The sequence below is a fragment of the Sturnus vulgaris genome, chromosome 12 (assembly GCF_052056855.1).
Source record: "Sturnus vulgaris isolate bStuVul1 chromosome 12, bStuVul1.hap1, whole genome shotgun sequence".
In the NCBI taxonomy this organism is placed as follows: Eukaryota; Metazoa; Chordata; class Aves; order Passeriformes; family Sturnidae; genus Sturnus; species Sturnus vulgaris.
Window position 1 is genome coordinate 5505914 of NC_142254.1, and position 121896 is coordinate 5627809.

General features: G+C 45.2%; 2 protein-coding genes across 3 annotated transcripts; both read left to right on the plus strand.

The window, feature by feature from the left end:
* The first annotated feature begins 44964 nt into the window (after positions 1–44964).
* On the plus strand, positions 44965–50014 carry LOC106856422 (hypoxanthine-guanine phosphoribosyltransferase-like). 2 transcript variants are annotated; one of them, XM_014881742.2, is made up of 9 exons: positions 44965–44991; positions 45358–45464; positions 45898–46081; positions 46410–46472; positions 47015–47032; positions 47227–47309; positions 48307–48353; positions 49021–49097; positions 49967–50014. In XM_014881742.2, exons 1-9 carry the CDS (start codon positions 44965–44967, stop codon positions 50012–50014), a joined length of 654 nt encoding a protein of 217 aa, XP_014737228.2. The 2 variants fall into 2 exon arrangements, with proteins under 2 accessions (XP_014737228.2, XP_014737218.2); XM_014881732.2 differs by lacking the exon at positions 44965–44991 and having other exon boundaries at positions 45313–45464.
* Positions 50015–50579: 565 nt separating this feature from the next.
* Positions 50580–121540, plus strand: LOC106856320 (HYDIN axonemal central pair apparatus protein). The gene is made up of 67 exons (XM_088172251.1): positions 50580–50734; positions 52391–52507; positions 53604–53696; positions 55735–55854; positions 57834–57968; positions 59350–59549; positions 62589–62713; positions 64017–64221; positions 67056–67236; positions 67723–67822; positions 69050–69168; positions 70193–70416; positions 72328–72395; positions 75123–75358; positions 76124–76224; positions 77461–77596; positions 78087–78251; positions 79161–79313; positions 81110–81348; positions 82509–82767; positions 83034–83177; positions 84510–84650; positions 85133–85449; positions 87017–87179; positions 87674–87769; positions 88266–88475; positions 89333–89461; positions 91741–91918; positions 92445–92629; positions 93362–93495; positions 94443–94579; positions 95207–95328; positions 95416–95607; positions 96000–96146; positions 97221–97460; positions 97713–97878; positions 98369–98536; positions 98834–98998; positions 100077–100189; positions 100643–100771; positions 101075–101279; positions 101732–101873; positions 103042–104410; positions 104889–105047; positions 105456–105643; positions 105798–105980; positions 106219–106338; positions 107687–107846; positions 107952–108124; positions 108280–108478; positions 109155–109254; positions 109852–109951; positions 110443–110611; positions 110892–111118; positions 111428–111485; positions 112099–112303; positions 112674–112906; positions 113499–113650; positions 114605–114797; positions 115350–115461; positions 116045–116299; positions 116645–116787; positions 117048–117269; positions 118437–118597; positions 119089–119189; positions 119773–120385; positions 121180–121540. Exons 2-67 carry the CDS (start codon positions 52436–52438, stop codon positions 121340–121342), a joined length of 12312 nt encoding a protein of 4103 aa, XP_088028377.1. The 5' UTR covers positions 50580–50734; positions 52391–52435; the 3' UTR covers positions 121343–121540.
* The last annotated feature ends 356 nt before the right edge of the window (positions 121541–121896 follow it).

The window sequence follows — 121896 nt, forward strand, 5'->3', positions numbered from 1 at the left end:
CCTAAGGGCATAAAGAACTCTTTGAGGGCCTGAGACCTGAAAGATGAAAACTGCCTTAATGCAGACTTATGACAACTACGAATAAAAGTATCAGATGTCTCCTTTCCAAAGGGAAAAAAGCTAGGAGTGATGATTTCAGAGCCTGGGCATCAGCTGGAAGCACTGGCTGGATAGGCTCTAAGGAAGGGGGAGTTGATGTACACTGGAGAAGCTTTCTCCAGGCTGACTTTTTGGGAGTGACCACGGAGGGGAGATTTCAATGATGGTTTAAAAGCACTGAAACATTTCACCAAGGACTGTGCAGTCTCTGCTTCACCTCTCAGACCAGTGGCCAGTTAGAATCATTTTCTTCACTTTTTGAGTACAAAAGAAAAACAGTTTGCACATTAATTTCCCCAAGGAGTTATTTTTATTTCTGTGTAGTGTTATAAACCAACCATTAACTTCCTCAATAACTTTGAAAAAAGGAACCATTTTATTCATTATAATAATTTCTATGGTAGTCTCATGACTTGGGACAGAGTATCCCAATGGTTCCTTGGCACCCAAGGCACAGATGGATTTGTGTCATTCTGCAATCTCTAATCACTGCTCCCATCTGATAGCTCTGACATTTTACAGATGAGGTGGCAGCTTGACTGAAATAATTCAGTTTTATTCAACAAGGACCAAAGACTTACAAATGTTCTCTTGCTTCTCAGTACCATAAATGAGCTAACTGTAATGACCAGCCTTAGTGTTTCCCACTGACAAGCCTAATCCTTACACATGCACTTTAGCTTGCCCATCAAGTCAATCCCCATGAAAACCCAAGTTATATTTTCCCATCAATATCAGTGACATGATCAAATCTTTTCTGGTACTTATCTTTGCAATCAGGTTGTCATTCCTGAAATATCTCTCATACTTTCCCACAACAAAGACAATCAACAAAGAAGCTGGAAAAAAAGCCACTATTTGATGAGTACAGATTTGCCTGTATCTTTTAAAGTTAGCTTATCCACTAAAGCTGTAATTAATTCTTATACATGATTATGTTTTTTCTTCTGATCCCAGCTTAAAGCCAAATCTGTGCAATAGGACCAGCCACATGAAAAATCCCTCAGCTATTCAACTAAAAACATACTAAATCCACATTTTAAAAGATGAAATTCAGAAATATGTAATGACTACTGCATGAACAACAGTCTAAGTACAGAAGTTCATTTCAACTCAAGCAGCTATAATTTACATGGCAAGTAACCTAATTACACTGTGCTTTTTAGTAATGTATTGTTCTGTGACCTTTTTGATTGGACTAGGAAACATTAGCAGTCAGAATGTTAAATGCTTAATCACACTGGTGAGTGATAAGTGAGTCATTCTGAAAGATCATTAGAAATATCAGTGGAAAAACAGTAAAAGAACTTGAACTCTGAAAACTTTCTGATTCACACAAAAACCTGCAAAATAGATCAGCTGTAAATACCATAGTTTGCTGCAAAGATCTTTTGTAAAATTTCAATTAAGTAAACATCTTAGGATTTGGTGACTGAACTCTGATGTCTTTTAATTAATTTCATGAGTGGCAAGAAAATTAAAATATAGCTTTTGTTTCATACTTTGTACTAGAAGAAATATAACATATTTAAACCGAAATACAATCATACCAGCACTTCAAAGTGTTTCTTAAAGAGAATGTGTTTTCAGCAGGCACAATGAAGAGCTAAAATCACATAAATACAGAAACAGGCTGCAGTGATATGGCTGGGCTGAGGATCTTATTGGAGTACCTTTACCACAGTTTTAGGACTGTTTAGGGATAACATCTCTCAGCTACTGTTTCCTCATGTTTTACATCTAAGTTTGTATTTCACAAAATAAGCACAAAATGTGAGTTTATCTTGTGAAGGGAATTATATGCAAGGAGCCTCACGGAGACTGGTGAAATCAAAGCTCATTAGTATTTCCTGCCTTTGAACATAACTAATGACAGGGTTTCAAAGCCTGGCAGATCTCTGAATGAATGGCAACAATGGTCATTGTCATCTGGGGATTGTGCAGGAGCCATTTTGAACATTGTCCAAAGAGCAGGGAAAAAGTTTATACTTTTGCAGAGTGGACATGAAGACTGAGAGAAGCCTGTGTTGGGCCCTTGTCTCCAATTTTCTGCCCTGATTAATTACAAAGACTGCTAATTGTGTATTGATGTTAGTTAAAACCATTTGGCATTTGGTATCTGTCTAGTCATGTCAAAATAAAAAAACTTTCTGTGTAAATGTTGGGTCAAGGAAAGTACCATAGTGCTTTTCCCTCATTCATTTTTGTTTATAAATACAAGTATTTGTATTTGTATCATATTGAATTGACTGTAATGGGTTAAGAAAACACAAATTAGAAAAAAAAAAGGCAATTATAAAAATACAGAGTGGAAGTGGTGATTTCTAAATGTCATTAATCTATGGTGATTCTGCCACAGTTTGTAAACAATGAAAGGATCTGATTTTCAGCAAGTTGGCTATTCATGTGGTGCACATCTCATTTCTGTTTACTGTTGTTACACATCAGCACACAAGTGAGCAGCTGAATTTTGCCTTCCCTTCCCTGCCTGGCAGTACTGCCTTCCTTACCCACATCTTCCCAGCCATGGCACAGCCAGTGTCCCCTGCACTGACAGGACCCTCTCTGCCTTACAGAACCCTGAATTTCAATTTCCAATTCACATTTATTTATGCTTTGCCTTTTCATTCCTCCTGTTACACAAACTGATTGATTGGATGATTACTCCACAATGACTCACACATCTGGGAGCCCAACATCTGGATATGTTCCCCTTTAGTGCATGTTCCCAAGAGACATCTTACACTGTCAGTGGTGAACTGCATTTTCCTCTTTCTACCCTAGGTCTTGAAATAATCCAGGAGCTCCTGAGTCTTGGGGGTGGTACCTCAATAATGGCTTTACCTCCAAACTTAGGGTTTAATTTAGTGTTAGTTCCATGAGCCTGAGTCAGCTAAATGAGCTCTGAACTACTTTTACTGAAGACACAAGTTTCTTAACGAGATTTGAGGATCCATCACAGACACTTGTGGTGGCAGAGCAACACACGGATTGGGCCACCCATCTTCAGAGCTGCTGCAAGATAAATGGGAACAGCATGTGTTAGAACTGATTTCTTTGCAGCTTAAAGGTCTTACAGCCAATGTTTAATAGCTATTTTCCAATGGGATAGCAAAGCACAGCCTAGAAATAAGTGCCTTGCAAAATTAGTGCACCTAATGCTGTAAGGGTGTTTGGTTTGTACAATGCAGTCCAGCCTCTCTCACTCCTGGGGGAACATGTTCAGCTGCTGAGGGCTACAGGAAAAATTTGAAACAAAAGACTACAGATAAATAAAGGCTTGCTCTCAAATCAAAACTACCTTCTGTAGTTCTCAGCATCCCTCAGACCATCATCCTACAATTTTCCTGCTTCCATAAAATACCTGAATTCTGATAATGTCTTATTCTTTTTAATAAAAGTGTTCATTTGGAGGGAAAGACTTCTGTACTCCCTGTGCCATATATATTTAACTTTTCTGGAATGAGCTTGTTTTCTGACACTGCCCCAGGGCACTTGCACACATCCCTTCTGCTCCCCACGCTCTGCCAGGCAGAATTGTCCCTGTCACCCTCCTGACACTGCTAAAGCCATTTCTGCCACAAGCAGCCAGGATGATTCCCTTTGGTGCCCTTGCCACTCCCCACACCAACAATGGAATGACAGCATCTGGAAACTGAGATGCAGGGCAGTGTTGGCATTTACCAGCTGCAGTAACTGCCTCCTGTGTTAGAAGCTTTTGGATGGAATCTGAAAAAGATGAAAAAGACTCCAATCCAAAGAGAGATATGAGAAGACACAGAGGCAACACAATGTGCACACAATGCCTCACCCTTTACAGCAAGGAGAGAGATTTCAATACAGCTGCAGAAAGGTACAAGCAGCTCGTGTTGACATCACAATACTCATTACCTGAGAGCAGATCAAGAAAAGTGAGGCCCAAAATACTTGAATTTAGACAGCTGAGAGGACTCAGAAAAGGTGTTTAGCTATGTGTTAGATAAAATTTAAGAACAAAATTCTAATAGAGCAAAGTATAAAACAAATTCTGCTTAGATAATTATTTATTGATAATAATTGGCAAGGAGCCTGGGAGGGTTCAATTGTGTTGTCTTCTTAATGCATTGCAAGTCATCACAAGCAATCTGGGGGAGCTACATTTCTTAGTCTTTCAGGAGCATTGTGAAAGCATTATCTATGAGATATAAACTGCAGTGGACTGCTCAGCTGAAGCTTTTCATATACAGTTTGTTGCCCTGAATGCAAGGATAATCACTTCAGCTTTCTGATAAATACCAACCTTATGTCAAGTAAATATTTTTTCCACAGAAAAACTGACTGAAGGCAATAAAATATATCATTGTTTTAAAGTAAGACAGGTAAATTGAGTAAGAGGATTTGGATTATAGTTCATGTCTCACCAAGCCATAGATATTGAAATTCTGTTCCTTCAATACCAAATATGTCTCTCTAGATTAAGAGCAAGGATTTCCATTAACTACAGCTGACTGGATCAAGCTAATAAGGGCTACAAAAAATTTGGAGTTCATCAACATCCAAAGTAAACTGAATAGAATATGTACACAGTGACAAAAATTTTGAAAAATTATAACTTCTTGTGATGCCTTCTGCTGGCCATTTTCTCTGTGTGTGATTGTATAAACATGACAGCTCTGAAGAATTATTGAATCATAAAGGGATCTGATCTTCAAATTATCCCTATTCATCAATTTTTTATCCTAGATTCATCAAGGAACAAATTAGATCAGCAAATCCTCTACCTGCCTTCCTGCTTTTTTTTAAAAATTCCTCATGGAGATAAACAGCTTAGTTTGGACGTGTCCAAAATATGCCATGCCTCATAGGCACCTACAGACAGAACCACTCAGATACCCACGTTCACTTTGGCACACTCCAGCAGAAAGGAAAGACCAGAAGTCCTGTAAGCCACCACTGTTCCCCTTTGGAGCAGGTGGGACCCCCAGGGGGCTCCCAGAATTATCATGGACTGTGAGAGGCTCTGTTAGAGCCCAGGGCCACACCTGCCTTGGCAGCACAGCCCTTCCTTCCCCATGGGATGGCAGGAGCAATGTGCTGGCAGTGGCTCCAGAGCTGCTGGAGACTGCGAGGACTGCAGCCAGCCCTTGGCCACCAGCCCTTGGCCACCAGCCCCCTCCAGCACACCTGACAAGAGCAGGCTGGAGGGAGCTGCTGCTCTTGGGGAGCGTTGCTGGTGACACAGAGGGAAGTCTTTCTCTTTAACAAACACTGTGCAGTGTTTTCCCACACAGCTTTTCTCATCTGATTCTCCAGGATATTTGAAAACACTCCCAGTTAACTACAGCTTACAAGTTTTGCATGTGTGTTCCTCTTAATGGAAAGTCAAAGAAAATTGGTTAAAACCAGACTCCTGCAAAACTTTAAAACTACTTGAAATACAGATTTTTACCTTCTCCAATTGCACAAACTGGCAATAATTAACATGTATGTTGTCACAAATACTCAAAATCTACAGAAGCATGTTTTCTCCTTTCTTCTAATAAATACCACATTCATGATTAAATCAGTATGCTTTGAATTCTGCATAATCTTAGATTTTCTGTCATTTCCAATGCCATTTTCTGCAACTGTCTTAAGAGAGGTGCAGATGTGAAACATATTAGTGCAGTATATAACTCTTTTTCCTGGGACCAGCCTGAATTTTTTTTGCTCATGTGCAGAAGGCAATTCCACTTTTTAATATTTTTCAGACCAAAAGTGGTGAAGCTTCTTCCTAAATAACACGACCTCCAGCATCTAAACACAGCATCTAAACCACAAACAAGAGCTGCAATAGTTGTATTTTACAGATAATTGCTAAGTGGTTGTTTCCAACAGATTTTTTTTTTCCTCTCTGTTACTTTTACAGATATCAGTGTAAGCCCTTCCCAGGACATTCTCAAACTTAATCAGAGATGACTTCTCAATGCCTTGTGGGGGGCACTACCATCTACATATGTCACCAACCCTCCCCAGGGGTACTGCAGCTTCACAAGGGCCTTCAGCATTCCTTTAACAGAAACTGAGCCAATTCCTGAACTCAGCATTTGGAGTTTTGGTAGAAATAAAGAACTGGAGCAGACCTCCTACATCTTTGAGTCAACTCCTCTGCTATTGTAAGCTGCACATCCTCCAACTTTGGTCAGAGGCTCATCAGCTCACAGTAAGAACAATGGGGCAGATCTCAACTGGCCCTGGTTCTGGCTCAAAGCAAACTCCAGTCGTGGAGTCACTGCAATGGATTGCTGTAAGGCCATTAACGTGCTCAAGGAACAGCTGGAAGTGGCACTCATTGCTCAGTGCTGGGTGACAAGGGGGGGTCGGGCACAGGTTAGACTCAATGACCTTGGAGGTCTTTTGCAACCCAAAATGATTCTGTGATTCTGTGCTCTGCATGAAAACCCTTCTCCCCACACAGCTGCAGCTGCCTTTAGGATTCCAGCATTGGGGGGGAATCTGCAGCTTGTTCTTTATAAAAACTCTCTAAACAATCCTCCCTTCTGGTTTTGTCTGCAAAGAACTGAACTGGGGCAGCACAGAGATGTGGGATTCAGAAGCACAAAACACAGTAAAGCAGGAATATCCTGCAGCAGCTTTACTGACAGCCCAGGGAATGAGAAGCAATCAGGAGCCTGGCTGTGCATATGGAGTTGTTATGGCAGCAATCTACCTTAGGATAACAGCCTTCTGAACAGCTTGAATTTGAAAACCTTTGGGAAAAGCTGAAAGTGAGCACTGCTGCCCATCTCAATGGAGTCCATGTCCAGCCTGAGCTGTCACTGTACCTGCTCACTTACCTTGCAGGGAGCCAAGGAATTGACCCTGCACTTTACAGCTTCTCCAGATGCCAGGGAAGGTTGTGTGCACAAAGCTGTTCCCTCTTTCCTTAACACACAAAGGGTGTCTGCAATGGAGACCAACACATGGCTTTTAACCTGGAGAGAGCAGAGAGGGAATCAAGAAGTGGGAGTCAGCATTATTCACTGCTCCAGCCAAGGGTGTTATAATCTTGCAAACAGCTATTTCAGGATGATTGACAAAACACAATTGATCCAACTGTGTAGGATGGGAAAAATGAACTAACATCAAACACATCAAAGACAGTGCATCAGCTCTCCTCCCTGTGGCCACAGACCATGAGATGTCCATGAAACCTTCTCTCTTTGCATCCTACACATGTGGAAACTCAGCCCAATAAAGAGAGGTCACATAGCCCTCTCCCACCTCCCACTTCCAGAAAAGGACAAGACACACTTGGTCTACATTTGTGGAATTAAATTAAAATAGTGTGATAGTAAGAGTTTGTGAACATGTTGGTGAACAGGCACCATTTAAGTTAAGAACACCATCTCATTTTTTCCTTATCTTCTCAAAAGGTTTAGAGTCTTTTCCACTTAAATATCTGAGGAGGCACTTTTCCCCCTGAATTCTACATAAATCTCATTACACATAAAGTGATATTAAAAAGACACACCAAAAAAAACCAATTTCACATCAAAATATGGACATGGAAGTATTTCTAGTTGAAGAAGCAGAAGTCAATCCAAATAATTATTGAAGTAAAACTGAGTGCTGTTTAGTTACTTTTGAGACAAATAGAAACAGAAAAGTATTTAGTAGTGCCAATAGAGTTTGTGCTTATTTTGGCATATTTTACCTTCTCAGACATCCAAACAGAACCAAAGCATTTTCAACAGCCATTGGCTTTTTATAATCTGTGCTGAGTCAGAGCTATTCAGAAGCTAAAACCAGCTTGTATAATACATGATATTTATTGATTTCTTCTGTCTGACAAGATCTATTAGAAATACCAAATAAATGCACAAAAAATCTGTCTACATTAAAGGATTTTTTAAAAAATGCTTAGTGCAAATATTTTAATGAAACAAAGCACTTTTCTATTCCCATGGGAATTTATGGTAGGAAATCACATTTGATAGGATCTGATTCTTAAAAAGAAGATCAAGAATGTGGCTTTCTACACTTTTTAGATTTGCAAAATAAACCATGCTTCAGGAAACCTCAATTAAAAAAAAAATTAAAAAGATACAGCATTCCAGTAAATGCCAAGATAAAATTGGCTTATGATAAAATATATTTTAAACCATATAATCCAAATTTGAAACATCATCATTTTAAATAAAAGCTAACCTACACTCTAGGTGAAAAAGTACCTACTCGCATTTGGTGATGTCTGTGAATAATTTGTGACTCATGAGAGCACACAGGATCTTGTGGAACTGTTTAGTGGACAGTCTGTTGGGTGGGTTCCACCCTTGCTGAACTCCCACACTCCCTATTCCCTATTCTCTTGCCTGCTGTGTAAAATAGTGGAAGGACTGTGCCTTCTCTGTGTTTGGAACTTGCCACACTTTGCTGAGTACAGGAGGAGGGAAGGGACACTGAGTGGTGACACTGAGTTTGTAACTCACACCTCCCTTCCCTGCAGCAAGAAAAGGTTTTTTCCCATTCCCAGCTGACTCTTCACACAAAGCCTGCACAACAAGGTGGTCCTGCTTTGCTTCCTGCATTTACCTGGAACTGCACAAAGCTCATGGGTGTGATCCTGAGTGGGAACTGATACACAGCCAATCTGTTTGCAAATCTGGATGAAACCATCTGCAAGGTCATTAAACATGGGATGAAGTTATTCTTATTCAGCAACAAGACTGATGTTCTTACCATTAGTTTCATTTAACCCATCACTCCTTGGCTCTTTTTATTGTGATAGAAATGTTTGATCACTTAAAAATTGCAGTGGATAATGTAAGATACAAGTAGAAGTTCACCAAGGAGAACCTTTTAAGGTTCATTCAATACTATTTCTTTCCCAAATCTACCTTCTCTGTCTTGTCTTCATTCTGTGCAATTTCTCAACATTTTCCTTCTAATTAAACACTATTTAGGGACTTCACAAGTACTTTGGCCTCAGCAATCCAGAATATCTGGAATTTATTAGATTAGGGAATTCCACTGGCTTTATTTGAGTTTTAATTTAAGGCAGTAATCTAGTATTGCATTATTCTTCCATACAGTATGAGTTTGTGCCATGCAAAATACATGTTCATTTTGGGGAAACAGACTTTTTTAAAAAACTAATTCAGCCTTTTAAAATAACACTTTTCAAAAGAATGTCTGCTTATGAAACACATTTGAAAGCAATCATAGGCTAGACCACAACCAAACCAGCAGAAACATATTTGAAGTGCTCCATGGCAATCAATGACTTAATAGGCTTTCACAATTGCAAGCCAAAATAAATGCTTTGTGTTAATTCAGATAAAGGATAATCCACAGGAAAAGAACAAGGATTATTGGTTGCATTTTGGCTTTAAGATATCCACATCATGAGGAAGAAAAGTCTCTGTTGACTACATTTCAGCACATTTCCTACCATCAAAAAGCAGCCTTATCTTCCTGATATGCACTTCCTAGAGACACTCATCTTTCTTATTTTCCCCTAAGTAAGTTTAGCACAGTCTGGCTTTCCTGTATTCAGATAAGTTAGCATGTCAAAAATATTATTTGTTTAATTAGTTGGTAATGTTACATGTGCTCTTTATTGCTATACCACAGAGCTGGACTTGAAAACTTGATCTTTGATGCAGCCAGTTGCTGACAGCATGTTTCTGCATCTCCATGATGTTACTGACATCAGTGTAGGAGAAGCTTAGACAAAACAAGAGTCTGAGTGCTCAGTAATTCAAAATGAAAGGAAAGCTTTTATTGGATGTTTTTATTTTTGCTTTGCTTCTGGAAAATTAGTAAAAGTGACTCCATTAGTAAATATTTTTAGAGGTAGTAAGTTCTGTAACTTTGAACCCTTATGTGTAGAACATGCCAGTATTCAGGAAAATTAACCTGAAAATCCATTTAACCAAGAGTGGAGGAAAGAATTTACTGAGCTTGAATAATAAATACCAACCAGCATCTAAAACATTCTAAAATGTGCTGTAAGCAATGCTTCCTTTACCTTCTGTGATTAGTGATAACACTATCTTTCTACATAGACCCACTCCATGACTGAGAAGCCTGACAATCAGATATTTCCAGCAGAGTCGTGGCTTTAGGGGGGTTTCTCCTGAATGCAGGTGTTTCCTGAGGGTCTAAAAGTGAGCAAAGAACCCCCAGGCTCTGCTTGCAGGATGTCCAACAAGACAAGCCATTTAAAGTAAAAGCTGTTTCTTTCCTCCTTGCCTTCTTTTTCCTGATTTACATCAGCCAGGACAACAGAACGTGTCAGAACAAAACCTGTTGCCAGATTATGTCAGTTCATCAGATCCCTCATCTGCCATATATGTTTTAGTGTGAACTCCAGCTAATCAGCTCCTTGTGCTTTAGTTGCCTATAGGAATAACAGCATTACCCTGTCTCACAGGCCCATTTTTAAGAAAACAAACACCAAGAATATAAAACTGACAGCTATTTGAGGTAATGGAAGCTAAATATACTTTAAAATAGATAACTTTGCTATGCCACATTTGGTTTATTCAGCCTGCATATTAATCAGGGCAAAGAGAAGGTCTCATTCCTTTTGGTAAAGTGCAATGCAAACACAGTTGCTACATACGTGTTAGCTATTAATAAGAGATACTCTTAGATTCAGGACTGAAATCTGATTTTCCTGGCAGAGAAGTGCAATTTCAAGGATATTGCATTCTTCTACTGCAGTTCCAGAGTTAGCACACTAGGAAAGGAGATATGCCATTGGGGAGGGGCAAGTCACAACGGGTTTGCTTCTTAGGCAGTTGAAACAGCAATGTTAGCAAAACACTGCAGATAAATGAGCTTGCTAAAAGCAGGAGATGGCCTGGGCAGGCAGCCTTCTGCAAGGCCTGCTGGTCCCCAGGCCAGGAAGGCAATTACACAGCCAGTCCCTTCTGCAGTGGGGAATGGGTAATGATATGCCCCAGTGGCCCCAACTCCTGCATTCAGCACTTTGGGGCATTCCTCATCCCCAAAATAGATCCTGCTGACCAGTCCTTGGCTGGAATAAAGACCAAATCACCCCATGGATTCCAAAAGATTTAGTTTAGCTTTGGTAAAATGAATTTGGGACTTATGATGTCTCAGGAACTTCACTGCACGTTCAGTAGTCCCACTTTTTAGACAGCCAATACTGCTTATGCTTGCAGTTTTATTCAGTATATTCTGGGATCTAGGGTTTTTTTATATTGATTATGTTACTTGTTTTAAATTAATACATTATTTTGTTTAAGGTCAATATAAGCTATTTAAGACTGTCTGACTCCAATAAACATCCCTTTTTTTTGTATTAAGGGCTCACACTTTTCCTCAAAGGAAAGACTGAAAAAAAAAGTTATATTTTAAATTGAGATTGAATTGAATGAGATCTAACATTCCCCACAATACATAATCGTGGTATTTGGAGATATATAAAGACATCCTGGAAAATGCTGAATTTGTAATTTTTTGTAAGATAAAATTTGATGGTATAAATAAAAAAATACTCTGTATCACTTTCCCATCTGGTCCTACATTCCTACTGAGGGGTATCTCAAGGAATAAGGTATCTAGAAATTTGCTTCCAAAGCCTGCTGACTGCATCAGAAGTTAGGCACTTTCTGAGCTTTCTATTTGAACATGCCTTGTACACGTGTGAAGAACAACAGACTGAAACAAAATTAGAAACATAACCAAAGAAGCATCGAGTCATCTTTTGCTGCCACTATGTAACTGCTGATAACTTATGAGAAAGTGGAGAAGGGGAGCCTGGATGTGAGCACCAAAGAGGAGCCTGAAGAGGGTCTGCAATGGGCACAGCATCCTGGAATTGCACCTCCCAGCCCTGGCTTAAAAAGCATGGAGCATGCACTGCTCTGGATTTTACCTGCAGCCTGGTAACTTGGTGCACCAACACCCTTCAAAACTACCTTTCTTTACACATTCTTATCTGAAAAGAAAAAAAAAAAAAAAAAGAAAAATAACACTGCAATTAGTAAGTGATTAAAAAAAATAAAAATCAACTCCTTTTCTTTCCCCTGGAATCTTGAACATTGCTAAAACAGGAATGAGAGGTTTTGGCACAGACTCCCCAGCTCCCAGCCATGTAAGTCCACCAAGATAAGAGATATTAGTTTCCAAGAGATATTCATTTCTAAGGTGTACTGTGGGAATAGGGCCTTTCACATTTCTTATTATTAGTGCGATTGTTCTTAATGACAATATTAAAACTGGCAGTGATTCTAAGATTAGTAGAAATGACCAAAACCTGTATTTGACACCTTCATTCAAAATGTAAAAGTGCATAGGGTACAAAATAACAGCATGGGATCCATCACTCAATTACAGGGCTCCCATTAATTCAGGCAGATAATCTGAGATTTTCAGTTACTGTGGGAATTTTCAAAGTAATTAATGGGTTTTGGACAACATGACATCATTGCAATGACTGACATTTGGTTGAACTTAGCCTGTCACTTAGCATTCAGTGCTAAGCAACCAGGCTCTCAGCACGGTGAATGTCTGAGACATGAGGTCAATGTCTGAAGTGTACATACAACACAATTACTCGGAACCACCAGACTCTGCTGAAAGTCCACTCACTTTAGTTATTATTTCAGTAATTCTCTTTCACAAAACTTCAGCCTTTTCAATGTGGCAAGTGTGTCCTCCATAATTTATAGTTCTGCACTTGTTCTAAATGTAAGCATCTCCCATTTGTTATCCACAGTGGTGTTTGCTGCTTAAGTACAGCAGTTTGGCCTGCAAATAATAAAGACAAAACAAGATAAATTGTTTTAACTTGGCTTCCAGTTATTTCACGTTTACTCTAACTAACTTTTGAGCTACTGATCAAGATGGATTTTCAGGAGCAAAAGGCAGATCCAGAGCTGAGCTGATGTCACAGTTCCACAATGAGGGACTGGGGACAGTGATTTACTCTCATTTGGTGAAGAGTAATTTAAAAGTCTCCATAGTGCATTCATAATTCTGATTACAACACCAGAAAATCACAGCATTGAGAAGCAAGTCAGATGTACTTCAACTTAATATTCCAGATGAAGAGTTGACTTTGATGAATTCTCATTAAGACATTTGTTCACTTTCAGTCAGTCTGTTCTCAGGCTTTCCCATATAATGCTGCCTTGTAAAAGATCCGTGAAATGTTACAGCTTTTCACCAAATAATTTTTTCCACTCACAGAATGTTGCTTCAGGAACTGGTCCCACCTTTTCCAGGAGTAATTTGGAAAGGGTCCCATCCTGACCAAATCTGACCTCTGACTGATTGCTTCAAAACCTACACACCCTGAATGGGAATTACTGTCCAGGACATGTAATAATGATCTCACCTGACAGAAGGGGAATGATACAACTGAAGTAGCAGCCAGAGCAGTGGAAACCCAAAATGGATCACTTTCCTCCTTGCAGTGCTCCTTTTCTTTGCCAAATACACTCACACAGGAAGGATAATGTAACAGATGATGGCCTCAACTGCAGAAGTTACAGACCAAAGTATGTGATTCATATACACTGCAACTAGTTAAGGAGAGACATATTAAGTAATTCTGGAAGGAAAGCAGCACTTGTCAGTATCATTTTAGTGTTGATACAAGAAACCCATAGCCCTGCTTAAAACAACTGGGCCATAATTTTTGTGATATACCTTTCAGGCAGTTAGATGCACTTTTTCAGCAACACGACCAGAAAGTGGTAGATATTTTTAGCATTTGGTTATGATTAAATTATGCTCCAACTATCCCAACATATCAGTAAATGTCAAGTCAAATCATATTTAACCAGCTGGCTTAGCTGTAGCTAATATAAATACATTTATATTTTAATCTTGTCAACGAATATTGAAGATCAAATATTATTGACCACTATTGGATCCCATTAAGTCATTTGATCACAGTGTTTTTACCTAAAATTGGGGTAAATGCTAATACTCTTACCCAGTTGCAACTATATGAACTTTGCACATAAAATGTAAATATTAGTATCTGTGCATTCCTATGTTTTTTATCTTTACATATGATCAAATCTGAGCTACAGCTGAACCACTTCAAGACATTAAGGAAACTTAAAATCCTGTAAAGTAGTGTCATTTTAGAAGACAAATTTATGCTCCAGTGAGCCTCAAGAACTTCATTGAACCTTCAGGTTTTTAGGGATCTTTCATCATAACAAATGTTTATGTTACCTACTCAGAGTATAATTTTTCATTTTGTCAAAAATTCTGCCCTTGACCTCTGAATTGCAGACAAAATTCTTAAGCTTAACATGGATCTTTAAACCAATTCTACTGAAATTTATTTCCTTGACATCAGTTCAGCAAAAACCATGAATCTGCAAATCCACAGAAGAAATGCATGACAAAGGGAAGAAACTCTCTTCAGAAACTGAAGTCAGCATATCTAGATTCAATTTTAAAATGTATTTGAAGGAAATGTTAAAAAAACCCTCAAGATTGTATTTTCCATATTGCCAGTATATGAGAACTCAACATTGCACACACTCTACAGCTCTCATTTAGTGGAAGACTGATACTAATTAAGGTAAGAGTTGGATGTGTCCAAAGGATCAACTTTAATCATATGATTGTACCTATTTCTCACTTATTTTACACAGAATAGATGTTTTTCACAGTTAAATGCTTGTTTCGAAATTATTTTAGGTAGTGTTATAGCACAGCTAAAATTTGGAATAGTTAAAAGACTTAGACAAAGCTAAAAACAACACTACAGAACAGAATTTGGCTCTTTGCATCTTATTTACACACTTCTAACTTCAGGCCTTGTCATTGTAAAGCTCTCCTGAAGCATCTTGTTAAACAGCTGGGATCTGAACAAAATTCTTGCACTAATATAAAACACTATATTAGCCACCCGGGACTTTTTCAAAAGAATTTTGTATCCTAAAGCAACAAAGATTCAGATAAAGCAACTCTTTTCCTCTTACTGCTTGTTGCACTTAGAATGCAGATACTGGGATGATACATGGTGAGTAACTATGGATACACAAACAGAACCCACCAACATTTTGTGGATATTAAGTTTTCAATTTATCAACTTCACTTCAATCCAAATTTCAGGCTCATCTCCTCCAGCCCCTCCTTGGGAGCTATTTTCACTGAGCTCAGTGGAATTCCACAGATAGGATATGACCCAACTGAGCATTCAGTTGTGCTCCAAAAAACGGGTGAAAAGAAGCCAAAAGTTGTCATCCTCTTGCTGAGAACAGCTCAGCTCTTAGCTGAAAGAAAAGGAGTTGCATGGCTCCCAAAGCCATGGAGCGAGGAGGTATTTGAGTCAAGAATGACTGATTAATCTTTGTGTGGGGGGTTTTTTTGTTGGTTTTGTAACACTTCCACTTCTCAGCTTAAAACGGCTCTTTTCATGGATTAAGAACTGCATTTAATCAGCCAGCCTTCACGGGATGGGCTGCAGGTACTGTTCACCTTGCTTTTAAACGTGCCAGCCTTAAGCTGCTCCCAAAACACAAAAATTTGATGTGGCTGGACTCCATAGAACAAACTGCACGTGCCCTTGGGCATCCTGAGCAGAATCCAGCACCATTCCCAGAATGGAAAAGGGACTGGTGGCTCCCTCAGAACCAGGTTTGGGGTTGGGACTTTTAGGGAGTCTTTTGGGCGTGCTCAATAAAAGCCATGACTTGTCCCACACAGCTCTGTCAACAATTTTGCTTCAATTACTGCAAATGCTGTCTGGTACACTTGGAGCTTATACAAACTGCCACACATCTGGCAAGTCTTCACATAGCTAGCAGGGACATTTCTGCTACTCCTTCAAACAGTATCGTGTTCAGTTTGCTCTCTCTGTCTTCCACACACTGCAAAATTCTGATTGTTTGGTTGGGTTTTTGTCTGTTTTGCAGTCCAGTATTCTATGATTCATTCACATTTACCTGACACAGGTAATACGAGAAAATATGAGAATATCACATTTTTCAAGAATCCCAAAACCACAAAATCACAGAATATTCCAAGTTGGAAGTGCCTCACAAGGATCATCAAGTCCAGCTCTTGAGTGAATGGCCCATGCAAGGACTGAATCCACAACCTTGGCATTTTTAGCATGAAATGTTGAAACTCACAAAAGTTCTGTAGTTTTAGGACTCATTTTAGCAAACTCAAAATTGCTAATATTATCTGCTCCATTTCTGGGGACATTTCTCTCAAAAACACTGAGGAAAACAGGGTTTCACTTTTGTAGCTCCTAAAACTTTTGTTAATTTTGTTGGTAAACATTTAACACCTCATTTGAAAGCATGCTCAGCACACACACTGAAAAGGGAGGTCATCAACCATTTTTAATCAGCATGATATGAGCTACGTCCATCACTGCACACTGTGATTAGGGGAGGAAATCAGTCTCTACACTGAGAGGTCAGTGTGAGCTGAGCCTGTAGGGTAGCACAGCCTTGGCTGTCCCTTTCTTCCTGATGATTGCAGGCTTATAATCTTGGGCTACACGGTTTGCTTCTCAAAAACACTCAAATCAGAAAACTGTTGTTAAATTTTACTTCTAAACAAGATACCTATCATCCCTTCAACAGTTCTGGGAATGTAATTTTTTTTTCCATTTCCACCCAGAAAATACAAATGTCTGATTTCAAAGTCCTGATAAACCATGGACTCTTTTCAGCTGAGAAATGAAAACTGAAAAGCTCGTCTTGTTTTTGCTTGATTTTGTTATTTTTCCCTGCAGTATACACCTGGACACACACACCCAAGGCTGTTTGAGCCTCCCAGTTCAGCTGGGCGTGAGCCTGGCAGGTTCAGCCTCACCCTGCATTGCTCCATGTCCCGCTGGCAGCATTGCTGAGCGGGACAGCAAGGCCCATGCCGGAGCTAGGCCGGGTTTAACTGCCCGGACCCGCGCCCATGCCGCTCCTAGGCCGGGTTTAACTGCCCGGACCCGCGCCCATCCCGCTCCTAGGCCGGGTTTAACTGCCCGGACCCGCGCCCATGCCGCTCCTAGGCCGGGTTTAACTGCCCGGACCCGCGCCCATGCCGCTCCTAGGCCGGGTTTAACTGCCCGGACCCGCGCCCATGCCGCTCCTAGGCCGGGTTTAACTGCCCGGACCCGCGCGCTTTGGCTGGGCCAAGGGGGCCCCCTGGTGGCCAGCGGGAGAACGGCCCCGCGGCTGCGGACACGGACACGGACGGGAAAGGGAGAAGGAAAGGGAGAAGAAAGGGAAAAGGAAAGGGAAAAGGAAAATTAGAATGAAAGGGAGAGGGAAGGGAGAATGGAAGGGAAAAGGAAAGGGAAAAGGAAAGGGAAAAGGAAGGTGAAAAGGAAAATTAGAATGAAAGGGAGAAGGGAAGGGAGAAGGGAAGGGAGAAGGGAAGGGAGAATTAAAGGGAGGAGGCAAGTTGCATGCATTCCCAGCAGGAAGGACACGGTGTCCCCTCCAAGGGCAGTGTGGTCGCACGTCCATGACCCCCCGGCCCCTCACCCGTGTGTCCAGCTCTGAGCACCCAGAGCAGCCATGGACTGCACAGTCTCCCTGCTGGGATAATGATACAGTACAGGCTCTATTCTCACATCTTCTAATAGGTAATTCTCTAACAGAATTGCAAGCAAAATAAACTCTCGTTGGCTCATTGTCATATAATTTGGGAACTCAAAGCATTGCCTCTCTGTCTGTCCTGACTGGAGCTCGGGAGACTCCTAAAATTATGCTAACCAGAAAGTGAGCCACAGATTTAAAATACCACTTGTGAAAATATGTCTGGGTTTGGGATTACCATCCAGTAGCTATTGAGCATAGCTGTGGCTGTGGCTGTCTATGACAAGCAGAGTGAAAAGGAATAAGCACAGGAAGACCGAAAATGTGTTAGTTTTGCTGCAATGTATCCATACCTTCCTCTTTGATGTAATGGCCATTTCAAGAGCTTAGAATGAAGACAACAGGAAAATTTAAAACTATCAAGGCCAAGCCTCAGAAAGCCCAGATAAATTAAACTAGTTAGAAAACAAAGCTTGAACAAAATTGTCCAGAACAGTAACAGGAACCAGAGATCCATCATAGACTTGTAAAAGGTATAAAACACAAGGGTCAGAAGAAGCTCATTTACACGTTACACCCATTTTTGAGAAGCTCAACAGCTTTATTCTCAAAGAGCAGCCATGAACACCCTTTGTCTTTTCAAGGGGCTCCACTATAGATTTTAGTGTTGCCAGTAGCAGGGGCAGCCAAAAAGAACCAGGGCAATATGTATACTTTGTTTGCCTTTTGGATTCGATGGCATGTAACATTTTTGACTTGCTGTATTATATCATAATTTTCCTCTTGACTTCAGCTGTCAGCATGTCATGTTCTGATCTCCTTTCAAGCTTTCATGACAAAAGCCCCCCAGAGATTAATTCTTTTCATTCATCGGGTTCTACTTTAAAGTCTTCCGTGCCTTGAGGGAAGGAGAGCAAACACTCGAGGGTCAGTAGGGGGTTAAACATTCTTTAACCATATGAAACAAATGTGCAGGCCTACTGGTTGTCATAGGCTGGTAGTGGGGAAAATTGATTAGCAAATGAAAGAGACAAAATAGCTAACTAATTCTGCACATTTATCTGGGGAAGTTAACACTTGGAGCTACATGCTTTCTCATAAAACACTCCTACAAGCTTTGCTGGCTTTAACTGCTTTCATACGGTTTCCACCAGTGCTTTGATTTTCAGCTAAGTGATTTCCACTTAAGTGAAAAATCTATCCATATGTAGAAGCAGCAGGTGTTTGTTACTATTTTCCACGCCTTGACCTGCAGGATAGTTTTCTTATGGCTTACCCAGTATAAATGCCTTAGAAGTCTAATGCTTCCCACAGTGATCAGTACATGGAAGAAAAAAAAAAAAGGAAGCAGGATCCAGGAGTTCTTACGGATAAAATGATAAGTTTTATGAAACAGACAATATTCTAACAACCTAAGTCCTACCTTAAACTTCTTTGAAGGTTTGACTTAGTGTGTGAAAGATTTCACACAGTTTCTTTGGGGAATGTAAACAAGCTACAGTAGCTCGGAGCAAGAAAACTCAAGGGAATATCTTTTACTGGCACTGCATTAAGAGCATTTTCCTTTCCAGATGACTGCAAATGATAACAGCTTGTATTTGGTTTGAACTCTTGTACCAACTGAAAGGGTTTTTTCAACTTAGCAGGATTTAATTCATCTCTAAGAACTGGTACCATTAGGGAGTTCAGCTTCATGTTGGTTTCCACTTGATTTGCACCGGACTCAGGTTTAGATAAGATCATTGCTCTGATCTAAAGAATACTTGACTCTCTAAACTGTTTTGAAACATATGATCTGAGAGATATGTTCAGTGCATGACAACTGAACATCCATTTCAAGATGAAATCTACCGAAAATACATAAATATTGTACATAAATTAATTTCAAAGTAAAACTAAAGAGTGAAGGTGAAAAAACAACCAAAAAACAAAAAAAAATCCCCACAAAACAAAACAAAAAACCCACAAAACCCACAAAACAAACAAGTAACAACAACAAACACAAAAGGCAGCGAACTGAGATAATTCAAGTTGCATGCATCAATGCATCATCCAACTGTTCCCCACAGTACCCACCCAAACAGTAACTCACTATAAATACAGTTACATATTTTTTAGGCTTCTTAATATGTTCAGCTAAAAACATGCAAAAACTGGTTGTGACCCTTTTCATGGTCATCTGGCATTTTAAAAGTGATCTTGGAGTGTAAACTCTTGGGAAAGCCAGTATCATTTTAGTTCCCAGTTCACCTAAGGAGGGATAACTAAGGAATTTAAGTACCTAAAACTGTAGTTACGTAGGCAGTAAGATTCTCAAAATTGTCCAGGTTCCTAATTTTCACCATAAATTTGGTATCTTGGGTGGTTTTGAAAATCCTGGTAAGCCTGTAACATCAAGTCTAGGCGACTTTAAAAGCTTGGCCTTCAAAACTGTGCCTACTGTCCCACAGATACAATCCATGAACTTCACTCCCATCAGGGCTGATCTGCTCTGCTGTGAGCTGCTGTTGGCTGAATTTGTCCCCAGCTGCTTTTATGAAAGCATTCATCTGTTACCACCAGTTTCCTTTTGATGTATGTTTTAAGTGAGCCATTTCTGGTGATTTGTGCAAACTTGCAAAACAAGAAATTCTTGAAGCAAACTGTGTAAATATTTCATATGTACAAAACTGGAAAGGCAAATGGTTACAATAAATGCTGTCCTAGCTATCTGTATGGCAATGTGAATTTTTTTAAATAAAAAGAACTGGTGATAATGATAATCAATTACTTTTTCGTTTCTAAGCACACAGCTGACTTCAGAAATGTTAGAATAAGAATACAAGCATGGACACAAGCATAACTTAGTAGGGTAATAAATGAGATGGAACAGTTAGAGGCTAAACTCTGGTCTTCATGCCAGACCAGCCCTACAGACAATTTGTCTGACCTTAGGCATTCGTGCTGCTGCCTTTCCTGACAGCACATCAGACATAAGACAGAAATGGTTTCCAGCCTTTTGACAGTGTCTCACAGCTCCTTCCCCGTTTTGTAACTCAGCTGCAAGCAGCCCTGCTGTACAATGAAATCAATTCAAGCCACAGGCACAGGTACAGGCTGAGATGAGACACACTCGGGGGGCACCAGTGTTATGGAATTTCTTTCTCACACGGGACAGGCACATCCTGCCACGCAGGGGAAGGGATGCTGGGTCATTGCTCTGGGGCTTTCTGTCTTGTCTATGTTGATGCTCCGTGCACTGCGTTTTCAAATAAGAATTACACCTCGGGTGACTGGCATCAGTAAAATGTGGTTTGCTCTTGCAGGCTTCAGCTGAGTCTGATGCACAGCAGTGAAGTGCTCCTGACTTGCCTCATCTGAGTTTGCAGCATGAACACAGCCTATGATTCTATGAAAGCAAAGGACTTTATTCAACACATCCTCACCATTATTATATCTATCCTTGTTCTGCTTTATACTCTGGTATCTTACCTTGCCCTTTTCCTGCTGGTTTGGTTAACAAAAACTAGTACCACCCATGAAGATGGAAATTTTACCTTGAGATGCTGCTGGAATTGCCTCACACTTCAAATTTAAGAAAATAAATACCTTTAACATAACAGTGTGGGTGACATTCCTTCTAATTATATGAAAATGCAACAAAAATTCTGTTTCTTTGTTTCAAGAGTATTCCAGTTGAAAACTTGTACTGCACCACCAAGCACAGGGAATTAGAGTGAACCAGGGCTATGCACAGCTCGGCCATTGTGTGAATTTGTATGTTCTGAAGTCATTGCAAAGTCCTCACTGTATTTGAATGCACTTAATTGCAAACAAATGAGTGTTTTCATGGATGCCAAAGCCTGAATGTGTGCTGCACTGAGGCTTCCTTTGTCAGGTGAATCCTGGTTTTACTGGCAGAGAAGGAGGTGAGTATATAACTACAATTACTTTGCACAACAGAAGTAATCACAACATTATATTGTGAGTGCACAACAGCAGCAGAATGATTTTGTAATTACTACCTTATAGAAACTCATATACCACTAGGAGCTAAATATAAGCAAACAAAACACTGTAGTTGTCACTACAGAACAGAGATGTTTTGAAAAGCAACAGGCACTCAAGTATGATGTTCTCCTTCAATTAGAAGCTCACCAAAATGGGCCCAAATAACTTTTTCTGTCCTCAGAAAATCCTTAAAATTCCAAGAAAGTTCAACTTGACTAAATCTAATCTTTATCTGTGAGGAAGTCTGTTCTGCCTGTGTATATCCATGTAAGTCAGAACCTCCTGTGCTCTCATGCACTTAAAACCTTGGAGGCTGTCTGCCACTTAATTTTGTTATTTATAAGGATTCCTGGACAGGAAAAAAAGATGGAGGTTCATTCCTTGGTTTGGAATAAATGATGAGCTAACCATTGTCAAAACCCTCTTGGTTCCTTCTGGGCAGAAAGGTTTGCAAGTGGATGTTTTAGTGTATTTTTAGATTCTGCTTGAACAGCTGACAAAGACAAAATAATTGAGCACAGATGCAAAGTTAAAGAGAGGCAGAACTGAAAGAATCAGTGAATGTCTGGAAAATGTCTAATGGGGATTGGAGGAGGGTGGGCAAAATAGACAGAGTTTGATTCCTGGGACTGAATTTCACATGTATTTGATTGTTACATGACTCAACCTCAGACTAGTTTTATTTCCACTTAACATCATGTGGAGTGCTGGAACTGTGATATTTGGTTCTGATTGAATAATCCTGAATGTTAAAAGGTTCAAATTCAAAGCCTTGAATCAATGTTTTAAGAAAACCAGAGATTTTACATATGTGGACACAAGACATGTAAAGACATTTTTTTGAATTTAAGAGCAAGTCAGGCCAAGTGACACAATATATATCAAGTGACCTCTCTTGTTTTACAGTGCACATGTAGAAGAAGACACATTCAAGACAGACGGACTTCATTTACAGGAGATGTTCAAATGGAATTACTGTGGTTACTTTTAGTCTTGGGAAATTCCTCTTCTGCTGTAAGCATTCATAGAGGAATAGTCATAGAGTGATCTTCAGTTTTAATATACTTTCTGGCAGATCATAAATGAACTACATACTGCCTAAACATGTATAGGTTTCTAATAGCAAAGAGCCTATACAGATTGCCTACAGCTGTCCTAACCACATGAAACAATTGAACAAGCTCCAGTAACCTTATTTTGCTGTAAATTCATTCATCAAATGTTAGATGTTAGGCCACAGATAAATAATGAACAGTTTGGCTGAATAACATTGTCTGTTGGTACAAGTTTTACCCTCTAGAGCAATAAATCCCTGCCCATAGGATGTATATAAGGAAATATCAGACTTGTTTTCTTGTGCTGCTATTGAATTTCACAAATGAAGATCATGTTAGGAACAGATTGCTGAAGGAAATGCCTTTATGTGGATTGATTTTCCAGTCTTTGTTCAACCAAATGACAAGACCCACCAATGCCCATTGGAGCAGACATTAGCAAGTATATCGTCTGTGCATGGAAATTGACATTATCACAGTTAGCTGGTAAGTTAACAGCTTGTTTTGTTTGGGACTGAATCTATGTAAATTTAATCTGTGCAAGAATTTTAACGGACTTTTTATAGAACTCTCTCAATTGTGTCCATTAGAGAAACAATTACTTCGTCTGGGACTTGAAAACATTTCCAGCAATTCAACATTTTCAGAGTCTCCAGTCAAAACCAAGAACAAACTGAAAGCCAAATTTATTCTGATGTAATTCAAATAGAGGATAAATCTGGTCTCAAGATTCCAGTTCATGCTTTGTGCAAGTCTGGAAATGTCCCAAGTTCTTTTTACTTATATTTGCTTATGATGTGGAACAGGATAATGGGTGGCTGTGGCTGTCACCTCTTTCACAAAGTCTTGGGAGCCATTCTTAATATCTGCCAGACATGTCACAGCCTTTCAGTGAGAGGTGGAATGAAACTCCATATTATTCTTGATTACTTTTCATACCAACTTTCACACAGAGTACATAAGGCACAGAATGCACTGGTTTACCCAGAGTCTGATTTACCATTTTTTCAGCAGATAAATTCTATGGTTGTCAAGTTTCACACTAATTTAATAGTCACGCTAGTGAGAATGGGTTCCACCTGTATTAAATTGTTAAAATGGACTGAAGTCACAGAAGCATTGATATGGTAATAATGAACAGCTCATAACAGCACCTACCTATGCAGACCTTTGTGTTTTTATGGTCGTTTTACAAATTTTAAATTAAAACTCAAGGGGCAATCTTTCTTTATGTGATTTTCAACCTGCTATTAGGTGCATATCTATCTGCTGAATGGTTAAAAACACAAACATCTTTTTGCAAGGTGAGTCAAACACCATATAATGAAGGGATTGAAGGCCAGTTTCTTTTACTGATTTCCAAAATTAATTTAAACAGCATTTCACTTATGAATCTGAGTAATTCTGACTAAATTGCAATAGTCTTGAACTTTTTTGATTAGACAGATGCAAGTTCTGCTATTATCAGCATGATTTCTAGGATTTTTGATCAAACTGATGTGGCAAAGAAAAAGGAAACTCCTCAGATATGGCACAATTAGAGATACATCATACCAAGTAAATATCCCAGTGTCCCTAACAGCAAGTCACCTCCACTCCACCAACCCCCCACAAGAGAACCACAGTGGTTGTGGCAGTACCAACCAAATACAGATTTTGAGAAGTAAATAAAAAAATCTGACAAGTGCTTTGAAGTACGAGAATTAAAAGCAGAGAAGGAAGGCAAATATATATGGGCTTTGTAATGCTTTGACCTTCAAAGGCTCTGAAAATCTGGAATACATCTTAGCATCACGTCATATCTAGAAAAGGTATAGGATAGTCAGGGTTTGCATTTGCCTGAGGCAGGAAAATTACTGAAGTGATTATATTCCAAATATAATCGTACCTGGAGATTGAAATTCTTTGTCATTCAATCAATATTTACAAATGTGAAAATTGGGTAAGATCACATTCTCAATTTTCATACAAACTGAGAAAGGCACTAATCCTGGGAGAATGTCTTTTAACCACTAAAGGCCACAATTCAGGGGTTTGGTCTATTTTCTTTTTCAACTTTGACTAGAAGTTGGAGGGGTTGGGTTGTTTATTTGGTTTTGTTTTGGTTGGGGTTTTTTTCTATTTTATCATCATTTGGTTGCAATTACAGTGGTGAAAAAATCTCGTGTTCTAGATGTAAGTCTGTTCCAGCATGTACATGACCTTGAAATACCACTGTTGTGCTGTGCACTGGTGATTGCAGGAGCTTGGGATATGCTTCTCATCATCAACTGAGTCTTCTAAACACACGATGTGCACACTTGGTCATCCCACCTGACAGCTTCAATCACTCCAGCTTATAGACTCATTAAATTTAGTAACTCGATTGATCATGAACATCCTTACACAGTCTAGGTCTCAGTTCAAGAATGTCCTGCAGAGACTTTTCAACTGTTTCAACAGCCACTTCATTTTCAAATGCAGGTAAGCAGAGAGCAGATGTAATTAAAATCAAGCATAAGCACTCAAAAAAATATAACCATCCCCATATTCCCATGTCTATAGCTGCCCCTATATGGACACAGACTCCTAATCTAAATGAAAAATGCTAGTTCCATCTAACTGGACAAATACACAGTGAGTGTGTCAGGGTAGAGTAAAAGCAGAACTGAGTATCAACCACAAGCCAGTAGCATTTTTTAGTGAGAAGCTGTCTCAGTGCTTGCCCATCTACACTGTGCTGACCTGTGCCCTTGGTCCTGCATCTTTCATTTGTGTTACTCTACCTCAAGGAAATCAGAAGGATCTCAAGGAAACCACAAGGATCTCAAGGAAACCAGAAGTAAAATACCAATTGTTTTATTCTGCAAAGTAAGAACTAGGCTTTGACACAGGGAATACTAACAAAGGAGTAGATCCATAGTGATCAATTTGGTTGTAAAGCAACGTTGCTTAACAAAAGAATGATCCTATTCCTCTCCTTTCCTCTCCTCTCCCTAATACACTCAAAAAGCAAGTCTCAAGTGTCTGCACAGAACCCCAGAATGGCTGGGTGGAACCCCAGGATGGAAAGGACCTCTGGGAATCATCTCATTCTGTCACAGAACTGCTGCTCACTGTTCTTTCTCATCACATTACCCACAGGCAATGCACACCCACAATACAGCAATTTGTTTCAGTAGTCTGTGTCTCTTTCAAAGCCTGTGTAGTTTGATAAAGTAAGAAAGCAAATGAAAAATACATGCTTTACTGTTGGGAGGATATTAAGGTGTCAGGAAAAAACTGCATAACTAGCAAAATATCACTGATTTTATTTTAAACTTGTTCATTTAAAAAATGTCCCCTTTCAAAACTGTTTTGCAGTCAACTGTAGTGAACATAGAAATCAAAGTAGACAGGAAATTGTGAAGTCCTGACTCATTGCCCTTTGAGGAAAATGCGAACTAGGTCCTATAACACTAAAGAAATAAAGTCCAAAAAGCATATTCCTGAACCTCCGACCTGAAATCCAGAGGATGCATTCCAGCAAAGAGAAACTCCTAATTCCTAAACCACACTTGGCCTCTATATTGTTCTTCCTAAGGGCAAAGCAAGAAGTCCAGCACAACTCCTGTGCCTCCCTCCTGCCCTGCAGAGCACCCTGAAAGAGAAAGCCAGAGAGCACTGCAGGCTTCACATGCCCCCTTCTCCCTCTGCTCTGGAGGCTCCCAGACTATTCCACAGGGACAGAAACCCAGAAGGCTGCAGAAGACAATGAAAGAAGACTAAGAGACTTGAGTGGTAGATTATTGCTATTAATTTTTTTAAACCTTATTAAAAATATCCTATTAGTTCCGAATGAGGTCAAACCTGGTTTGGGATGGAATACATATGACTGGTTTTCCTTTGTTTTCTGAGTGCAATAATTGTTAAAAGAGCTGAAGTATTTTTTCATAAAATGATTATGAGTTTAAAGAGGTGACATTTGAAGAAGGATATAAATTGTAGAGCAAACATCTAAACGTTTTCATAATGTTGAAAGGGTTATTGTAAAAAATGTATTTGATATAATAAAAAGCATATGTTTCATTAGGCTGAATCCACATAAAATGTTCTCTACAGAACTGCATAATCTTTCACATTGAATGTACACTATTCACCTCTCAAAACGTGCACTGTTGTCTCTTTCACACAACAAACACTGCTGTTGTAAGGAAAAGGAACTTGGAGTCAGAATTTTTTTAAAAGCTTTTGACTGAGAAAGGGAATCTGCTGTCTGTAATTTGCAAAGACATGAAATGTGGTGAAATAAAACTGTAGGCAAATATAGGTTACAACATTTTGCATACTAGAAGCTCACTGAAGCCACTGAATTCCTCTGCAGTGTTTGGAATCCAGAACTGCCCAAGAGCCCCAACTGGAAGCCTCGTCATTAAATTCACTGGACTTTGTGTAAGCAGCAGCTCAAGTCAAGTAACACAGGCTTGAACTCACAGGGCAATAAACGTGGAAGAAGGTTTTTTCCACAGCTCTCACACCAATGTGCCCCATTAGTGGGGATGATTTAGAGCCAAGTGCTGCTTGCTCAGCCACGTAATGCTCTCCTTGACGTCACTGTATCAGATAACAGGGCCCGACCTTTAAAGATGATTTAATGAGAACAATGATGAAAGAGGTTTTAATGACTTCATGGTATATACTCTTCAAGTTACAAACAAAGCATTTTGATAGCTTTTTGAAATATGCTGTCTCTAAAAATGATCATCCACAGAGACAGAAGTACACTGCAGCCATCATGGTTTGCTGTGCTTTATTAGCATATAAATTGGATGTGTACCAAATCCTTCAAACAAAACCTATTAATCTTTATTTTTAAAGTGATACATCTCTGCAAACATGAACATTAATACAGGAAATGTATTTTCCCCTTGTGTAAAGGGAAAATAAGTGTCTACTATGCCTAGTAAAACAAAATCACAAAACCTACAGAATTACACACCCATTTTAACTGTCCTAATGATCAGTGTTAATGCAGCTATGCATGTCATCATTTGTATCACAAGTGATAAACTGACAGTGTGGAACCTTTCAGGCTTTAGAAAATGAAGAGAAATCAGCACAGAAATGGCAAATGTGTCAGCTGACGAAGGCTAGTCACAGTTTGAGTAACTTAAATTTCAGCAGAGGTTCAAACAGTCATTCATGTCAAAAACATACTGAGAAATGAGGCCTTAAAAATCAGTACAGGACCATTTAGGGCCCCCACAAGGTGTCAAAAATGTACTAAAAGCATTTACATTTATGCAAGCAGGGAGAAATGGGGCTGCTGGCAAAGGTGGAGACCAACAGTGCTCAGAACACAGGAAGAGACACAGGGGCTCAAGCCTGGGATGGTCTCAACCTTTCTGTGCCTAAAAGTTAAAGTGTGAACCTGCATCCTTTTAAAATAATGCATTAAAATAAAACTATTTCAATAACCACAGCTCTGCAGTGTTTAGGAACTAAGTAGGCACATATAATTCTGCTTCCACTGAAGCCAAAGGGAAGATTTTACAGATATGTACAACAGGTAGTAAGTCTGCAGTGTTTTGCAGTCTAAGTTTGTTATTTATTCAACTAGAGAGATAAGAGATTAAAGACCTCAAGTTCTGAGGTTTCAATAAAATAAATAAATACTAGATCTACCCAAGTATATCCTTTCATTTCTTATTACTCCCTCTCCCACTTTACCCAAATTGACTCATCCATTCACAGCTCAGGTCCACATTCATGTTCCCTTCCCTCTCTTGCTAGAGATATTTTATTCTAATTCCCAAGACAGCTTTTCTCACCCAACTCTTCTCTGCCACCTTGATATCCTAATCATCCCTCCAAAGAGCAAGGTCAGAATGCAGTGTTCTAGGCATTACCCTTCCCACCTCTGTGATCCTCAGCAAGACACAGAAGATAGTATTTCACTGGGGTATAATCTTACTGAACTTCACGGGAAGAAGTGACAATGCAGCTTGTGTGGCCACTGGAGGGAGAATACAAAATGTCTATGACCATCTGAGGCCATGTCCCATCTCGTTAGACAGCATGAGAAGCATTCTGCACATCACTGAGTACCTCTATTTCAGCTCCTCTGCTACCATACAGATACTTTCCTCCAACTATTTTGCTTTCTTTGCATCTGAATAATAAAATCATACTATTTTTCTTGTGTTTATATAATTTAGGAATGTTCATAATATATTAGTCCCCATATGGACAACTTCATCCAATTTTTATCCATCCACCACTTAATAAAAGACATGTATCTGAAGAAGAATTTATGGTTTAAGAGAGTTTTCACAAGATGGTTCCTCTCAAATTTTCCTGATTTTCAAACCTCTTATTATTGCACGATGAGTAAGAACTTCAGGATGCAACCATCATTAGAAATTCACCTTTATTAGACATAATCATTCAATATATCCAAGTAATTACTCTTGCAGCTCTGTGCCAATTGAATAATAGCTGATTTATTAGCTCATAATAAACAAAAATCTATTCTGCCATCAAAACGTGTGCTTCTTATTATCACAACTGATCTAAGCCAGGTCAGTGAAGTTAGAACAGGTAAAATTATTGTCAGTAACAGAAGATTCCCTGTTAATGGATTTGTGAAGTGAGAGAGTCACACCTTTTGTTGCTCCAAAAAGGTGACACTTCCAGCAGTGGAAGCAATCGAGTGGGAAACAGAGGATTTATGAAGACCTTGACGAGTGCTGTCTCCCAGAGATGACACTCACCCTGAAGATGCTGCCAGTGGGTATTAACTGATGAGGGGAGGCTCCAATCTCAGACTCGGTCCTGTGTATTTCTGAGCAGTCTGAACTGCATGAGCATGCAGAGAACTGAGGAGATCCTGGACACTAAACAGAAGCACACGTAGCTTTCAGGTCTAACCCAGCCCTTGCTGAAGTAGAATATGTTTTTAAATCATAAACAGATGGGAGAGCTGACCAGGACATTTAAGGGCATTTTGGCGAGTTCTAGAAGAATATATTGTGATTGTGCAGCACGGATAGCCTCCTTGAAACTCCTTTAGCTGACAGCCCTATGCACAAGTAAGCCAGGACTGGCATTCCATCACATACAGATGTCACTGAGCACTCTGCAAGGGAGGGCATCCAAAGCCTCCATCCTGCCTGCCCCAGGAAGCACCACCAAAGGTGTCTGCAGCTGAACCTTTGACCTGTTTAACTAAAAGTACAAGTTATGGTCACGAATGAGAGTCAAGTGATCACTTCAGTCCTCCAAAAGTCAGCACACATAGAACCTGAAGGGACATTTTCCAATGGGGTAAACAGCCCTTGCTCTAAGAGCAGCTCTTCAAGGGCAGGAATAAAATGTGATCGATTCACAGCACACACTTTTCACTTGCAACTTGGAAATGCTATGTTTTTTCTTTTCAGCAAACATCACCAGGAACAGGCAATGAAAAAACAGATGCTACATGAAGACTTCTCCCACTAAACCCACAGCTTTGGAACAAAGCAAACCTCAAAGAGAAAAAAACACCACTGACACCAAACAGTCTAAAATACGTTATCCTGAATCCTGTGGTTTCTTGGTAATATCAGTTCTTAAAAGGCCTCAAAAAGTGCATGTCAGACCCTAAGATACAACAAATAATTAGTGTGGGGATAAGCTTTAAAAGAACCACTGTATGATATAGATTAATCAAAGTCTGGAAAGTCTGTGGCCCTGGAGTAAACCACAGTAGGTTTCACTGAATTTGTTTCATCTTCTCAGATTTACTCCAGCTAAAGTCTAGCTCATTTGTTTATTCAGACATCTTGATGTTTTCCATGTCCCTCATCTCTGCCTCTCCCCTTTCATGCCAAACCAGGATGGTTTCTGCTCTCCTGACCCTGTCATTCCAGGCCTGTGACTCCCAACTGGTTCAGAGTGAAACCATTTCAGATTTCATCCAGCCAGCAGAATTCCTTTTCCTACCATCTCAGAAACTAAGGCAAGATGTGATTTTGCTGTAAAGATACAGAATGCTGTTGATAATCCAGCATGGAACACTGTTGATACTGCTCAAGGCACAAATGCCTGCCATTGTGATTTGACATTTAAATGGACTGACTTAGCCTTGATTCCACTGAAATCAAATAATCTTGCCACTGATTTCAGCAGAACCAGGCTTGCATGCATAAAAATGGTAGTGCCTATTATCCCAAAACAGACACTTCATATGCTCTAGGAAATAAAACCATTTAGTTAAAATGCAGCTGATTGTGTATTGCTGCACTGCAGAGGAAAGACCCCAAGACCCCTCCCTATAAAAAATAATGGATTTCATCCCCGAGGCCAAAGTTGACATTAGAGATTCCCATCCCATTCTAGTGGCTTGGCTGCTCACAATCTGCTGCAGAACTATGGTTAAGCACTCGAGCTCCTACACTCTTGGGAAGCAAACACTTCCAACAAAGACATTTTTATCCAGTTACTCTTCCTTCAAATATGACTCAAACATTTAATGCAGACAATACACCGACCTTTGGGGCAGAGAGGACAGCATAAATGCTGAAGTACAAACCCATTTTGCAGCTAATTTTATTAGGAGAATGATAAAATTGTATTGTTTTACATGAATTATGGCAATGAGTTACTCAGTGGTGGAATCTAAAGACTAGACATCTTGTAGTGGGGCTTGTCATACAGCCAGCAAAAGCATTATCATCTATTTAACCAGACTACATTTCCAACATTATTTTTAGGATCATATGTCCCCTGTGTTAATTAACTGCATTCACAGTTATATCACTATAAAATACTGTATAATTTATATTGCTTAATTTTCTACTTCTACGTGCACTGTGAAACAAAGCAAAGAGTATATGCACAAAGTAGCTTCCATATTTTTTTCCTGATACTTTGGCAATTAGTTTCTTCCTTTGACTTGTACCCAATGCAGCACTTTAATCATCAGTTTTATCATTATGGCATAAGATCGATCACCTTACATTAAGATCATCTGCTCACTAGCCAAAGCCAGTCCTCAGCTTAAGAAGCTCACTATCATCTGAGAGGAGGAAAAAGAGGCTTCCTATAAAAAATTAAGACAGAGTAAACATCCAAAAGTACTTGCTTCTCTTTGCTTTTGGAGCAAGAGAGGAATTCGATCTGCCTTTGCCACAGAGTCATGTTTCTATTAACAGTCACAGATTGTTCCTCAGAGGGGATTTTCAGTCTGTCCTGTAAGCCCAGCACTCAGTCCATGCACACTTATTGTTACACAGGCAGAGGAACTCCTTATTAAAGGAGATCTGTTAGTGGACCTGTAGTGTCAGTTACAGCAAGGTATCACAACATGGCCCAAAGTTATCCCTAGCCATGACTAAGAGGGATTAGGTCAATTCTTGTATCACAGTTCAGGTTTGTCAGACAAGTTTGTCCTCCCTTTGGATGGCAAGTAAGGAAGTTTATCCAGAAATGTTCAATAAAACACACATATTACTATCTATGCAGCAAACCTGAGAATCAGATATATTATTCAAAAAGGAAAAAAAAACAAACTACCTTTTATTACCTTCAAATAGTGCTGAAGAAAATGATAGCAAGTGAATTAAAAAATCAATGTCATACAATATATGACAATATATATAATGCCATACAACATAAAAGTTACATTTAGAACTGACAGAAAAATTGGTAACTACATAAATTATTTGTTGGATATCAATTGTAACTCCTGTCTCTTAGATACTGGCTTTGAAATTCCCTTTTGCAGATATGATCTACCATTTCTCAGGGAGGTGCTTACATGAAGTTTCTCTTACAGGAGGCATATTTCAGTTTTGAAGTTGTCACTGTTCCAGTAAGTCCTGGGAGCTATGGAAACCTGTCTCCTCTCTTCTCAAAGGTTGTTGTACACAGGTGCAGGATGCAAAAGTACACATAAAAGACCTATCATAATCCAAGTTAGCAGGGAAAAACATGGAAATGCAAGACTAAGTTGATCTTTTCAATTTCTTTCTGAAAAAAAGTCCACATAGAAATATAAATGACCTCTCTGACAATGCTTGGGAGGTATGTAGTTCCACATATTTGAGAGCTACATCTGTTTTCTGTTAACTTTATGATGATGGGCTGTCTGAATATGCCTACACAGGAATAATTGCTCTAGTGCTCTTCCAGCATATATGGGGACAAAGATCCAAACCAGCTGCCCTGTGCTACATCATGGCATCTATCTTCTCACTTCCTCTGAAGATGCATAGCTGTGGAAGTATTTGGTGGAAACAAATTAAGATTGTTAATTACCTCACTGCCTCAGTGCTAAACCTGAATGGTTAATATCAGATGTCATTTTTTGGGAATTACCATTTCCTCTATGGTTTGAACAGATCTTGTGTGATCTCGTAACTCTCTTGGTAAATAAAACAATTTGGTATTTTTCTCAGTCTTTCAGACATGAACAAGTATTCTGTTAAAAACTATCAAAGTTTGTGATTTTCTCTTCTGATTGGCTCTGAGTGTCACTCCTCAGGGCTTCTTTAAAGAAAAAACCTGCTGCACTTGGGTCCCCTGGGTGCCCCACCAGCCTCACTGGCCATGGCTGGTCTCATATGGGCTGCAGTGGCTCCTTTCAAGCTCAGGACTGGGCTCCCATCCTTGCCAGAGCCCTGTCCATGTGCACCTGTCCCCAGCCTGGAGGAATCTGTCTTGTGGCTGTGGACTGGCCTGGTGAGCACTGAACCTGATCTGTGGATTGACTTCCCACCTTGAGCTTGGGCCTGCAGCATCGCCATGGCCCTTCCTGGTGATCTGGACTCCTGGTTGATCCCAGTCCCCTCCCCAGACCTCTTCTGCTCACCTCAGCCCGTGTATTACCCTGCTTGGCTCCTTTGGGCAGTAGTTGTCCCCTGCTGCTCCCTGGCAGCCTATTCCTCAATCGTTTCTAGCTTCCAGATTAAAAAAACAGCTTGAGATGATGGATTTTTTTTTAATACACTTAAACATAACAATATATTGTGTGTTTTAAGTAACAAAGCCTTTGCTTTGAGCCCATTGACACAGCTGTGACAGGACTGTTATACCCCTCAGCTGTCCAAAACTTATTTCTCTTTTAAGATTTTGTCTTGTTTTTCCTGAGCAGACTCATGGTATGCACCATATTATCCATACAAAAAACTCTGCTGTTACAGCCTCTTACTGAATGCATGTCTGGAATTTTTTTAACTGGAAAAGGGAAGCTCTCAATGTCCCAGTTTCTGGCTATGACACCTGGACAGGTCTCCCTTGTGCCACTCTCACACATATCCCATTAGGAGATGAGAGGCAGCAAAGCTGCATATGAGGGGTTTTCAGTTCCAGTTTACTCTGTGCCTCAATCGTTCAAGCTTCTTTAGCAACATGAGTGAAGCTGGACTGAAACCTTAGCACAGGCCTGAAGTTTCAGCTGCCTTCAAGAGGAACAGTCCTTAATGCAGAGTTCTGTGCTTTCCCAAATTGGACTCCTGCTGATTAAAAGGGATTTTTGAAAAGCCAGTCATGGTGGATGATGTTTTACAATGGAAGATGTTTAAAAAGATAATTAAAAGAATAATTGCCATAATGAAAATTTAACATGTCTAAAAATGACCAAAATTATCACAGCTGTCTTCCATGACTTTAAGTTTCTTCTCTTCTTAAAAGCCAAGATATTAAAGGTTTTCCAGCTTTACCACATAGTGCTGCGTTTTTAGGTTTGTGGACAAACTGAGTGATCTTCAGCCAGCATCTGAATCCATGGCCTTCCATCCTGGTTTCTCCTCATTACTGCTACATCACATCTTCTACAAAGTCAGATTTTTCCAGTCAGTGCTGCAGGGCCCTTTCTGAAATGCACGTTTACAGCAGCAGCAATGCACAAAGACAAGTAAATTGCCATGTCACATGAGGGCACGCGGCGTTACGTAAGGGGGCTCCCTCTGAGTTATTAGTTTTATGTCAGTTCTGGCATAGGCTCAAGTGAAATGTGGAAAAGACTAGATAAGGAGTGAAGAATGAATTGCCTTCATTAATATTCAACCACGGTTTTTAGCTTCATTATGACCTACTCTTGTGGAGAGCTGAACAGAGCGAAAGCCAGTCGCTGTGTCCACTGTGCCGTGACAACTGACGTGGCTCTGATTAATAGGCCTGGAAGATCCTTTTGGTGACATACAAGGTCTCTGCTCTGAGCCAAGGTGCCTCAAGGAGAGCTGGAAACAAACCTAACTTGTTCTCACTGAATAACACACTCGCTGTCACCATCAGAGTGAATAGGGAATTAATTTTGCTAAGTTTGGGGCACACAAGAGCAGTGCAAGTACAGCAGTATTTCAGACTGGGAAAATGGGATAAACATTTTTAGATTAAACAAGACTGTTTATAAACTTAAAATGTGGATTTTATAGATCTCTTTCAAGCAAAACAATTTGACATAAACAAGCACAAGGCTTAACTATTAGATTTTAAACATTAGTACCATTTGAGGGTTAAAATTTAGATAACATTAATTCAACTCTTTAAACAGACTATTGCATAAGTTTAACTATCAGTGAATACACATCTTAAAGTAGATGTAGATTAGCTACAGTAGAACTGCATTAATTTTCAACCATTCAGATTCATGTTTTATTACTTTTCCCACAGATCAAGACCATTATATGACATAAGGGAACCATGAAACAATGTGTTTCATTAAGAATCTTTTATATAACCCACTCTCTCTGTGTAATCACAAAACTACGTGCTCGTTTTTCAAGTTGTGGTCAGAATAAAGGTGATATACAAGTAATTCCAATACTTAGGCTTGAAAATCTGGGGCATACTGACTGGAGAATAGGAACTGGCTGTCAGTGGAAGGCTAATGAATTCAGAAATTATGAGAGGTGTGCTCTTATTTAGTTAAATCCCTTAAAAAACAAACTGACATCAATGAGATAGCTTCTAGCAAATATTCCATGTGTAGTCCCATGTTAAATGTATGGCTCTGCATAGGATAAATCCATATTTCCCATATGACTGTATGTGACAGGAAATTTAAATTGTACCCCTTTATATATTTTACATAAACAACACTTGCCCCTACACCAGATTAAAATGATGGCTTCAGAAGGAAAGCAGAGACAAAGACAATTGTTACAATGATGATTGGGGTTTGCACCTTCTCTAAACACTAACAAAATATTTTTGAAAGGTCAATTAAGTCAGTTTCAGAAATATCAGTGCTGAGAATTTATTCTTCTTCAGAATTACGGATTTCTTACAAACTTGCCTAAGGAAGCTTTGTGAGAAATCTATATTCTTTATTAACACTGAAGGATTTACCTGAGAGTAATCCAAAGACAAACATAAGAAGACTCCATAATCTTTCCAGTTTCCTGTCCTGTTTCAGTGAGGGCTGTCAACTGCCATGAAGCAGCCATGTTTAGTTTTAAGTTAGCAAATATATGTGTTAAGAAGATATAAAATCTGCCAGTCTGAGACATAGGTAGTCTAAGACTGAAGAAAAGCAATTAACTGAATTCAGGTATAGATGCAGGATAAAAATGTGGTGAACTGCTCTGAATTTCTGGACATTTTGCTGCAGAGGACTCCAATAGAAATGTGCCCTCAGGACATAATCCCTTCATTTCAGTTAAGGAAGGACTTTCTATCATCTCTGATGAGGATGAAAGTGATCTATGCTGAAAGTAGATCTTTTGTGCCTGACAAAGGAATTGAAAACTTAAGAATCAGTAACAGAAACTTTCTCTTTGTTCCCTCCACCGTCTTAGGAAACTGTACTGAATTTGCTTTTCACATTGTGGGCAAGCCTGCACAGCCAATGGCACTGGAGGTGAGTTCCACAGCCAGGGCCTGTAAAGAACATAAGCAGCAGCAGTAAAATCTTTCTAAGCCAGTTCCTACAATAGTGTTATCTTCAATACTGAACATCTGGTTATAGATGTTATGTGACAGATTGGCTCTCACAGTTAAGGGATGAAAACTGCAACCCCCAGGGGTGGAAAAGGTGGAGCAGCCATTTTGTAGGAGCACATGGCATGGGCATGGACATGGAGTCCTTTGCTCCCAGTGCTGCTCTTTCTCCTTATTCAGTTTTTTATTGTCTTTTTGTTAAGGTTTAATAAACCTTTGAAATTCTTTTAAGTGAGCATTGTTTCTCACAATCTCAACAGAAGGCATTGGCAACACTGAAATAGATGGGCTTGTAAAACTCGGATTTAGAGATGAGCTATCTTCACTTCAAAATGCGTAGTCCACATTTTTCTTACATGCTGTTATGGGAAGAAGGCACTTAGCTCTTATAAGAATCAAACATAGCTTTGCAGAATAGAACAATGTTAACAATTAAAATAGTGATTATGAAGAGGAGTTTTAGGATATTTCAAAATGTGATCTCTGTGCGGTATGTATTTTTATACTGGTTTAACATCTCAAGTAATAAAAGAATCATACTAAGGTAATACAAGCAATCTGAAATTCACTGCAAGCAGTTCTATTTTAACTCAGCAATTCACACCACTCTGAGAATGAATTCAGGAAAATAAATATCCAAGGAGAAATATGGATTTAATTGTTATTGCTGTTACGTTGCTAAAATAAAACAGCTGTGATCACACACTCAGATAAAGCCATTGTTTAACAAATATTTTTATTAAACATCTCTGTAGAAGAGATGAGTCCAGCTCCCCAAGAGCAGAGCAGGCTGCTTCCCAGACCACCCATTGCTCCCGAGGTGAAACAACCCCATCCAGCTGTTGGGGGCTGGGGGAACAGGATCAGACACACTGCACACCATGGCAGGCACGGAGCTGCTCCTGTTTGCTCACAGACACGTGAAACTGCAACAGCTGGAGCTTCACATGCGAGGAAAAAGATCACAGTCGTTTATCAAATCATGCATCTGACCACCAGTGATGACATCAATGAGGCTTCTTGGAAGGCACATCCCCAAAACTGACAAGGACCCTGCAGCCCAGGGCAGAGAAGACCCAAACTCTGAGGTCAGCTGATTACAAGGGGCAGACGGGGAAAGGCAGCACTGAGGGAGGTCAGAGGTACAACAGGAGCAGTCAGGAAAATAAATTGGCCATGGGCATACAGTAAATAAACTGTGTGTCTGAGCTGGGAATTAAATCCAGAAGTCTTGATTCCTTGTCTCTGCTCTGTTGCCCCAGTCCTAATCAGATCCTCTCTCAAAATTATTCTCTAACATAGACAGTCCAGGAGACTGAAACATTTCTCCTATCTACAAACTAAATGTAGCAAAAGATATATAAAGTTTTCCTTCAAACAGTCACTCCACCAGTTCTGTTAGGGTCTCAAAGACTTTGTTAATAAATACTGCACTTTTCCTCCATGTTGGCCATCAGAATTTCTGAGCTTGCAGAATTTAGCATTCATCTACTCATGAACTGGTGTCAGGATATTTTCAAGAATTACTGGAATTTAAAATCTAGGTAATCTTCTACAGTTCTGACATCCAGCAGTCGGTTTCCTAGGGTTATTGATGGTTTCTTGGGGTTATCAGATGAGTTGTAAACCCAAAATATTTTCATGCACAACATTTATAAATATCCAATACTGAATGAGCTTTAGATCACTTTTCTATTTCAGTAAAATAATAAAATCTCAAGGCAGACAGAAAATAGATTGGGAAAGTATAAAGGTTCATGTTAATGAAATAATGAAACATAAAAAAGCTACACGATCAGGGAGTACACAAGGAGACCGAAATTTGTGTAACTGCTTCTAGTCTTTAATTGTAAATATGCACTGTTTATCATGGAATGTGCAGTGTGGTTTTTCCAAACAATTTTTTGGAAATCAATTAAGCAGCTGGTCTTATCTAAGAATTCAAAGTGCCAAAAAAAAAAAAAAAAAAAAAAGCAGATTTAGGGTGGGCATGGAATTACTTAGGTCAAGCCATTGCAAAACGTATTAATCAGTTTGCCTAATAACCCATCAGCCCCTGAATACAAATGCTAAGTTTTAATTCAAGGTTTTAGTAGCCACTCAGAACTTGGAGCCCAATGGGCTAGGTCTCAGCGGTGCAGATCAGAGCAGTTTTCCTGCAATCCACAATTACACAAGTCTGGAACTGGTGTAAATATTTCACAGAATCACACAATATTCAGAGCTGGAAGGGGCCCACAGGCATGACAGACTCACAGAATCATAGAATGGTTTAGGTCAGAGGGGCCTTAAAGCCCATCCAGCCCCACCCCAGCCATGGCAGGGACCCCTCCCACTGTCCCAATGTCCAGCCTGGCCTTGGGCACTGCCAGGGATCCAGGGGCAGCCACAGCTGCTCTGGGCATCCTGTGCCAGGGTCTCATCAACCTTCGTTGTCAAGAATTTCTTCCCAATATCTCATCTAAGCCTACTCTCTGTCAGTAGGAATCCATTCCCCCATGTCACAGGATCACAGAATATTATGAGTTGGAAGGGACCCACAAGGATCAGCAAGTCCAGCTCTGAAGCGAATGGCCCACACAGGGTCCAAACCCACAACCCTGGCGTTATTAACACCATGCTCCAACCGAGCCAATGTCCTGTCACTACACGTCCTTCCTCGCAAGCAGTCCCTCCTCTCCATCCTTCTCCGTGTGATCATGCAGCGCAGCCCCTGTCCCTGCAGCCCCCCAGCAATCCCCCTGTGCATCCCTGGTGTCCAAACGCCCCTGGAGCTGCGGCAGCCTCGGGGCTGGGACCATTCCTGGGGAGCCTGGGCAGTGCCAGCACCCTCTGGGGGAGCAGAATCATTCCTTAATTTCCAGCCGGATCCCAACGCTCCCCTTGGCCGGCGCTGCCCTCTCGTGGCGCAGCCCGAGCCGGCTGCGGTGAGCAGAGCGCACACCCAGCTGCACACGCCTGCCTCCCGAACCAAAAGGACGAACGCCAAATTCCCCTCAGCACTTTATTCGTGTTTATACCGTGTTTCTGGGAGACCTTTAAAACGATCGCAGCAGTCTCAAGGCCGGTCACTCCAAACTGTAATAGAATGCAAACCTGTTTAGCAAACTCAGGTATGGAAACAGCAAAATCATGTCCTGAGAAAAGTAGTTACTGATTCAAGAGTTCTGGGAATAGATGCAAGGCCAAGAGCAGTGTTATTCTGTATTGACTGGCTGATGTTTACCAAGCTATCAGTGCTGATCTAATTAATTTCCAGTCTGCTTGTGTGGGCTACACTTATTGGCTCTTTCAGCATCCTATTATCTAGAGCAGGGCAAGAGATTGAAACACGATTTGGTTTCCTCGGAACACTTAATTTTAAAAAGATGCACTTGGGACTCCCATGTGGAACAAATACATATGCACCTAAACTTTTTTGTTCTTTCCTATGGGAGTATGATCACATAATTTACAACAGAGAAGCCATCCAAGGATGCCAGCTGGCTACATTCTATTTTCATTATTCAGCAAGACAAACAGCTGTTTTAGCATGAACATTTTACCTGTGAGTACTTTTATTTTTTCAGAATGTGACAATAAAAACATTCACTGTAGCCATAACTCTCATAATGCAAATTACTAATTGATACCACTAACACATTTATTGCTGTTTCCAGTACATGCCAGGTGATTGTGGTGTGTGGTTACTATCATGGTCCTATGGAATTTACTGAGAAGCCTAAATTCATTTGAACAAATATGATCTGGGAAGTAGTTTTCAAATAGAGTAGGCAGAGACTTCTTGAACCAGCTTAAAGTCTGATAAAAGAGTAAACATGGGCTCTAATCAATAAAGTCACTGCTCATTTGTCACTCAGCTAATATTCCCCATGCAGCCAAAATACAAAATTAAGTCAGTGAGAGGGATTTTCTACAACCCTTTTCTGAAACAGAATTAAACAGGACTTTAGAACTGGGCCCAGTTCAGGTCAGATCTAAGAGTACAGTGCCTAAAGGAGACACAAAGATTTGCAAGCTCCATATAGAAATGTGAGCAATAAGGAATCAAACCTGCCTCAAGTAAAAACTTCAGAGGGTTATAGAATTTACACAGCAAAGATGGCCTTCTAATATCCAGAACCAAAGCAAACATATTACATGTGAGAACATATTCAAGTGGCCTGTTCAGAGAGCAGGCTGCCAAGGAGGAGCACTGTGTAGTCAAAGTTTCCCTTTACAGAGATTACACATACAAAAAAATTCCATAATATAGAGAAGACCAGGGCATTTTGAAACAGGGCACAGCTAAGCTGTGAGCCATAGATCATATCAGATATGCATGCAGTATTTATTTCTTCACTGTAATTTCAGACACTGTGCTCAGTTCAACTGCTGGAAATGGCAAACTGAGAGTAATGCCAATAATTAGTGCCTTGATTAGAAAGAGGCTTCAAACAAGTAATTGCATTCATGTTGTTGATTTTAGCAAAACTAGGCTGAATTCTGTTTAAATGCAGAAAACTACATGAAAATTAACCAACAAATATGTCAGCTAGAAAGGGCCACCTTCCACTAGGAATTCGAAAAGCAAGGCTTTCCTCAGGATATGGAGCTCACGGGTGTGTAGGAAACACAGTAGGGAATTCATAGAAGGAAGGTCCTGCTAACTACATAAAATAGGGGTCAGGCAGCCTCAAGGCACTAACAGTTCCCAAACAGAACTATTATTAAATGTACCACTTAAGGTTGTGGATATGCCCATTAATCCATTGGAACAGATTCTCTACATTATCTCAAGTGTCACCAGCCACAATCTGAAAAGCAACTGTGAGACTACAAAGAAACAAGAAAAATCTCCTTCCATTAGCTACTGTGCTCCCTCACCAAGAGAACACTAAACTAGTTGAATTAATAAAATGTACCCCATCTAGTAAGAACATCCTGTAATATGTTGCATGCAAGCTGGTTTTAGCTCATTTTGCAAGTAGGATTAATTTTTAGAAATTTCAGACTTTCCTATTAATCCCAGATAATAGTGCCGTTTGGTAGACTAATCAGATTACAGGGAATGTCAGCGTGATTTGATTTGAAATGATGTGAAGTGTGTTACTGGAACTATCACCTCATTTTATGAAAGGATGACCTGGAAGAATGACAGACAGACAGGGTTCACTATATCTCCACAACTGCAGACCTCTCCTTCAAGACCCTTTAAAAAATAAGCTTTGTTTGTTCTGCTTTACCTATAACTGACATTTTCTGACAAGTTATTACACGAATTTTAGAAAGATATAGACTTTGTCACAACAATAGTTTGTATAAACAAACACTTTGTAAGAAAATGGTATATAAATTTACCTTTTACACGTACATCATTAATTTACCACCTGCTACAATTAAATATCTGATGTGTGTTTTCAGTTAAAATTCCACTATTCTGCCTAGTCCTTCCTATTAATTTGACTCATGAGTCCCTTTTGCATCTCCCTTGTTTCCCACATCTTTACTCTCATTGGTTACAGCTGGGCTCATTTTATTTCTGGTTAATCTGATTACGTAAAAACCTGGGATTGTGATGTCAGTGCATTAATAGAAGGAAGTAATGCTTCCTGCAGGAAGGATGGCAATTTTGACCTCTTAGAATCAAGTCACAATCTAACCAGAAGACTAAAACAGAGAAAGCTGAACTACAGCAGTAGCACTAACTTATTCTGCAAGAGTATATAGTTCAAAGAGGAATTATGGCTCATGGACTGCAGGTGAGAAAGCATATTGTCCTTGTGTTTGGTTATTTGCCTGAAGGGAGCTTTGGCTGGGAGGAGAGGGTCAGCTTCACCAAAATTAGCAGAATATTAGAAATACTAATTAAAGACTTTGGTTCTTATGTTTACTTGGCAGAAATAATGGCTTTCAGAGCAGAGGCCTCTTGATAGACTCTTTTCTACAAATGCATGACATCATTTGACTTTAACATACCTATATTCATATTTTTTCATTCTGTGCTGATGAAATAATAGTTATGAACTTCCCTACTGTACAAAATTGCTGTAGCTTGTTTTGTTGTTTCTTCCACTTAGAAACCTACATCAGTAATTGAATAACAGATGAGACTGAAATTAAATTAAACAACTAATTCCTCAAGTTATAAACTCACAATTTAAAAAAATTAATGATTTTGTGTGATAGTTTAGTAGATTGCTTTATTATTATGGCCTGTCACTGCATTATTCAGCCTATGTCTCAATGCAAAGGCTTTAATGAGCCTGTAAGGCAGGTTGCTGTATTGATGTGGTGCTCAAACTGTTGCAATCCTTGAAGTTCTTGTTTTGAACCTTTCATTAGACTTTAAAAAAGGAGGATATTATTGTAGCAGATACTGTTTGTACCCAAGACTCTCAATGAGCAGAGTTGTTAAACCAAGTAACAGCTACAAAGCTGCACTGCTTTAGTAGCTCTAAGCAGTAAAGACTATTGACACCGGTATACCTCAAGATTATCTTTATGCCACGGTTACAAAGCTCATCCCTCACTTAAGCTGAAGCAGCTGTGGTGTCACCCATCGAGTGCAACAGGAAGCTCAGCTTTGGCAAGAAGGCTGAGATTTAACTTGCTGTGCAGAAGAAATGTTGTGCATTTATAAATGCAAAAGCAGATTGTGAAGCTGAAATCCATTAAATACTGCAATCAGTATCATGATTAGGCAAAAGAAGCTGCTCAAATTGCAGGGAGCATTATCACCGCATTTAAGCTGCAGCTAAGTAGGATGCAATAGACATGGGAATCTTGGAGACAAAACAAACCAAAACCCAACAACAAAACAAACAGTATCCTTTATACTGCTGTCAGTGACTATTGTTAAAGGTGCATTTTTTGATTCTTCACATGATAATGTTTATATGTTCTAGTAGTCTCAAATGATCATTGCCCTTGACCAATGTTTCTAATTAAGTCAGGATCTCATACCCTGCCTGTGTATTCACCACTAGCAGGCTCCCAGAGGCAGAAATGGGCCAGTTTGGAGCTGTCCACCTGGGTCAATCAAACATCAAGCTATGAGCAGCTCTGCATTCACTAAAGCTGCTCTCAGTGCTGTGGCACAGCCTGACCCACAGCTGATCCCAGTGTCACTGCCAGCATCTCTCCACCATCCGCAAGGCACGAACAAACCTGATCTAAAACCAATGCTGTACTTAAGCTTTCACTTCACTGACTTCAGCTGTGAAGAAAATAGTAATAAACCAGGGAGAACAGCACTGCTGCCACCCACCCAGGGCTCAGCTGCGAGGTCATTCTGCATTTTCTGGGACCATTAGGGCCAACCAATTTTGAGTACCTGCAGAAAATGCTTAGTCCAGCCAGGATGAGCTTCAATGCCCATTGCCTTCTCCTACTATAATCTGTTCTTTGAAATTTCCTTTAACCCGTCTCTAGCTTTATCTTTAAATGCAGGATTAATTTGTGGCCAATTTAAAATAAATGGCAGTAACTGGTTATTTCATTTTTGGCTACCATGAGTTTTGCAAGTAATAACCTACTCCTGTTTCTTAGAGTTCATTTTCCTTTTCTTCCTAAGTACTCATCTCTCCTATGCCAAGGAAGAGGGGAATTAAAAACAATTCATCTGTCTAAAGAGTTTGCAGGTGTTAACTTCTTGTTAGTAATACTTTCTGCTATTACTGCCAAATCCACAGCTCTGTGCTTTTAGCAAGATGCTTTACTGGGTTCTACAGAATGTAACTGATATGTAGATAACCTACTTTTCACTAGTGAAGCCTTGAGCCAGCTCTGAATTTTTCTTTCAGTTAGTTCTGTATTTTTAACAACAGCAGAGCAGTATCAGATGTGACAAAATCTCACTAATCTGAAGGGGTTTTCTTAATTTACTTCTAAAACTTATATATTAATCTTATTCACAATTCTACTTCCTTTTATTTTTCCTTGCCTGGTTTTGTACCACCACTTTATAAATGAACAAAGCAGCCATCAAGGATGGATGGATCTTGAAGGGAGGTAGAATCCAAAAATACAGATCTGCTTGGGGCCAGAAGAGAAGCCCTAATCGAAATTATAGAGCTCCTAGACATGCAGACACCTCTGGGTGCAACATCCTGACACCAGCAGGTTGAATAATTAATTTTAATCCTAAATCCTGGTCCATATCTGTGGGATGTAGCCATGGCCAGTCCCCAGCCACCATGAGGAGCACTCTGCTCCAAGGGCAAACAGCACAACTTCTTCCCACCTATGGGCACCCTCTGCAGCTTCCCCTTTTCCCATTGCCATCCCAAAGCCTCTCCTTTGGGATGAGCCATCTCCCCTGTCCCCTGAGACAGATAATGGCTGGAATGTCGTTCAGCTGTGAATTCATGCTTAGGAGGCAGAGTTTTCTCTTTTACACAGTGGAAAGTGATGGTCAAGGCAGAGCAGCACCCCAAAGTCACATGCTGACCTGTAATCCCAATCTCCTTGCCTTACATTCTAACTTTCGCTTGCCTACCACACAAGCAAGCTACTGAGCTCTGCAGAAGGGCAAATGGAATAAGAGAGGAGGATGTTATTGTTTTGAGTGGCTTTTTTAATGGGTTGATGATGGCCAAGCATTTATCTCATAATGACTGGAGCAAAGTACTTGTTATGCATTCACAATTCAGCCGCCAATTCCTGAGTTATCAGATTGTGAATAGTTCTAGCAGAAAGATCAAAAACTCTCAGAAATATTTTTATTTTGACGCATTATTGGGGGGAGGAATTTTTTTCTGCACACTATCAGACTGAAAGCTTTCTCTTGTATGGTTTTGTTGCTAGTTTTAGACTTACTTCCCTTTCCCTTGCAGATAAGAGATGAGGAAAGCGGCTACAACGAAAATCTGTTTTGCATTCCTAAGCATTATGAAGAAGATTTAGAAAAAGTCTTCATTCCTCATGGACTCATCCTGGACAGGTATGAGGGTAAACAGAAAAGAATAGGGACAGTGATGCCAATTTTTGTCCCTTCAAATGAAAAGACTGAGGTCCTGCGCTGTGCAGCCCATGAGAAACATGGAAACCCTGCAGCCCTAACACTTCTGTCCTAAAGGCTAATACAAGAGGGGTTTATGGAGAGGATTCCTCTACAAGCCCAGTTAAGCTTCCATGTTCCCTCAAATATCTTCAGGCCCACCTCTCTGCAGTATTTAGGTTTATGGATTAAATCAGCTTGTGCTGTGCAAAAATGTAACTAAATTTTCTATAACTTGCTGTGGTCACAATTAGCTACTTATGAAAACCAAACAGGAAGATCAGAATTTTTACTTGAACATTGCTTTATATATGGACAAACAACTATGATATACAGAACATTTTCCAGAATTTCCATTTATTTTTTTTTCTCACAGGACAGAACGTTTGGCTAGAGATATCATGCAAGACATGGGAAGTCATCACATTGTTGCACTCTGTGTCCTTAAAGGAGGTTATAAATTCTTTGCTGATTTGCTGGACCATATAAAAGCACTAAATCAAAATGGTGATAAATCTGTGCCTGTTACCGTGGATTTTGTCAGAATAAAAAGCTACTGTGTAAGCAACTTTCTTTTCTTTGGAAAATTTACTCTATCCATAGATTGGCATTCTAAATACTGGTACTTTGCATGAGAACACCACAAAAATTGAGTTTATATGAACATTCTGTTCAAATTACATACTAAAAAGGAACTGATTTACTGATCTGCCCCAAAGGGTGGAAATCATACATTCGCTGGAATAAACATATATCAGAACATTCAACATGACAAAGGCAAACTCCCTCCTCTTGCAAAAGGCAAAAGCAGCACATCTTTCCAACAAACAGAGGATAACACTTTTGGGCATGCTTTATGTCACTTCCATTTCTTCTTTCTCCTTCCAGAATGATTCACCTGCAGAAAATATTAGCTTTGTTGGAGAGGAACTGTCTACACTAAATGGGAAGGTATGAATCAGCATCTTCAGTTTTTAAAGGGAAACAACTGTTCTTGTCTGTTTTCCAGAAAATCCATCTTTATTAAGATTTTGATACTGCATACTTCCAGCCTTAACACTGATTTAAAACAGTTGCTGGGCTTTGAAGTGGTGAATAATTCCCACTGATCTCAGTGGAAACCTGAAGTGATCAGTAATGAGTGCTCCCAAAGATCCTATTCTCCATCTTATCCCAGAACCCCCAGAAATGAACCACACTAAACTGAGTCATTCAGTGTGGCTCTAGAATACTAGTGCTATACATAGAGCAATATATAGACCTGACGTAGGTACCTTTATCACCTAGCTTTCATAAATATTTACAGAAAGACTCTAGAAAGCACCAAAGTAAAGTCAGTAGTTCAAGTGACAACCTCCTTTGAAAATCAATGCAATTTCTTTGTAACTCAGGGTTTTAGTGTATTTTTGTTGGCTGTATAATTTGCTGGAAATCGCCATTTAAGTATTTTCTTTTCTCTTCTCTCCCTTCTTTCCCTATGTAATCTCTTCCAGAATGTGTTAGTAGTAGAGGTAAGTAATGACTGAAGAAGGGGTGGAATGACATGGATTTTTTTTCTCTCCTCTTTTCAAATTAATACATATTACCTATAAAATTGTAATTAATTGTTACTGGGCTGCCGGGTTGCTATGCTCTAGTTTAATCCACTGACAGTCTGGTTTTCCTTTCAAACTTGATGGATAATTTATTTTTTTATCTCTTTCAGGACATTATTGAGACTGGTAGAACAATGAAAGCACTGCTTTCAAAAATAAAGGACAAGAAACCAAGGATGGTAAAAGTTGTAAGGTACAAGGACATAGCTACTAACTAAAATATTCAAATCACTTGGGTGAATAGTCAGTATATGCTGACAGGAGCTTGTTTGGCTTGAATTTTGGGGGGAAAGAAGCAAATGCAGGAAGTAATCCTTATCCAGCTGCTTAAAACTTAAGTGTGTCTTCAACTGGGAAATTTACCCATGCACTACCATCTTCACTGCTCAAATTAATAAAAATCCAGGTTTTATGGCTCTTTCTGTGTAGTCCATAAAGTCTGATGGATTCCCTGTTTCTTACTTTATGTTTCAAGGTAATTCATCTCTCTCCATAGGTTTTCTAACTCCATGTCAGTTGCCTCAATGCTAGAATGACAACTTTCTTAATATCCTCAACTGTAGAAGTTTCCAGAATCTAAGCGTCTCTCAGCACTTGGGAGATGGCTTCAAGTAGCATTCTAGATCTTCTTTTAGTAGATCTCTAAAAGAAAATTTTGTGGAATATCCCTGTGTCTGTCAAGTAATCACAATGCTTTACAGAAACAGCTGCTTTACGTACCAGTTATTCAGACAGTATTTCTAGTGACTGTCCAGGAGGTTCTCAGCTTCTTCTGAAGTGCACAGGCAAACCAAGAATAGAAATTATTTTGCAGAATAAATTGTCCTTTTCTCCCTCTCTCCCTCCCTACCCACTAAAATCATTACCTGCCTCTTGGACATGCTTCCCCCTCTGTGCTATTCTAGTTTCCTGAGGCATTGCTACATGGAAGGGCAATGATCTGAGACACAGGACTGGAGGGAATTGAATACAAAGTAGAGCCACTTGGACATAAAGAATGAACCTAGATCAGAGCCTTTGCTTCTCCCTCCACTACAAGGCTGGACACTACTTCTTTCTGTGCAACAATCTCATTGTTTTAATTTAAGTGCATGATTTTAGAAGTTTATGGGGAGACGTGGCAGAAGGGAAGTCTACAGCTTAGGGCAAGACATATTTTTAAAAACAACCTTCTCTGCTCTGCCTTACAGCCTGCTCGTTAAAAGAACATGTCAGAGTCCAGGTTACAGACCAGACTGTAAGTATTGTGTTTTTCTAGTATTTTTTTTCCTATATTTTCCAAAACACAGTCTTACAATTTCACTTCAGGCAGCACATCTGATGACTGGCACGTAAGTTTCAAGAAGGCCAAGAGAAACGGGGAGAAACTTCATAAAAAGTTGTGAAACTAATGACCAGCTATGCTATCCCTGAGACCTCTCCCCTGGTTGGCCTGCGTGCAAGTTTAGCTACTTGATATAAAAATTTAACTATTTACATAGCAGAAACAGAATCAAACCTTAACTTTGTTTTACTTTGCTTTGACCCTAGAGGGCATTTGTTTTGACATTTGGCATTATTAAACTTGCCTTGTTTTCAAACTGAAAAGTCCTACTCAATCACAGTTGATCTATTTTCACTCAAGTAAAATCTCACTCCTTGTCTCCTCTTCCAGGACCAACTCATAAGTAGGTTTTAAATAATTATTTTGCTAATAAAAATAATTCTCTTAACACCCTAATTATATTACTGACTGATGAGAATGGTTTCGATTCTAACCTCTGTCATCAATTTACAGCTGAGATTCTTAAGGAAGCACCCTAACAGAGATATTACTCTTAGCTCAAGTATGTGTTGAATACAAATTGTGTACTTAAAAGCTACTTACACCACTGAAGTATAAAAAGAACTGTATTTTCTTACAGATACAGGCTTTGAAATTCCAGATAAATTTGTGGTTGGATATGCTCTTGACTATAATGAATACTTCAGAGATCTAAATGTGAGTACATGCACATTCCTCCACTGCCAGGTGTCAGGTACCTACCTACCACAGGTACCCAGCAAGAATATTTGCTTCTACTCAAGAGCTTCTCAACAATTAAAAATCCTTCAATTCCAGCTAGAAACTTCCATTAAAAGAGAAAAAAACATTTTTAAGGTGCAGAGTCAGTAATGCAATGTAGGTGCATAAAAAATGTTTGTGCTTCATCTCTTTATAATTCTACTCCACAAGTCTCATGGCCCAGCAGTGCTGCAGGACATTCTGAACCCCCAGGATGGTGAGCAGCATACAATCTGAGGCCTCATCTGAAAATAAAATTACTTGTAATTTGACTTTAATTGGATATTTGTCTGTCTTAGTTCAATCCTATGTTGCTCTCCTGTCACCAAGTCTTCAAAGCAGCCGTGCAGGGACTCCGTGTGAAGGTTTTCCATACACTTAGGGATAACATGTCTGTAAAATCTCTCTTCCCTTATTCCATTACAGCTTCCTTAGGCTGCACAGAGTAGGAGACTTGGAAACATCAAAAACTAATAGGGTTGACTCAGAAAGTTTTTCATTTCAAAGTCTTTTTACTAAGACAAACCAGTTCTGTTGAAGATACGATCAATCTGTGCTCAGCAGCATGAAGGAGTATGCAGTAATTTAACAAACCTAAATTCTTTAGAATATATAAACCTATATATTACAGATAAACTTGGAAAGAAAATTAAAATCTCGAGTTTACTGCAAATAGGAAACTTGCAACAATTATGGTTCTAGTGTGTTTTAGTTACAATGCTGGGAATACAACTAAAAATCAGTCTTGCATTTCGTTCGAAAATAGAATTCGATAAATATTGTACTTTTTTTATTTTTTCTTTTAGCACATCTGTATTCTGAAAGAGAATGCCAAAGAGAAATACAGAATGTGATAATACCAGTCTTCCGGCGCACTAATTACTGGCTGCTGATTAGGTGGTAAACCATTACATCAGGAAATTTCTTCTGCTACTTGTGTGTCCCTAAGAAGAACGAGAAGCCACACGTCAGTGCCCAGGCCCTGCAGCTCGCTGATTCCCCCTTGCACGATGCGCTGAACACAAACTATTGAGACGCTGGGTTTTCCCGTTTGACGGAGCGGCGCGGAGCTGCGTGCGAGGCTCCGGCCATAGCGAGCGCTGCGGCCGCGCCCGTCACCGTCCGGGCCCCGGAGCGGATGGATCCCGCTCGGCACGGGGACCCAGGGCCACCAAGGCTGGAGCAGGCGGGGAACGAAGCTGGGACCGAGAGGGGGAACGAGGCGGGGACCGAGATCCACCAAGGCTGGAGCAGGCGGGGATCGAGGGGGGAACGAGGCCCGCCCAGCTCCAGCGGCCCGGCCCGCCTGTCGGGTTCCGCGGTTGCCCGGTAACCGCGAACGCGGCCTCCGCGTCTGTGACGGCTTGGCGGCCTCAGCTCCCGCAGAACGCGCTCATAGCCCGCGGTTCGCAGCCTGAGCGTGTGCGGACGGCTGCACTGCGCCAGTCGGCAAGCGAATTGTGCGCAGAGCATTGGTCTCTGCGAATTGTTCTCAGAGCATTGGTCTCTGCGAGCGAGTCATGAACTGTGAGAGCATTGGTCTCTCTATGAGCGAGTCTTGAATTTCATTTAAGGTAAAGTTCGATTAAAGTTGTACTTTTTGGTTTTGTCACATCTGTGCTCTGAAAGAGAATGCCAAAGGGAAATGCAGGTTGTGAATAATGCCATGTCTTGGGGTGCAGCAGTTCAGTGGCATGTACAGCTGAGTGAATAAGCAATATATGGTCTACTGATTGGGCTTCTTTCCTAAATATACTAGTCTGTTCATTTTTTTCCCCCTCGTGATTACTTAAACTGCTTAAAGGTGGATGAGTTCTGTTCAAGTTTCAGTGGGTTGTTATGATCTGGTTATTAAAGTTAATAAGGAGATGCTTCTGAATTAAGGTGCAAATGAGACCATAAGCCAAAGTAAATAGTCTGGATTTTAAGTAACAGTAAATGTGAAGAGAGAAAGAAATAGAAAAGGTGGGGATGGAGAGGGGGATTGGGAAGGGAGGGAGAAAGACAGTGATAGAGACAGATTAAGCAGAAAATATCACCCTTTCGTGGATCCCACTGGCATACCATTATAAATCCTCTTCTGGTCTTTTCTGTGGTGAGGTCTCGCAAAACATAAGACTCCAATGGATTAATACAGACTTGGGCAAGGTGGCACTGGCCTGCTACCTCCCTAGGATGGGACAAGTTTGACTGTCTCTTGCTACTTTCAATTAATAGAAAATCTTTAGCACCACTACATCCTTTGAGTCTGCCATGAATTGGGTTCTGTATTTTCAGATCTGTTGTGTTACTTTGCATCCCATGCAGTCATCTGGTTCAAGGCCTCAGGCATGGGTCTGGGGGCACTTTGATGGGTTATGACACCTCCTCAGCTGCCCCTCATGGGAATCCCCTGGATGGGGCCTTCTGGGCTGGGCAGTTTTAGAGCTGAGCCAGTTTGTGGGAGGGAGGATGGGTGTCCACTGCCTATTACCAGAGGTTATGCCATACCCCCAAAATTTCCTCCTTCTCCCTCTGTTGATGGGAGGTTTGTGTGCAAACCTGGCCTCAGCAGATGAGTCTGTGGCTATGACTTCCCCATCCTGAACCCAGACAGGGCTGATTTTCAGGACAGTTGCTGAGTTTGGCATTGTTGTGGATACATTTTTTCTCTGTCAGCTTTGTTTACTTCTCCCCAGACCTGACATAATAAGACAATAGTGTCAATGTTGTCTTGGCTTAAGTTCCCTTAGGTGGCTTAATTCACAGTCCAAAGTTCCAGTCAGGAGGCATTTTCAGGGAGGGGTGAGCTTTGGTGGTCGCAGTTTCTTTATACAGTTTTGTCACATAAAGTAAAAAGTCTTTTATAACATATTTAAGCCGTTAATTATAACATTTCAGTCTCTCACAAGACCTGTGAGGAGCTGCTGAGAGAGTAGAGGTTGTTTAGCCTAAAGAAGAGGAGGTCCACTCTAGCTATTTTTAAGTAATATTCAAGCTACAGATTTGTCTGTTATAACTAATGTTCAGATTTTTAGCTCCGGGTTTCAGTATGATCCATCTTTGAATTGCACAGCATTGCCATATAGTTAAAATAAAGTCCAACTAGAGGCCTAACAATACTAGCTACTTATGCCAAACAAGCACTTAGCTACTTTTAAATAATATAAAATTATTAGCACCAGTCTATCCCTTGAGTCTGCCATGAATTGGGTTCTGGATTTTCAGAGTTCCATTGTTGCTCCTTCCAGTTATATTGAGGTATTGTCACTCATCTGTGACATCCTCCCTCCAAAATGGCTTCTGGATACTCGAAACAGACATCCACACCTCGTATTTTGTCCAGGGAAAGGCTGAAGTCTATTACTGTAAGTACCCACTGGGGCCGTGTTAAGGCTGGATACTCCCCTCGTGTCCCTCCTCTCCCTGCCCTGCCTGTTGTCCAGCAGCAGAAGCTGCAGACCCCTCCCCACCTCTTTGTGCCGTTCTCCTGTGGGTGGGGGCTGTCCTGGTGCACTAGGGAACACCGTGTGCTGCTTCAGGGACACTCCAGCATCTTGCCTGGCTGTGCCACCGGAGCCAAGTTAAACCAATGTACAGCTGAAGCCCTCAGCATGTGCTTCTCTCCCTTTCCCTTTGTCACAGCAATTCCTTCTGTCAGGCTGGACACTCACCTGTGCTGCTCTGACCAACCTGCCCTTGGGCGTGTGACGTGGGGGGAAAGCTCAAACTCTGCCCAAAGACTTGAGAGACAAGGCTGGTCCCAGCTAGAAGAGGTTCCAAACCAGCTGCTCTCTCTCATCTCCTGTGTGGGGCACAGATCCAGCCCTGCAGACAGCAGTGGAGTCAGGGCCACAAAGGTTCCCTGGCTGGCTGCAGCTCACTTGACTGGAGATGCCCCACTGCTGAGGCTCTGTCAAGGAGATCCTTTTGGTTTCTTCTGTGGAGGGGTCTGTGAGCCAAGAAGGAGAACACAAATGCTAGTTAACAGAGAGAACTAAAACTTGAACACATTCCTGTGCACCTCACTCTTGGGCCAACTTTGCTTTCATGCATCTCTTGGACTCACCCAGCAGTGCTCTCTCCTCACTGTGAGTTTTGAGTGTTGTGCAGGGATGGAGTTAGGGGAGTTGTGAGAGCTCCTCCCCACTCTCTGAGAAGGTCACTGCCTCAATCCAATGAAACTAAAGAGGAATCAAATGCCTGAAGAGCAGAAATCCCCAAGCATATGACATCAAACCACAGAGAAGCTAATGGGACAGAGCCATGTGGTTGGGGTTTGTGCATTGCACTCTGTATTATTAATTTTCTGATGCTAAGTATTTCAGCAGGTAACTTCCAGGCCTTCCAGAACTGTCATAGATGATGAAATCACAAATTGTTCATCAGTAGCAAGTGACTAAGAAAAGCCTCGATGAACAAGGGCATTTCTGAGGCTCTTGCTGGGTTTTTTTTGCCTTTCAGCTGAACACTTCTGCCTTCCTAAAGGAGACGTTTCTCAACCGGAAGAAGCGGGACAGCACTAGGGGTAGTTTTCTGCCCAGAATTTACCCAGATGTGAGTAAGACTGGTCAAAAGTAGCCTTTTCCTCCTCGTTTTCTTTCTGTTTGATGTGAAGTTTGAAGAGAGTGTGTGCTTGTGACAGGCTTGCCTCCAGCAAAATACCTCAGTGTCTAGGTCCTGTTGTCACTGCAAACTGCTGGTGGTGGTGGACTTCAAGTCGTGATCTGCATTAAGCCAACACAAATAACCTCTGCTGAAGCTGCTGGGGTTTCCTGGAGTGTTGCTGCAATTGCTAAAACAATGGGGGGAAGGCTGGGGACACAAAGATAGGGACACTAAATTGCCATTTGCCTTCTCCTGCTGAAATAGCCACCTCTTGTTTTGGTGTGGTTATCAAATGCTTGGGGTCATAGGATTCCCTATACAGTGGCAGCATTGGCCTTTGAAGGCCGAGGACCTGCAGTAATTCCTTCAGATTTAACAAAACTAATTGCATTAATGCTTTGGGTTGGAACAATGTGTTGGGACTCTGATGGGATGTTAGATTTTGCAGGCTGCCAGATGTACAGGGGATTTGCCCTGGGCAGAGGGGAATGGATGTGCTTTATCTGGATCAGAGCCTACTTAGAGGTGTGTCTAAAGCTGCTTTTCTTGCAGGACTGGCTCAGTAAAAAGCACTGTCCAAACAGGTAGATGACCAAGGTGGGCTGTTGAGCAGGAAATTGGCAGTAAGAGACATGTAACAAACTGGTTAAGGATTGCCCTGGAGAAGGGCCTTAGGAACACCTCAGAGAGGGGCACAACTGAGGGACAAGCGTGCTGCAGCCACTCCCTTCAGCAGACTGAGTCTCCTGTGAAGTCACACAAGAGACCTGCCTGTGTCTCTGGACTGACAGCAGTGTGGCTGCAGAAAGCGGACAAAGCAGGGGAGAGTTTTCTCAAAGCAGTGTCTGCTCCAGAAGCATTTGCTGTTGTTGTATCATTCCAGACGTGCCTCCTCAATGGTATTAAAAGATAGCAATACTAGGTTACAAGAAAGCACCCATTTAAAGCTCATGGAAAAAGGAGATATCAACTCTACTCTTACCCAAGTTGCTGAGAAAAGAACTGAACCTCATTCAGCATTCACCTTATTTGTCTTTTTCCCAGCTTCTGTGTTACTTTATTTTTGCCTTTACCTCTCTTAGAAATGCACTAACTCTTGAATACAATTAAAGGGGACAAAATCATAGAAGCAAAAGAAAACTGTTTATTAGTAATGATTCAGCTGAGCTGGGTGTGTCTCCATCCCCCTCGAGACAAACAAACATACCCTCCAAGAAAATGGCAATGGTTCTATTATAACCCTATATACCCGGCCGGGGTGGTCACTGTCCCCTTTGCCATTGGATGGTACTGGGGAACTCACGTTCCAACTCCAGCTTTTCTGTCCCCTCCCCTCTCATCCCACTTCCTTTTGGTCAGGCCTTCAAGCCCGTCCCTCTCCTAGTTCACAGCAACAACCAACAAACCAACCCAAACAAATCCAAACAACAACACAGAGAACCAACAACTTTCATTCTTTCACTTAATAACCTTTTGGCTTCAGCAAAATTTCACCTCATCTTTCACACCTCCTCTGGTACTGTCCTTTTCTTACTGATGTCTAAGTTCTAGATCAAAAAAGATATTTGCAGTTACATGGGCTTTGGTTTCCCTGTCTCGGAGTAAAGAACATCCCAAAATTGTTTCCAGTGGAGTCTGATGTAAATTCATGGGTTTTACTTACTCCATGAGTGCTCAGTCAGTGCCCCAGAGCAATGTGACCACATGGGCACAGAGCTGTGCTTAAGGTAAGTGCTGCCTGCCATTCTGGAGAGGAAACCTGCAGAAATACATGCCAAAAGAGCAGCTTGGCTTGAGCCTGCTCTGTGTGGCCCAGCAGGTCTTCATCAGCTCAGAGCTGAGGTGGGTGAGCTACTGTTTCCCCAGTGTGGCCTGGGCAGACGTGCTCACCCAGAGTCTGTACTTCACTGGGCTCAGTGTAAAAGTCTCCTTCATGAACCTTCTTCCCAGCAGCTGAACCTCTCCCTGCTCTCTCTTGCCTCTCCAGTTGCCATCAGTTCCCCCGAAAAAGAGCTTGTTCCAGGTTTCTCCACCAGAGCTGGTATTTGAGAACTTCATCACTCATGAGGCCTCTGATATAATATTGTCTCTCATAAATAAGGACAAGGTAAGTGCTGGGATGTGGAGCTTTAACACTGTTCCCAGAGAGTGGTGTAATTCCCATAGTGTACAGTAAAGCAAGTTATCTGCTGCAGCACATCCAGAAGGAAATGTCTCAGCACCTGTGTTCTGCAAGATGGTGGAAATCTTCCTGTACTGGGAATTTTGGCATACTTTGATGGTTGATTGTTGTGGTGGGCAACTGAAAATTTGAGACCATTTGAATTTCAGGAATGGAAACATTTTCTCAAATGAGGCTTGTGCCAAGAGTGGGCTGGTGGGAAGAGACAGGAGATAGTCAAAATTATCTGGTTTAGACTTTTTGAGAGCATTTTGGTGCTCAGAGGTTGATATCTGTGTGCTAGAAAATGCATGTTTGCTGTGTCTGTATATCCCAGAGGGTAGAACGTGTCCTGCTGGCTGCAGGCAAGAATGCCCAGCTTGCCTGCCCAGGCAGCAAGAACCCCTGGAGAGCCAAGATTGGCTTTTAATACTGGAACCAGTGGAGTCAGTGTTTCTCCAGGCAGAAAATGCCTTTGAAGCCCAGAGTCGATAGGTACAGCCTGTCTGTGTTTTTATCACTTTTGGCAAAGTGATTATTCTCATCGTTTTATAATCCTTCCTTGCTGTTTTATTGCTGTCTTTGTTTGAAAGACAGGTGTCTGCCAAGAAAGGCAGAAGCCTCTTTTTAAAATGGAGAATGTAAACCCCCTCCCTCCAAATTATAATAATTTTGAAATTAAGGGACTCTCAGGCAAGGATATGGGAATAAGAATAACAGTTCTTTACTAGGAAAATTAACATAGAAATACAGTATTACAGATAACAAACCCAAAACCACTGACAGAGTCAGAATACAACCTGACACCCTGTCAGTCAAGGTGTTGCTAGCAGTCCCATTAAATGGTGGCTGCAGTCTTCCTGGATGACAGATGTGGTTCTGTTCAAGTAGTGCTCCTGTAGAAGGGTGCAGTTTTCCTCCAAAGATCCAGTGATGATGTGGAAAGGTCTGGTTTTCCTCTGGAATCCAGTGGAAAAAGGCTGCCTTGGTGTCCCAAATCTCAGTTTTTATCTAGGTAGGAAAGGCTTGGCTCCTCCCTCTGGCTGGAGCATCTCCCAATGAGATGATGTAATTTTATCAGTCATTCAGTGGGAGTCAATAGGATGATGTAATTTTATCAGTCATTCAGTGGGACTCAGTGGGCCACTAACAGCTGGTATCTTCCTGGAGGAAGGATGGGTTGTGGAAAAGATAAAGCTGACTGCTCCCCCTGGTTTTATCAGATGGCTCATTAGCAGAGACTATCTCCTACAGAGATAAGGATCACTGCCCTGGCTGATTTCAGAAGATGGTGATAGAATACAGACTTTTGGTCACATCCCGTATTGCAACCTAAGACAATTGCCCATTTAAATTCACTTTGCCATCTCCTTGTTTTAGGGATTGTCTTGCTGTGTTCCTTCTTTTGCTTTTCAGGTTTGCTTTTATTCCCAGTAAGGCCACAGTGTTTGGTCTCCTCTCTTGCTGGTCTGCCTGCATGATTGCATCCCCAGAAGTGCCCTGCCCAAACCTGATCTGCTAGCAGGGAATTTCTTCCTTCCCCCAGGATAGTGTGCTGTTTTACTTTCAGGCAGCACATTCCCCTTTTGGAACACAATTGTATGGCTGTGTGCAGGCACAAGTCAGCAGGTTTTTTGGCCTTGTTGAATATGCAGATGACTTGGTTCAGGTGCTCTGTCTCCATCCTGCTGGTGCTGACCTGCTCGGCCCTTCCTTTCCACCAGGCATCGCCCTACTGCCCCTGGCCAAAATGCTGGGTGCAGACAGAAGGGATTCAAGTTCACCCCTGTGAATTATGTGCCTCTACCTCCACAGCTACAAGTGCTTTGGAAAAGGGGTCAAGAAAGGATGTCACCAGGGCACAGACAGGTCTCATCTCGTCCTATTTCCACAAGTGGCAAAATTGTTTTATGTCTTTCCTGCAGTTTAATCGGCTGGTGAAGGTCTCCATGGAGAGATCACCTCATTTTGAGCTGATGTGCCCAAATGATGCGTTCCATGTCGTGCCACCAGGCACATCTTCCCATTTGCGCATCCGCTTCACCCCCGACGAGAAGAAGGTGAGACTGGAGGAGCCAAACCACAGAATTATCTCCAAAGCCATTGTTTTCCCTGCACTCTGGCAACGGCCCATTCCATGCTGTGGGCTTGGCTCCAGGCTGTGGGCAGGCAGCCTGCAGCCACTCACACCTTGGCATGTGGTGTCAGGCACTGCACCCACGCCTGACAGGCTCTGCCTCCCCTCCTTGCACATTGCTCAGCATTCCCGAGGGAAGATGAACGGGGAACAGTATGAAAATGACAGAGGGGTGTTGATGGATGTTTGGCCATCTCTAGGTACAGTGGAAAGGGTTTAGTTATGGAAAATACTAGAGGAACAAAGAGGTCAGAGAGCTTTCCTCCTTCCTGACTGGCAACAGCTTCCCTGCCTCACCCTGGGCTGGAGCAAAGACGGTGCTTTTGCACAGCCTCTGTTCTCCAGCCTTGCAGTTGTGCTGTCCCAGAGCCCAACTGACCACGACACAGCTGCAAGGCCAGGGCAGAGGATGTGCTGTGCCCGTGAGCCCAGCCTGGCACAGGCACACTGAGCTCTAGGGGCCCTTAGCCAGCAGGAGGTTGGTGAGCTGCAGGGGACTTGGCCACCTACTTGAAAGAGCTCGTGTAGGGCAGGTACAACCTGCAGGCAGACCTGTGACCCCAGAGCCTGTGGCAGTGACACTGCTGTGGCTCTGTGTTCATGCCTGTCACTGTGGTTACTCTGTCAACTGGCACCCATTCCATGCCAAACATGCTTTTGTGTGGAGTCTGATCTCAGTGCTGTGAGCCAGAGGGTCAATGCTGTGATCTGGAGGCTTGTTCCTGCAGAAGGGTTTAGGACATGGCATGGAAAGGAGGAGGGAAACAGAGAGGCTCTTTTCAACAGCATCCTGCTACCTCTTAGCACTGTTCTTTTCCTGACTTGGTTGGAGAGGCAAAGTTGGAGTGGAGTTCCGAGCTACAGAGGCCAGAGGTGCAGGAGCTCTTTGGGTACAGATGTTTTCTCATCTTCCTTTTGCCGCTTAGAGTCAGTTTAACACTTTGTCCTATTCTCCAACAGTGGGAATATAGAAACCTAAAGAGGAATGCCCTGTGTTCCGTAGCTCCATGTTCCTTAGAAGAGACTTAGGAAGTATTTAACATCATTAAAATTTAGAGTAAAAATTATGGTGGCCTAGGGCAGTTCTCTGTATGATCCAAGTGACACAAGAGCTTAATGCCACTGAGATAGGTTTTGCAAAGTGCACTGGTGCCTTTAAAATGTTACATATTAGTAGAACTTAGTGCTCATTTTGGAGTGGACTAGGTAAATTGATGCCCTTGAAGGGTTATGGGAAATGGGTTTTTTTCTGCCATGGGGATGGCACTAAATGCCCTGTGCTGAGCTAGTTTCTTTTCCTACAGGATTATTCCCACGAGCTCGTCTGCCTCACTGCAAGGGAACGGATAGTTGTGCCAATTCGGGCCATTGGTGCCCGAGACATCCTGGACTTCCCTGACCAGCTGGACTTCTCGGAGTGCCCGGTCAAGTACAGCACCCGGAAGACTCTGCTGGTTCGAAACCTTGGCAGCCGGGCAACTCATTACCAGCTGAGCACCCAGAGGTGAGGCAGCTCATCTGTCCTTGTGCAAAACCCCTTTGGGAGACAACAGAGCTGGTCAAGAGCAACAAAAGAACCAGAGCATTGTGGGGTTGCTGTTGCTTCTGGTGTTTTAGGCAGGATGCAGCCTTTGAGCTTTCTCTGTCCCAGATTTCCTGCAGGCTGCTGGAACATGTCAGTAGCTGGCTTGCACCTTCCTGGGCACAAGCAGCTTCTGAAATGGTTACTCCCCACTGTCAGCCAAACAGACCCATTCTCTGGGACGCCACAGGCACGTGGCTTTCCAGTGGTCCCTGCATCACATGCCCAACATGAGCTATGTTTGGGCAGCCGGTGCAGGTCCTGGTACTTAAAGCTGATCTGATTTCCCTCGTCAGCTGAGGACATCAGTCACCTCTTCTGTTCTATGATGAACACTTGAAAGCCAGTTTAAAATTTGAAACTGATGATTTAAATCTCTGAATAAGGTCGTGCCCCTTTTCATTGAGATTTCTTTTTAAATACTCTGAAGTTACTGTGTTTCTGCTGCTTTTTCATTTTGGTTTGTGTTAAATGTTTGCCAAAAGATCCTGAATTCTTCATTGGGAACTTTCATAAAGGACGAGCTCCTCTAATGCCTATCAATATACCACATGCCCATAGGTACATGCACAGGTGTATAGGAAATATGAGACATTTAGTGAATATGTGAAAAGCAATTAGGCTTATTTAGAAGATAAAAGTAAAGAATAACTTTGGCTGGAGGGGACCTCTGGAAATCATCTGAGCAGACACACTGCTCAAAGCAAGACCAGTGTCTGAGGGTTGCAAGGTGCCATTGGGAGATCTGGACCTGTCTTTAGATGCCATACAAGAAAACAAGCATGCAAATGGTCCTAGTTAAAAAGAGAAGAAAACCTATTCAACCTATTGAAACCCCCTCCATATCTCCATACCTTATCTTTTCTGCCTGTCGGGTGCAGTAGTGATTCATTAAAAGGGTAGATCTAACAGGATAAGAACTATCTTAAGGAACAGCTCACCGTTAACAGATAAAAGCCAACATTTTAATCTCGTTATTACAGTGTCAGGGATGTCTCCTTCACAGCCCTTCTATGTGTGGGCTCAGGGAATAACTTCGTGATGTTGGCTGAAATTCAGAGGAGTGAAGTTTAACTGTAGAGCTTGTGTGCTTGGGTCTTGGGGAGCCAGGTCTATGTGAGAGATGGCTGCGACAGCAGTAATAGAGGAGTCTGGTGGGTACAGCCCGGAGTGGGATGTAGAAGTTGCAGGGGCTGATTTGCACTCAGTTTTTCAGTCCTGACAATTGGGTCCTGAACTTGGCTGGATCCTCTTTTCCTGATAATTTGAAAATAAGAAAATATGTTCTTTCTCAGGCAACCCCTGAACTCACCCCCAATATTGTTATTCCCATCCTGCCATCTGAGAGCAGGAGTACGTAACATGGGGCAGGAGTGGGAATGGAAGGGAATGGAATAGAATGGAGGGCTGAAGTGTGGCCAGAGATTCTCTTAGCTGACAGCTTCTCTGTTCTGGAAAAATTTCTGGCAAAAGAATAAGAAAAAAATCCTGTGCCTTGCCCACACCAAGCCCCAGCAGAGACCTGCAGCAGTCCTGGCATCACCCCTGGGGGCAATGCAGGAGCATGTACAGTAATCTGGCTCTGGGGCTGCTGGGGCTTTGTCTTTCCTGCCCTCTCTCCAAAGTCTCTCGTCCAGCACATAAACATTGCTGGCCCAAGGCTTCTCCATCAGCCAATAGCAATGTTCTCACTAGTGGTAATGGGAACAGGTCAGGCCCATAACTGCAGCCATAGGTCCTTAATGAGCAGAACCTGAAGAAGTTCATCAGCTGTCACTACTGACATGAGTAAAGTTCAGCTTCCCAGATGTTCTCTTTATTTTTGTGTGTGATGCATTCATCACCAAACTCCCAGAACACACTCTTAAGTGACAGTTTGACCACCAGAAAATCACCAAGGCCAGGAACTTCTGTTTCCTCAGTGGGGCTGTAGAAGAACACCAAGCCCAGCAGCTGCTGGGCAGAAGCACATTTCACCTGAGCTGTCCCTGAGCATCAAAGCACAGAGTCTTGTGTTTGTCAGGCTCAAGAGCTCTTTACCTGGTGACCAATCCTAATTGCTCCTGCTAAATCCAAAGTGCATACAACAATTTGCATAATTATTTCCAACACATTGCACAGAGTTTGTGTGGTGGGCCAAGCAAACAGTTACCAGCCTGGATGACAACCCAGAGTCCCAGACTGCATTGCTGGTAAATACGTAGAAACCTCCTGTTCTGCTTCTTTGATGTGCTCCTGCTAATGATGCTTCATTTAGCTGGGATTGGATCCTTCAGACTGTAAATGGCATCCTCCTTTTGGGTCTTGTTTCTATGTCGCTGTATTGCTCTAATCTGCATTTGCACTCTTTCAGAGTTTTGATTGCTCCTTTTCTTAGAGCACCTTTAATTGAAATGCTGATAAAATGTACTTTTTTTTTAGGCTAAATCAGGATGTCTTCAAGGTAAAATAAACCAAAGAATCACACTGCAAATTCAACAGTAACTATTCCTTGATCTTCAAGGAAAGTTCCTTCTCCCTATCTGATTCCTAGGCTGTAATCTTACCAGACAGGTAGTGCCCTAACATTTGCATCTCTTGAGATGAAGTTTATAGGCAACAGGAAGAGAGAAATTCTTGAGGCAGTCCATGTCAAGTTGTGCATGCAGATAGCTCTTAACCCTCTCTGTGCTTTTCACAAACCATTCTCTGATGGGATTGCTGGCAGTCAGACCCTTGAGTCTCCTTGCAGAGGGCTGGATACAGAGTATGGGGGAGATGAGGTCGTTTTATCCCTGAGGGCTGGATCTCCTCACAAGTGGGTCAGTAGCTGTTTCTGATCCCGTCTGTTCTGTCTGTCTTCTGTTGACTGTCATCTGTTTGCTCCCCGCTTGCCCAAGTGAGCTGAAGTGACCTGCACTGCAGAAGGAGTACCATCCCCAGATGTCCCCCTGAGTCCTGATCCCTGTCTTTGTGTTGCAGTCCTTTCTTCGTGGTTCCAGCCAGGGGAACTCTGGGTGCCGGTGACACCATGGAGGTGACAGTGGAATTTCACCCCATGACTACTGGTGACCATTCCGGGTTCCTGGAAGTGTGCTGCAACACAGGTGAGTGCTGGGCCCTGCACAGGGCACAGGACAGTTCTCCACATCACTCCCTGTTGTCCCATCCCCCTCAATTCCCTCTAGGTGTACCCCCCCGTTACAGCTTTACCCCAAAGAAAACTGAAAACTCATTGGTGTTTAGGGGGTTCATAAAGAGGATCCCCTCTAATAGGGCTAAGATTTTTGTAAGCTTATTTTGCTGGGAGTTGCTGAGTGGAGGAAGGAGGAACCTTGATTCTCCACTATCGTGTGGCTATGCCTGGGGGAAGTTTGATTTTATTGCTGAGCAGTGCTGTATGTGAGGTGTGAGGTCTCCAGCAGACTCTCTCCAATGCAATGTATTTCTTGCACACCTCTGTCCCGTATGCTGCTTCTCCATTGGCTTGTCACAGTTTTTCTATATTGCCCTCTACTCATATATGTAGTTTCTGTCTAATAACATTTCCAAGCCCTCAAGTTCCTGTTTGGTGACAAATCAATTTTTTTTCTCTTCCCCATTTGCCAGGCCATTCATGCTGTTGCAAACCTCTCATATCTATCTCCCATTTGATTTCTAGACTGAGGAATCCCATTCAATCTTCATATAGAAGCTGCTCTGTACTTATTAATCTTTCCTTTTGTCCGTTTTTTATTTAATTTTAAATGCTCCAGCTTGATTTTTGAGATCAGAACAATATAAAGTATTTCAAGACTGATGTGGCTGTGGGTTTGGACGGGGAGATGATGATGATTTTCATGGTGTTCATTTTGTAGTGGTTTGTCACATTGCAGAGCCGGGCTGGTTGTGTTTCCTCACCTGTGTCCCCTCCTGCCGTGGGCTGTCACTTCACTTGTTCCTCTGGGCCTCTTTTTTCTGCCCACATGCCCCCAGGCATGTTTGCTTGTCAGCAACAAAGGATCCAAGGGATCTGGAGAGACAGGAGTCTCGTGGGGTACCCAAGGGACACCCTGGGCAAGGCAGGACTGAACAGGGCTCCTCAGTGTCACCTGAAGGACTTTGATGCAGAAATCCCAGTGATCTGAGTGGGTCATCTGAGCACATCTGACCAATCTCACTGTACCTACTGTCAGCTTGGGGCCAAATCTCTACAAACACACTCAGAAATAAGGTGTTTAGGGAGGTGCCCAGGACATCCTCACGCTGTACACACAGAGCTGTCAGGATGTGACAAATGCCATAGATCCATAGAACTGTTAATACAGCTAAAAGCTGTGACACTTTCTCGTGAAACCTGTGGTTTGCTCTGTTCCTTGTGCTTCCATCAGCAGCTGAGCTGAGCAAAGACTCCTCATTGCTTTGTTCCAGGTGATAAAAGCATCCGCACAAACTTTCAAGGAGAAGCTGTAGATGTCAACGTTGGGTTGAGCACATATTACATGGAGTTTGAGAAGACTTTTATGAACACGTCAAACTGTAGAACCATGATCATTGAAAACAGGAGTAACGTCACAGCCCACTTCCAGTGGAAGACTTTTCTTACTGAGGAAGAAGAGAATGAAGAGAAGAAGAGGTTAGTTTGAAAAATGCATTTCAGTCAGATACATGGCCCAAGACTAAAACTAATGTATGGCCTCAGGGGGGTGTTGGTGCTTTTGAATGGTTTAGGCCAAGTAAACCATCTCTGGCACTAGGGTGTGTGTCCTAGGCTTCAGGAGCTCAGCACTTAGCATTGCAGTTCCATGTCTATTCCAACCAAGGATGGCATTTTGGGAAGGAAAGGTTGATTGCAATTACTGGATTTCCTCAAATTCTAATTGAGCTTCTGCCTCTCTAATCTTCTTCCTATATGACCTGGCAACATCCTTAAACATTTCCTGAGTTGCCAGCCAGTTGCCAGTTGATGCACTCTCTTTTTTTCCCCTTAGTTCCTTCAAAAGCTCCCTGCCCATCCAGCTGGTTGTCTTCCCTGTCAGCTCGTTTTTCAGCACGCAAGGCTGAAAGGACAGGACAGTCTGTTCCTGTGCCTTCAAGACTTCTTTCTTGAAGTATGTCCATCTTTCCTGGTCCCCTTTGTTTTTAGGGGCTGTTTCCTAAGATACTCTCCAAACCAGTCTCTTGAACAGGCTGAAGTCTGCCCTCCAGAAGTCCAGAGTGGAAGTTTTGTTGATGCCCCTTCCTTGTTTCACCAAATATTGAGAACTCTATTATTTCATGGTCACTGTACCCCAGACAGTGGTGAGCAGATGAAGTTCATTAGTTATTAGGGAATTTCCTGGTGATATCCAGTACCAGGATGCCAGGGAGGCAGCAGACTTCCCTGTGGAATGGATCTGGTCAATATACAGGGCCCTCAGTTCCCCTAGAGGGGAGTCACTTACTACCACTACCCTTCTTTTCTTCTTAATACTTGAGACTGTGATCTGTCTGACAGATGAAGAGCAGCTGGGAGACTTTCCAGACAGAGATTTTTCTTTAGTGCCATCTGCCTGACCCTCTGGATCTAGGGCGTCATACCTATTCTGTCAGGGCACCTGGGTAGGTGATGGGGGTCAGGATGGAATTTTATTATCTCCCTAGCAGAGACACATTTCCATTCCCCACTGTCTCCTAGGTGTCCTCCTTCTGCCTGATCACAAGAAGGGCAGAGCTCCTCAGACTCCAGTGAGCTTCTCTCAGGGTTGGAAGGGTGTAACTCCACCAGTTAATTTCTGTTTCACTCTCCCTAATGCTCCTCAGCCTTTGCACTTCTTCCTTGAGCTCTGCCACCAGACAGAGCAGATCATTCACCTGCTCACACTGCACTCAGGTGTCTCTTGCACTATCCTCTGATACTAACACCAGGCTCAGACCCTCCCTGCAGCCAGGGGCCTGGACAGCTGTGTCCTTCCTGGGGGGGTTCTGTCTGAGTTAGTACACTCTTGCTGGCAGCAGCAATGGCTTTTGATCATTTATAAACCATTGCTGGGGGAAAAAAAAATAAAACAAAAATAAGAAAAAAAAAAAAAAAAGGCAATCACCTCACTACCAGCCAAAAAACACAACCCACTACATAAGGAGGGTGGGTGGCTGCCCCCTTTCTGCACAGCCTGCTTGCGTGAGCTGTGCAAAAACTGAGACAACACCAAGCAAACGGCTGTGCCAAAACTGCCGTGCCCAAATTGCCGTGGTAAGCCCCTGTTTCCTTCGGGCCAGGTCGCTTTCACTCCCCAGAGCCATTTTAAATCGCCTGCAAAGGACCAGGAGATCAACCCTGGTCCCCATGAATGGCTGGCAAGAGGGTCCTTTAGTGCCCTGGGCTTCTTGGTTTTCCACTGTTTTCTATCTACTTACACAGTGTCTGACTTCCATACAAGCTCTCTCTGTTAAAAGAAAATCTCATTACCTTCTTTGGCTACTTCCCTGGGCTGTTTATTTACATTCTTTCCCACTTGCCTGCCTCAGCCTGGACCCTAGGTGATCCACTTTTCCCTCTGAAGCAGCTAGGTTTCCCCAAAGTAAACTTGAACCTGGTTTTTGTTTCGTGGATTTTTTTCCAATTCCATCTGTTTTCATGCCAATTTGTGCCCTAGACTGTCACCAGGACATTTTGTTCTTCCTTACTTCAGTCTTAGGGATGGTTTTAGCTCCAAGGCCACTGTACTGCTGTCAGAGAAGCTTTTGACATCTCAGAGCAGAGAGGACTTTTTCATATAGTGCAGGATCCTTTCCCTCTTAGGACATTTTACCACCATGCACTGGGATGGGACCCAAAAATCTCTGGATCATGAGAAGGTCTCTCCAGGAACTTGCTGTCTCCCTCCTGCACAACAAAGTCCCTCCCCCTCTCAGAGCCTCTGTTTTCATCCATATAAAACCTTGAATGTCACTGAAGGGATGTGGTTCCTGAATTAATCCATTTCCTTTGGAAGTGCTCTAGGATGCTCTTGTGAAAGACAGAGTAAGGAATAGGGCAGGTCCAAAATAGAAGAAACAAAGAGTGATGATGCTGGTAACACATAGCTGCAACCCAGCATCGTCTCCCCTTCCCAGGAAAGTCCTGCAGTGGGTGCTCCGTGATCTTTATCTGCCTCCCCCGAGCAGCCCAGTGGTAGGAAAAGCCAGTTGAGGTGACTGGTGGATTCTCCCTCAGTTTTAGCAGAGGCTTTGAGCCAGGAGGTTCTCTTGAGGGATGCTGGCTTTCCAAAACTCTCCTGAGCTTGCAAGTGTGGAGTAAAACTACCTGCTGTGCCAGTGGACAAGTTATCCTCTGATCCATTTGGGATCCCCATGGCTTGGGGTCAGCCCTTGCTGGGGAGCTGCTGCTGATCCTTCCCAAGAGCTTTGCTCTCCTGCACTCACACTTCTCTCTGCAAATATGTGCCTTATTAAGCAACCTGCTGGCTTTGTCTCTCCCTGTGACTGCAGGCAGTGCTATTTGCTATGGCCACGGAATGAGGTGTGGCTGGAAAACTTCTTGGAGGAAGAAAAAATAGGGCTGAGGAAGGGCTATTGTGATCGTGCTGCCCTCCTGAGCCAGGAGAAGATGCAAAAAGTGCAAGAAGACCCCATGCTGTTCTCCGATGACATTTTTTCCATTGAGCCATTGGTAAGTGATAGCTGACAACCGAATTTTCCTCCTCTTCCTCCTCCTCTTCCTGCTGATAAACGCCTGGTGTCTGCACAGTACAAAACCCCTTCTCATCTTGGAGTAAACCCTAGAATAATCCTAACCTCTGCTTTCTTTCAAAACAGTTAAACTAATATTTGTATTTCCAAGGAAGGGGATAATGTTCTCTTCTTGAGAAGAGCCACCAGTGCACAATGGCGGTTGCATACCACTGTAGCTGACAGCAGCATGATGTGACCAAGAGCCTGTGTCAGAGCAGTAGGAATGTTGTGGAGAGTGGGAGCTGATCAGCTGAGCATTAAGTGCTTCCAGCAGTGTGTTGAGCTGGGGTTTGGAGTGTTTCCTAGGGCTCCTTGTGTTGTTCACTCATCATTGATGCTCTAAATAAAGGCTTACGGGACTGTGGTTGAAAACAAGAAATGCGAAGTTTGAAGATTAATGCTTTGCTGTCTCTTTCTGATTTAGGAGGGAGAGATCAAGCCGAATTGTTCGGCCGAAATCAAGGTGACCTTTAAACCCCTAGAAGCACTAGGGTATCTAAATGTGGCTTACTGCAGCATCTCAGGTACAGCTCCTTTCCCCTGCTTCTCTCACCCACAGTGAAGCCATGGTGCAAGGCCGAGCCCGCTGGGCTCCCCTGTAGCTGCTGGGAAGAGAGTCCCTGGTCAGCAGGGCAGTGCTGGCACATCCCTACTGTCCCTGCAGCTTCCATGGAGTCTCTCGTGCAAGGCCAGGGCTCAGAACACCTGTGTCTGGGTTACTGATCCCACAACAACGCAGGCAGTGCAGGGAAAAGTTTTCATGCTGTGACTTTGCCAGCATTTCCACAAAGGCCAAAGAGCTAGAGAGCAGAACAGCTTTAGTGAACCAGCACTAAGTCCCTCTAGACCACTGACCTCCAGGATGGCTCCATGTGACATGGATCCATCATCAGAGGGAAGGAGCCGAGTTAGAAATGTGCTCCCTGACCCTGGATCACATCCCACTGCCCAGACACCACCAGACCAGAGGTGGCTGAGTCCCACTGAGCCCAGGGTGTTTGTAGAAGGACCACCCTTGGCCAGCAGCTCCTTCTGTCCCTGTGTGGGAATTGTCCCCTGGCAGCTCTGGCTGTGGAAATAGAACACAGTGCTGAGTGTCAGAACTTGAGGACTTTGGCAACAAAATCCTGTGCTACTGGGCCAGGTAGTTTGGCAATTGCCAAACTCTTTATGAGCTTTTGCCTTCAGCGAATGGATTTCAAATCTCCTCTAAGTGCATGGGAAGGAAACCATAGAATCATAGTATGTTAAAGGTGGAATGGGCCTTAAAGATCATCTAGTGCCAAGGCCTGCCATGGGCAGGGACACCTCCCACTAGACCAGGTAGCTCCAAGCCCCATCCAGCCTGGCTTTGAACACTTCAGGGCTGGAACCTCCACAATTCCCCTGGGGAACCTGCTCCAGTGTCTCACCAACCACACAGTAAAAAAATTTATTCCTAATATCTAACCTAAATTTTCTTTCTTCAAATTTATACTCATTATTTCCTGGCCTGTCACTACAAGACATCAGAGATGTTTTAAATTCAGCAAACTGGTGGCTAAAATTGGAAAGCAGCCCAAGGAATGGGTTAGAAATTGGAAGTCAGCCCCAAGGGATCTCTCCTGCAGGAAGGGAAGGGTCCGTGTCTTCTCCTGCAGCATCAGGAGCTGGTTGCATCCAGCTCAGAGTCAGGGACTAGCACTGAGGCAGCCTGGAAAATACACTGTAAGAGAGGGAATTATTGTACTGAAATGGACATCTCTCCCCAGGCCATGAGAGCAGGCTGCCCCTGCGCCTCAGAGGGGAAGGCCAAGGACCCTTGGTTGAACTCGGCTGTCGTTCACTGAACCTTGGGAACATTTTAGTCAACACCCCCCACGTCTATGAGGTGAGCAGCAGGGCTTGGGATGGATCCTGATGGCTCCTGAGGCAGCAGCAAGCCTGGTGGACCTGTGGAATTCCTGCCAACCTGGCCAGTTGTGAGCAGGGGATATTTGACGTACTGGTCAAATCTGGGGGGTCACAAAGGTGTGTCTGTGATTCATGAAGCCCCAGTCCCTGCTTTTGGGCAGCCTTCCTTGGGGATCAGCTGAGAGGCTTGCTGTAAAATAACCCCTTGGCATATGAAACCAACACTGGGTCAAAAAGCTGCTTGTTCAGAGGCTTTGTGGCAGCTCCAGACACAAGGCACCTTTGTACTGAGCTGTTCAGAAGCAGCTGGAACAAACTGGCTACATTTGAGCTTCAGTCCACGGCAAACAATTTTTCAGTCAAGTGTCTCCTGCTTCTTCCTGGAAGTCACAGGAAAGCCATCCAGCCTCCTTACAAAGGGCTTGGGAGTTCTTCCCCTTGCTGACCAGTCCCTCACTTCAGCCTTGGTGCATCTCTGACTGTAGAAAGAGAAGAATGTTCCTGGGAATAAAATAAAGGATTTTTCTACCTATTTGCCTCCCCTGCAATAGTGTCAAGTTTGCAAAAATAATAAAGAGAGAGCAACTGAAAGAGGTCGAAAATGAGGCACTACATCATGCCAGACACTTTCAAAAGCTTGGCTGTTGAAGGGAAAGACTTGCTGAGTTTTCCTACCAAAAGATGGTGCTGTCTATACATATGGATGCTCATGCCTCATTATCAACGTATTGTTTTCATTATATGGGAAAAGGCGACTAAGTTGATGGTACTGCTGGAGCTGTGCTAGCGGGGGCAGCAGCATCTCTGTGGTGATTCACTGTGCAGCTGCAATCACCCCACGTTGCTCTCAGGGCCAGGTCTGAATGAGCTTGGTGATGCTGACCAGAATCTCAGTGTCCATGGGATAACCCCAGGCTGATTCCAGTTATGTGGAGTTACCTCTGCTTTGCACGAAGGGAAGATTCCACATGTATTTCCATTTTGCTTTCTTGCTGCTGCAGGTGGAACTGATTAACCAAGGAGCTATTGATGCTCCCTTCACCTATATCCCTTCAACCACAAACGTGGGCTACTGCTTCAAGTTTGCACCTGAGGAGGGCATCATTGCACCAGGTCGGATCCAGACCATCCAGATCTCCTTCAATGCCACCATAGCAGGGAGGTTTGAGGAAGAATTCCAGTTCACTGTGGCTGGATCGCCTACGTCTGCAATCCTGACGATCAAGTAAGGGCTCTGGGAACTTGGTGGGCACATCTGTAGCTGTTTCTGCAACATCCCCCACCTGCTTCATTTTGGGGTTGAGCAAAAAAAAAAAGGTGTTGCCTGAGGTCCTAATCTTGGCTCTGGTTCTGGCATCCCTTTAGTGTGGGGGTGCCTGCTGCCCTGTGTGGGTATCCAGGAGCTGGAGTGACTGCTCCCTGCAGGGATGTCTCCTGCTTAAGCTGTGGCAGGCAGTGGGATGGATCAGCTTTGGGCAGTAGCTGCTCTGGGATGTCCCACCTGAACACCCAGCAAGGCCCCGAGGGCACTGGAGATGGGCCAGCCTGGGTGATTCGGCACCAGCAGCAGTGATTTTTAAAACTTCCCTTAAGAATCCATCCCAAACGGGCAGCAGCAGCCTCACCTCACCTGTCATGGCCATGCTGTGGGGGACAAGCTGCACGCCCAGCTCCTGTGCAGAGAGTGCTCTGGTACCTCCTTTCCAGAAAAGGGCTGATGTGGGAGACAGGGAATTGTGCAGCAGGAACTGTCCCAAGGACGTGGGCATCATCCTGTGGGCTAGTGCTACTGCAAAAGATAATCCTGGCCCAGCAAAAGGGAGAAGGGATGATAACAGGGGAGGCAGAGCTCAGTCTCAGGACCACAGCAGCATGAGGGCTTGTCCCTGCTAGCCTGAGCCATGTACTGGTAGGATAATGTAGGGTAAGCAGGAAAGCTGATGCTGGCTGCTCTGGAGCTTTGGATCTAGGTTGTTGCTGTTGGGAGGCACTGGATCAAGGCCGTAAAGAAATGAAAGCAATCTGCAGTCGATTATACCAATAAGATAAGGGAGATGATTAAAAAGAACATTAAAGTTATTACTTAGCAAGAGAAAAGTGGTGAGTAGGTCTGCCCATAGTAGAGAAACAATTATGCTGGCTGTGTTTTTGTAGGAAAAGTGCTGCTTTTTTATTTTGGAAATCAAGTTGGAACCTTCCACCATCAAATAATTGATTCTCCTCTGTCCCTTCCCCAAACTGGTCATGGGATGTTATTGCATAAGCAGGTTTGTCCTTGAGCAAGGGCAGGTGTCTCTTGTTGAGATGTGGAGAGCAGAGCCAGTGGCAGTCCTGTAAACACAACAGAAGGCACAGTTCACTGGTCCTTGATTTTTAATCAAAAGGCAGAGTGGGCATTGATTGGCATCAACCATGAAATAAACTCGTGAGTGTTGTGCAGCTTCAAGTGCTGATTTCAGTGGATGTTGGTGACTTTTGGAGTCTGTCTGCTGAGTTCATGGACAGGTGAGGTGGTGTGGCAGATTCAGGACATCCATGTTTGGCTAAGATGTTGCTCTTGGCTGCGCTAGGTGGTGCACTGGTGACAAGCTGGTCCTTTCCTCTAGGATTCATCTGGCCACTGTTGCTGCTCTTTTCAGAGGATGTTTGGGGCTCCCCTGGCTTCGTATCTCAAAATTCTGTCTGTAATGATTGTGTGGGTCAACATTTCCTGAGAAAGTTCCTCCATGGGAACACCAGCTACAGTTAAGAAGTATCAAAGCAGGAAACCTGTGGCTGGAAAGGCTGGTTACAGAAGTTTGTGGGGACACCTTTATGTCCATCTCATTACAGATGGGGAAACTGAGGCACGGAGCAATGTCTGGGTGTGTGTTCAGGGTCCTTCATAGGACCACCAGCAACTCAGGGGCTTTTCCTGCCTGCCCTGTGCCCAAAGCCCCATCAGTGGCTGTTGGTTGCATGCCACTGGGCTTTATCTGCCTCCTGTCCACATGGACACTGTGCTGAGCACATGGTGGTGTGTTGATTTGAAACCCACAGTGCCCCTGACCAGGTTTTATGCCCCAAGCCACGATAGCCAGACATTTTGCAATTCCCTTTAACCAATTTGTTTCCTCTTCTGTCCTACTCATTGCAGGGGATGTGTCTGTGAACCAACTTTACACTTCAACGTTGAAAAGCTCGACTTCGGTGACATTTCCTTTGGTGAGTGTTCCCTGGGCTTGGACACAGTGTGAGGGATCTGTGCATTCCAAAATGGACCGTTTGAACATGAAAGCATCCGTCACTCATGTTCTGCTACAGCAGCCTCTTCGGGGTGTGAACTCCAGGGCTGCTGGTGCCTCATGTAGCATTGTGCCATTGTGAGATCAAATAGTACCAAGGAATAGAACGGGAGTATTTTCTGGTGTCTCTGTCCTGGTTTAAAAGACAGATGTCTGCCAAGGAAGGTGGGAATCTTCCTGGAATGGAAAGATTACTCCCTCCCTCGAAATTATTATCCCTTTGAAATTACAGGGCTTCCAGGCAAAAATATGGGAAAAGGAGTAACAATTCTTTACTAGAATATATCAAGACAGCACAGACGAGGCAATAACAGAAGTTTCCAACCCGCCAAGTACTGTTTTCGCTCTTTGGTGTAGTTACAATCACAGGCACGAGGAGCTGTGGGCTCTGGCAGGGCAATGATCCCCTCCCAGCCGGCACCGGCAGGGAAAGAAGGAAGGCAATCTCTCCTTCTGCAAACTCACGGGCAGCAGGGGATCTCAGCAGTGCCAAACAGCAGCAGGCAGAAGCAGGGAAGGCAGGCAGGTTTGATCATGGTGCTGAGCTGCAGCCTAGTGAAGTGCCGGGGCCAAGCACACAACCTCCCGCAACACCACGCGGTTGAGCTTCCCCATCTCTGAGTGGAAGGAAGGAAGGAAGAGTCTGCTCCCTGCAAAACCTCAGGTCCTACTTCACAACCACCCACGACATCACACCACAACTCCCAAAAAAATCTCGAATGGAAAAGCCCACCCCCACAGACAAACCCCCCAATACCCATTTCGCCCTTCCCAGACCAAGAGGAAAATCCACTACGAAGCCTAAACCCATAACAATGAAGTTCATGAACTTTTTAAGAAAACAATTGCCTTTCCTGAGCTGCTTCTTCACCACTCTCCATCACCACTGAGGCACTTGTTAAGTTGCCTTTTGAATAAATGAAATAAGAAAGGCAACAGGTAGATATACTGTTCTGTAACAGGAGATTCATCCTGCTTAATCTGATTTCATTCCTAAGGTCTATTCAGCTGAAGGCAGCTGTTGTATCTTTGCCTTTCTTTAATTGCTGATTGTTGTCTGCATGTGGTGACCTCAGTTTCATTTGAAGTTTTGACATCCATATTTGTCCTTTTTGTGCCTCCCTTGCCTCTCTGCTGGAGCTAGCAGTGATTACTGTTGAAGCGCATGGAGAAGCCCTGGGCTGTGCCTGCAGTTGTTTTTTCCCCCCTCATCTGTGTTCAAATGACTCTTGGTGAGCAGGCCCAGAGAGAAGTCTCCTCCACATAGAGCTGGCCAGCCAAACCAGATGTCCACTGCAGAGCAGGTTGTGTCTGGGCTCTGCAGTGGACATCCCCACCATACGTGGCTGTATCTCTGGCTTGCCAGTATGGAAAGCAAATCTCAGAGCTAAAGCAGGATGAATCCTTTGCAGGCAGCAATCACAGTGAGCAGCATGGGTGTGATGTTGGTTGAGGTGGGACATGGTTCTTAATTGCTAATCTCGAAGCAAGGCTCTGGTTTGCCTCCAGTTGAGTGGGCTCTGAGCTGTCACGTGCTCAGTCTGTTTGGCCCAAACCAAGAAATACCTTAAGAATCCTGCAGAGAGAAACTGCATTAGGATTCTTTCTATCATGTTTTAGTTCCTGATTCCATCCTCACTTTCTTTTGCTGAAGTTTCTTCTCAATGACAATTCACTGTTTATATACTTGAAAACAGTGGGAATATGTTGGCAGACTAAACAGGGAATTTTACAGCTTGAATTTTCACAGTAAATGCTCAGTCTGGCTGCACACTCATCAGTGAGAAATAACTGGTGCTGGTTTGGGGTAGGTGTGACGATCCACCTACACAGGTGGGGGTCATGATGGTTTGTTTGATCTCAGGGGTGCAAAAGACACAGCAGGGGACAAATCAGCACAGCAATGCATTTTTATTGGATGCCAACAACTCAGTTGCAATAGAGGGGAGAGATATAGGAAACAAAGTATAGAGAGAAAAAGAGGGGGATGGGGGAATAGCTACCAATAGACGAGACATGTCCTTGTGGGCCAGCCAATGGACGGGTCTTCATCCGTGGGGAGATCTCAAAAGCTTCTCCAGAGGGTTGCTTTTTTACAGTCCTTTTCCAAAGCGAGTGGCTTCTGGCCAAGAGGTGGGAAGATTTATGGGCCCTTGTGAGGTGCTCCGAGAGGCAGGTGCAGATGTGCAGTACATGCAGTTTTCAGTACCATGACAGCAGGTCCAGTGAGCACAAGACACCTGCAAACAGTCATTTGGCAAGCATTCACCATGACCAGGCCAGGAAACCACTGTCCAAAGCTGACCAGGGTGGGGGTCCTCAGGGTCTTCTTGCAACGGTCGTGAGGCAAAAAAAGATGAGGGAAACTTTGAACCATCTCTTACAGGCAGGTGAGGGAGCTCCTCTCCATCAGAAAGAGAGAAGCTTGCAGTGTTCAGCAGGGCTAAGACTGGGCATTTTCAAGGCTGCAGTCTGGAATCAGTATCAAAAGGAACTAAGTGATGATTCTTTTCTTGTGCAGCTTCTCAGTGAGCTGTAGTTCAGATAATAAAGAGCTAAATTCCAATCACACTTTTATCCTACCAGGATATTCCCACCAAGAGTCATGACATAATTGGTGCCTAAATGGATATTCGTGTCCTTTTCCTAGGTTTTGCCTACACCAAGACCTGTTGCCTCATTAACCCCTCCCTAGTGCCCCTGAGGTTCAAGCTCCGCATGTCTGACGACGGCATGCAGCCTCCTGTTAGAAGCTTTGATCAAATACGCGACGACAGCGACCCATCCTGGACAGAAGGAATTCATTTTTATGTGGAGCCAAGGGAGTTCACAATTAATCCCAGCCAAGGGATCATCCTTCCCCAGGGACACCAGGTTATCGAGGTATGGGAAGAGTCCAGCAATACGTGCTTCAGCACCAGGGCTGAAGCTTCACTGCAGTGTGGGAGGGCTTTAGCTCTGCTGCCAGCTTTGAGCATCGTGTGAGGGAGAGATCTGCACTGGCCTGAGGCCTCTGCTAGCTGTTACCTGGGATATTCCTTAAGGAGCACGGTTTTGTTTCCAAAATCACAAGCTGAAATCTTGTACCAGATGGTCAAGTACTGCAGCTGTTCTTGTGTTTTTGAGAGCAATTTCTTCGATTGCAGGTGGGCAGAGGAAGGATGAGGACACAAGGTGGCTGTTAGAGAAATATCATTGTATAAAGTAGTTCGCTTTTCTTCTTGGTCTCATTTCTCTTCTCCTGGGGAGCAGAATGATTTGTGTTCCCTGCAGGGATCTCCAGAAGAGACAAAAACTCTGCAGCCATGAACTGCCCAGCACCTGCTCAGTCTGTTCAAGTCAGCAGATTTCCTCTGCATTTATGTCATTGTAGTCAGATGAAAAATTGGCCCCTTAATTTGAATACAGTGAGCTTTTGTCTAATGTTTTAATTTAGCTGACCTATGCCCTGATAGCAAGGTGTGTTTAACAAATCTGGTATTGCCAGAAGGCTTTTGTAACTCCCAAAGACTGTGCTCTACACATGGACCAGCAGAAAAATTAAGGCTAAATCCTCCCTTTCCTTATCATGGAACAAGAACTGGAGAATATCACATGTGGGTAATGAGCTTTTTAAAGGAAGAATTCACTGCTCTTCTCTTCCACCAGGTCACCCTGTGTTCCAACACCGTGATGGACTTCTGCCGGAGAATGCTGGTGGACCTGGAGGATTTTGGCACTGAAGTGGCATCACTGACCATCCTGGCCAGGTACCAGCACTTCCCTGGCCTCCCCCAGCACACTGCCTTGACCAGGGTTTGCTGGCTCAGCTCCCATGGAGAAGTGTTGTTTAATGGCCTCATGTTCTGCCCAGCTGCATGTGAGAACAGCAGTGCTTGGAAAGCAGCCTGTGGTGAAAAGCACCGCTGCTCACAGCCCAGCACGGTCCTGGGCCTTTTTCTAAAGGGACCAGGAATGATATAATTTCTTGGCCTGGTTTTTGGTGCTTGAGGTGCAACAAATTTCCTGAGGGCCTCTTCTCCTTACTGCAAGAGGTGGAGTTATGCTGGCTTGCAACCACCCTGCATTGCTTTGGGACACACCAAGCAGCTGCTGAGAGTCAGGGTCTGCTTCTGTTCATGAGGGCACGTGACAGCGGGGAAGTGGCTCACAGCAAGAGTGGTGAGGGCAAGATCTTACGAGGGATAAACAGCCCTTGATGTGGCAGGCCAGCTCTCGTTTTTCTCTTTCCCTCTGCTTCCCATTTTGAGCTTTCATGTTCTCAGACTTAAACCAAAAGTTGTTCTTGCTGCAGCCAAATTCTATCCTGCTGTGCTGCTGTGGGCATCAGTAGAATGACAAGAGAGATGCAGTTCCCTGGTGCTGTTCCTCTCCCAGGCAGAGCCATCCAGTCAGTGCCTGGGCTGCAGTTTCGTTAAGCAGGTGCAACTGGGGACAGGCAGTGCATGGACCTGTGAAGGACTGAGAGAGCTGTAGGAACTGGGAGGGGGTGATCACCCACTCTGTAGGGCAGGTGGTGTGCCGAGCCCTCCAAGGCTGGGGCAAACAGCTGAGTTCTCAGGCAGGGCAACAGTGCCATGGGAGAGAAGGGAGTCATTTCTACTGACACACTAGTTGTGTGTTCCTTGAGCCTTAGTGAGCACTGATCTTTGTTGGGAAGGCTCCCTCAGAGCTCATGGATCACTGGGACTGTTACAGGAGTCCTTGCAAGCCTTCTTGGGTAAAGGAGGGGCTGAGGCAGCTGTGGGACAAAGTTCTCTGCCTGGGGCACTTGACAGACTCTGGGTGCTGCCTCTCAGGGTTTGCCCCTCCTTGACAAGACATGTTTGAGTGGGAAGACTTTGAAGGCAATTGATCACTGTAGGGCTGTTAAATGTCTGTTTGACAGTGACAAATGTATTATGCTCCATTTCACAATCTTCAGGGGTAAATGTTCTCCATTCTCTCAGTATCTCTGATTCTCTTGGGGTCATCTCTTTGCCCAGATGCATTGTTCCTGACCTGGAAGTTAACTATGACTTGCCGCTGTACTCTCAGTGCCACCTGAAGATGCCACACAAGACCAAGTTACCTGTTAGGAATTTCAGCGAAGTTCCTGGCTGCTACGCACTTATTCCTCAGGTGTGGCATCGTATCCACCTCCTCCTTGCAAATATTATTAAATAAATTATTAGGGGAAAAAAGGATTTGGATAAGACCTTGGTGGTTTCTATTCAGTCTTAAACATCTGCTGAGAACAGGATCCTACACGAATGTAAACTTTAGGATGCAGTGTAACCTCCCAAGGAAACAGTTTATGTTCTAGTCTTCAGGGTGTTTTCTTATGGGAGATCTTAGAGGGTTATGAAAAGCTGCTGCCCCATATGTATACACCTATATATATAACCATATATATACACCCATATATATACACCCACAGCTGTGTTGAAAGCCTCCTTGTAAGACCCCCTGAGAATGCTAAGCCTACAATTCTTGCACCTTGTTTGTGCCTTTTACCTTTGTCCTGGATATTTTTAAAAATGTGTGTCAGTTGCTGTTATGGTGGATGTTAAGGAGTTTAAAATTTCTTCAGAGGTCCCTCTGAAGCTGCATTTGATTCTGTCCTTTCTAGAAACGCACGGAGGACACTCCTGTGTTCTACTCCAGCCCCCAGCCCTGTGGGATTGTCCAGCCTCACGGCACTGCAGAGATTCCAGTCGTAATCGAAGTCCAAAAATTGGGCGAGCATCGCACCCGTATTGTTATCGGCGTGTTCGGGGATGAGAGAAACCCACGGGTGAGTGCGAGGGGAGATGTGTGCCTTTGTGCAACTCGTCCTGCCAGGGTGCAAAGTGTACAGGGATTCTTCTGGGGAAAACAGGCACAGGCTGCTGTGGAGGCCAGAAGGGATTGGTGATGTAAACAGCTCATGCCTTACAGCTGGTAATCTCAGTGTCTGACACAGAATGTAGTTCATCTAAGCTGGAATTGAGGATAAAAACAGTTAATTAATCTTTAAAATGCTGTTAACTTTGGAAACATCTGTTTTAAAATGTCTTGTCATCTCTCTGAACACAAAAGAGGACGTCAGAAGACTTCAGGGAACCTTGAGTTTTCTGTAAAAGAAAGGAAAACTGGCATTTGAAGAGTAGTTGAAAGGATTTAAATTTATATTAAAACATGAAAACGATGATGCCAAATTCCCTGGATGGCGCCAAACATCTGAACCTGGGCCATTGTGGCACTGCATGTAAATCAGTCAACAGGAAGGACAGGCAGTGCAGGCTGTGCTAGAGAACCTGAAGTTTGACAAAACAGTTGCTTTCAACTATCAGGCTACTTACCTTAAAGAGGAGGGTTTCTCCCCACCAGAATAACCCGCTGTTTAACTGTAGCCTGGTCCTAAATAGAGAGTCTGGTCTTAACTAGAGATTTCTTGCAAAGCTTTTACCTTTGGGCCAATAATTTGTAGTTTGAAAGTTTCTCTTGCCTTAATTCTTTTTAATTTGGAGATGAACATGTTAATTCTTTTTTTTTTTTATTTTTTTTCAAAAGCCCAGCATTTCAGCTGGAGAGTGGTAGCTGTCCTTAAAGAAATAACTTCAGTGAGGTTGAGCTGTTTAAGCTTTTTTAGGTTTCTCTGTTTTGGTTTATTTTGTTGTTTTGTTGGTTTTTTTAAATCTTTCTTGCTTGCTTCCTGGAACAGAGTGTAGTATTACAGAGCACTGGACGGCTGGCAGACATCTACCAACTTCCAGAAGTGATAGACTTTGGCAAGATCCCAGTACTACAGTCTTATTCAAAATGTTTTACCCTCTACAATGAAGGTTTATCCCCTGTAGACTTCAGGATACAGGCAGTAAGTATCTGTGGAGCTGTTTTCCAGGAAAATTGACGGGTCAGTAGTAGCCATGACTTGGTTTTTATATGCAAGATTTCAATATCACCCTGTGTGAGAGGAGGCAAGATACTCCAATATTCCATTTGAGTGAGGCAAGAGGAGCCTGACTCTGGAGTGGTTTTAGCTGGGGCACCCCTCAGTGAAATGAGGTACAAAGATATTGAAGCAGAAATTAGTCTGGATTGTGTTGACAAGTTCTTTAATTTTATGAAAAGTCTTTAGCTGTGCTTATCACATTTTTGGAGCTCTGAGATCAGGAGAAACCTGTGGTCCTTTGCTCCCCAGAGAGCATGGATTTCCCTATGGTTTCCTTGCTTCATCTACATTTGCTTTGTTCCAAACTGCTGTTAATAGTAAAGAGCAGGGTGCAGGGTCTGTCCTCAGACTGCTCATTCACACAAAGACATGTATGGGGGTTGTGCACCCCCACAGCCTCTGATCTCTGTGCCGTTGAAGAGCATCTTTGGGTACCAGCTGCAGAGAAAGGCTGCTTAGTATGTGGAGGCTGCATAGGGCAGAAGGAGCTGGGGCTACTCCCCTGACAGGGGGAACAGAGCTGGTGCAACCAGGAAGGGCTTGTAGGCTGGGGCTGGGTGAGATGCCTGCTGGAGGAGGAGATCTATGAGGGGTTTGAGATTTGTTCTTCTTCATGTTGGATGTGTTGAACTTGTGGAGCTGGTTAAAACCTGATACTATGGACTTGTTTGTGTCCCTGGATAAAGCATCAGACCATGTGGGAGAGTCCAGACTCAGCCTCCTGAGCCAAGGAGGAGGGGCGTGAACATTCCTCTTGCTGCTTTTCCAGCTATTGGAGGACAATGCAGCCTTAAAGTGAGGGATTTTTCCAGGACAGCTTTCTCTGACTCCACAATGAAATTCTGCTTTCAGCCTCTGCAGGGAGCAATGCACCTTGGCTGGCTGGGCCATGTAAAGGATGGGTTTCACATGCTCGTACCAGGGCTGGACCTGCAGAGCTGTGTTTGTGCAGCTGTGCTGCTGCAAGGCCTTTCCCCCTCCCCGGGGCAGCTTCCTGCTCTCTTGCCCCATCTGTAGAGGGAGGTCCATGAGAAACCAGAGGACGAGGGGCTTGGGAAGGCCATGCCATGCTTAGAGGGCATGTCTTGCAGGTTTTTGTTTTTTTTCTGCTTCCTGCTTTCCTGCTCTGCTATTTAGAGGTGCCATTTAGAGGTGACTTTTCCAAAGCAGAGGGCACTGGAGCACCTCTCTACAGCTGATGATCAGTGGGAAGTGAGGGCTTCAGTCCTTTAGGGGATGTTGAGAAGCACTGATGGCCCCTCGGGAAAGAATAGTCTGGTGTTGGGGTATTGCTCAGCTGGCTTTGCAGGCTTATTCTTGAGGCTCTCAGCAGTGTCCTCCAGCTGTGTGGTTTCTGGAATGGCATTTGAGCAGTCCTGGCTTCCTCTGGCCTTGAGCCTTTGTGAGAAGCCAGGAGAGAGAAAGCAGCTTTCCTTGACACATACTCCAGAGAAAGACAAGGGAAGGAATACTTTCCTGAGGATAAGCATCCCTTGGGTTGGCCAAAACTGGGTTAATTAGGTAAGTCCGTTAAAGGAGAGGAAAATACAGGTTGTATAAGCTCTGCTGTTGCCTGATACTGTAGCTTAAATTTAGAGAAATTAAGGCTTTATGATTTTTATCCTCCCCCCTTTAGTCTTTCCGTTTCTTTCTTATGTCCCACAAGAGACCAGGGTGTATAGTTTCCATCCTAAATGCATATTATGCTTGTCTTACAGGCTTGCAAACCCCACTGGTATGTTTTTGAACCCAGAGAAGGAGTGATCCCTGCTAGGGGCAAGATTCCTGTGACTATCACAGCCACCATGGATGACACCGGGCATTTTGGTGACAATATCCAAGTGTTCATTGGGAACAGTCTTTGGATCACCTTCCCGGTCCTGGCTGAAGGCATTGGCACCACAGTTTTCATAGACAAACCATTCGTCCCAGAGCTCAACTTGGGATACCAATTCAGGTAGGAGATCTCTCCACTCCCACCTCTCCTCCTGTCTCAACAAGGAGCAGTTTTGCTGTAGTTCTTCAAGAAAAAATCTTCTTCAGTGTTCAAAGCCCTGACTCCTTCCCTGAAGACAGAGATTCCTTTAGAAACCTGTGATGGCCAGTTGAGAGTTGTTAGATACCCTCAAAAGCCACTGAAAGGGAAACCAGTTGCTAAATGGCCACTGAATTGTCTTGATTCCTAACACATTTATGTCCTGACTTGATCAAGGAATGCTCTCGCAGGCTTCCTCAGAACATGAGGTTCCCAAAATGGCGCCCGGATGAGGCGGTCCCTCGGTGTGGCTGAGGGACCGAGGGAAGATGGCATCACACCCTTCCCTTCCAAAATGGTGCCTCCCAGGCAAGCAGGGGCCCCGGGAGCAAAGAGACAGGAGGGTGACAACCCGCACCAGGAAGGCAGGAGCCCACAGAGCACTTCCAGAGGCAGATGGAAACTTGCTGGTTTGTGTGGGCTCAGCAGCGCCGCTGCCGCCACTTGCTCCTGCTGTTCGTGGGCTCTGCTGCTGCCCTGCTCTGCCCAGCACCTCGCTCGGCACAGATTGCAAAGTTCACTTTGAAACAGTTTCTAATTGCAAATGGCTACAAGTGCAAAAGTTTCTACAAATGGCTACCAGTCAAAACCAAAGGTGCTGCGAACAGGAGAGGCCCTGCTCCCCTGCTTTCCTGTCCTGGAGCTGGCAGACGATTTTTACCAGCTTGCTGGGATCATCCAGAAAGTGCCTCCGAGCTGGCTTTTAGAAATGCCTGCAATCATACCCCCACACACAAGGTCCCAAAGTGCAGGATCTCAAAGATTCAGTAACAGTTTTGCGTGTAGATTAATACAAAATACAGTAACACTATGAATCACCCCAGAACAAACATTCTGGAGGAAAACACCAGGACCAGTTAGCCTGGGCTGGAAAATGCTGCATTACCATTATAAACATATTTCTCTTTGCAATAATGACTTCAGAAGGGCAGCTTATCAGACACTATTTCTGATCCACATTAAGAGCTGGAAATGAAGACAGTCTTAAAGCTATTATCATCTCAGATTGCTCATTGGGAGCAATCTAATGACCAGGGAAATAGCTAGTCCCATACTATTTTCCATCCTGGCTTCTATTCTAGCTTCCTTCCCTGTATTCATCGGTTCGAAGTAAAAAACGAGGGCCACCATTTACATTGGCTCTTTTGGAGTGTGGAATGTCTCAGCCCACCTGAGGAGGAGAGCCAGAGCGTCTCAGCCATCAGTAGCCTCAAGACCAAAGATGATTGCCAGAGCCCCAAACGTATCAGCCTCGTGTTTAAGCTGGACCCACCAACGATGGAGCTGCAGCCAGGCGAGTCTGTGGATGTGGTGCTGCGAGGCGTCTCCCAGACTGCACAGGTGAGGTTCCCACCAAGGGCTGAGCCTGGAGAACCATCAGATCCCCTCCCCTGCGCTTGTTCCACAGTGCCTTGACATTGGGGTGCAGTGTTACAGACAACTGAGTGTAGAATAAATAAGCTGCATCACAGGAAGAAAAGGGGGCAGTGACTGTAACTCTGAGGCAAGAATAGGGCCTGTGGTGGGAGGTTGGTGCTGAGCCAATGCAGGGCATTTGCTGGATGCCCTGCCATCAACCACTCCTGACAAGTGACTCTTGCATGCAGGTGGTGCAGGATCATCTGATTTGTGAAATTCTCATTGAGAAAGGCCGCAGGGGAAAGAAGATGATAGAAGCAACCATTACCTGCGAGTTTATTGATCCCCTTATGGAATTATCAGCCAGACAATTCTCTTTCAGAGTGGAGAAGGTAAGTCTCTGGATTGCATCCTGGCATTTAACAGCATGGCTGAGAGGGGTGTGTGCTTGTGTTAAAGCCCCTCTTTAGCCTTCCTGAGGCACTTTGTAAAGTGAGTGAAGATGCTTTTAGAGATGAGACTGGTAATTAACTTCCCCAATGTAAAATTGCAGTTACAGCTGCACTGCCAAGGGGGATCGTGGCCACTTCCAGAGAAATGCCAATTTCTGTGCTCACTGTAAAGGGAGGTTTATGAGATCCTTCAAGGCATGGTGATGTCTGTACACCGATGCTGTAGGGCAGCTGGGAAAAAAATGGAGATTCCTGTGAATTCTTCAGGCTGACAAGGAAAAACTCATCATCTCCTGTGTCTCTTTGCCTTTCTTTGCTGTTGGCATGGATGCTTTATGGTATAGCTATATGGTATAGCTCTGTGCATTTCCCTAAAACTCACCTGCTTCAAAGGACCTCCAGACATCCTGCAGCTGCAGTGATGATAACACTGAGGCAGAGCAGGTGCCCTTTAGTCTCTGGATCCCAACTCCAGCATCATCTTTCCCTCTGCTGCAAGTTATCTGAAAAAGAGAAGATGTTTTGTGATTTATTTTCTGTAGTTTCAGGCCTCTCCTCTGGTTCCCAGACTTCCACTGAAGTACAGAATCCCTGGAAAAGGCAGTTCAGATGTAACTAGAAGCTCTTCAGCGCTCCCTGATTCTGCCTGGGTTATGCTCAATGCCACACACATAAAATGATTTATTGCATACTATGGCACAGCACTTGCCTGATATCATCCAGAACTAGTTTCCCAAAGTTTCTGGTTTCTCTAAACCATGCAGGAGGCCCAGCACAATGCATAGAGAGGAAGGAGGAGCCTTAGGCTGATCATAGCTTTGAGACCAAACACCATGTCCATGTAGCAGGGGCTGCAGGACATATGTTGCAGATGAACTGCTTTTATGAGACTGCTAGAGCCAAGAAGGTTGTAAGAAATGTCTGTGTGTGAGTGAAGACCATTTAAGTGCTGTTCTGCCCAATAGAGGGACAAAACTGGAGACAAATGGTCTGGATTTTCTGCTTTAGATCTTGTTCAAGCAGCCGCCTCCTCTCAGGGCCCTATTCCCTCATCTGTACATGGGAATATTTCCCTGTCCCTAGAGCATCCTGTGGGTTTCTAAACATGAAAAGCATCTGCTATAAAGAAAAATCTCCTGGAAGGGTAGGCACAAATAGAAAGAGTAAATAGAGATGTATGCACTTCTGGGGCTGAAAAATGTGAGATACAGCAGAAGCAGAAGGAGGTCTGTGGCTCATTGAGCTGTGTTTCCTTGTCTCCTGTTTCTGTAGAAACCCAGTGATGTCTTGGCACTGCAGTACCAGCCTTTGTCTTTAAAAAACGTCTGCTTGCTGCCATTCAGCATTGTGCTGGACTTGGAGCAGCCATTTCTGGTCTGCGATGTGGACCAGCAGCCCCTTCCAGCTGGCCAGGTGAGCAGCCCTGGACTCCTCCAGTGGGGTCTGAAGAGGAGGGATGTTGTGGTGCCTTTCTGTTGGGAGGTTCTTGAGTCAAGAAGTTTATTCTGTAGTGTCAGCAGTGGATTGGCCTGAGCTGCATCAGCAGAGCTGTGAAGGGGTCAAAATCTTATCTGAACTGAGAAGATCCATCCTGGCTTTAAGGAGAAGGGAGCAGGCAGCTAGGTCTGGGCCAGCCAGGCACTAAAGGCGTCTCCTGGAAAGCATCCCAGCTCTCCAGCAGCCACCCCCTTGTATTGCTGCTGAGCACAGGAACATGGGCCTGAGGGAATCCTGGACTAGACTGTGGTGCCTGCAGTCAGACCATTGCTGTAAAGAAATGAATGATGAACTGAGGAGCCCATGCTGGGGTCACACTTCAAGCATTTACTGTTTCATGCTGTTAGACCTTGGGATGTCATCCCACAGGTAATTAATTACTGTTCATCTCTTTGCAGCCTGTGACACTGGATGTAGGGCAGACCTGTCATTTCTACATCGCTTTTGACCCAGCTTATAAACTGAATTTTCATAGCTGGGAAGAAAAGAAGGTTCTGAAGATAAGCATGGCCAACGGCCATCCTTATGTGGAGCATATTGACCTTCAGGGAGAAGTCCACTTCCCCAATCTCCAAATTCATCCCAGCAGCCTGGAGTTTGGCTGCATCCTGGCTGGCACTGACAAAATGCGTTCTCTGCAGATGATCAACTGCAGCCCACTGCCTGTCCAGTATTACTGGTCATTCCATTCGGACAGCCATGTGAACAAGTTGAGGTATGTGCACCTTTGCCCTCTCCTTGAAGCTCCTCTTCCTGGTGTCTTGTTTGTACTTTGGAAAGAACAAAGCTGTTTGCCTAGGATCTGACACTCTTCTGACTTTTTCTTGTGCAGATAACACTGACCAGCCGTGGTCAAGCTGGATGCTTAGGGAATAGGTTTTCCACCAATTCGGTGCTGCATAGCCCCCATAGTGGTTTCCCCTGGGAAGGAAAGCTGGGGTGAAAGCTGCTCTCTCAGATCTCTGTGCTCTGAGGCAATGTCCACCTTGATGAAGGGCTCCTAGTCCCAGTTCTCACAGTGCTGCTGGAGGCCCTTTTGGTCCCTCTGCTTTGGGATGGGTCCTCTCTGCAGGAGCTTCTCTCTGCTCCTTGCCTTCCTCCCTTGAATGGTGCTGGAGGATGCCCAGAAAGTCCCAACACCAAAGAAAGAGCTATTTAGCACCTGGGCTGATGCTGAACATCTTGTTATCTTCCCTTCCCTTCTTTTCTGAGACAATTCCTTTAGTGCTAGGATGATTTTTTTCCCAGGGCTCAGCTTTCAGTGGACACCATGGATTCTTCGCTCCCTTTTTTTTGTGACACTTGTTACTCCTTTTGACTTTTCCCCACTGCAACAGGTCCCTTATGGGTTCTCTACTGCTTGACACAGGACTTGTTCGAACATCACATCATCTCCTATCCCTGCCTCCCAGACAGTTTCTACTTTAGAGTGAAAAATGTAATTTTTTGGGCACCATGGTCCTGGGAAGTTGCCTCAAATCATTCATTAAAAATAAAACAGTGGAATAGATGATTAGGGATCTCAAGGGTTATGATGAGAGAGCCCCTCATCCAGAAATGAAATCCAGCCTTAGATAACAAGCTACAAAGCTAAAGACTGATACTTTGGGGAGCAGGTCATTATAGGCATTGAATGCCTGTCTGGGAATGGAGCATCCAGGTTGTGTTTGACTGTGAGGAGTGCTTGTAGCTCAGCAGGGTGAGAGGCAGGCATGGCTCAACTGTGTCCCTCACGTGGCATTAGAAACACAAGCAGAGTTACCCTGAGCACCTGCTTCAATTTAACATGGGGAATGTGACCTGAGTCACCTGGGAGTGTTGGAAAATGTCAACCAATCTCCGAAGACTGTCAGGGAAACATTCCTGATAAATACCTGGTAGAGCTGCAGAGTTTCTGGCGTTGGGCACTGGGAGGGCTGTGCTGGTTCATCACTGGCCGGGTGTGCCCCTTGGTGACTCAAATCTCACATTTTTGCTTGCCTTCTCTGTCTTTTCCTCTCCCACTGTGCCTTTTGCATCCCCACAAGGTTTTAATCCCTGTCCTCTGTAGTTCCTCAATGCAAGCAGTTACAGCTGCCTGCACCACTGCTACCTCAGTGTCGTCCCTGGGCTGCCTTTAGAACAGACCTGCTCCAGCCTGGATTAAGAAGGGCTGGATCAAACCATTTCTCAGGTCAACGCACCAGCACCCACCCAGCAGCTGCATCCTGACCAGGAGCTACTCGTGCAGGTGTCCCTTCCTCCCACAGCAGGTCCCTGTTCATAGTTATGTTATTTTCCAGACAAGAGCTTTACCCACCTAAGTATCAACCCCAACCACCAAGGATGAAGAGAACTTGTCATCCTTTGTCATCTCAATGGAGACGCTTCAAGATGACAACTCTGGAGGAGACAGCCTCACCCCTGAAAGAAGCACAGGATCTTGCCAAATCTTTAGGAGCAGAGGTAGATTTTCTTGTACACCTACTGCTTGTGTTGCCTCCCCAACTTGCCACCAACAAGTCATGCTCTTGCTGACCTCCCTTTTTGCTGCCCTGCTGTCCTGTGCCCTGAGAGTGGGCTGGGCAGCACAGCCCATGGCTGGACATGGATGTGTGGGAGGGAGAAATAGGAGAGTTTTCCTTGAAGAAGCATGCTCAGATCCTACAGACCTGTGTTTAGTGTGGGATTTTTTTTTGCCTTGTTTTCTTCACAAGATAAGATGAGGCTTTTATCTGCATCATGATGATAAGACCTCCAGCTTCTTTCCCAGAGCAAGCTGTAATGAGTCCTGATCTCCATGTAGCCTCTTCCCAACCCAGCCAGACCACCTGTTTCCAGGTCTATGCTTTCACGTGACACTTGGTATTGCAGTGGTGGCTCTGAAGTTGTCTTATAAACTGAGGCTTTGCAAAGTGGCTGTCTCTTCCTCCTAGCATAGAAAATGGCTTGTTTTTCAGGTGCAGCCATATCATCCTGAAAGCCATTGCCCAGAAGAGTTGGAGAAATTCAGGTGTTCCGTGGACGTACTGTATACTCCCCTCCAAGTGGAGAAGGTAAGAGGGAATCTGTTTCACTTCCACATTTTCAGTGTTGCAAGCAGGGCTGTAGCTCCCAGTCCCATTGGTGGCCCTCAGCATTGCATATAAATCAGATAGTGAGGGGAAAAGCCTCAGGAGTCAGATGAGCTGGGCTGGAGTCTTTCGCTGACATCCCTGAGCTCCAAGAGCTCTCACTCTGAGTCTCCTCCTTTTCTAAATGCAGCAAGAAATGCTTTTTAAAGGCAAGTTGAGCATCAGAGAGAATTTCTACTGCCAAGAAACATCCCAGTTCTTTAGTGTAGTGTATTAATTAATGCATTGATCTGTGAGTATGGGAGAAGATTTTCCCCATGGTTCCTCTACTGATCAGTGACATGGACACAGCATGAGATCAGGGTGATTTTGGCTATGTTTGGAGAACAGGCCTCTCCAGCTTTACTTTACTCCAAGGCACAGCTGCTCTTCTGCATCCATTTCCACACTCAACATCTCAATCTCTCCTGTCCTCCAGGCTTTCACTATCCTGCCGCAGTTGGGTGTGCTGCAGCCAGGAGAGAGGCGACAAATCTCATTCACCTTCTCTGGCCACCTCAACACCATGGCCAGTGTTAGGGCACTGTGCCACGTGGAGGGAGGCCCCACCTACAACGTGGAGCTGACTGGGGAGGCCTCACGCATCAGCTACTCCCTGAGCCAGCGGGAGATCAACTGCGGCTTTCAGGTACCACACATGTGCCCTGGCACAGCTCCCTGCCTTGGAACCACGGCCAGCGGGTTCCTGCCCACCTCAGTCCAGGGCTTTCTTCCCTTCCAGCCCCTTTGTTGGCTCTGGGGCTTGGAAGTACAACCTTTGAGGGACACATCTGGCATCCAAGCTGGCTTAAATTGGCCGTCTCCAACCCTCTCTAAAATGTTGGGAATGCTTCTTTTTCAGGGTACCTAACACTGCCTCCTGCAGCATTCAGTGGGGATGCTCTGAGGGGCATATCCCTGAGACATCCCTTTGCTGATCCACTCCTAAAGCCTGATCTCCCAAGGAGATGTTCTTGTCTAAAGCTCTTGCTTAATCCACGCAATAATCAAGTGAAGAAGTTGGGCTTCCAGTCACTATAATTGGAGAGACTGTCCCAGAATAATCCCCACTTCACTCTTTTTCAGTTGAAAGTCTACAGATATTTCCAGCTGCTGGCTCTGTCTGTGTTGCCCTGTGACTCCCTTGTTGTGTGTATGTTGCTTGCCAATACTTAAGTGCAGGTGCCTTTTCTTCTGAGATGCCTCAGTCTTGTCTCTGCTTCTCCTGGCTGTTGGTGACCCCTCAGAGTGCAGAGGGCCTTTGTCCCCTGGTTCATTTATTAGTGGCCCTCACATGGTTGTTAGCACACCTCTGTGTGCTGCCAGAGCTCCTTGGTCCTGTGCAGGTGCCCTGTGCCTGGGGGTTCCTTAGGTTCCCAGGTGCCCGTATCTGCTCCCTGGTCCCTGCTCCCATGATGGGTGTGCTTTCAACCCCGGGAGAGAGGAAGGAGACTCCCAGCAGCAGGCCTGGGTCTGTAACTTCCCACTCCTATGCTTTCTCTCCAGATGTTTAATGAAATTCATCACAGCACAATCATCCTGGAGAACACTAGCAAGATTGAATTCGACTGGGTGCTAGACCTTAGCATTTCAGAGCAACATCTGCCTGGCATGTATCTGGTCAAGCCCACCAGTGTAAGTAGCACAAGTGACTGACCCCAGCCCTGTGTCAGGTGGCCCAGGAGGCTGTTAAAGGGAAAAAAGGGGGGAAAAAGTTGGAGGGGAAAAACCCAAACCCAGCCATGAGAGAGGGTTGTAAGCAATTTCTGCTGGTGGCAGAGAAGGTCAAAGAAGTGATCTCCTGACAGACTCCCCCATGGCCTTGGCTGGTAGATGGCTCTGCTGTCACAGGGCAGACACCGATGGGAGGCACAAGTGTGTTGGTCACTGTCCTGTCCTGTAAGGAGAGTAGAGTTATTTTTGATAGATTTCTTGGATGAAAATAAGGCATAAACGCAGCAAGTATTATATCTGAAATCTGTTTCTTGATAAAGAAAGGGTATGGTCCCGACCAGAAGGAGATAGAAAAGAGCAGAGAGAGAAAATGAGAAACGGAAAGAATAACAGAAGGCAGGGACAGAGCAGCGCTGTTACAACCCTGGGGCGCTCTGTCGGTGTCCTGCTCGCAGATGGAGCGTGTGTGCGGCCAGCCGCCCCGAGCGGCCGTGCCTGCCGCGGGCTGCCCACGACCCACAGCCGGCAGCGGGTGCGGCTGGCCCGCGGGCAAACAGCCGAGCCCTAGGGTGCTGTGGCGAGCGGGACAGCGCCGACAGCAGGGTACACAGGCAGGAAAGAGGCTCTGCCGGGAGCTGGACCCTCCAGGTGCTCCCAGGCCAACAAAAAACCGAAAATGGCAGAGGAAAAACTGGCAGTGTTGACTGCTTTTGTATGCTGAGATTCCTCCTATAACTCAGCTATTTTAGGAAGGCTATTGGTCAGACGGGCAAAATTTTCCTGGGCTTTGGGGTCTGCCAACCTCCGAGGAGAGGTCTCTTGCAGCCCCCCAGAGACAGAGCCTGCCTGCATTTTCTCCTTGCAATCTCCTTTACACGTGGGGTGTGTTAAGGGTCCCACCATGTATATAGCCCCTGTAGTAATTTTTCACCCCATGTCAGAAAGTGGATTTATAACATTTGTTGAGGCATAAATAAAAATTTACTTGGTTCCTCACAGTTCCTCTGGGGACCCTGACAGCTTGGATCTCAGGTTGTGCTGGCACCAGAGTGTTTCTGAGGGTCACCTTAGCCAGGCTGTGTGATCACACAGGACATAGTCCTTGGCCCTGCCTCCTCCCTGCCAGTGCTAAGCACCACTTCCATATCCCTTACTAGGCTTGCTGCTCCCTGCCTCCTCCAGCTTTCATGCTGTACTGCGGCTTTGTGGGGCAGTGAGGGGGCCAGGGAGCAGCAGGCCTGGGAGAGCAAGGAGAAAAATTAACAGCATCCCACCACTGTCCAAGCTGCTCAGTCCTGCCTGGATGTCTTTGAGCCAAAGCAGCAATCCTGCCTTTGTCCCTCCTTGCAGTGGGAAGAGGAAGCCGATTGGCTTTCCCATTTCTTCATGCCTGTCTCCTATAAGGGATGCGAGGAGCTGCTGGCCCTGCTGAGTGCAGGGACTTCTCTTCCACAGCAGCAGCAAAAGAGTTTTTTTGTTGAGGTGGGCTCTTGCTGGCAGAGGACAAACCCTGTTAGCAGCACAGCTGTGCTCACATCAGGCTGTGCTGGGGCTGCAGCCTTAGGAGCCCTTGGGGAAGCACACTGCACCCTGGGGTCAGAGTCTCGACCTTTTGGGCACAAGGAATGTAGAAGGTGTGAGAAGCAAAGCCCACTCCTCAGTTAAAATTTAAAGAAAATTTAGTAAGAGACAACAGGGAACAAAGTCAGTAAAGCAGAAGTAACAGTGCTGTATGCTTAGCCGCATTAGCTGCAGTGAGAAGCACACCAGTCAACACATCAATACCCTTTATATACCCTGGGTATTGCATCAGCCTCCTACATATTTACAAATGATTATATGTATTCAAACATTTTTACATAGTTCCTCCTCCATCCTGCCTTTTTGGAGCATGTGCAGTTGTGCCAGTGGTGGTCATTTTTGACACATTCAACAGGTTTCCATTCCTTCATTGGTTAAATGTTAATATTACATCAACTCTTCACCAACATTGGTCTCACAACACAGCATAATATTCACATTAAAAGAACTCTAAACTTTAGCAAAACTTGTTTTACAAAAGTCAACATTTATAAAACACATAGTATTTAACAATTGCAAAAGTCAACACAGTAATATATTTATCACAAAGATGATGTGGTCTGATGGTTTCTTTTAGATAAGAACCTGTCCTCTCAGTCTGTCTGTCCCCTGAGCTGTCAACACTGATGCATTCCCTCCCTCTTCTCCCATCCCTGCAGGGTTCCATTGCACGTGGCGAGAAGCAAGTGCTGAAATTCTCTTACATGCCAGGATTACCAGGAGCCTTCAGCAGGACTTTCCATCTTAAAGTGGCAGAACTGGAGCCAGACAATATCTACCTGAAAGGAGAAGCCTTCTTTCCAATGATCAGTGTGAATCTGCCCTGGATCAGTGAGGGTGGGCACTGCCTGTCTCCCCCTAGGAAGGGCCCCTCTGGTTTTGTTCCCTGCCATATGCCATAGGGTAGCTTATGCCCACCTCCACCAAGCCTGAGGTTTGCAGGACTCCCAGACTAACTCAAGCCCTCTGGTTGCTTCATGAGCTTTGAGCAGAGGATCCCATGTGGGCTTTGTCCCAGGAACTGTCCTGCAGAGCTTGCCAGCACATCTGGCAGGGCCCTGAAGGATGATGGCTAGACTGAAAGGCTTGGGAAAGCTGTAAGAGAGGCTGGCAGGGCTTCTGACAGGGTTGGATCTGTGTGACATTGCAGGCAATGAGATGCTCCTCTGTGGGGAGGAAGATGAGTGGGAGCAAACATGAGGATTCAGAGAGGAGCAGCAGCACCCACTTTGTATAGATGGCTTCTTTCTGGAAGAGGGATTTCTTTCTGGAAGAAACCAGTGCTGGGAGGTGGGGACTTCCCATCTTAAATGGGATTGGTACTTTGTTCACACTTCTTTTTGTGGATGTTTTCTTTTATCAGGAAATGAAAAATATGAGAAGCCACTGAAACAGCACATAAAACCCCTGCATCAATACAGTCAGAGGAATAAATCAGTTGTTCAGAAGAAGACTCAGAGCCTGAAGACCTTGAAGTCTCAGACCCTGAAAACTCAGACCTCGAAGACTCAGAACCTGAAGCTCCGCGTGCCTAGCTCTGGCATTGTAGTAAGAGCAGCTGCAGCCCCGTTTGGCACATGCCACCCTCTCTATGGCACCTGAGCCCCTTGCAGCCCACAGCAGGGTCCTGGTGCCCTGATGGCACCTGGGACCTCCCTGCCCACTTACAACCATGTGTCACCTCAGCATTGCCCCTAGGACTTCCACTCTGGTCATGCTCTCCTCTGGGGTTGCACCAGCTTCCTGGCTACCCCAGGGAGAGATCCTGAGGGCCATGCTCAAGGGATGGAGCTGATGGTGCTTTGAAGGAGATACAGGTCATTGCTGAGCAGTTTGTTGATCCCAGTCCAAGCCCTGCCAGATTTACAGACCTGAGCAGCAGCTGCTTGATTGTGCCCTGGGACTGTGCTGGTGGTGCTCATCTCCAAGAGGCACCAGCTTGGTCCTGGTTCCCTTTCAAGACAGCTTTTGTCCAAGGTGCCTTGGTAGTGGCTGGGGGCAGGCAAGTATCAGGAGCTCTGGAAGGTTCCTGGCTTGTCTGTCTGCCTGGCCAGATCAGGCAGACTCTGCTAATAATGGCTGGGCAGGCGAAGATGCTGGAGTTATTTCTGGGGAGATGAGATCCTGGCTGAGAGGGCAGGAGGTGTCACAGACACTGAGCAGGCAGACAGGAGGACCCCATATCCCCTCTCAGCAAGAGCAGGGTGGGTGGGATCCTTTCTCAGATGCAAACCTTGGGAAAGACCTTTGCTAACCAGGCACTGTCTTCCCTTTCTTCAGCCAAACACTCAGCTGCAGATAGAGACGGTGACGAAGTTGGTAAAGCAGCTTGCTCTGGAGCTGCAGAAAAAGCTTCTATTATATCCCCCAAACAGCAGGGTCGTGGACAACGAGGTGTACCAGGATCTTGTCAAGTGAGTAGGGACTCCCATCCCCATCTCCAGATGCCCCGTGGGGAACACCCAGCACTGTCCCCTTGTCCTGAGAGCTCCTTGTGTCTGCAGAGCTGCGAATAGCCTGGGCTTCAGAAAGGGTGTGGTCCTGGCGGCTGTGACACTCATGTGAGCAGTGGAGTGTCCTCCCTTCCCCAGCACCACGCTGAGCTTTGGGCTGCTCAGCTCCCCACAGGTGTGGGGTTCTGTTCCTAGAGCTGAGGACAGTGCAGACCTTCAAGTCCTTCCAGACAGCATAAATTCTGTCCCTGCTGACTAGCTCTGAAAGAGACAACTCCCAGCTGATGTCCTGGTTCCAACTAACAGAGCACAGTAAATAAAAGAAGGGAACTGCATATGTCAGCAAACCCTTTAAAACCCAAAATAGGAAGGCTTGAATCCTGTTGGGGTTGCAGGGCTTATCTAGGTAACTTGGTCTGTCGCTTTGCAGCATCATGATGCAGCACAAGCATGGGAGGCTTCAATTCAGGAAGAAGATGCTGTGCAGAACAGATCATATGATCTGGTTGCAGAGCAGTGAAGACTTCCTGTGCAGGCAAATCTTATTCCTAGGCCCCAAAGCAATTTCAGGCTTTATATAATAAATACCAGGCTAAGCAGTTTCATTGAGACCAGTGGAAGCCCAGTGTACTCACCTATACTGGCTTTTCATGGCAGAGGAGCTGTGGCCAGTGTCCATTTTAAATTAATTTTATTTTCAGGTACCATTAGTAGCTGATAAAACCTAGGGCCTGCACTCCTCCTGACTTCCCAAAGTCGTTGCCAGGTGGTCAGGCCATGGGTTTCATGGGCTTGAACTGAGTTTTTACAACAGTGAATAACGAACTAGCCACTTTATTTGTATCCTCCATCCACCTGGACATGTAGCCAGGCTGTGGTTTAAGGACTGTCCTTACTCCTCCTTGCAGAGTGGAGGTGCCCGAGTATGTCCTGGACATGGGCATTGTCCTTAAGGGTGACACTGAGACACGCTCTCTGGCAATCACCAACCCTGGGCGGATGCCAGTGTCCTTCCAGGTCGATGTATCTGCCCTGCAGGACACAGGTAAGCAGTGCTGGAGACAATTGCTGTGGGCTTGAAGGAGATGTCTCAGACAGATGAGCTTAAGCCACTGAACTTGGGGAGGTTTTTGAGCTTTTTTTTCTCAGTGCCTGTGCTGGGAGCTTTCGAGGCAGAATTCTCCTGGGCAGCCATGCCCAGGGCACCTGGGCTGTCTGTGACTGCCCTAATGCTTCAGTGCAGAGGCCAGATGGGCTCATCACCCATGTCACCTCTCAGCATCTTCTGCCCTTGTCTCCCATGAGCATCAAGTCTCTCTGGGCGCTCTGTGGGCTTGTTTTGCAAACCAGCGGGGTCTGCTGTGTTTTGGAAATGCTTTATTTTGGAGTTCACACTGTCACAGCACTTGTAGTCAGCCCTTATTGAGGAAACAGCCTGTGACATCCTCTGGTGGATTAAAAGAGGCCTTGAGTCAAAGCTGCGCTTCCATCACACAATGGCATGCTGCTCTGAGGCGTGTTCAGGTGCGCTCTTAAGTTTTTGTCCAGGTCACAGCATGGCATGGGGTTTTCCCGAGACTTCTTAGCCAGGACACCTGTAAGGCCTTAATGTGCTTATGACACATTTCATGTTTCTTGTGTATCTCAGCTGCTTTGTTTTCATCTGTTCAAGGTTTCAGAGTGAATCTGGACCAGATACAGGGCCTGCCCCACAGCCAGACCAAAATGCTTGAAGTGTGCTTTGAAAGTACCTACCGGATAGAGGGTGACGTGGATGTGCTGCTGCCCATAGAGGTACCACAGCTCTTGGGGCAGGCAGCAGGCTGGGCACAGCAGCAGATGTCACCTGCACCCTCCACTGACTTCTCTGTCCTTCTGCAGGTGGCAGAAGGCCCCACATATAACATCCGCCTCCGTGCCACTGTGTTGGAACTGTCTCTTGACTTCTCCAAGAACACAGTGCAGTTCTCTGATATCCTCGTTGGGCAGTGCCAGATTGAGACAGTCCGGCTCTACAACTGGTTCCAAGTACCCTGCAAATGGTTCATTACTTTCATCAAGCCTGTCAGGAAGGTAAAGCACATGCAACATTGAACACGTAATGTCTTGGTTGGGATTTCTTTGTGTTTCTTGCCCTTTCTGCTCCTGTGGCTGTCTGAGCACTTGGGTCTACAGCGTGTATAAGGAAGCTTATGAGGGTCTAGATCAAGACTGGTTTGCTTGGACCTGTTCCATTAGCTGATGCTTTGCTTTTGTGCCATCTTCACCCATTCCTCCTCCTCTCAGGACAGTAGTATCTTCCTGCCCTGTCTACAGGTTTTCACTCCACCTCCGGGCTATGGGGGCCACACTTGGTTTGGCTGTGGGTGCTCTCAGCACTCTGTCAGTGTCTCAGAGCACTACAGGAACTGAGGCTCTGCCCTCGCAGACCGAGGAGTCCTCACATGATTGGTTTCTGTGCCCAGGACAATCAAGGCAAATACAGGACACCGCGTCAGAAGCAGCAGGCGCTGGAGCATGAGCTCTGTCCCTTTGAAGTGACGCCCTCCGAAGGAATCCTCGATCCAGGAAGGTGGCAGAACTTGCAAATCCAGTTTACACCCAAGGAGGAGGTGAGATTGGCAGGTGTCAGCCCAGGAGGCCTGTCAGGGCTACCTGGAAATGAGGGCCTGGTGCAGAGAGTGTGATACGAGCTCTGCCTTCACAGGGAGCTTTCTGCAAGCCCTGTTCTCAGCGTGGTTCAGTTCACCCCACAGAGCACTCTGGTGAGATGTGCTTTGAAATGCCCACAGGGAGCTTGCACAGAGAGAGAGCATCAGGGCTCTGTGGCTGCCTCCATGCACATGGGGGGATGTGCCCAACTCCCCTCAGCCTCCCCCTTGCCTGGCTGTATTTGCAGCTGCAACACTTGGTGCAGAGCAGCTGCACACTTGCAGAGGATAATCCTGGAATGGCCAGTCTAGGCTCATCCTGCTGCAGAACTGACCGACAAAACAGCCACCAGACACCTTCCTGGGTATGGCAGGCCAGTCACCTGTAGTGATGTGCTGCCAGCAGTTCCTGAGGCTCTGGCCTGCCTGCACATTCCCATGCAGCTGGGCATTCAACTTAAAGGATGGAACATTCCCAAAAGTAGTTTGCCTGTGGCTGCTGGCTCTTGGAAACTGACAGTGTGTACCAGTATGGACACAAGTGCTTCTGTGCCCACAAACAGTCCCAGGGATCTTTTAGCTGCTTGAGAGATGTAACCATCTTGTGTCTGGCTTTGACCAGAGCCAAACACTGAGTAGAGAGAATGACCCTTATTTCTAGCCAGCGAGAGCTCATTTGCCTCTCTCCTGGAGCTGGCGTTTGCCTGATGCAGCAGTGCCAGGACTGTGTCTGGACACTGTAACCCCGAGGGCCCTTGTCATGAGCACTGCACTCCTGCATGACTAGGTGAAAACGCCTGACAGTCCATTGTACATCCATCTGATACCCAAATACCCAGTTAGAGTGCACACCAGGATTCATCCCAGTTACTCAGACCCAGGACACAGACACTGTAGTGCCTAGCATAAGTAAATATCTGGAATCCATTTGCCTTGGAGGGACTGATAACACCCTGACCTTGGGGCAAGCATTGTATTTGGGGCCCTGTCACCTGGGACTCCATGGATAAGTTTTCTGCACTTTTCTGTTTTCAGAGGTCTTACAAGAATGACCTGAAGCTTAACATTTGTGGGAGCAGCCATCACTTAAAGCTGTACCTCTCAGGAAAAGGTCTGGAGCCACGGTTGGAGTTCAACCCCCCAGCACTGAAGATGGGATGGGTGCTGGTGGACAGCAATGGGGTGGACACCACAGTGGTGGTGAAGAACCCATGCAACTTCCCTGTTGAGTTTTACTCACTGGATTTTGATGAGCAGTACCTTGAGGAGGAGAAGGTGAGAAGGCAGGTCTGGTCCCCGTGTACATGCTGCCCGAGCTTCACAGCACTCCAGCATTCCCAGGCTTGTGCCAGGGAGATGGAGGCAATCCCCAGGGAAAAGCTAACTCTGCTGATGTGCTGTGGGAGGACTTAAATAGTTTGTGTTGCTGGGAGGAAGGGTGGAGACAGAAAATGGTTTTGTTGAGTGTGTGTGATGAGAGGCAAGAAAAGGAATCTTGTGTATGGTTTCTCTTCCCTGCGTGCACAGATCCTGCGGATGGCACTGGGGTCTGAGTACCAAAAGAAATTTTTAATGCCTCCACGTGCCGTGGGTGGGACGCTGCCCCCAGAGGTGCTGGAGGACTATGAAGCACAGAAGAGGCTGAAGGCTCAACAGGGAGAGCTCAAGGCCATGGCTGAGGCCGAGGCCATGGGTAAGGCAGCATCAGGTCAGAAAAACAGTGAGGGTTTGGTGGTGTCTGTCTTGACTGTGGTCACAGCAGGGAGTCCAGCCATACACCCTGAAGTCTCTGTCACCTTGTTCTCCAGGGAAAGCCCATGCTTTTAGCAGCTGTCTGTTCCCCAGCTTGGTGGAGGAACTCTTGGGTAAAGGGCTGTGGCATCATCTACCAACCCTGAATGTAGCCAAAGCAAGCTCCTATCTGCCTGCCATAGACTGGGGAAATAATCAGAATATTCCCTTGTGTCCCTTAGCTACAGAGACTAGGATTGGATGAGTTCTTCAGCCAGCAGGACTAGGTCTAATATCACTGGCTCTTTTATATTTGCTCCTTCCTAGCAACAAAACAACAAGCTCATGTTGCTTTGACCAAGTTTCCTTTCCTGGGATCTGAGGAGATGGGAGGATGATGAGGATCAAAGGAAGGTGGGAAGTTGACTTTTCCCCTTGGTTTTGCACTGCAGCATATCACGAGGCTGTCACATCCTCTCCTGAGCCCATGGTGGAAGTGACTGGGAATTCTATCTCTCGGGCTGTCACCCGCCACCTGGGCATCAGCCCATCTTCAGAGAGGCGTGAAGCACAGCAGGACAGAGGGATTGTTGTCATTGTCCATGGGCCACCCCGGGCAGGTATGTGAGCTGCAGCCCTGGGCTGCAGGGAGAGTGGCAGGCAGGAGGAACACATCCTGGTGGACCACGGTGCTTACACCAAAGTCCCCAGCTGAACAGGAGGTGGAGATGATCCTCCTGACTCTAGAATTCAGAGCTTGTACCCACTCTCCAGCTGTTTCCTTCATGGCCTCCCCGGAGGGACACTTGCTTTCCCACTGACTTTTAACTTTGAAATCTTGTTCGAGATTTGTCCAGGGGTATGTCCCTGTAATGCCTCATATGAAAGTGTCACCAAGTAATCCTCCTCTCTCTCAGGAAAGACAGAGGTAGTGGAGGCCCTGTGTCACTACTATGACGCTGCTCACTTGTCCATTGACACCGTGGTGAAAGAGGCCATTGCCGATGATCAGAGCCAAGCAGGGCGCTGTGCTCGGGAGCTTTGCACCAAGGCTGCCATGGAGCTGAAAGACGAAGAGGAAGGTAATGCTGGGAAGGAGAAATGCTGGACACAGAGAAACCCACTGTGACTGTCCACTTCTGCTTACTCAGAGCAGCAGCTTTTCAGTCCTTGGGTCTCTTAGGGAACATGGGTGAAATGCATCTCTGGCTTGTCTAAAAAAAAAAGAAATCAATTTTAAGGGCTCAGTCAGGGGTCCTTTTATAGCCCCTTTGCTGCCATTCTTGGCACATGTTCATTTTTCTAGGGGTGGTGAAGCACGCCTGTCTTTCCCAAATATTTTATATTTCCTCTAAGCTGAATCAAGCTTGCTCCTCATGGGCAGCAGGCAGAACTGCTGCCCACTTTAACAAGGAAAAAGCCTTCTGAAGTGGCTCATTAAGCACAGGAGGACTGACTATGAGTGCAACCTTGGGAAGGACAGCCTCCCAGAGGAATTTCCAATGAGAGACATGCTACAGATGAGCTCTTTTCTCCAGAGGTTTACCTATGCCCACTGTCAGGGTACACATCTCGTGCATGTTGGGCTGCTCTCCATGTAAGACTGGAGACTTTAATGAAACTTACTGGGCAATTGGTACCCTGAGCTCTGCAGGGTGAGGCAGACCTGGCTCGGTGCAGGGGGAGGTTTTGCATTGCTCAGTTTTGAACCTGAGTTGGGAGCTGGTGGAAGGAAGAAGAGTCTGGGTCCCAGCTGGGGTTTTCCCACAAGGAGGATTTCATTTCAGTGGAGATAGATGATGCAAGTGGGGTAGGGCTGCAGATCTTCACATGAGAATGCAGGATGGATGCAGTGTATAGAAAAATGGTCCTGAAGGACGAATCTTTTGGCTTGAACTGCTGTGCAAGCAGTGTCATCTGCATGCACAGTTGTTAGGAGGGACATAGTGCTGGCTTTAAAATCAAGTATGAGATGGAGCGCTTTACCATGCTGGTAGGAGAAGCAGGGAGGGAGCTGCTTCTGGGAAACAGTGCTGCCACTGCCCAGCAGACAGGGGAAAAAGTGCCACGTTCCTTCCAGGGCCCAAGATTGTGCACATTGCAGGGAAAGGTGCCTAATTGCTTTTCAATGACCCCATGAACTATCTGTCCCCTGTGCAGATACAAAGTTTCAGCTCACTGCTCAGAGGGAAAAAATCAACAAGAAGAATGCCAAAGGCAAGAGTCCTTCAGCACAAAAGAGAAAGGAGCCAGCCAGCAAACTTGACAAAAAGGTAAACATCATCTGCCCTGGTTGATGCCTGGGACCTTTGCATTGTCTTTGAGATAGGCAGGGGCTGCTTACAGTGGAAATTGTGTGCCAGCCAGGCCTGGTGTGTGGGTCTATAGTGCCAAGCCCAGCTGGTGGGCTGGGTGTGACTTGGGCTGGGAATGTGCTCTGGCAGATAGCTGCACTGGTTCTCAGTGGTTTGCTGGCAAAGTGCAGTGCTGGCTAGTGTGGCTGCAGGCAGTGAGCAAAGTGCTGGGAGGCTGCACTGAGGTCTTGCAAGCTTGGGTCTCAGCTAGCTAAGGCATGGGCCCTCCAGGACCATCCCCTGGAGCCCCCCAGCCTGCACTGCACTGTTCTAGTCTCCACTAGTGAGGAATCCCAGCTTCAAGCCCAGCAGTAGGAGTTGTTCAGGGCTTTCCACCGTGGTTTGTTTTCCTAACAATGGTCCACATTACAGTTCACAGTTTCCACTGCTCCTGCACCACAGCAATTGAACATCATCAGCAGTCATGGGGAAGAGCTGAACTGCTTGAGCTGTGTGCTGCCTGAGGACCTGCTGGTGGACATCCTCTGTGAGAGGCTGAAGGTGTGTGGGGTGGGGGAAAAGGATTCATTCCTGCTCCGGAGAGACAGACAGTGAGGTACGACTTGGAGAGGAGGAGGAGGAGGAGGAGATCTGTATGTGCTGTTGGAGGACCCTGGACTGTGTGCAGAGAACCTTGAGGGAAGCTGTAGATGCCCTTAGTTGGCAGAGTGTAAGAACAGATCCAAGCTGGTCTTAGCTAATGCACTTGGAACAAGGATAGCTGCTGCCTTGTGACATCTGTTTACTGTCCAGCTGCGAGCCCCCTGTGTGCAACGGCTGACTTGCTCTTCCCTTTATTCACAGCGTGAAGACTGCTACAAGGGAGTGGTCTTTGATGGCTTGGAGAGCCTCTTTGCAAGCAGCCTGGAATCTTCTCTGCTCTGGGTATTCAAAGCTATCAAAAATCGTCAACATATCTACATGGTGAACCTCCATCAGGATAGTACTTCTTGGATAACCAAGGAGGAAGATCAAAGAAAGAGGAAGGAAGCTAAAAGAGAGAAGGAAGGTGAGATATCTCTCTCCCCTCTCAAATCTTTCTCAAGCCCTCAACCCCATCTCTGTGTATCTGGGTTTGCAGCAGAGCTTGTAAGAAACATCTTTATTAATCTTTCCACTTTCTGCCTCAGTGTAACCAGAACTCAGAGTTGCAGGAGATCTGAGGTTTTAAGACTCACCGTAATCTCTAACATTAAAGCTTGGGCACAAGTGCAAGCTGCTGTAGCTCAGTGACAAATGACTGTCCTCAGCCTTGGTGCGCTTAGGCCAGGCAAAGCACAGGAACTCACTGCCCAGCCATAGTTTGGGGGATGGTCTGAATTTTGGAATGGGGATATGAGCTCCCAAAATCTCCTAGTATGATAGGCTGGGTTGGGAAATGCTGTGAATCTTTGCAGCTAACCCAGAGCACCCAGCTCTGCTTGTAGTCACTCATGGTTTCTCCTCTGGTTTGTGCTAAAGAACTGCAGAGGAAACAAGTTTTTCAGAGGAACATAGAACATATCTTGAAAATGGATGAGCATGAGTATTATGCCTTCCCTGAGGAGAAGAAAGCTCTAGTGGATAAAGTAATACAGGGAAGGAAGCATCTACGGAGAGAGAGGTGAGTAAGCCTTCCATGGATTACTGCTCAGGGTAGTGTCCTTGGAGGGTTTCCCTGCTCCAAGGACTCTGAGCTCAGAGGTGTTTGATAGCAAAGGCCAAAAGCAACACAGGGATGGCCACTCTTAGCTCCGTGGCTCCCAAGAGAGGAAGGACCTTCTTCTCTTGAGATAGAACATCTTCTCTATTTTAGTGGTGAGCCCTCCTGGTTTAGATGCTGCCCGCAGGGAGCTGGTTCTGGGCTCGCCTTGGAACTGCCTGTAGAAGTGTCTTTCTGATGTTGATTTGCACCTTCTTTATCATCTCCCTTCTTCACCAAAACAGTGGGGTCGTGGTATGGGCAAGTGTGGGGCACAGACAAACCCTTGTTTTGGGTCCTGGTCCTGCTACAGATAAAGTCCTTGCAATGCTGATCTGCCAGGGTTCTCCTTATGCTGGGACACCACCCATAAAAGCTCATGTCCTTTAGGCTCCCCTGCAGCTGCAGAAGTAGGCAAGCTCTGATCCAGCAAGGAAGCCCAGCTCAAGACACACAGGAGTGTGGAGCTGGGAGGTGAGGCTGCTTAAAGCAAGCCTGTGTATCAGGACTTCTTTCCGCTCAGGCTGAAATTGGTTTCATAGGGAGGAGATGGACGAGGCTGCTTCAAATCATTTCCATGGCAGATAGCACTAGTTTGCCTCGGTCACAGCTGGGTTCCAGCAGGAAAGCTGGCTGACAAGAGCCTGTCTTGCAGGAGAGGAATTCCTGCAGCCTTTGCTTTCTGACTGATAGGATTATTCTCATTAAGGAGCAGGCTATGCCCAGGGAGAAGGGGGCTGAATGAATCGAGTAAGAATTGTAGGAAAGACAAGCAGACGTTAGCAATTTGTGATGTGGTTTAAACTGGGAAATCAAGAGACGAAGGGTGTTTTCAGGCATCAGTGCAGAGAGCTGGTGGATCAGCCTTGGACAGTGGGCTGGAAGTGTCTGGGTGTACCTTAAGAGGGGGGTTGTACAGTCGAGATCTTATGATGGCAAGGCTCTGGGGGTTGAGGAAAATTCAGGGAAGTGGTCTTGTGGTTCTGCCTAGCCTCAGGGTCAATGAATAAAGTTCAGGGCCAGCCAGAGCTAGTGAGCCCAGGTTTGTGGTGGTGACTCTCAGAGATGTTTTCTGTTTTGTTTTCTAAAGGGAGCTGAGGCAGCTGGCTCAAAAGCTTGAGGAGGAGGCAAAAGCCTTAGAGGAGGCAGAGAGGCAGAAGGAGGAAGAGAGGCAGAAGGAGGAAGAGAGGCGGAAGAAGGAAAAAAAGGGGAAGCAGCCTGTGAGACTAGAGAAGAATGAAACCAAAGCCCCAGAGAAGAAGGAAACCAAATCCCCAGAGAAGGAAATCAAAAGCCCAGAGAAGAAAACCAAGCCTTCAGATAAGAAGGAAACCAAAGCCTCAGAGAAGGGGGAACCCAAAGACCCAGAGAAGAAGGAAACAAAAAACCTAGAGGATGACATAACCAAAACCCTAGAGGATACAATAAACAAAATCCTAGAGGATGAAATACCCAAAATCCCACAGGAGGAAACTGAAATCCTAGAGGAGTGTAAATACAAAGCCCCAAAGATCTGGGAATCCCCAGAAAAGGAGGAAACCGAATCCTCAGAAAAGGAGGAAACTGAAGCCTCCGAGAAGGGGGAACTCAAAGCCCCAAAGAAGGGAGAAGCCAAAGCTCCAAAGAAGGGGGAATCAAAAGTCCCAAAGAAGAAAACCAAAGCCCCAAAGAAGGGAGAACCCAAAGCCCCAAAGAAGGGGGAACCTAAAGTCCCAAAGAAGAGGAAAACCAAAGCCCCAAAGAAGAGGAAGCCCAAAGCCCCAGAGAAGGAGAAAACCAAAGCCCCTGGGAAGGAGGAACCCGAAGCTGCAGAGGAGGAGGAATCCGAAGCTGCAGAGGAGGAACCCGAAGCTGCAGAGAAGGAGGAACCCGAAGCGCCAGAGAATGGAGAACCCGAAGCCCCAGAGAAGGAGGAACCCGAAGCCCCAGAGAAGGGGGAACCCGAAGCCCCAGAGAAGGGGGAACCCGAAGCCCCAAAGAAGGGGGAACCCGAAGCCTCAAAGAAGGGGGAACCCAAAACCCCAGAGAAAGGGGAAACCAAAGCCCCTGACAAAACCTCAGAGTACCCAGCTGAGATGGATAAGAACTTGATTCAGAGGTTTCAGATCTATGAGTCATCGCAGCAGGATGTCACCCAGCTTTACACCTACTTTGACACTGTTCAGGGTACTGTGCAGTTACCTGTGGTCCAAGACGGAAACACGTCACAGCCTTCACCTGAAAACAAAGGTCAGAAGACCAGTAAGACTCAGGAGAAGGTAGAGAAGAAGCCTGAACAAAAATCTGGAGGCCAAAGGAGTCTTCATTCATCTCAGCTGGAGACACAAAGCGAAGTTGCAGAAGAAGAAGTCAGAGACGAGTATATTTCTGGGGTGCAGTGCTTGGACATCCAGGTCACAAATCCGAAGGCCATGATTAGAGAGATCCTGACAAATGGGAGGCTGCCAACAAAAGATGAGGTAAAACCTTGCAAGGCTCAGATTTTGAGTTTGCTGTGGTCTTAGGCCCTGGAGCATTGTGTCCCCCCAGGTGATAATGGCACAGAGCCTTGTCCAGGCCCCTGGTGATGTTCCACAATGACTCTCTAGCATCTGTGTGGATGGGGAGGTTATCACCATCCCTCAGTGGGCAGAAAGTGGGAGTGCTCTGTGTACAAGTATCCCATCTGTTCAGAGTTTCCCAGCCTGGAAATCATAAGCAGTCCCAGGACAGGACAGCTCATGGTTATTGTTCTCTTCAGCTGAGTCACCCTGGAAGAGGTTTCTCTCTTGGTCCTGCTTGTAGCTCTTGCCTCTGCTCTGGAGCCTGCTCACCCCACTGGGCATAACAAAGCACTTGTAGTTCACATCAATGAAAAACCTCATTGCCAAAAGCTCAGTGCCTTTAAAGACGATGAAGGTGAGAGAAGTATAAACAGGATTTTCTCTTCTGTTTTAGATGCTGAGACATCTGGGACTGCATCCCGACGGGCCTCCCCTTCCCCCTGCTGCTGTCTTCTCTGTAGTCAACTACCCAGAGGAGCGGTTGGGCTCTGCAGAGCTTGTGAAGCCCTTCACCATTGCTGCACCAGAAAGTGCTGCTATGGAAGACAGTCTGGTGGGTGCTCCAGTGGTGCTGGCACTGAAGGTGCCAGGAGAGGGACCAGGATAGATGGGGGCATGGGGGACAGATTGGATGGAGAAGGATCATTGTGGAGAGGTAGTGAAGATGTGATGGAGCCTCGTGTCTGCAGGTCTCCTTTCTGTCAGGGATGGGACAAAAGAGACAACTCTGTGGGACACACAGCAGTTCTGTAAGATGAGGGAAAAAATCACTTAAAACCATCAACTTCCTTTGAGGAGAGGGTCCTGAGTGAGAAGGGTTGTCCTAGGTAAAACAAACACCAAAAAGGAAGACCAAGTCCCTGGGCAGGTGGACTTATTTATTCTCTCTTCCATTGGTTAACAAAGCCCCACTTTGATGTCTCAGGGCTCACCTCTCCCTCCCTTTTCTCTCTCCCCTTAGGCCAAGGCCCCAGATGCAAAGGGCAGTTCTGCCGAGGGCCAACCAAAGATGGGTAAAGCGGCCAGCAGAGGTAACTCTCCAAAGGATAACCAGATCTTCACACAAAGAACAGAAAGTCCCCGGGATTCCTCCACAACAGGATCCAAAAATGCACTCAAAAGAGCCTCAGTCCCCACAGAATTCCTCAGGTGAGCCACACGGGAGGAGGTGATGCCTCTGCTTCTTGGTCCCCTTGCCAAACAAGATCCATCATCCCCAGCTGCACAGCGACCCTGTGCCAGCGCACCCTCCTTGTTTCATTTGCTCCTTAGCAATGTCTGAACCCTCATCTTTAATTGCCAGGCTGAAACGGTACCGGTGGATAGTGCCTGCCCACGGTGAGGTGGAACTGAAGGTCCACTTCTCCACCGAAAAGCTAGGGAAGTTTGAGCAGACACTGAGGTTTGAGCTGGTGGAGACAAAGCGCCAGTACAAGCTGCCCTGCAGTGGCACCGGCCTGTTCCCCAGCATCAGCCAGAACCCACGGTAAGGCTGGCCCCTGGCAGCCTCCCACACTGCTGCCCTGGAACTCACAGCCAGGGCTGCCCCTTGGGGATTCTGGCCTGGGCAAATCATGCTGCCTGAGGTCACCCAGCATCTCTTCCTGTGCTGGGAGCTGGGGAGGCAGATGGTACCTCAACCACCAGGAAGGGTTATGGCTTTCTGACTACATTTCCTACTTAGAGCATCTCATAGCTCCTTCTTTTCCACTTTTGCTGCCCAGGCTGGTGTTTCCGCAGTGGAGGCAGACCATGGAGGCAGATGAAATCATCTTCAAGGAATATGTTGAGAGCACAAAGCAATTCCACTTTGGACCTCTGCTGTGTGGGAAATCAAGAGAGTGGTATGTGCTCCCTGCTGGGCCTTGTACTTTTCTGGACACGCTTGGAGAGACATGCTGGCCTGGTGGCACAGACTAAGGCAGCCCTCAGCAGACACATGGGTTTGAAGGACTACAGATGTGTGAACTTGAGCAGATAAGAGGCAAATGAGCCTTGGAGGAAGCCTTATTCTGCCTACCCGGTGGGTGTCTTGGTGGCCGCCTTGGTGGTCAGAGCCACATGCTGCTGCCAGTCCAAAGGTGACATGGGGGACAACTTCTGTCCCTCTCCACATCTCAGCGTCACCCCTATGGAAATGAACTTTTTTGAAGTGCTTTGAGCTCTGCAGGTAGCCTGATGGAGCAATTATTCTGTAGATGGTTTTGTAAACCTTTCAGTAATCTGTAATTATTAATAAGATTTTATGGTTGACCTGCCAGTGGGTGTCAGGGGGAATGTACAGCAGGAATTACATTTTCCTGTGATGCCATTGCATCCTCACTGCTGGATAAAATCTGCCTAAACACATTGTTATTGAAGCTATTGTGTATTTCTACTTTTACTGTCGCTTGTTTTTTTAATAATATTTAACATTTAGTCCTTGTCTCCATGGGAGCTCTGGAGGGCTAGGTCTATTTTGGCAACCCTAGGAAATGAAATTGAAATAGCTTAAAAAAGCAGATAATCTTTAGCCAGGTTGATGGATGGTCTGGGGTTTCTGTTTGCCTCTTTAACCCTTTTCATTCCAAAGTTATTTCCACATCTGAGAGAAGGGTGATTTGTTATCTTTTTGCATTCCTCTTGGGAATTGATGCTTTATTTATTTCATTCTTTTTATTTATTTATTTATTTTTATTTCTTTTAATTTCTTTTTTATTTTATTTATTTATTTTCTTATTGCTTTTTATTATTTATTTATTTATTTATTTCTCAGACTTTGAGCAAACCCATGAAATCCAAAGCAGCTCCATGATTTTTATGAAAGAGATTAGCTAAACTCATTTTCCAAAAGCCTTTCTTTATACTCTGCAGGGAGTAAGAAGAAGGGGAGTAAGAAAGAAGGGGAAAGAACCCATGTGCCTGGTGTACTGTTGTTTTTCTAGGCACCTTTGAATTTACGTTGTATTAAAAACTCTTGAAGTGGCCTGAGCATCATCAGGCTTCTGGGGTGGAGGCACCAAGTCCAGGGGAAGGCATCAAAGTAAGACAAGGACAAGCACACATCCATGCCCCTGCCTGGGATCCATTTCCCTCACTTGTTTGTTAGAACGGGGTCTTCCAGCACCGCTTCTTCGGGTGCACATGGTGTTCTCCTCAACGTGTGGCAAAGGCAACAGTCTCCTCTGCAGCCTTTTCCCCTTTTGTGGACAGGTACAAGGCCCAGAAGTGTCCTGGCAACTCGGAGAATATAACCATCCTCAACACCTCCCCCATGGACATAGAGGTCCAGTTCTTCTTTGAGAAGGATGAGAAAGCAGAGACGTTCCTTTTGTACCCTCCCAGCATGACACTGAAACCAAAGGAGAAACAGGTAAGAGAGGGGCAGGTGGAGCAGACACTATAGAAGTGCCCAGGAGCTACTCCTCCTGCTCACACACAGTGCTCTTTCTATTTCTTTCTGTGGGACTGGCTCTAGGAGCTGACCATTTGGGCATATCCCACTTCCCCTGGCTTCCTGGAAGACAAACTCATCTGCTGCATTGAGAAGAACCCAGACCCAGTGGCCTTCAGCCTGTGCTGCCATGGGGTGCACGTGAAGCTGGAGGTCAGCCCCCTGGAGCTGTCTTTTAACAAGCTTCTTCTGCACGGGTCAGTCATCCCACAAGCACTCCAAGACTTGTGACAAAGAGAAAATGTTTGACTCTGGTTTCCAGGGCATGAATGGAGCTGCTCCAGTTGCATTCAGTGGCGAGGCTGGTGTGACCACCCAGCAGCTAATGCCAAGTGCCTTCCTGTCTCTGCAGGACTGACAGCAGGACCTTCATCCTGAAAAACGACACCCTGCTGCCCATGGCCTGGCAGCTCAGTGGGCTGGATGACCTTGTTGAGGCCTTCTCCTTGTCACAAAATAACGGCATCATGGATCCCCGCTCAGAGTTTGAAGTGACACTGAATTTCAAGGCTGAGCGGATTGGCATCACTGAGAAGACCCTCCGACTAGAGGTGAGAGGGACTGTGCCCTGCCCTGCAGCCGTGTGCTCTTAGGGACAGTCAGGAAGAGCTGCATCTGACAGACACAAGGGTGCCGTGACACCAACTTCTGCCTCTACACAGCATTTGCCCGGACGTGCAGTGCACCCACATCTCCCCAGATAACTAGGCACTGCATCCTGAGCCTGTACCACAAGCACCTTGTCCCTGGGAATGGTTGAAGGTTGTTGTTTGGTTGTATACTGCAGCATTATCTCTACATTCCTCCTGGAATTTGTATGAACCTCTTGCGTAGTGCAACAAACTCTCCCCCCTGGGATTTTGTTCCCCATGGTTTAGGGGCTGCATTTTAGAGAGAGTGCTAGGTGATTGGAGAGAGCTGTCAATGCCACCTGCTCTGAGACACCTCACACTTCTCGTGGTTGTTCTTGCATCCCTGTGCTTGTCAAGGATGCTTTAGCAGCAGCGTTCTCTGCTGCAGGAGCACAGAATTGGGCTGAGAGGGCTTTTTACTGCAGCAGAATCCCACTGTGGCAGCCTACGAGATGAACAGGTTACCAAAGCTTGGGAGTCTGCCAACACTTGTAAAGCCAGGGAGGCCACAGAGGAAGCAGCCAGCAGAGACAAGGACTTCCAGGCTGTCTACCAAAAGAATAATCTGAACAGTGTTTGTTTCTTGCTGCCTCAGGTTTCAGATACAGAAAATATCCTGGGGATTGTTCAGGCTGAATACATCAGAATCTCTGCAGAGGTCTACGATGTTTCTCTGCAGATCGACATGCCTGAAGGTCAGTGGATGCCTCCCAAACAAAGCAGTCCAGGTGCACTGCATGACCTTGGGAGGTGGGCAACCAGAGCACTTGGGATGGCATGGCATGGCATGGCATGGCATGGCACGGGATGGCATGGCATGGCATGGCATGGCACGGCATGGCATGGCATGGCATAGATACATAAAGCACATACCCTGCAAGCTGCGTGGAATAAAGCATTGTCAGGGCACTGACAGCTTTAAGTCTCTCCCTTCTGGACTTTGACGTGCGCAGCTTCGTGTGCAGATTGAATTTGGGGGTTTTGAAGCAATAGTGACATGAACAGGCAGTTGGCAACTGCCACAGGCCCAGCACAGCATATAAAGTAAATGGATTTTTCCTTGGAAGTGAGGAAATGGAAGCCGAGCTCCTTAGGTACTAAGCCTACAGATATTTTGAGTGAGAAAAGTCAGACAAGTAGCTGGAAAACACTTTCAAGAAAACACTTTCAACACTTTCAGATGCTTGCTGAAAGGGGTTTTGTGCCAAGACCTCCATGTAGCCTGTGACCTGGTGTATTGTGCAGCAGCTCACAAATACCATGTTTGACCTTGTTCTGTGGGTTTTTTGCAGGTCCAGATGGAAGCTTGGAATTTGGAACCATTAATGCCCTCGAAAATGTGAAGAAAGTCCTGACTCTAAAGAACAAAGGGATATACAACATTGGGTACCGGTGAGTCCAGCTGCCAGGTAGTGAGCATTTCCTCAGGTTCCCAGGCCTGCCTTCTCCCTCTGTCAATGGCTAGAACCTGTTTCCATGCTGGCTACCTCTTGGTAAATACAAAACCTGGGCTCTCTAATCTCAACTATTTTACCAGAGAATCTAGCCACAAACCAGCAGTTCCCCACAGCTCAGCAGGAGCCCAAAGGACAGCCCCAGAAATTTCAGCCACTGAAATGCTGAGATTCATTGCCTTTCTTTGATGGTCACCTCTTTTCTCTTTCTGAGACTCTGTAAAGAAGTGAATGAAAAATTTGTCTCAAGGTTTCTTGCAGAAACCTCGTGATTGTCTGCACTCTCCGTCAAGATCCAGGATTCCCTGGGCCGAGTTGGACTCTGCCTTTTCTTTTTTTTTCCTGGTCCTATATAAAGTCCTGGCTGTGCTGGTGGCACCTATACTTTTAGCTGCATAGATCTCCATTCCTTCCCTTTCTCCCCTTCAGTTTCATGCTGAAGGCTGCAGGTCCCAGGTTGCGAGATGTATCATCCCACTTCACTGTTGAGCCTCAGTCGGGCAAGCTGATTGCCTCCCAGCCTGGTGTGAATATTGAGATGCTCTTCCACCCCACAAGGGAAATGTTCCTCAAGAACAAACCCATCCTGTACTGCCAGGTGAGCTGCCTGGGCCAGGCTCTGGTATCACACAGTGTTTGGGGAGCATAAACAGGATAGGTGTCTAATGGAAGGAGAACTTTAACTGGAGAATCCTCTCCTACATCCACAAAGTCTTTCAAAACCATTGGGAGGCTTCCTAAGTGGAGCTGAGAATTTGACTCTGAAGGAGGTGCTTAAACAGGGAGGGGTAAACTGATGGAGGCCCGGGGTGGAGGCTGGGGACTGGGGTAGAAGCTGGCCTCTTTGCTTTATTTATCACCCCTTCCTGTGGACACAGGTGATAGATGTCAGCTCAGGGGAAGGAGGCCAGACTGTTGCCATCATCCCAGTGAGGGTGTCGGCGAAAGCTGTGTACAGCAAGTACAGTATTGAGCCTGCCCCACCCATCGACTTCGGGGCCATGATCAAGGGCTCCAAGAAGACCCAGACTGTCGTGCTGGAGAACAAAGGCATGCTCAACTTCAAATTCCGCATCTACCAAGCGTTTGAGGATGATTCTGCAAGGTACGAGAAGCCCTGCACCACCCTTCCTGTCTGAGGAGGCACCACCCCATGGCTGGTATGTGGCAGCCCTGGGCTATCACCCGTCTGCATCCCCAGCTTGGGGAGAGGGAGCAAAAAACCACCTCGGTATCCCCACATGTAGCATGAAGCTGGTGATAGAGCTGCTCTGTCTGGCACTGGGTGCTGCAGGCTGCTCTCTGGGAGCCATCAGGAGCAGGAAGGCTTTCCTCTGTGGGGAGGAATGCCAGCTTTGGCCTCAGAGAAAGGCAGGGGAGCTCAGCATGACAGATACCTCTGCTTTCTCCGCAGTTCAAAGCAAGGGGAATCTGCTGCATCGGCTACAAAGCTGAAATCAAGCTCCTCACAGGTGGGTGACTCCTGCTCCCCAACAGTGCTGCTGCAGGGGATGTGAGAAGATGCTGCTGTGCCCAGGCTGGGGGCTCATCACCATAGGGTGGGACGTGGTCTGCAGGATGGAGTGCAGTATCTGCTCAGTCCCACTGCCAGTCCTGTACTCTGGCTCTGACCTGGAGCTGTGGGGTCAACAGAGGGGAGCAGGTCCTGTTTGGTAGCTGCTAGCCAGCATAGGTCTGTGAATACCACAGAATAAAAACATCCCCCATTCAACTCCCAGTACACAGAGCTCAGACAACATTGCTTTTTCTTCTTCCCGGTCCCTTACCTCTCTCCCATCATTTCTCACAGCTATTTCTGCTCTCCTGTGTTACCTCTGGAGGTTGAAGGATCATAGCTACCACCTTCATTCTTTACACTCAAACTCCTTTCTCTGTGCCACCTAAGACAAGCTTGCAGCTTTTCTTGGCTTGTTGGTCTCAAGCCTTTGGGCCATGGAGTCATCCTTCCCTGCCCTGGGACTGGGTGCTTGGGCCCAGCTGGAGGCCAGGGCAGGACATACTCTTTGCTGGGGTGCTCAAGGCACAGCTATTAGCCATCAGCGTTTCCTGGAAATTTTTCTGCAGGGTCAGCTCACTCTTGGCATGTTCACGGTATCTCCCTGCTCCGGCTCAATCGCTCCATGGGGCCAGCAGAAGATCACAGTGGAATGCCTTGCTGGGCTGGAGGGGACATGTGAGGAGCAGCTCTGCATTGACATCACGGGCAGAGACCCCAGGGACAATCCCCTTGGCATTCCCTTTACCCTGATTGCTGAGTCCTGCCTCCCAGGTACATACTGTCCACAGGTTCCCTTGGCCACGCCTGCTGCTGATGAGCACCTCAACTTGTTGCTAGGATAGAGAGGCATGCTAGCCCTGGTGTCCCACCTTAAAATCCTCAGAGGTTCCAGCCCTCTTCAGGTCCACCAGTGGACTCATCCTTCCCAGGCTGAGAGGGATGCATGGAAGGATAAAAGGAAAGCAATGCTCTCTAAGGCTGAGGATGACTGAGTTCCATCCTCACAGTCAGCTCCCCCACCCAAGGCTGGGTTTAGCACAGTGGGCAGAAAGGGTTTATCAAGCCTTCTGAGAGGCCAGCAGGGTCCAGATAAATTCATCAGGAAGGCCTCTCCATGCTTATCCCTCTGATCTGTTCACAGCACTTGTTGAGGATGTCATGTTAATCTTCGAGGAGTACCCGATCTGCAGCAGCACCAGCCTCGGCCGCAAGCTGCATTCAGTGAAAGGTGCAGGCCTGTTTGTCAGAGATGAGAACAAATTCATCTTCACCAAGGTTCTGATTGGGGAAGAGGCTGAAGCTCATTTCAGTATCTACAGTGCAAGTGGTCTGCCATGTGACGTGGTCCTCTCCATCAAACCCCTGCCTGGAAAGGTAAGAACAGGAGGCCAAGGTGATGGTGGCTGTCTAAGGGCCGTGTGAGAGCCTGGTTTGTTCTCCAGATGCATTGCTTCCTGTGGCCTAGACTAGTCTAGCTCAGTGCAGGTCAAACTGCAGGGGAGAGCAACAGAGCCAGGGAACAGTTTTGTTGAATTTTGCATGTCCTGGGCAAGGTTTTGGCTCACACCACTGGGTCTTCAGTGGGAAAAGTGAATCCTTCTGAACCTCTCGTGGAAGCACACTCAGAGAGGGGCTGTTACAAACTGACATGCCAGGGCTCAAAGCAGAGCATTTCCTCAGCCTCCTTGGCTTTTCCTTCTATTTGAAGGCCAGTTCTAGGTTATTTGCAGGGTTTTCCATGCAGTGCTCACCTCCTATATATGCTGGGGCAGCTGCCAGCACTCAAAAAACACAATGCTTTAGCTCAAGGTCAGCATTCCCTGGGAGGGAGGGAACCTGCCCAGGGAAGCAGGAAGGGAGACACACTGTCTGGGGCTGTTCTCAGTAATGCATTTACGAATAAAACTGTTCAACTGTCATGTTGAAAGGTGTTTTCTCCTAACACTGCTCTCTGGGTTTCCCCAAGGAAAAAATCCCTATCAACAACATTTTCAAGTTGTGTCCAGTCAAGATGTCCATTCCTGGCTCATCCAAAGCCATTGCTACAGTGACCTTCACCCCACCGGACCAGCAGAGCTACGACTGCACTTTCAAGGCTTCCCTTGTCATCCCAAAAAGGTAAATGACCCTGTGAAACACTGGGGGAGGCCTCACTGATCCTGATCCACTGAGAGGGAGCTGCCTCTCCACTGGGAAGGCACAGATCTCTTGTTAGATCTAATGCTTTTAGCAGCCTTAGGCAGAGTACTTGGCATGAGTTGATCTGGGAGGCAGTAACTGTTGGAAAGAGCAGAAAAATGAGGCTGAAGGTTTAGCCTGTATGAGGAACTATGAAGACAGGGAAATATTAGGTAACCAACTGGAAGTTACTGAGATATGCTGCAGCTGAGCTGCAGGTTTCCAAGGACAAAGGCTTAGATGAAGCAGTTTTGATGCCAGCAAGTCATCAGTTACAGTTTCCTCTTTGTTTCTGTAAAATTGCGTGATTGTCTGTAATTCCCTGACATTCATTAAGCTGTTTTATGTGAGTGATTGGAGCTGGTATGAAAGAGGAGCCCAGTTCCTCTGCCCTGGGACCTGTGTCATGGGGCTTTGACCTGCCTTTCCTCAACCCTTTAGTGGCTGAATTGGAACAAGAGAAGTCTTAATTGCTAATAAGCAATTGCTTTATTACTGTTCTTGGAAATGATCTTGACTGATGCTGACAATGATTTGTTTTTGCCTTCTTGCTTTTGTACTGCTTTTCTGCTGTGCTTTTGCTTGTTGCATATGTCTCCTCTCACTGCAGCCAGGGGATTTGCCATATCTCATCGAGTGCCTCATTTACCTGCTGTACTGCATGATTCAATTAAGTGAAATTATTAACTGTTGTTGTGGAAGGCTCTGGCTCTTTGGAGCAAACTCCTCTTGTGAATGGCCCTGAGTGGATTGGGAAGAGGCTGGTGGGGGACTGTGTTGTGGGGTACAGGAGCACCAGGCAGGGACAACATTGCGGGTGGCCCTTGCTGCTTCACTTGCCCAGTGAGAAATGGGTTAGTGCCAGCTGAAATCGTTTCTGTGCCTCTCCTGCAGCTCTGTGAAAATTAAACCCCAAACCTTGACCTTCACCATCAGTGGGAAGGGGCATATGCCACAGGTGACAGTCGTGTGCCCAGGTGCTCGCAGCAAGAGGGGAAATGCTGTGCTGCGCTTCAAGAGGCTCCAGGTGGGGGATTCGGAGGTGCTCCCCCTGGTCATCCGTAACAATGGCGTCATACCTGTCAAGGTGAGAACCTGCTCAGGGAATGCTCTGGTTTGGGAACAAGTGCTTGTGGCACAGGGGAAGGGTCCCAAAAAACATGGCAGACCTAGAAAGAGGTGTCAGAATTTTTAAGCCAGTGACTTACACCCAAGAAAGGAGTTCTTGGAAATTTTTCATCCAATCTTTCTTCTTTAAGTTGAATACAAGAAAGGTGGTGGAATATTTTCCTCCCTGTCCCTCAGGTCACCTTTCATTTTCACGGACTTGTGTGTGATTTCCCCGTTCCATTAGATTGCATTTGATCTCAGTTTACTGCATTTTAAGTAAACTTAGTTGTGGTTTAATTACATTCTGCTAATTACTTTCTGTCCTGTTTGGTTCTGTGTCAGTTCTATCCAAATGTCTCTGAACACCCTTTTTTTCCTGGCTGGTTTGACTCTAACTGTTGTGCTAAGGGCTGTTTGTAGTGGGAGAGGAGCTGGGTTCCCGTGCAGGACCAGCAGCACTGTGGTGTCAGTCCCTGTGCCATCCTGTACTCACACCAGTATCATTGTGCTCTGTGTCCCCTTTTCTCAGTTTATGTTACACCTGGAGGATGAACACGGAGCATTCTTCTTGAAAGGCAGGGGCTCCACACTCGAGAGATTGTGTGCTGAAGATGTTGTGGAAGAGGACTGTGTTGGAAATGGTAAATTCATTAACCATGAAGTGTGATCATGCACAGAAGAAAAACGTGTGCCCTGCTCTTGGCTTCTCTGAGCAGCAGCCAGATGTTAGACACAGTTTCTTTCCTTGGGCTCTCTGTCACCTAAGCTTTTCTTGGGGACTTTTTGCAGGGTTTCCTCTTAGCAAGTTGTAGGAAGTTCTTTTGTTCTAGACATGGTGGGTTGAGCTGTGGGGGACTGTCACTACCTCAGTGGACCTCTGAGGTATTTGCTGCATTGGGAAAGTACCAGCCTGAATGGATGCAGCCCTTGAACACACAGACACCCAGAAGAAGCTGAAAGCACTCTGGCTCAGCTTTCCATATGGCTGGAGCTGGCTGGAAGCAGATGGAATGAGGGCTGGGCATCAACCTGAGGTTAAGCTACTCAAGTGGTGATGTGTCTGGAGGTGGCAGTCTCGTGAACATAGGAAGAGAGTCTGCAATCACTGGGTATAGAACTTGTGCTTAGAAGGCAGCTGGTTTCAACCTTTTATTCTTCATATATCCTGAAAAAATATTCCCTCTGTACAGCTATCACTTAACTCTGATTTCCATTGCTGTGCAGAGAGCAAGCCCCCAGAGAAGCCTTTCCTGCTTCTGCGTCGTGGGCAATCGGCACAGTTTGATGTCATTTTCAAACCCCCCTTGGCTCAGCGTCTGGAAGGGAAGATTCGTGTGTTAGTAGGGGACATCTACTCTATCAGGACCCTGATAGAGCTGGTGGGTGAAGGCCACAAGGATGAATTCACCCTTGATGGACTAGAGGAAGACAAAGAGGAGAGGAATGCTGAGAGCAGTCTGAAGAAAGACATCATTGATGGTAAGAGAGGAGAAGCTGCCAAGGTGGAGCAAGGAAGAGGAAAATGTCAGATCATGTGTGTCCTCTCTCTAGCCAGGCCTGGGCTGTCACCCACAGGACTTGGTGGCCTGTGGGCGTGGCAGCCATGCATGCAGAGCAGTGTGTGTTGTGCTGCATGTCGCTGGCCTGGGGATGTGTCAGGGTGTTTCCCTGAAAGTGGTGGGATGGGGAGCTGCCTGGGGAACTCCCTCCCAGCAGGAGGAAGGCTTGGAGCAAGGAAGCATTGAACATACGGGTGTCTGTGCACGTGAGGGGAGCGGGTGGAGCTCCGTGCGTGCTGAGATCCCTTGCTCTCCTCCTTAACAGCTGTCAGAGTGAATCACATCCAGTTTGGGGACTGTCCTGTCAGGAAGCCCTGCCGCAGGACCTTCACCATCACCAACCATAGCCAGAGGCAGGTCATGCGCTTTGAGTGGGAGGCACGTGCAGCATTCCAGTTCTCCCCCAAGGTGAGCATGGACTGCCCTGCCTGCTCCTCCCAGGAGCTGGCAGGGAGTCCTCCCATTGCAGTGATGGCCCATTGCAGAAAAGGCTTCATGTTATGGGAGGGTGGCACCTTCTGTTCATACTTTTGTCTATCAAACTTCACACAAATCCACACTGAGGTGCAGATTCCTGGCACAGCTCCTCACCACATCAGTCCCTTTTGCTGTCAGTCTTACCCTTGGCAGTGCTTCCAGTTTGGTCTTGACTCCCTGATTCTTCCTAGATGGGACACCTCCATCCTGGCTGTACCAAGGACATCACAGTGACCTTGAAATCAGATGTCCCAGCCACCTTCAGGAGGTACCTTGTGAAATGTAAGGTGACCAAGATCAACTTAGAACTGCCAAGAAGGAAAGTTCAAGACTGGGATGACCAAATGTCCATTGTCATGTGGAATGATACCACCAGGAAAGACCCAAAAGCCACCTGGCCTGAGAAAGAGAAGGTAAGGAGCAAAATGGCAAAACAAGCCAACCCAGCTTTTACCACCATAACACCATCACTGCTGGCTGAGCAGCTCCTGCTTCCTCTGGACATTGGACAGCCATGGGGTTCACCAGCAGTGCATTCTCGGGGAGAGCTGGATGCACAGTGACCAGATACACTCACACAAGAGGGAGAAGCCTTTTGACAAGAGACCTTTAGCCACACACAAACGATCAGTCTGTGCCACAAGCACAAGTGTTGCAGCCCATGTTGAATGGGGAGACAATGTTTTATAATTTTATCCAATTTGATGGTGTTAGAAATCTCTTCATCTCATTTGGTGCCTTTTCACCAGCAAGGAGTTAAGTCTGTTGTTGCACTCTGTCTCTTCTTTTGAAGTGGAGAGAAATACACTTCTACTGCATATGCTGGTGAACTCCCATGTTTTGCCTGCATGGATACCAGAGATTTTGGTTGTGGTCTCTGTATTGTGTGGGATATCTCATCATGGAGTAGCCCAGGCACTGTATGACAGTATGGAGGAGTCTGGAGAAGGATCATCTCCAGAGACTCCTGCTTTTATTGTCATTATTGCCAAACACACTCATCTTGGGTGAAGGTTCTTTCTGAGTTTCTGGACCATTTTAAGGCCTCTAAACCATCCTCTTCTCTATGAGAACATCTGCAGTTGGAGACTTTCCTAGTGAGATCTTTCACACCCCAAAGTGCCCATCCCCAGCTCCCAGCAGTGTGGCTGTTGCTCCACACATGACATCTGGAGAGCACTTGCTCCTAAAACAAGAAGAAAAAGGTGCTTTCTAGAACTCTTCAGTCTTGGGGTTCTCCATCCATAGAGCTCCAGCAGGGGAACTTAGCCCCAGTTTTGAGACTTGCTGGATTTACAGGGGACAGGAAAAAAGCCAGTCCCTCTACAAGGTTGAAGTACAGGGACTGGAATGCAGCTATAGTCCCCATGGATATATTAACAGCTGTGGTAGTGACTGCTTTGATCAGTGGGTAGGAACAACTCCTGTAGCAGATCAGTCCCAATTTTGTCATCTTTCCAGGGAAGTAAAAGTGAATGGTCTTTTCTAGTCCCTCTGTGAGGCTGATCTTGGAGGTCAAAAGATTCCCTTCTCAGCCTGACTTTCTGGGCTGTGCTCAGTGATTCTTCCCTCCTCTGCAGATAGTCAAGACAGTCTTGGAACCAGCTTACACTGTGGAGGGGGAGAGCAGCCAGGAGTTCGAGGTGTACCTCAGTGCCTTTGTTGCCTACGCTCAGTTCAAACTGAACACAGTCATGGTTCAGCTCAAGGATACCTTGCCCAACCAGACAAGGACAGCCACGTGAGTGCTGGAGGCCAGCAGGGCCCTGTGAGCGGGAGCTGCCTTTGCCAGGGCTGACCCAGTGCCTGCTTCCCAGAACTTTACCCCAGGCCCATTTATGTGCACGCAAAGCCAAGCAGGAGATGGTGGTCAGGAGAGGTTCAGTGCTGCCATATCTTTCTGCTGAGAACAGCCATGGGTTTGCTTTCACTGCATATCACCTGTCCTCATCTAATCAAGAATAAGTTTGCAGTCAAAGCAAGACCTAAAGTCAGAGTAAGCCTCTTAGGTTTAATGTCCTGGGCACCATGTTGGCCCTTTCATCTTATACTTCCGGACTTGGAAATACTTTTTTGGGCCACCCAGGACAGCAGTCTGAGCATGGCAGGGTTGCCTGGGGAAGAAGATGCTCCTCAGGAGAAGTGGTACCAGGAGTCTATCAGACAGTGTTACTGTACCATATGCTTTATATTTATTTGACTTTTTTTTTATTCCTCCTTCTTGCTTTTCAGTTTCAGGATGAGCAACACAGGGAAAGTAGCCCTGGAATACACCTGGGTGGAAGATGCAGATAGTGAAGCAGTGAAGAAGCTATACTCAACCACTGTGATGTGTAAGGGCATTTCACTTGGTGGCTGAGGGCCTGGGGAGAAGATCCTGCCACTTCACTCCAATACATGAATTGCTTTTGTATCCTTGTGTCCACACATCCACTTTAATCAGCATCTTCCCTACTGCAGCTGGAGAGTTTTCTCCTTGTCCCCTTCTGCCTTTCAGCCCCTTCTGTTCTTGCTCTGCCACTTCTGCTCTGCCAAAGAGCTGAGCCAGGCTCTGGGGAGAGCCACATGCTGGGTCAGGACTGGGAAGGGGCACATCAGGTCATCTCTTTGAGAAGTCTGAGACCAGGAAAAACAAAGCTATAATGAGTGAGCTGCCCTGCAGCCACTGTCTGTGTGCAGTTCCCCGCTCCAGGGCAAATGCAAAGTCAATGTCTAAAATCAACTCTCCTGCTTTGGCACAGGAGTGTGTGCTGCAGGCAGAGACCCTGCTCCCAGACCCTCTATTTCCTGCTGAAAGTACTTGGCTAGAGATGCTCCCAGTGCATCCCAGCTCTCTTTGACCTACCCGCAGCAGGAGGCAGAGTTGCTGGGAACATAGGACTTTGTCTTTGAAAGGTGTCATCTTCCTCCCTGCAGGTCAGTTCCTCTCCCCTGATACTCTAAAGCATCGCAAAAAGCTGCTGCGTAATTTCTGGTGGGAGCAGGAGCATCCTTTGGAGACGCATCCTTCTAGACTGCAGCAGCTTGCCAAGCAGCAGCAGGAGGAGGATTCCGAAGAACAGCAGCAGCGGGAGGATTCCGAGCAGGAGCCTTCTGAGCAGCAGGAGCCTTCTGAGCAGCAGCAGCAGTCTTCTGAGGACGAGCAGCTGGATTCCAAGCAGAAGAAGCATTCCAAGAAGCAGCACCACTCCAAGGAACGGCCTCTCTCTGACCAGCAGCAGGAGCAGCCCCAGCAGCAGCAGGAGCAGCCCCAGCAGCAGGAGCAGCCCCAGCAGCATTCTGAGCAGCAGAAGCCCAAGCAGCCCAAGCGGCAGGACAGCTCCAAGAAGCTACGCCACTCAGAGCAGAAGCGCCTCTCTCTGGAACGTGTCAATTCCTCCCTAGAAATATTCCCAGATGTCATCCATAACCTGCCACTGTTCTCCATCAACCCTTACCGTGGCATCATTGCTCCTGGCCAAACACAGACCTTTCACGTGCTATTCTCCCCGAAGTGCACGGGCAAGTTTGAGACCACCATGCTGTGCAGGTGGGAAACGTCTATATACTTGCCAGCTCATGCTTCTGCTGGGTATTGCTGAATCACAGGGTGGGACGGGGTGGAAGGGACCACAGTAGGTCATCTGGTCACACTTCCCTGCTCAAGCAGGGTCATCCCAGAGCACATGACACGGGGTTGTGTCCAGAGGGCTATGAAATAATTCCAGTGAGGGACACTCCACAGTCTCTCTGGGAAACCTGTCACCTGCACAGGAAAGAAGTTCTTCCTCAGATTCAGGTGGAATTTCCTGTTCAAGTTCTGCCCATTGCCTCTTGTCCTATTGCTGGGCATCACCAAGAACAGACTGGTTCATCCCCTAACACGCTCCCTTCAGTCCCTCTGACTGAGATGGGGAGGTGGGCCTGGAGACAGGCAGCCCCAGAGAGGCAGCAAAACACCCAGAGGAGCATAGAAAGATCATCATCTGGCCTTGGTAGGGAGACACTGAGAAAATTCACTGTGTGAAACATTAAGCTCCTGGAGGGCTGCAAAATCCATGAGAGATCCAGGGACCACCCAGTCCCTAGCTCTGCTTCCTTTTGGGACAAGCAAGGCCTGCTTCTCTACATGGAACCCTGTGTTTTGTAGTTGGTCCCCAGGCACTTAGCTGGTCATGCTCCTGCCCTTGCACCTCTGCAGCCTCCATGCAGCGAGTGCAGTTGTTTAATTTGCTGCTCACTGCTTGCACAGAGAGAGGATGCAACACTGCATGCTCTCAAGGACACAGAAAAGCAGCTGGCTGGAAATGTTCATCTGGCTAATACCAGTCCCTTTCTTCCTAGGATTCCTAACCTGAAGCCGGCTCTGAAGAAGGCACAGGTGATTGTGAAAGGCAGAGCCCGGGAGCAGAGGAGTTTTCGTAAACCAAAACGCTCTGCATTGCGGCAGACAGGGAAAAGCCCGGGACCCAAGAAGCAGGTGCACTGGAAAACAATACCTGAGTGACAGCATTTGTGTCAGCTGCAGCATGCAGCAGGAGCCAACAACATCGTGTCTTCTGCTGCTGATGGTCTCACACCCTTCACCAGAGACCCCTGCAGCTACCCTTCCCAGCTCCACTGAACACCTTTAGCTTATCTTTAATTACCTACGCTAATTAACTAATTGCTAATTAAACCCTTGGCAATAAATTGTTAATTGTCAGCTTGTCTTGTTTGGAAAGACAGGTACCTGCGGGACCTCTCTGGAATGGAGAATATGACCCCCTTCCCTCCAAATTATTATAACTTTGAAATTAAGGGGCTTTCAGGCAAAGATAGGGGAAAAGGAGGAACAGTTCTTTACTAGTATGTATAACAAGGCAAACATACAACAACAGCAGCAACAACAAACAGAACCGGCTACCTAACCACAGCCTTCTCTCGGCTGCAGGCACTTTCCCTTGGGTGTAGTTCCAGTCACAGCCGGGCAGGGAAGGGAGGCAAATAATGAATAAAGCAATTCCTAGAGAAATTTTAATTAAGCTACACCAAGGACTACACTGGAGAACTCAAGCACTG

Coding starts and splice junctions, on each gene's coding strand:
- LOC106856422 (XM_014881732.2), top strand. CDS start 45,313: ATGGTTTTGTTGCTAGTTTTAGACTTACTTCCCTTTCCCTTGCAGATA. Junction 45,465..45,897: donor CATGGACTCATCCTGGACAG/GTATGAGGGTAA, acceptor TTTTTCTCACAG/GACAGAACGTTTGGCTAGAG. Junction 48,354..49,020: donor TCCAGGTTACAGACCAGACT/GTAAGTATTGTG, acceptor ATTTTCTTACAG/ATACAGGCTTTGAAATTCCA.
- LOC106856320 (XM_088172251.1), top strand. CDS start 52,436: ATGGCTTCTGGATACTCGAAACAGACATCCACACCTCGTATTTTGTCC. Junction 92,630..93,361: donor TGCCTAGCTCTGGCATTGTA/GTAAGAGCAGCT, acceptor CCCTTTCTTCAG/CCAAACACTCAGCTGCAGAT. Junction 104,411..104,888: donor GGCTGCCAACAAAAGATGAG/GTAAAACCTTGC, acceptor CTTCTGTTTTAG/ATGCTGAGACATCTGGGACT.